Genomic DNA, 144,179 nt, shown 5'->3' with positions numbered 1-144,179 from the left:
CCAGTCAAGTTCTTCCACACTGATCGACAAACTATTTCTGTATGGACCTCGCTTTGTGCTCGGGGGCATTTCCATGCTGAAACAGGAAAGGGCCTTTCCCAAACTGTTGCCACAAAGTTGAAAGTAGAGGTTGACCGATGATTTTTTTTTTTACGCCGATACCGATTATTGGAGGCCCAAAAGGGGCGCTACCGATTAATCGGCCGATTGTTTTACATTTATTTGTAATAATGACAATTACAACAATACTGAATGAACACTTATTTTAACTTAATATAATACATCAATAAAATCAATTTAGCCTCAAATAATGAAACATGTTCAATTTGGTTTAAATAATGCAAAAACAAAGTGTTGGAGAAGAAAGTAAAAGTGCAATATGTGCCATGTAAGAAAGCTAATGTTTAAGTTCCTTGCTCAGAACATATGAAAGCTGGTGGTTCCTTTTAACATGAGTCTTCAATATTCCCAGGTAAGAAGTTTTAGGTTGTAGTTATTATAGGAATTGTAGGACTATTTCTCTCTATACGATTTGTATTTCATATACCTTTGACTATTGGATGTTCTTAGTTCTCTCACGTCACCCCGCTCCTCCGCTCTCTCCACTGGCTTCCAGTTGAAGCTCGCATCCGCTACAAGACCATGGTGATTGCCTACGGAGCTGTGAAGGGAACGGCACCTGAAACCCCACCTCTTTAAGGAATACCTAGGATAGGATAAAGTAATCCTTCTAACCCCCCCCCTTAAAAGATTTAGATGCACTATTGTAAAGTGGTTGTTCCACTGGATATCATAAGGTGAATGCACCAATTTGTAAGTCGCTCTGGATAAGAGCGTCTGCTAAATGACTTAAATGTAATGTTCTTATAGGCACTTTAGTATTTCCAGTGTAACAGTATAACTTCCGTCCCTCTCCTCGCTCCTACCTGGGCTCGAACCAGGAACACATCGACAACAGCCACCCTCGAAGCAGCATTACCCATGCAGAGCAAGGGGAACAACTACTCCAAGTCTCAGAGCGAGTGACGTTTGAAACGCTATTAGCGCGCACCCCGCTAACTAGCTAGCCATTTCACATCAGTTACACCAGCCTAATCTCGGGAGTTGATAGGCTTGAAGTCATAAACAGCGCAATGCTCGAAGCATTGCGAAGAGCTGCTGGCAAAACGCACGAAAGTGCTGTTTGAATGAATGCTTACGAGCCTGCTGGTGCCTACCACCACTCAGTCACACTGCTCTATCAAATCATAGACTTAATTATAATATAATAAAACACACAGAAATACGAGCCTTAGGTCATTAATATGGTCGAATCCGGAAACTATCATCTCGAAAACAAAACATTTATTCTTTCAGTGAAAAACAGAACCGTTCCGTATTTTATCTAACGGGTGGCATCCCTAAGTCTAAATATTCCTGTTACATTGCACAACCTTCAATGTTATGTCATAATTACGTAAAATTCTGGCAAATTAGTTCGCAACGAGCCAGGCGGCCCAAACTGTTGCATATACCCTGACTCTGCGTGCAATGAACGCAAGAGAAGTGACACAATTTCACCTGGTTAATATTGCCTGCTAACCTGGATTTCTTTTAGCTAAATATGCAGATTTAAAAATATATACTTCTGTGTATTGATTTTAAGGAAGGCATTGATGTTTATGGTTAGGTACAGTCGTGCAACGATTGTGCTTTTTTCGCAAATGCGCTTTTGTTAAATCATCCCCCGTTTGGCAAAGTTGGCTGTCTTTGTTAGGAAGAAATAGTCTTCACACAGTTCGCAACGAGCCAGGCGGCCCAAACTGCTGCATATACCCTGACTCTGTTGCAAGAGGTGACACATTTTCCCTAGTTAAAATAAATTCATGTTAGCAGGCAATATTAACTAAATATGCAGGTTTAAAAATATATACTTGTGTATTGATTTTAAGAAAGACATTGATGTTTATGGTTAGGTACACGTTGGAGCAACGACAGTCCTTTTTCGCGAATGCGCACCGCATCGATTATATGCAACGCAGGACAGGCTAGATAAACTAGTAATATCATCAACCATGTGTAGTTAACTAGTGATTATGATTGATAATTTTTTTATAAGATAAGTTTAATGCTAGCTAGCAACTTACCTTGGCTTCTTACTGCATCCGCGTAACAGGCAGGCTCCTCGTGGAGTGCAATGTAAAGCAGGTGGTTAGAGCGTTGGACTAGTTAACCGTAAGGTTGCAAGAATGAATCCCCGAGCTGACAAGGTAAAAATCTGTCGTTCTGCCCCTGAACAAGGAAGTTAACCCACCGTTCCTAGGCCGTCATTGAAAATAAGAATGTGTTCTCAACTGACTTGCCTAGTTAAATAAAGGTGTAAAAAAAATATTTAAAAAATTGTCCAAATCGGTGTCCAAAAATACAGATTTCCAATTGTTATGAAAACGGCCCTAATTAATCGTCCATTCCGATTAATCGGTCGACCTCTAGTTGAAAGTACAGAAAAGTTTTGATTCTTTGCATGCTGTAGCATTAAGATTTCCCTTCAGGGGGCCATGAAAACCATGAAAAATTGCCCCAGACCATTATTCCTCCTCAAACAAACTTTACAGTTCGCATTATGCATTCAGGCAGGAGGCATTCTCCTGGCATCCACCAAACCCAGATTTGTCCGTCAGACTGCCAGATGGTGAAGCGTGATTCATCACTGCAGAGAAAGCGTTTCCACTGCTCCAGAGTCAAATGGCGGCGAGCGTTACACCCCTACAGCCGGCGCATGGCAATGCGCATGGTGATCTTAGGCTTGTGTGAGGAAGCTCGGCCGTGGAAACCCATTTCATGAAGCTCCCGACTAACAGTTATTGTGCTGACTTCGCATCCAGAGGCAGCTTGGAACTCAGTAGTTAGTATTGCAACCGATGACATGCGATTTTTACGCTCTACGCGTTCTGTGAGCTTGTGTGGCCAACCACTTCACGGCTGAGCCGCTGCTGCTTTTAGACGTTATCACTTAACAATAACAGCACTTACAGATGACCGGCGCAGCTCTAGCAGGGCAGAGATTTCACGAACTGACTTGTTGGAAAGGTGGGATCCTATGACGGTGCCATGTTGAAAGTCAGTGAGCTCTTCAGTAAGGCCATTCTACTGCCAATGTTTGTCTATGGAGATTTCATGGCTGCGTGCTCGATTTGATTGGCTGTCCACATACTTTTGTACATATAGTGTATGTGAGAACGCTGCTTTCTCTGTCAACAGCTCAGTGTTCAACACCATTGCCCCCTCTAAGCTCGTCATCAAGCTTAGGACCCTGGGACTGAACACCACCCTATGCAACTGGATCTTGGACTTCCTGACCGGCCACATCACCACCACCACTCTGACCTTCAACACGTAGGCCCCACAGGGGTGTGTGCTTACTCCCCTCCTGTACTCCCTGTTCACCTCCCTGTTCACCCACCACTGCATGGCCACACAACTCCAAAACCATCAAGTTTCCTGATGACACGACAGTGGTAGGCCTAACCCCGGCGACGAGACAGTCTACAGGGAGGAGGTCAGTGACCTGGCAGTGTGGTGCCGGGACAACAACCAAGGAGCTGATCGTGGACTACAGGAATGGAATGGGGGGGTGGGCGAGCAGGCCCCCCATCCACATCGAGCGGGTCAAGAGCTTCTAGTTCCTCAGTGTCCAAATCGCTAAGGACTTAAAAATGGACGACTCACAAACAGTCGAAGAAGGAGCGAAAGTGCCTCTTACCCCTCAGGAAGTTGAAAAGGTTTGGCATGAGTCCTAAAAGCCTCAAAGTTCAACAGCTGCACTATTGAGAGAAGCTTAATTGGCTGCATCACTGCTTAGTATGGCAACAGCATCGCACTTGATCACATGGCGCTAGGTGGGTAGTGCGGACTAGGGATGAAACGGTTACTGGTTTCACGATAAACCAAGGTAAAATTCCCCATGGTTGGTATTACCGTTTCAAGTTTAATTATCATTAAAACCGTGTTTGATTACCACGGTTTGAAAAACTCACGGTAAATACTGTCCAGCATCAACCAAAGTTAGCAACAGTATGACGCAGGCGCAACGTGGGGTTTTGTTGTGTGTGAAAACATGGCGGAAGCCAGTGACAGCTCTCAGGAGATTTTTCAGCCTTGTAAGATGACCAAATCTGAAGTGTGGTCGTATTTTGGGTTTTACAAGAGTGCTGAGGGAAAATTAAATCAATGATGGTCACTCTGTCCGCAGAACATGCAAAAATAAATTGCCTGCAAAAGGGGGCAACACTTAATCTCTTGAGTCATCTTCGTGACCACCACCCACTACTTTATAGCGAATGGAAGGCAAGTTAACTTCTAGCTCAATGCATGATGTAGGGACTTCGGAAAGGGGGAAAATGTCATGGTTTGTCTGTCTAACTTGCTAATAGCTTGTCAATAATGTAAACTGAATCTTTAAGTGTTACCTACTCTCGTAACAACACTACAGGTTGTTCTGCTGCTGTATGCGTTGTGTGTCTGGAGACTCTATTCGCCCATTGCACACGATAACACGTGATGTAGTTTAGTCACCCAACCAACACATTCTGTTCATTTAAAATCCCGCAGATGTCGACTTGGTTGTAAAAGTGTTCCAACGGGAGAAACACTATAGACTCCTGTATTTATGTCAAGCAGCACCTTATTTCTTTATGAAGGAGAGAACGGACATACAAATCAGTGCTGTTCATTTGATTTGTTGACATATTTTGTGTTATTTTAATGTCATCACCTGCACATTGGATGTGTTTACATATGGTTGTATTGTCCTTACATGCACATTGCTTCACTTGTGTTGCTTTTATATGCACATTTGCTTACTTAAGGTTGTGTTCATTAAAACCTGCACTACGGAAACCTACATGGCCACATCTTTAATGTTATTATTTGAATGTTTATGCACACAAAGAGTGCATAATGCTGCTAATTTTATTTGTTGCTTTTCATATAAAACTTGGTGAAATGATTTCAGTGTATCAATAGTTTTTGAACATTTCCAGCACATTTGAACAATACTGTGATAGTACTGATAACCGTGATAATACTATTAGTACTGATAATACTGATAACCGTGATAATACGGATAATACTGATAACCGTGATAATACGGATAATACTGATAACCGTGATAATACTGATAACCGTGATAATACTGATAACCGTGATAACACTGATAATACGGATAACCGTGATAATACTGATAACCGTGATAATACTGATAATACTGATAACCGTGATAATACTGATAACCGTGATAATACTGATAACCGTGATAATACTGATAGTACTGATAATATGGATAACCGTGATAATACTGATAACCGTGATAATACTGATAACCGTGATAATACTGATAACCATGATAATACTGATAACCGTGATAATACTGATAATACTGATAACCGTGATAATACTGATAACCGTGATAATACTGATAACCGTGATAACACTGATAACCGTGATAATACTGATAATATGGATAACCGTGATAATACTGATAACCGTGATAACACTGATAACCGTGATAATACTGATAACCGTGATAATACTGATAAGCGTGATAATACTGATAACCGTGATAACACTGATAACCGTGATAATCTTGATAATAAGGATAACCGTGATCATTTTGGTCACTATAATCGTGATATGAAATGTTCATACCATTTCATCTCTAGTACGGACAGCCCAGTACACCACTGGGGCCGGGCTCCCTGCCACCCAGGACCTCTATATCAGGCGGTGTGGAAGGAAGGCCCGGAATACCATCAGACACCCAAGCCATAGACTTATCTCTGCTTCCGTACAGCAAGCGGCACTGGTGCATCAAGTCTGACACCAAGGCACTCCTGAACAGCTGCTATCCCCAAGCCATAAGACTGCTAAATAGCTAACAGAATGGCTACACGGACTGAATTGACCTTCGTATTTCTTTTGAATTGCACACTCACGTTAACACACACAAAACATGCACACACATTTATACTGACTCTTCACACACGCATTCACATACAATCATCATTTAGCTGCTGCTACTCTGTTTATCATATATCCTGATGCCTAGTCACCTTACCCCTATACATACCTACCTCTACAGTATCCCTGTACATTGTTAATATGGTACTGACCCTGTATATAGTCACCTTATCCCTATACATACCTACCTCTACAGTATCCCTGCACATTGTTAATATGGTACTGACCCTGTATATAGTCACCTTACCCCTATACATACCTACCTCTACAGTATCCCTGTACATTGTTAATATGGTACTGACCCTGTATATAGTCACCTTACCCCTATACATACCTACCTCTAGAGTATCCCTGCACATTGTTAATATGGTACTGACCCTGTATATAGTCACCTTACCCCTAAACATACCTACCTCTACAGTATCCCTGCACATTGTTAATATGGTACTGACCCTGTATATAGTCACCTTATCCCTATACATACCTACCTCTACAGTATCCCTGTACATTGTTAATATGGTACTGACCCTGTATATAGTCACCTTATCCCTATACATACCTACCTCTACAGTATCCCTGTACATTGTTAATATGGTACTGACCCTGTATATAGTCACCTTACCCCTAAACATACCTACCTCTACAGTATCCCTGTACATTGTTAATATGGTACTGACCCTGTATATAGTCACCTTACCCCTATACATACCTACCTCTACAGTATCCCTGTACATTGTTAATATGGTACTGAACTGACCCTGTATATAGTCACCTTACCCCTATACATACCTACCTCTACAGTATCCCTGTACATTGTTAATATGGTACTGACCCTGTATATAGTCACCTTACCCCTATACATACCTACCTCTACAGTATCCCTGCACATTGTTAATATGGTACTGACCCTGTATATAGTCACCTTACCCCTATACATACCTACCTCTACAGTATCCCTGTACATTGTTAATATGGTACTGAACTGACCCTGTATATAGTCACCTTATCCCTATACATACCTACCTCTACAGTATCCCTGTACATTGTTAATATGGTACTGAATATGGTACTGACCCTGTATATAGTCACCTTATCCCTATACATACCTACCTCTACAGTATCCCTGTACATTGTTAATATGGTACTGAACTGACCCTGTATATAGTCACCTTACCCCTATACATACCTACCTCTACAGTATCCCTGCACATTGTTAATATGGTACTGACCCTGTATATAGTCACCTTACCCCTATACATATCTACCTCTACAGTATCCCTGTACATTGTTAATATGGTACTGACCCTGTATATAGTCACCTTACCCCTATACATACCTACCTCTACAGTATCCCTGTACATTGTTAATATGGTACTGACCCTGTATATAGTCACCTTACCCCTAAACATACCTACCTCTACAGTATCCCTGTACATTGTTAATATGGTACTGACCCTGTATATAGTCACCTTACCCCTAAACATACCTACCTCTACAGTATCCCTGCACATTGTTAATATGGTACTGACCCTGTATATAGTCACCTTACCCCTATACATATCTACCTCTACAGTATCCCTGTACATTGTTAATATGGTACTGACCCTGTATATAGTCACCTTATCCCTATACATACCTACCTCTACAGTATCCCTGTACATTGTTAATATGGTACTGACCCTGTATATAGTCACCTTATCCCTATACATACCTACCTCTACAGTATCCCTGCACATTGTTAATATGGTACTGACCCTGTATATAGTCACCTTACCCCTATACATACCTACCTCTACAGTATCCCTGTACATTGTTAATATGGTACTGACCCTGTATATAGTCACCTTACCCCTAAACATACCTACCTCTACAGTATCCCTGCACATTGTTAATATGGACTGACTGACCCTGTATATAGTCACCTTACCCCTATACATACCTACCTCTACAGTATCCCTGTACATTGTTAATATGGTACTGACCCTGTATATAGTCACCTTACCCCTATACATACCTACCTCTACAGTATCCCTGTACATTGTTAATATGGTACTGACCCTGTATATAGTCACCTTATCCCTATACATACCTACCTCTACAGTATCCCTGCACATTGTTAATATGGTACTGACCCTGTATATAGTCACCTTACCCCTATACATACCTACCTCTACAGTATCCCTGCACATTGTTAATATGGTACTGACCCTGTATATAGTCACCTTACCCCTAAACATACCTACCTCTACAGTATCCCTGTACATTGTTAATATGGTACTGACCCTGTATATAGTCACCTTACCCCTAAACATACCTACCTCTACAGTATCCCTGCACATTGTTAATATGGTACTGAACTGACCCTGTATATAGTCACCTTACCCCTATACATACCTACCTCTACAGTATCCCTGTACATTGTTAATATGGTACTGACCCTGTATGTAGCTTCTTACTTTCTCATGTTCTATTTATTTCTAGTGTGTTTTTGTTCTATATTGATTGCTGCGTTGTTGGGTTTGAAGGTTGCAAGAAAAGGCATTTCACTGTTACTCATGACACATGACATTAAAACTTGAGACACAACAGACAAGCTCATTTCCAGGACTTCCTTCTTTTTCCTCCAAGTCAGCAGCTACTGTAGCTGGAAGCGACACAGTCTCTTCCCCACACACTACGACCACACCAGGGTTTCTGTTCGGAAAATGTGGCACCGGGCATTTTAAATTTAACGGATATTTGAGAAATTTACCGGACCCATATGCATTGGGTGCGTAACCTGATTAGGGCGTCCACCCACGGTGTTGAGAATGACAGAAATCATATTAACAACAACAAAATACAATCGACGACGCAACGAATTCCTGATGAGCACTTTGAAGATGTTAGAAGAATGGTCCGTATTAACTTTCTCAGACAACAAGACGATTAAACAAACAGCAGAATTACTAGCCTGTCAATCTACAATCCCCCCCACCGTAGTAAAAAAAAAAGTTCACCGTCCTATTCTATTGGTCAGCTTGTTGAGAAAGAAATCACCTAGGCTTATTGTTAACAGACTCCGGGACAGTTGTTAACCTCTCTGGGCTACGTCCCACCTAGTCAACAGCCAGTGGAATCCCGTGGCGCGATATTCAAATACCTTAGAAATGCTATTACTTCAATTTCTCAAACATTGACTATTTTACACCATTTTAAAGACAAGACTCTCTTTAATCTAACCACACTGTCCGATTTCAAAAAGGCTTTACAACGAAAGAAAAACATTAGATTATGTCAGCAGAGTACCCAGCCAGAAATAATCAGACACCTATTTTTCAAGCTAGCATATAATGTCACAAAAACCAAAACCACAGCTAAATGCAGAACTAACCTTTGATGATCTTCATCAGATGACACTCCTAGGACATTATGTTATACAATACATGCATGTTTTGTTCAATCAAGTTCATATTTATATCAAAAACCAGCTTTTTTAAGAAATCGGACAATGTGGTTAGATTAACGAGAGTCTTGTCTTTAAAATGGTGTAAAATAGTCATATGTTTGAAAAATTTAAGAAATAGCATTTCTAAGGTATTTGAATATCGCGCCACTCGATTCCACTGGCTGTTGACTAGGAGGGACGATTTCATCCCACATACCCGAGAGAGGTCAACAGACTCCGGGACAGTCGTCAACAGACTCCGGGACAGTCGTCAACAGACTCCGGGACAGTCGTCAACAGACTCCGGGACAGTAGATCCCAAATTCATAAAACCAAGAGGCCACACACACACACACCCCCCACACACACACCCACACACACACACACACACACACACACACACTCTCCCACACACACTCTCCCACACACACTCTCCCACACTCTCACACACACACACACACTCTCCCACACACACACACACACTCTCCCACACACACACACACACTCTCCCACACACACACTCTCCCACACACACACTCTCCCACACACACACTCTCCCACACACACACTCTCCCACACACACACTCTCCCACACACACACTCTCCCACACACACTCTCCCCACACACTCTCCCCACACACACACACACTCTCTCCCTCAAACACACACACACACCACTCTCTCCCTCCCTCACACACACACACACTCTCTCCCTCCCTCACACACACACTCTCTCCCTCCCTCACACACACACACTCTCCCTCCCTCACACACACACACACACACAACACACACACTCTCTCCCTCCCTCACACACACACACACACACTCTCTCTCCCTCCCTCACACACACACACACACTCTCCCTCCCTCACACACACACACACACTCTCCCTCCCTCACACACTCACTCTCCCTCCCTCACACACTCTCCCTCCCTCACACACTCTCCCTCCCTCACACACACTCTCCCACACACACACTCTCCCACACACACACACTCTCCCACACACACACACTCTCCCACACACACACACACTCTCCCACACACACTCACACACTCCCCCACACTCTCCCACACACACACTCTCCCACACACACACACTCTCCACACACCCACACACACACACTCTCCCACACACACACACACACACACTCTCCCCACACACACACACACACACTCTCCCCAAACACCCACACACACACACCACACTCTCCCACACACACACACACTCTCTCCCTCCCTCACACACACTCTCTCTCCCTCCCTCACAACAATCTCTCCACACACACACACACTCTCTCCCTCCCACACACACACTCTCTCTCTCCCTCCCTCACACACACACTCCCTCTCTCCCTCCCTCTCACACACACACTCTCTCTCTCCCTCACACACACACACACACACACACCTCTCCCTCCCTCACACACACACACACACACTCTCTCTCCCTCCCTCACACACACTCTCCCACACACACACACTCTCCCACACACACACACTCTCCCACACACACACACACTCTCCCACACACACTCTCCCACACCCACACACACTCTCCCACACACACTCTCTCCACACACACACCTCCCACACACACACACTCCCCCACACACACACACACACACTCTCCCCCAACACCCACACACACACACACCCACACACTCTCCCACACACACACACACTCTCTCCCTCCCTCACACACACACACACTCTCTCCCTCCCTCACACACACACTCTCTCCTCCCTCACACACACACTCTCTCCACCCACACACACACTCTCTCCCTCCCACACACACACACTCACTCTCTCCCTCCCTCACACACACACACTCTCTCTCCCTCCCTTCCTCACACACACACACTCTCTCTCCCTCCCTCACACACACACTCTCTCTCCCTCCCACACACACACACTCTCTCCCTCCCTCACACACACTCTCTCCCTCCCTCACACACTCTCTCCCTCCCTCACACACACTCTCTCCCTCCCTCACACACTCTCTCCCTCCCTCACACACTCTCTCCCTCCCTCACACACTCTCTCTCCCTCACACACACACACACTCTCTCCCTCCCTCACACACACACACACACTCTCTCCCTCTCTCCTCCCTCACACACACACACCTCTCTCTCTCCCTCGCACACACCCTCTCCCTCCCTCGCACACACCCTCTCCCTCCCTCGCACACACCCTCTCCCTCCCTCGCACACACCCTCTCCCTCCCTCGCACACACCCTCTCCCTCACTCGCACACACCTCTCTCTCCTCTCCCTCACACACACTCTCTCTCTCCCTCACACACACACTCTCTCTCTCCCTCACACACACACTCTCTCTCTCTCTCTCCCTCACACTCTCTCTCTCCCTCACACACACACTCTCTCTCTCTCTCTCCCTCACACTCTCTCTCTCCCTCACACACACAGTCTCTCTCTCTCCCTCACACACACAGTCTCTCTCTCTCCCTCACACACACAGTCTCTCTCTCTCCCTCACTCTCTCTCTCTCTCTCCCCACACACACACACACACACACACACACACGAAAGTCTTGGGTCTTCTCATGACTCAAATCTGGAGCGAAGTATGCCAGAAATGAGGCCTGAAACATCCCATTCAGGTTCAATAACAAAATAAATCTAATTTGATTCAGGAGATGCGGTTGAGAGAAATGGTTGGTCAGTCTTATGGATGTGAAATAGGCTGTGTGGAGTAAACAACGTTACATTCATGACCATTACAGGCTCTTTCAGTGTGCTAAGACAGCAGTACCTTTAGTGAGGACTACCACGAGTTCAACCATGGACTGTTCTAATCAAATCAACATGACATTTTAAACCAGAGAAAGGCCAGAACATGGGACAAACACATTCTCCCTGCTATAGTTTTACAGGAGGAGGTGGTGGTGTTAGTGTGTATGTGTGTCACTGCTTCATGACTACTGGAGTCGTCGGTCAGTGATTATAGAGTCGTCCAATCTCCCAAGCAGTCACACAGATCAAAGAAAACGTCAACAACAGGGCAGTGAGGAGAGGCATGGGCCCCTAGTTCCTACCTACATATCTGTGTAGTTCAATAAACAAGTTAGGAATTATGTGTTGCTGTAATTAGAGGTGGACCAATTAATCGGCATGGCCAATTAATTAGGGCCGATTTCAAGTTTCCATAACAAATCGGTAGTCGGCCTTTTTGGATGCAGATTACGGCCGATTACATCAACGAGGAAACTGCGTGGCAGGCTGACTACCTGTTATGTGAGTGCAGACTTGCTTCCATTCAGCCACAAGAGCATTGGTTAGGTCGGGCACTAATGTTGGACGATTAGGGAGTCAGCGTTCCAATTCATCTCAAAGGTGTTCGATGGGGTTGAGGTCAGGTCTCTGTGCAGGCCAGTCAAGTTCTTCCACACCGATCTTGACAAACCACTTCTGTATGGACCTCACTTTGTGCACTGGGGCTGAAATAGGAAAGGGCCTTTCCCAAATTGTTGCCACAAAGTTGGAAGCACAGAAATGTCTAGAATGTAGCATTAAGATTTCCCTTCACTGGAACTAAGGGGCCTAGCCCAAACCATGAAAAACAGCCCCAAACCATTATTCCTCCTCCACCAAACTTTACAGTTGGCGTTGGCATTATGCATTTGGGCAGGTAGCGTTTTCCTGCCATCCGCCAAACCCAAATTCGTCCGTTGGACTGCCAGATGGTGAAGCGTGATTCATCACTCCAGAGAAAGCGTTTCCACTGCTCCAGAGTCAAATGGCGGTGAGCTTCACAACACTCCAGCCGACGCTTGGCATTGCGCATGGTGATCTCAGGCTTGCGTGTGGCTGCTCTGCCATGGAAACCTATTTCATGAATCTCCCAACTAACAGTTCTGTTAGTGCTGACATTGCTTCCAGAGGCAGTTTGGAAATCAGTAGTGAGTGCTCTAGCAGGGAAGAAATTGGACGAACTGACTTGTTGGAAAGGTGTCATCATATGATGATGCCACATTGAACGTCATTAAGCTCTTCAGTAAGGCCATTCTACTGCCAATGTTTGTCTATGGAGATTGCACGGCTGAGTGCTCGATTTTACACAGCCGTCGGCAACAGCTGTGGCTGAAATAGCTGAAATATTTGAAGGGGTGTCCACATACTTTTGTGTGTGTGTGTGAGATATATAGTGTAGCATGGTACATTACATACAATAAGGTCTGTCTGTTGTGGAAAGCACGAAAAGGATTGTTTTGATCGGCAGTTAATACAACATGGGTAACTGTTGTTGCTATAGTGTGGACTGAGCCTCTTCCCAAAACTTAGCAAACAGAGGTGGCTTGTTGCTAACAACCTGGTCTTAGAACAATGTACAAATGTGGTGTTGGTTAGCTGCCAAGTTACATAAACTGATCATTTATTGACTGTAAATCCCTGCGTCATACATAGATAACACTGTAGACTAAACCCTGTAGACTAAACCCCAGTCAATCAAATAGCAAAGACTGCCGTATGACCTCAGTCAGCTAGCTAGGCGCCTGTCTTGCAAACACAAAGAATTATTCATTAACCCCGGCAATGTAAATTCTATAAAACAGCTACCCCTTTGGGTAAGCAGCAATTTGCCATACCAAAAACATTGCCCGTTCCTTCGAGAGTATGCTAGTTAAGTAGCTATTTAACTAACGTTAGCTAGCTAGCTAGTTAGTTAGTTAAGCGTCATCTAGCTAATGCTAGTTTAGCTAACTAGCTAGCAAATATATGAGGTATTATTGGACGTGACATGGTACTGAACTGAGGAAAACATTTTAAAATTCTATTTCAGATGTTTGTATTCGTAAACATCCAAAATGTAGTCAACGAGCTAGTCGACTAAGCTAACTTTAGCTAACAAGCATCAACATGCAAACTTGATTAGCTAGCTAGCATGGTTAGCCGACTCCCCACCCAGTCCCTCACCTGCGTTCCTGGGCTTTTTCCTCCGATGTAATCTCCATTTCCTCGAAGCAGGGGGGGAAACGGAATACGCTATCAGCTTCCCCCCAAGTCCCCTTCCAGTACGCACAAGTCACCGGCCACTTACAGTCGGTGGCTTAAAATGAGCTCGTCGGTCGCATTCACTTTGACTAGGAGTGTGACTGTAGTCCAACATGAACGCTGTCAGTGTCAAAATCGCAAGTCTAAACAGTAGGACAGGTCTAAACAGTAGGACAGGCCTAAACAGAAACACAACCGCATGACTTCAGTGGGCGGGATTGATCTTTCTCAGGCTCCTACTCCAACTCTTTGACACAGGTTGATTTGTAGGTGATATATTGACATTTATTTTTTGCTGGAGCTATTTAATGCAAACTAGCCTCATACTGATCTGATCTGTGAGTTATTCTAATGAACATGCCTGCATATTTTCTACCTTACTCAAGTGTCCTCTATTCTCTGTTGAATCAAGTCTGGGACATTAAATGTCAACTTTCACATTATTATTTGTAGCTGGTGGGGGATGAATTAATGACAGCCTTGAACGCCACTTTTGTTTGAAAAAGTGGAGTGTGAGAGAGTGAGAAAGAGAGAGAACCCTTCACCACCAGCAGGTTATATATATATATATATATATATATATATATATATATATATATATATATATATATATATATGTGTGTATGTATATATGTATATGTATGTGTATGTGTATGTGTGTATGTGTATGTGTGTATATATATAAATTCTTATAAATATATTAATATGTGTGTGTGTACATATATATACAGTATCAGTCAAAAGTTTGGACACGCCAACTCATTCCAGGGTTTTTCTTTATTTTTACTATTTTCTACATTTTACAATAATAGTGAAGACATCAAAACTATGAAATAACACATATGGAATCATGTAGTAACCAAAAAAGTGTTAAACAAATCAAAATAGATTTGAGATTCTTCAATGTAGCCACCTTTTGCCTTGATGACAGATCTGCACACTCGTGGCATTCTCTCAACCAGCTTCATGAGGTAGTCACCTGGAATGCATTTCAATTAACAGGTGCGCCTTGTTAAAAGTTAATTTGTGGAATTTCATTCCTTATTAATGCATTTGAGCCAATCAGTTGTGTTGTGACAAGAGAGGGGTGGTATATAGATGATAGCCCTATTTGATAAAAGACAAAGTCCATATTATGGCAAGAACAGCTCAAATAAGCAAAGAGAAACATCAGTCCATCATTACTTTAAGACATGAAGCTCAGTCAATGCAGATATTTCAGTAACTTTGAAAGTTTCTTCAAGTGCAGTCGCAAAAACCAACAACCGCTATGATGAAACTGGCTCTCATGAGGACTGTCACAGGAAAGGAAAAGCCAGAGTTACCTCTGCTGCAGAGGATGAGTTCATTAGAGTTAACTGCACCTCAGATTGCAGCCCAAATAAATACTTCACAGAGTTCAAGTAACAGACACATCTCAACATCAACTGTTCAAAGGAGACTGTGTGAATCAGGCCTTCATGATCAAATTGCAGCAAAGAAACCACTACTAAAGGACACCAATGAGAAGAAGAGACTTGCTTGGGCCAAAAAACACGAGCAATGGACATTAGACCAGTGGAAATCTGTCCTTTGGTCTGATGAGTCCAAAAGTGAGATTTTTGGTTCCTACCGCCGTGTCTTTGTGAGACGCAGAGTAGGTGAACGGATGATCTCCGCATGTGTGGTTCCCACCGTGAAGCATGGAGGAAGTGTGATGGTGCTTTGCTGGTGACACTGTCTGTGATTCATTTAGAATTCAAGGCACACTTAACCAGCATGGCTACCACAGCATTCTGCAGCGATACACCATCCCATCTGGTTAGCGCTTAGTGGGACTATCATTTGTTTTTCAACAGGACAATGACCCAAACACACACCTCCAGGCTGTGTAAGGGCTATTTGACCAAGAAGGAGAATGATAGAGTGCTGCATGTGATAGAGTGCAGATTACCTGGCCTCCACAATCCCCCGACCTCAACCCAATTCATTCCCAGGCTGTGTCACAACCGGCCGTGATCGGGATTCCCATAGCGCGGCGCGCAATTGAGAGTTTGCCTGGGGGGTTTGGCCGGGGGGTAGGCCGTCATTGTAAATAAGAATTTGTTCTTAACTGACTTGCCTGGTTAAATAAAGATTTAAAAAATTAAAAAGAGTGAAGAAAAAGCGCTCAACATATGTGGGAACTCATTCAAGACTTTTGGAAAAGCATTCCTCATGAAGCTGGTTGAGAGAATATGTGTCCAAACTTTGACTGGTACTATATATATATATATATATATATATTATTATTATTATTATTAAAAAAAAAATTCTTCATCTGAACCCTTCCCTTCTCATTGGATTTGAATAATAGAAACCTCACAGCCTACGATAACAATCCTACTGCCAGTGAGAATGTAGAGCCTGTTTGATAATGTTCTATTCAAAGTATTATACAAATGTTTAGTAACCTACCTCTGTTACGGTGTTGGTTGGTTTTTTCATTTCATACATTTCATACATTTCATACATTTCATACAAAGCCTGCTAATATCTTGACAATGCTGCCACCTGCTGGTGCTGAAGGGTTCTCTCTCTTTCTCACTTTCTCACCTTCTCCCTCAATTCAATTCAATTCAATTTAAGGGCTTTATTGGCATGGGAAAACATATGTTAACATTGCCAAAGCAAGTGAAGTAGATAATAAACAAAAGAGAAATAAAGAACAAAAATTAACAGTAAACATTACACTCACAGAAGATCCAAAATAATAAAGACATTTCAAATGTCATATTATGTCTATGTACAGTGTTGTAACGATGTGCACGGTGGCAGATGTAGGTATGGGCGACATGGGCAGTCGCCCAGGGTGTAATCTTGCAATTTCTGGGGGGGAATGGTGACATTTGCGCGATCGGTTTTCTATCGCTCATTTGCACGTCATGTCAATGATATCATGTCACCGTGTGGGACTGTGGGTATATTAACCTTGTCGCAGTGGGCGCCCTGATTCTGGTTTGTGAGCTAGGCAGGCTACTGCCTGGGAAGGTCTCCCACTCAGAAGTACGAGATGGGGAGGGGGACAGGGGTAGGTTGACCTCAGGTCTCCCCACTGGAATCCCGAGGTAGGAGGAGCGGGGGAATCTATCAAATAGTGCATCTCTAACTTTGTACAGTACTAATGCAATTAGTAAAATCAGTCACACTACGAAATGCTACCAAATAAGTCACAATTCATTCATAATACTGTGAATATATAGTTTCACAGACATATTGTTAGCATTTTTTTCTGGTTTGTGCGAAATCGTTAAGAATAATATAGAACCAGTCTGCACACCACCAAGGTGAATTGGTTTAGTCTTGACTCTTGGTTGACAGTGTTGGCGGATGGGGAATGTATTGATGCCAAATCAACACAAACGGATAAGAAAAGGTCTAAGCCATCAGTGACCAGTTTAGGAAAAAAAGGAAAGAAGAGGAGAAACGCGCAAAAGATAAAGGTATGCAGCTATGTCATCTCTTCATGAGTATAATATTATGCATGTAATGAAATAGGCTAGTATAAAACGTATGGTTGTTAGCCTATGTTGCTTTGCTATGCTATTACACATAGGGCGACAATATTCAATAACTAGCTTACATAACATTGGATATAATTTCACACAGTTTCATCATGATAACGTGTGTAGCCTGCAGCAAAACGATTACAACCTAACGAGCACATTATTGATTTGGTTAACTTTCATTGAGGTGACATCGTAAAGGTTTCCTGTGATTGTATTGTCTAGGTCCTGGGCTCAGTAAGGGGAATTTCCAGTGCTGTAGGCTAACTTAAAATATGTCTATATTATGCTGATATTTTGTATCTTTTGTGATATATTGGGTCTTCAGGGGTGTCTTATGCCTAGAATTAGCCAAGGAGGTTGTATGGTTCATTTGGTTCCTATTCTGAATGTTTTATAAATTGTGCATAATGACATGTATATTTAATTGTGCAACAAATGTATTTAGGCTGTCAGACTCATATACTGTATTTTAATGCAAATTCAGGGGCACTTCTGAAATATTTTGGAGCACCCTCTGGCACTGGCCAGGATAAGGAGCCATCCACCTCCTCGGTCACACAGACCTCTTCAGAAATGATCTCAGAGCCTCAGGATGAGGAACCATCCTCCTCCTCAGTCACACAGACCTCTTCAGAAATGATCTCAGAGCCTCAGGATGAGAAGCCATCCACCTCCTCAGCCACACAGACCTCTTCAGAAATGATCTCAGAGCCTCAGGATGAGGAACCATCCACCTCCTCAGTCACACAGACCTCTTCAGAAATGATCTCGGAGCCTGAGGATGAGAAGCCATCCACCTCCTCAGTCACACAGACCTCTTCAGAAATGATCTCAGAGCGTCAGGATGAAGACCCATTTGCTTCCACTTCTCCCAAACAGGATTATTCAGGTGTGTTTGTGCGCGCACGTGTGTGTGTGTGTGTGTGTGTGTGTGTGTGTGTGTGTGTGTGTGTGTGTGTGTGTGTGTGTGTGTGTGTGTGTGTGTGTGTGTGTGTGTGTGTGTGTGGGTACACGCACATGTGTTTATGTGTGCATCCCTGCATAACATAAACAAAATAAATACTTTTCCTTTTGCAAAGTTTTAAGTTTCCAAGTTTCTATTGTAGGTAACAATGATGATTGTATTATTACTGGGTATGTATGTGGAATGTTCCACCAGTATAAATGCTGTGAATAACGTGTGTAAACTAATGCCCATGTGCTCTCCATTAGAAATACCTGTAGCAGAAAATCCTGCTGCTGAGGATGAACCACTGTCTACAGACCCTGTCTACAGACCCTGTCTACAGATCCTGTCTACAGATCCTGTCTACAGACCCTGTCTACAGATCCTGTCTACAGACCCTGTCTACAGACCCTGTCTACAGATCCTGTCTACAGACCCTGTCTACAGACCCTGTCTACAGACCCTGTCTACAGATCCTGTCTACAGACCCTGTCTACAGACCCTGTCTACAGATCCTGTCTACAGATCCTGCTGACTGGCCTTCAGTTCTGACTGACAGAATTCGGACACAACTAGTTTGCAGAGGACCAAGTGAGGTACCACCTAACTCTGTTTTCCCAAGGAATGAGAGTGATGGAAGAAGTTGCCACCACCAGTATTTCAGGAAGACCTTGGTGAGTGGTGAAACAAACCCTAGAAGTTGGTTGGTGTATTCTGAAAGAAACAACAGCCTCTTCTGCTTCTGCTGCAAACTATTTTCTAAGAACAAAATTAATTTAACAAACTCAGGACTGACAGACATGCAAGTTATTTGCTGACTTCACACGACAGCAGTCCAGAACACCAAAACTGCATGAAAACACAGAAAGAACTGGCAATGAGGATAAAAAAAGGGGAAACAATTGATGAGCATGAGATGGCACTTATGGAGGTTAAGAGGATAAGATGGAGAAAGGTGTTGACACGTCTGGCGTCTGTTGTGTAGTCTCTGACAATAAGAAATCTGGCACTAAGGGGACACACAGGAACACTGTACTCTCCATCAAATGGACATTTCCTCAAAGAGGTTGAACTGATGGCACAATTTGATCCAGTCATGAAAGAGCACCTTAACCGTGTCCAAAAAGGGACCTCGAGTCACACCACCAGCTACCTTGGCCACCAAACACAGAATTAACTCATTGATTTGTTGAGCAGCAAGGTCATTTCAATAATGGTGAGTGACATCAAGCTGGCAAAATTCTTCTCTATCATTCTAGATTGCACCTCAGATGTCAGCCACACTGAACAGTTGTCAGTTGTGATTAGAATTGTGTCACTGAAGGAGGAGCCCCACATAAAGAAAATGTATGGAGAAAAATGTTTTATGAAATGTATGCATTCACTACTGTAAGTCGCTCTGGAAAAGAGCGTCTGCTAAAATGACTAAAATGTAAATGTAAAGGAACATTTTATGGGGTTTTTGGAGGCAGAGGAGTCCACGGGCCAACATTTGGAATCCCTTATTCTCAAAAGATTAGAGGAGATAAAAAATCATTTTGAGGACTGCAGAGGACAGTCTTATGATAATGGGGCCAACATGGGAGGCAAAAACATGGGGCCAACATGGGAGGCAAAAACAAAGGTGTCCAAGCCAGACTCCTGGAAATGAATCAAAGAGCTCTATTTGTACCATGTGGGGCTCACACATTGAACCTGGTTGTGGCTGATGCTGCTAAAAGTTCTGTAGATGCCACAGGTTTCATTGGCATGTTACACAAACTGTACACCTTGTTCTCAGCCTCCAGACAGAGATGGGCCATCCTGAAAAAACATGTGGACATCACTTTGAAGATGTGGACTGAGACGAGGTGGGAGAGTAAAGTTAAGAGTGTTTAGACACTGAGGTATCAGGCAGCAGCGGTGAGAGAGGCACTGAGGTATCAGGCAGCAGCGGTGAGAGAGGCACTGAGGTATCAGGCAGCAGCGGTGAGAGAGGTACTGAGGTATCAGGCAGCAGCGGTGAGAGAGGTACTGAGGTATCAGGCAGCAGCGGTGAGAGATGCACTGATTGAGGTGAGGGATTAAACCAAAGACCCTGTGATAAAGATTGTCCTTGTCAGAGGAGGTGGGATCATACCGCTTCAGCGTCTGTACAGTGGTGTGGTATGACATCTGGAGCCAGATCCAACATGTGATCAAGCTGATGTAGTCTCCCAGTATGCATGTGGATGTTGCAGTCAGTCTTCTCAGAAAGACAGAGAGAGGTCTCAGCAACTACAGGGCAACACAAACGTCAGCCGAGGATATTTGCGAGGGTATGAATGTAGAGGCCGTTCTACAACAAAAAAGGCTGAGGTCCACAATGCGGCACTTCATACGAATCATTTGATCAGATCAAATCAAACTTTATTTGTCACATGCGCCGAATACAAAAAGTGTAGACTTTACTGTGAAATGCTTACTTACAAGCCCTTAACCAACAGTGCAGTTCAAGAAGAGTTAAGAAAATATTTACCAAGTAGACTTAAATAAAAAGTAATAATAAAAAGTAACACAATAAGAATAACAATAACGAGGCTATATACAGGGGGCACCGGTACAGAGTCAGTGTGGAGGCTATATACAGGGGGCACCGGTACAGAGTCAGTGTGGAGGCTATATACAGGGGGTACCGGTACAGAGTCAGTGTGGAGGCTATATACAGGGGGTACCGGTACAGAGTCAGTGTGGAGGCTATATACAGGGGGTACCGGTACAGAGTCAGTGTGGAGGCTATATACAGGGGGTACCGGTACAGAGTCAGTGTGGAGGCTATATACAGAGGGCACCGGTACAGAGTCAGTGTGGAGGCTATATACAGGGTGTTCCGGTACAGAGTCAATGTGGAGGCTATATACAGAGGGCACCGGTACAGAGTCAGTGTGGAGGCTATATACAGGGGGGTACCGGTACAGAGTCAGTGTGGAGGCTATATACAGGGTGTTACGGTACAGAGTCAGTGTGGAGGCTATATACAGAGGGCACCGGTACAGAGTCAGTGTGGAGGCTATATACAGGGGGTACCGGTACAGAGTCAGTGTGGAGGCTATATACAGGGGGTACCGGTACAGAGTCAGTGTGGAGGCTATATACAGGGGGTACCGGTACAGAGTCAGTGTGGAGGCTATATACAGAGGGCACCGGTACAGAGTCAGTGTGGAGGCTATATACAGGGGGTACCGGTACAGAGTCAGTGTGGAGGCTATATACAGGGTGTTACGGTACAGAGTCAGTGTGGAGGCTATATACAGAGGGCACCGGTACAGAGTCAGTGTGGAGGCTATATACAGGGTGTTACGGTACAGAGTCAATGTGGAGGCTATATACAGGGGGTACTGGTACAGAGTCAGTGTGGAGGCTATATACAGGAGGTACCGGTACAGAGTCAGTGTGGAGGCTATATACAGGGTGTTACGGTACAGAGTCAATGTGGAGGCTATATACAGGGGGTACCGGTACAGAGTCAGTGTGGAGGCTATATACAGGGGGTACCGGTACAGAGTCAGTGTGGAGGCTATATACAGGGGGTACCGGTACAGAGTCAGTGTGGAGGCTATATACAGAGGGCACCGGTACAGAGTCAGTGTGGAGGCTATATACAGGGGGTACCGGTACAGAGTCAGTGTGGAGGCTATATACAGGGGGTACCGGTACAGAGTCAGTGTGGAGGCTATATACAGAGGGCACCGGTACAGAGTCAGTGTGGAGGCTATATACAGGGGGTACCGGTACAGAGTCAATGTGGAGGCTATATACAGAGGGCACCGGTACAGAGTCAATGTGGAGGCTATATACAGGGGGTACCGGTACAGAGTCAGTGTGGAGGCTATATACAGGGTGTTACGGTACAGAGTCAGTGTGGAGGCTATATACAGAGGGCACCGGTACAGAGTCAGTGTGGAGGCTATATACAGGGGGTACCGGTACAGAGTCAGTGTGGAGGCTATATACAGGGGGTACCGGTACAGAGTCAGTGTGGAGGCTATATACAGGGGGTACCGGTACAGAGTCAGTGTGGAGGCTATATACAGAGGGCACCGGTACAGAGTCAGTGTGGAGGCTATATACAGGGGGTACCGGTACAGAGTCAGTGTGGAGGCTATATACAGGGTGTTACGGTACAGAGTCAGTGTGGAGGCTATATACAGAGGGTACCGGTACAGAGTCAGTGTGGAGGCTATATACAGGGTGTTACGGTACAGAGTCAATGTGGAGGCTATATACAGGGGGTACCGGTACAGAGTCAGTGTGGAGGCTATATACAGGAGGTACCGGTACAGAGTCAGTGTGGAGGCTATATACAGGGTGTTACGGTACAGAGTCAATGTGGAGGCTATATACAGGCGGTACCGGGACAGTCAGTGTGGAGGCTATATACAGGGGGTACCAGTACAGAGTCAGTGTGGAGGCTATATACAGGGGGTACCGGTACAGAGTCAATGTGGAGGCTATATACAGGGGGTACTGGTACAGAGTCAATGTGGAGGCTATATACAGGGGGTACTGGTACAGAGTCAATGTGGAGGCTATATACAGGGTGTCAGGTACAGAGTCAGTGTGGAGGCTATATACAGGGTGTTACGGTACAGAGTCAATGTGGAGGCTATATACAGGGGGCACCGGTACTGAGTCAGTGTGGAGGCTATATACAGGGTGTTACGGTACAGAGTCAATGTGGAGGCTATATACAGGGGGTACCGGTACAGAGTCAGTGTGGAGGCTATATACAGGGGGGACGGGTGTGGAGGCTATAACAGGGGTACTGGTACAGAGCCAGTGTGGAGGCTATATACAGAGGGTACCGGTACAGAGTCAGTGTGGAGGCTATATACAGGGGGTACCGGTACAGAGTCAGTGTGGAGGCTATATACAGGGGGTACCGGTACAGAGTCAGTGTGGAGGCTATATACAGAGGGCACCGGTACAGAGTCAGTGTGGAGGCTATATACAGGGGGTACCGGTACAGAGTCAGTGTGGAGGCTATATACAGCGTGTTACGGTACAGAGTCAGTGTGGAGGCTATATACAGAGGGCACCGGTACAGAGTCAGTGTGGAGGCTATATACAGGGTGTTACGGTACAGAGTCAATGTGGAGGCTATATACAGGGGGTACTGGTACAGAGTCAGTGTGGAGGCTATATACAGGAGGTACCGGTACAGAGTCAGTGTGGAGGCTATATACAGGGTGTTACGGTACAGAGTCAATGTGGAGGCTATATACAGGCGGTACCGGGACAGTCAGTGTGGAGGCTATATACAGGGGGTACCAGTACAGAGTCAGTGTGGAGGCTATATACAGGGGGTACCGGTACAGAGTCAATGTGGAGGCTATATACAGGGGGTACTGGTACAGAGTCAATGTGGAGGCTATATACAGGGGGTACTGGTACAGAGTCAATGTGGAGGCTATATACAGGGTGTCAGGTACAGAGTCAGTGTGGAGGCTATATACAGGGTGTTACGGTACAGAGTCAATGTGGAGGCTATATACAGGGGGCACCGGTACTGAGTCAGTGTGGAGGCTATATACAGGGTGTTACGGTACAGAGTCAGTGTGGAGGCTATATACAGGGGGTACCGGTACAGAGTCAGTGTGGAGGCTATATACAGGGGGGTACCGGTACAGAGTCAATGTGGAGGCTATATACAGGGGTTACTGGTACAGAGTCAGTGTGGAGGCTATATACAGGGGGTACCGGTACAGAGTCAGTGTGGAGGCTATATACAGGGGGTACCGGTACAGAGTCAATGTGGAGGCTATATACAGGGGGTACCGGTACAGAGTCAGTGTGGAGGCTATATACAGGGTGTTACGGTACAGAGTCAATGTGGAGGCTATATACAGGGGGTACCGGTACAGAGTCAGTGTGGAGGCTATATACAGGGGTTACTGGTACAGAGTCAATGTGGAGGCTATATACAGGGGTTACTGGTACAGAGTCAGTGTGGAGGCTATATACAGGAGGTACCGGTACAGAGTCAATGTGGAGGCTATATACAGGGGCTACCGGTACAGAGTCAGTGTGGAGGCTATATACAGGGTGTTATGGTACAGAGTCAGTGTGGAGGCTATATACAGGGGGTACCGGTACAGAGTCAGTGTGGAGGCTATATACAGGGGGTACCGGTACAGAGTCAGTGTGGAGGCTATATACAGGGGGTACCGGTACAGAGTCAGTGTGGAGGCTATATACAGGGGGTACCGGTACAGAGTCAATGTGGAGGCTATATACAGGGGGTACCGGTACAGAGTCAGTGTGGAGGCTATATACAGGGGGTACCAGTACAGAGTCAGTGTGGAGGCTATATACAGGGGGTACCGGTACAGAGTCAATGTGGAGGCTATATACAGGGGGTACTGGTACAGAGTCAATGTGGAGGATATATACAGGGGGTACTGGTACAGAGTCAATGTGGAGGCTATATACAGGGTGTCAGGTACAGAGTCAGTGTGGAGGCTATATACAGGGTGTTACGGTACAGAGTCAATGTGGAGGCTATATACAGGGGGCACCGGTACTGAGTCAGTGTGGAGGCTATATACAGGGTGTTACGGTACAGAGTCAATGTGGAGGCTATATACAGGGGGTACCGGTACAGAGTCAGTGTGGAGGCTATATACAGGGGGTACCGGTACAGAGTCAGTGTGGAGGCTATATACAGGGGTTACTGGTACAGAGTCAGTGTGGAGGCTATATACAGGGGTACCGGTACAGAGTCAGTGTGGAGGCTATATACAGGGGTACCGGTACAGAGTCAATGTGGAGGCTATATACAGGGGGTACCGGTACAGAGTCAGTGTGGAGGCTATATACAGGGTGTTACGGTACAGAGTCAATGTGGAGGCTATATACAGGGGGTACCGGTACAGAGTCAGTGTGGAGGCTATATACAGGGGTTACTGGTACAGAGTCAATGTGGAGGCTATATACAGGGGTTACTGGTACAGAGTCAGTGTGGAGGCTATATACAGGAGGTACCGGTACAGAGTCAATGTGGAGGCTATATACAGGGGGTACCGGTACAGAGTCAGTGTGGAGGCTATATACAGGGTGTTATGGTACAGAGTCAGTGTGGAGGCTATATACAGGGGGTACCGGTACAGAGTCAGTGTGGAGGCTATATACAGGGGGTACCGGTACAGAGTCAGTGTGGAGGCTATATACAGGGGGTACCGGTACCGAGTCAGTGTGTGTGGGGGTACAGGTTAGTTGAGGTAATTTGAACATGTAGGTGGGGGTGAAGTGACTATGCAACATGTGAGCAAGCTGACTATGATGAGCCTTTGAGTAATGCCCTGAAGAAGCTGGAAGTGACATTTTTCAACGTCGTTGTTGATGCTGCAACCTCAGCCCTTCAGGAAAGATTTTCCACATTGGAAAATGTGGGAGAGAAGTTTGGAGTGCTGTCAACCTTCCAAAGTCTCTCAGATGAGGAGCTGACAGAACAATGTGAGGCCCTTAGTGTGACACTGCACTATAAAGAACACTCAGACTTGGATGGCAGAGAGCTTGCACAGGAACTGAAGAACTTGTCTGACTTGTCATCGAAGACCATGACCCTGCTTGAGCTGCTGCTATTTATACATGAAAGGGAGCTCTCAGAAATGTATCCAGATTTGTGGACTGCTCTCAGAATTTGTCTTACTCTTCCAGTGAACCCTAGCTGAAGCAGAGAGGAGCTTTTCATAGCTGAAGCTCATCAAATCCTACCTGTCCACCATGTCACAGGAACACCTTAGTGGCCTTGCTGTCATCAGTATTAACCATACAGTTGCTGGGCAGATTTCTTATGATGATGTAATTGATGACTTTGCATCAAGGAAGGTCAGGGTTTAGATGGCAGTTGTGCAATTTAGTTTGTGTTTCTTGTTTCAATAGTGCAATAGTGTAATAATGAAGTTATCTTCTTTATAAGTGTTATTCTACTTGTGTGATATAGAATTTGTACAATTGAGTTTTATTTGTGTTTTTTGTTAGCAATAGTGTAATAGTGTAATAATTATATTCTATTTATATACTACAATTTGTTTCTATTTGTCTTTTACTTCTTTTTGCTATTTATGAGTCTTATTTTGTATATATTTTTATATATATATATCGTTTCAAATGTTATGATTATTTATTTGTTTTGTTCCAAATGTCTGAATAAAAATGACATTTAGTGCAGAATGGTGCTTTTTGAAAGGGGGAGCCTTTCAAGCTAGAACGGCCACTGGATGTGAAAAAGTACAAAAGGGGAAATAAATAAACATAAATATGGGTTGTATTTATAATGGTGTTTGTTCTTCACTGGTTGACCTTTTCTGTGGCAACAGGTCACAAATCTTGCTGCTGTGATGGCACACTGTGGTATTTCACCCAGTAGATATGGGAGTTTATCAAAATTGGGTCACTCTCTCACACACAAACACACACACACACACACACACACACACACAAACAAACACAAATACAAAATTTCCTCCTGTATTTTGCAAGCTTTTCATCCTTGTACCATGTGTGAACTTTAGTCACTGTTACTAGCCAGCTACCACCTGGTGCTCAACCCTGCACCTTAGAGACTGCTGCCCTATTACATAGACATGGAATCACTGGTCACTTGAATAATGTTTATATACTGTTTTACCCACTTCATATATATATATATACTGTATTCTAGTCAAGGCTCATCTTATATTCCGGACTCTGACATTGCTCGTTGAATATTGTTATATTTCTCCATAACTTTCTTTTAATTTGTTGGATTTGTGTGTATTAAGTATTCCTGGATCGTTGGAGATAGGAACATAAGCCCGTGATAACATGTGCAAAATATGTTTGCGCGACCAATACAATTTGATTTGAATCGCTATTCTTATGCTGTAAGGGACACTGGCACTTTGTGCCCATCGGTTGTTGCATGCTCTGCTCAATAAACTGTTGATATGCGCACTACGCACACACACAAACGCATAACGAGAGGATTTTACATATTTACCTACAGGAGATTGCGTCTCTCGTTACTGGTCAGTAGTATAGCGATCCTCGCTACATGACCCACGTTACAATTCCCCCTAAGTGAGTTAATCCTACTGGCGCAATGCGTAGGGTGTTGGCCTTTTGACGGGGTTCGCTTCCCTGCCACGCTGATCACCACACTGCCGTAAGAAGAGCGACGGTGGCTATGACGCCATCAGAACGCATGGCCCAGATGTGTGAAGGAGCTGACCAGTCAACGTGCCTTCCGGTTTATAGAGGTAACTGTGTGGGCCATGTAACCCTATTGATGCGTAGGTTTGCTGTCCCCGCCGTTCGCTACAGTATTTTCAATAGCTGACACGTCCTACTTTGGTGACAAGAAAGAAGAAAGGGATATATATTCATGTTATGTATCCTATTTCGCCAGTCAATCTTAATAAACTTAATTCAGTAAGTTTATTTTGAGAAACTGTGACTTTCTAAAGACGTTATAAAGAAACAAATACAAAGATACTCACGTGGTGGCAACATCTATCTTTGATAACCCTTGTATCTAGGGAAAAGGTCATGGATTTGTGTACAAATGTTCTACAAGGTTCCCACATGATGGCGCTATTTAGTCTCTGCTCAATAAACTGGTCTATGCAGAGACAGTGGTTGCTGTGGAGGCAGGTTTGGAAAGGGAAGGGAAAGGGTGGATATCAAGTCAGTTGCACAACTGAATGCATTCAACCCGAAATGTGTCTTCCACATTTAACTCAAACCCTCTAAATCAGGCCTATTCAAGTATGTGCATGAGAGTCACTGTAATGAACAGTAAAGTCTTTGACTAGCCGGTTTCTCCACTGAAAGTGTGCCTTAGTCATGGGTCTGTATTCACAAAGCGTCTTAGAGTAGGAGTGCTGATCTAGAATCAGTTTTGCCATATTACATTATAATGAATGTACAGAGGGTACCTGATCCTAGATCAGCACTCTTACGCTGAGGCACTGAATGAATACGGTGTCAGGACCATACGCTTAGTCTGTGTCCTGTCATCCACTCAGACGTCATCAAGGCCACACATCTTGAGGTGTTATGGACTACTGAGTGTTGGAAGACTTACACAATGATTTACACAACATTCAAAGACACGTCCATGACAGTGTGAATGGTCACGTACTTTAATACAAGATTTTCTGCCATAATAACTGCATCCAACTTCCTTCCTCTATTTGCTGTCAAAATACATTTTGTACTGCCATATAGTTTTCATAATACTATATTGTACCTAATGGTATCAACTGGCATCAGAATCACCTTTATTCACCAAATACATTTGCATGTACTGGAATTTGACTGGGTGAAATGGTGTCGCCACAATAAACAGAATATACAGCCAGACTATAAACAGGATATACAGACAGACTATAAACAGGATATACAGACAGACTATAAACAGGATATACAACCAGACTATAAACAGGATTTACAGCCAGACTATAAACAGGATATACAGACAGACTATAAACAGGATATACAGCCAGACTATAAACAGGATATACAGCCAGACTATAAACAGGATTTACAGACAGACTATAAACAGGATGGACAGACACACTATAAACAGGATATACAGACAGACTATAAACAGGATATACAGACAGACTATAAACAGGATATACAGCCAGACTATAAACAGGATATACAGACAGACTATAAACAGGATATACAGACAGACTATAAACAGGATATACAGACTATAAACAGGATATACAGACATACTATAAACATGATATACAACCAGACTATAAACAGGATGTTCAGCCAGACTATAAACAGGATAAACAGCCAGACTATAAGCAGGATATACAGACAGACTATAAACAGGATTTACAGACAGATTATAAACAGGATATACAGACAGACTATAAACAGGATGGGCAGACAGACTATAAACAGGATATACAGACAGACTATAAACAGGATTTACAGACAGACTATAAACAGGATATACAGACAGACTATAAACAGGATTTACAGCCAGACTATAAACAGGATATACAGCCAGACTATAAACAGGATATACAGCCAGACTATAAACAGGATATACAGTCAGACTATAAACAGGATATACAGACAGACTATAAACAGGATATACAGACAGACTATAAACAGGATTTACAGACAGACTATAAACAGGATATACAGACAGACTATAAACAGGATATACAGACAGACTATAAACAGGATTTACAGACAGACTATAAACAGGATATACAGACAGACTATAAACAGGATTTACAGACAGACTATAAACAGGATATACAGACAGACTATAAACAGGATATACAGACAGACTATAAACAGGATATACAGACAGACTATAAACAGGATATACAGACAGACTATAAACAGGATATACAGCCAGACTATAAACAGTATATACAGCCAGACTATAAACAGGATTTACAGCCAGACTATAAACAGGATATACAGCCAGACTATAAACAGGATATACAGCCAGACTATAAACAGGATTTACAGACAGACTATAAACAGGATATACAGCCAGACTATAAACAGATTTACAGACAGACTATTAACAGTATATACAGCCAGACTATAAACAGGATTTACAGACAGACTATTAACAGTATATACAGCCAGACTATAAACAGGATTTACAGCCAGACTATAAACAGGATTTACAGCCAGACTATAAACAGGATATACAAACAGACTATAAACAGGATATACAAACAGATGTTAAACAGGATCTACAGCAATGTATAAATAAAAACAACTTAACAGGATGATGTGTAATGGGAGAAATATACAGTGCTTTCAGAATGTATTCATACCCCTTGACTTATTCTACATTTTGTTGTATTACAGCTTGAATTCCAAATTAATTAAAAATATATATATATTCTCACCCATCTACACACATTACCCCATAATGACAAAGAGAAAACATGTTTTTAGACATTTTAGCAAATGTATTGAAAATGAAATATAGAAATATCTAATTTACATACTGTAAGTATTCAAACCCCTTCGCTAAGACGCTCCAAAATGAGTTCAGGTGCATCCAATTTCCTTTGATAATCCTTGACATGTCACTACAACTTGATAGGAGTCCACTTGTGGCCAATTCAGTTGTTTGGACGTGATTTAGAAAGAACCCCCCCACCCACCCACTCTTTACACTGCTGCTACTCTCTGTTGTTATCATCTATGCATAGTCACTTTAATAACTCTACCTACATGTAAATCAAAATCAAATCAAATTTATTTATATAGCCCTTCATACATCAGCTGATATCTCAAAGTGCTGTACAGAAACCCAGCCTAAAACCCCAAACAGCAAGCAATGCATGTGAAAGAAGCACGGTGGCTAGGAAAAACTCCCTAGGAAAAACTCCCTAGAAAGGCCAAAAACCTAGGAAGAAACCTAGAGAGGAACCAGGCTATGAGGGGTGGCCAGTCCTCTTCTGGCTGTGCAGGGTGGATATTATAACAGAACATGGTCAAGATGTTAAAATGTTCATAAATGACCAGCATGGTCAAATAATAATAATCATAGTAGTTGTCGAGGGTGCAACAAGCACGTCCGGTGAACAGGTCAGGGTTCCATAGCCGCAGGCAGAACAGTTGAAACTGGAGCAGCAGCACGGCCAGGTGGACTGGGGACAGCAAGGAGTCATCATACCAGGTAGTCCTGAGGCATGGTCCTAGGGCTCAGGTCCTCCGAGAGAAAGACAGAAAGAGAGAAAGAGAGAATTAGAGAGAGCATATTTAAATTCACACAGGACACCGGATAAGACAAGAGAAATACTCCAGATGTAACAGACTGACCCTAGCCCCCCGACACATAAACTACTGCAGCATAAATACTGGAGGCTGAGACAGGAGGGATCAGAAGACACTGTGGCCCCATCCGATGATACCCCCGGACAGGGCCAAACAGGCAGGATATAACCTGAGATTTACATATTACCTCAACTAACCCCAGCACAGTGACTCTGTACCGGTACCACCCTGTATATGGTCTCACTATTGTTATTTTACTGCTGCTCTTTAATTACTTGTTTCTTTTTTTTCTTATTTTTATCTGTATTTTTTTTAACTGCATTTTTGGTTAGGGGCTCGTAATTAAGCATTTCACTGTAAGGTCTACACCTGTTGTATTGATTTGATTTATATAAGGTCCCACAGTTGACAGTGCATGTCAGAACAGAAACTATACCATGAAGTCCAAGGAACTGACCGTAAATCTCTAGTGTTGAAAGTTTCCAAGAGCCCAGTGGTCTCCATCATTGGGAAATTGAAAAAATATGGAACTACCCAGATTCTGCCTCAGGGAGGTGACCAAGAACCCAATGACCACTCTGACAGAACTACAGAATTCCTTACCTGAGATGGAAGAACCAGCCAGAAGGACAACAGTCTCTATAGCACTTCACCAATCTTTATGGGAGCGTGGCCAGATGGAAGCCACTCCTTAGAAAAAGGCACATGACAGCAAGCCTGGAATTTGCAAAAAGGAACGTGAAAGACTCTGAGAGCATAAGGCAAACGATTCTGTGGTTTGATGAGACAAAAATGTATCTCTTTGCACTGAATGCAAAGCGCTATGTCTGGAGAAAACCAGGCACAGCTCATCACCGCCTAACACCATCCTTACCGTGAAGCACGGTGGTGGCAGAATCATGCTATTGGCATGCTTTTCGGCGGCAGGCACTGGGAGACTGGTAAGGACAGAGGGAACAATGAATGGAGCCAAATACAGGCATATTCTTGATCACAACCTGCTTCAGAGTGCAAACTACCTTTACGTTCCAACAGGACAATGAAAGTCTTTGAGTGGCCCAGCCAAAGTCCAGACTTGAATCACATTGAAAAACTGTGGAAAGACTTGAAGATTGCTGTTCACCGCCACTCCCCATCTAACTTAACAAAGCTTGAGAAAATCTGCAAGGAATAATGGGAGAAAATCCCCAAATCCAGATGTGCCAAGCTGATACAGACATACCCAAGACAACTCAACGCTGTAATCGACGCCACGGGTGTTTCTACAAAGTATTGATTCGGGGGTGTGAATACTTATGTCAATTAGATATGTCAGTGTTTAATTTTCAATACATTTGCTAAAATTTCTAGAAACATGTTTTTACTCTCATTATGGGGCATTGGTTCAGGCTGTAACACAACAAAATGTGGAATAAGTCAATAGGTGTGAATACTTTCTGAAGACACTGTGTATATATATATGTAGAGTCAGGTGTATAGGAATGTGTGCAAAGAGTAATATGCAGTTCTAGGATGAGAATATCATGGTGGACCAGGTGGCCAGTTGGTGAGGGCCACGGCGCGGGGGAAGAAGCTGTTCAGGTGACGGGAGGTTTTAGTCGTGATTGACCTGAACGGTCCGTTTGCCAAAGGGGAGTGTTTGGAAGATAGGGTGTCCGGGGTGGAACGGGTCAGTGAGGATCTTTCCTACACGCCTCCATGCCCTGGAGTCGTACAGGACTCTCGATGGAGGGCAGATGGCAGCCGATGACCCTCTAAGTGGCCCGGGCAGACACATTCCGGAATCACACAGTGATCGAAGAGGTGAGGATGGACTCGATGATGGTTGTGTAGAATCGAATCAGTATTGTCCGTGAGAGTTTTAATTTCTTCAGCTGACGCCTCAAGAAGTACATTGGCCGGTGTGCCTGTGTGTCTAGATAGGGTCCTTGAAAAATATATCTGCCATTTGTTGGAAGGGAACACAGATTATCTATCCCTTGTCCATGTGGTAAAGTAATGTGGATAATTTATATAATATTATCAATTAGTCCATGAAATACTGAGACAATACTTTTGTGTCGTCCATGAAATACTGAGACAATACTGTTGTGTAGCCCATGAAATACTGAGACAATACTTTTGTGTCGTCCATGAAATACTGAGACAATACTGTTGTGTAGCCCATGAAATACTGAGACAATACTTTTGTGCAAGTGATATTACCTTGATGAAAAATATGTTTAACTTTCCTGATTTTCCTCACTTTCGTAAAAAGAATTGGAATACATTTTTTCTTCTATATTGAGGATACATGTCCTCTCATCTGTCCCAGTGTGACATATCATTTAACCTATATATCCTATGTGTTTTGTGTAGAATAAGTGTGGTTTGTAATATTCATAAAATCCAATGCTTCTACATACAGGTACAGGTCTGCTATTAGCAGACAAAATAAGATTAGATTCCTAAAGCTGTTAACAAAATACAGCGACATAAAAACACAGGGTCACGTGTGGCTCAATTGGTAGAGCGAGGCACTTTCAACGCTCAGTTGGTCGAGCGTGGCACTTTCAACGCTCAGTTAGTCGAGCGTTTAGTTTCTCTGGGATGCAATGAAACAAGCAACACATTGTAGGCAATACTGTAACTTGGTTGTAGGCTACCATTTGGTACCAGGAAATGACCATGTTGAAATCTTCGAAGTATGATACAGTTGGGCACACATTACCACATAATTTCTTAGGAAATCCTAAGGAAATACCAGCTAGTTATAACAATGACTCATCACCCCATTCAGTTACAAATGTAAAAACCAAAAAATGGTATGTTCAATGTAACCCTCTTGGCAGATACATTGGAAACAGGTATCAGCACTCTGGGCAGGTATATAACAAAGTATGTGAACACCCCTTCAAATTGGTGGATTCAGCTATTTCAGCCACACCTGTTGCTGACAGGTGTATAATATTGAGCACACAGCCATGCAATCTCCATAGACAAACATTGGCAGTAGACTGGCCTTACTGAAGAACGGCGTCACTTTCAATGTGGCACTGTCATAGGATGCCACATTTCCAACAAGTCAGTTTATCAAATTTCTGCCCTGCTAGAGCTGCCGCGTACAATTGTATGCGCTGTTTTTGTGAAGTGGAAATGTCTTGGAGCAACAACGGCTCAGCCGCAAAGTGGTAGGCCACACAAGCTCACAGAACGGTCCGCCGAGTGCTGAAGCGCGTAGTGCGTAAAAAATAGTCTGTCCTCAGTTGCAATACTCACTACCAAGTCCCAAACTGCCTCTGGAAGCAATGTCAGCACAAGAACTGTAAGTCGAGAGCTTCAGGAATTGGTTTCCATGGCCGAGCAGCCGCACACAAGCCTAAGATCACCATGAGCAATGCCAAGCCTCGGCCGGAGAGATGTAAAGCTTGCCGCCATTAGACTCTGGAACAGTCAAAACGCGTTCTCTAGAGTGATGAATCACGCTTCACTTTCTGGTAGTCCGGCGAACGAATCTGGGTTTGGCGGATGCCAGAACGCTACCTTCCCGAATGCATAATACCAACTGTAAAGTTTGGTGGAGGAATAATGGTCTGCGGCTGTTTTTCATGGTTCGGGCTAGGCCCTTTAATTCCAGTGAAGGGAAATCTTAATTCTACAGCATGCAATAACATTTTATACAATGTGCTTCCAACTTTGTGGCAACAGTTTGGAGAAGGCCCTTTCCTGTTTCATCATGAGAATAAGCCCGTGCACAAAGTGAGGTCCATGCAGAAATGGTTTGTCGAGATCGGTGTGGAAGAACTTGACTGGCCTGCACAGAGCCCAGAACTCCACTCCATCGAACACCTTTGGGATGAACAGCAGCAACGTTCCAACGTCTAGTGGAAACCCTTCCCAGAAGAGTGGAGACTTATTACAAAGGGGAGGGGGGGGGCCAACTCCATATTAAATGCCCATGATTTTGGTATGAGATGTTCTTGGTTATGTAGTGTACATTGGAAGCAGGCATGAACCCCTCTGGGCACTTTCCTATTCTGCTTTTAGCTCAAACTTCACCATATTGATGGAGTGCAGACCAGACATTTGTCTTATTGGCTCAATCAGGATCCTAGTTCAGAATCTTTCTAAGTCACCACACACAAATAAACCTTGCTGCGAAACAAGAGATTATCATACCTATAAGAAAATATAATATCCTAGCCTAGTGTTAGTGTCAATTCAAAGATAGTACTGCATCATGTGTTCGTGTTGATCCTAGAGTGAAGTACATCGAGCGGAGGTTGATGTGAGATATAGTTGACAGCTATATACCCTGGACACAGTATGTTTCGTACTTGTACGACAACCAGCTTAGTCAATCTAGGCTGATCATTAGTCATTCATTGTAAAATGACAAATTTAAAAAAATGCACTGGGCGAGACATTGACATTCTTAATAAAACAGTAATTTATTTTTTTTACTGAAACCGTCAGAACAGCACATTACAAGGGCATTGTTAAGATATTTTCTCCAAGGCTCAGTGATAAATCACTTTCATACAGTACACCTGGCATGTGCACAGCATCTCCTTCAAAAAAAAATATTAAAAAAAATACTTTAGTTGAAATCTAAATTCATCCTGCTAAAGATGACCGATTGTACAATTATAAGCCACAAAGAATAAACCAGGTCGCCCGACAACTGGCGATGGTGCAGGAGGCACAAAATACATGTAACACAGACAGGACATACCATAATATGCTCATACAGGAATTTACTGGGTTCAAGCTGGAGTTGTGAAATGTGTACAAAGTTTCCGTTAAGTTAGAACGTTTTTTATTGAAGTACAGATTGGTAAACTACAATCAGAATCTAAATGTTTGCATTCATCAAATACATTAAACGTAACAAAACTTTGTCTGCATATGAAATAAAAAAAATAAAAAAAACACTGTTTACATGAACAAAAAGATGGGTCAAACTTCATTTTCTGCTAATGTGAGCTTCTGACTCTCCCTTCCTCTTAATCCCTCATTCTCCCTCCCCCCCACCCCCCGTCCATTACCCATCGTTCAGACTGAATAACTAACTATATGTTACAATAAGAGCGTTGGATAAAAACATGAGGTAAGAAAGTGGTTTGATTATAGATCATGCAGAACATGCTAAACAGCATCCCCCAAAAAAAACATTTGATGTGAAGGAGGAAGTAAAAAAAATAAAAGAAAGTAAAAATACATAGAAGTGTGCATTCAAAAATAATAAAAAATATAGGAATTACACAGCTTTGTGTCTTTGGTTACAAAGTAGGTTGAACAATTTCACAGCTTTTTTTTATTTATTTTTTACCCCCAGCCCAGAAATTAAATATGCGCAACAGAATTTAAAAAAAAAAGGTTGGGGAAGTATGGCAATTTTCTCTACATTTTTTTCCAAAAAGAAACTATAGCAAAGGAAATGAACAGTGTTCTTCATCAAAATATAACCACCGAAAATTCATTGAAGAATATATATATATATTTGAAGAACTTGTGTTCACCTGTACAAACCCTCTACGCTCTCAATACTTTACACTCTCTACAAAATGTACATTCAACCTGGATTTCATCATTTAAATGAACTGCCTTTTAGTGTTAGCGATGCTATGCCATAGGAAATTGCCATTTTAAAGAACCTATTGCCTATACGGAACTACTTGTTGCATTATACTACCAAAAATGCCTGACCGATAATCAATCTATCATAACAGAAACTTTTTTTATTTTTTTATTTTTTTAAATATAAGTATTTCTGTTACATTGTTCATTTACATTATGAAAATAGCAGCCCCGAAATAAATAAATGCAAACAGTAAAACTGAACTAATGAAGGTCTTTTTTATTACTTGGGTCAAAGTGTGGTGGCTCTGGGAAAACTCTTGCTCTTCTCACAGTGAGAGACACATTCCTCTTATGGTGGGGCGAGAATCCTCTTCCCCCACCTCAGTCTCTTTGTCCCTCTCATTCCCCCGTTCTTTTCCACTCACCACCAACAGCCCAGTGTTTTTTGGGGGGGCCTTTGGACCACCCCCAGTTATCCTGCCACAATACGGCCCATCACCTCTCTCCCCTGCGTGGGACGCAGCCTGCGCTGTACTCGCCCCTGGCCAGTTCCCCTTCGACTGAACACGGGACGCCCGGCCAAAAGAATGCTTTCACAGGATGATGATTGTCTAATACTGGGAAGGCCCGACGACAGCAGCAGCACACTGAAGCATGGCTCTTAACGCCACTCAAAAAGACAAGGGTGGCAAACAAAGGCCGCTTTTGCTTCTCAAAAAAAACATAATCAAGTGTTGATTATGTTATGGTTGGTTGGTTGGTTGGTTGGTTGGGGTCTCCTCCTCGCGTATTTCGGGGAGGTGTGTCACGGAGGCAGGTGATCACGCTGAGGTGACATTGGGCTGCTGGAGCAGGCTGAGAGCCTGGGCTGCACCTTCCAAGTGGGGTTTGGTATTGGCGTTATTGGTGGGGGGTTGCTGCTGAGGGGGGGAGGTGCTGCCGGCCGGGCTGATTTGGGTGGACGACAGCTGGGTGAGCTGATCAGTGTTGGCCAGGGACTTGAGCACAGCGTTCTCCCGCTCCAGCTGAGAGTTCCTCTCATACAGCTCCTTGATCTGCTCCTTCAGAACCTCCACCTCCTCCCTCACTGCATACATCAGGTGGCTCTTCACCAGGTCCTGAGGAGAAGGAGAGGGGGAGAGCATCAGTACAACAACTCAGGAGCATATAACACTACAGAGATGTGAGGGGTCAGAGGGCTAGCAAGACAGATACTACCATGTCATACGATGTGAGGGGTCAGAGGGCTAGCAAGACAGATACTACCATGTCATACGATGTGAGGGGTCAGAGGGCTAGCAAGACAGATACTACCATGTCATACGATGTGAGGGGTCAGAGGGCTAGCAAGACAGATACTACCATGTCATACGATGTGAGGGGTCAGAGGGCTAGCAAGACAGATACTACCATGTGAGGGGTTACGTCAGAGGGCTAGCAAGACAGATACTACCATGTCATACGATGTGAGGGGTCAGAGGGCTAGCAAGACAGATACTACCATGTGAGGGGTTACGTCAGAGGGCTAGCAAGACAGAGATACTACCATATCAATGTTACTCACAAGCTTTACCACTGACTTCAGGTCAAAAGGCATCTCCATCAACTTTTAAATACGTGTAGTGGTACCTAGCTAGTGGGTAGAAAAACTAGAGATGCACTCACCATCGCTTGCTCGATCTTGTTATCGATGGCTACAACACTGGCTCCAGAAGAACTGTGGAGAAAGAGTCAGAGAGAAAATAATGTCAACATACCGAAGGAATGAGGAAAAAGACCCCCGAAATGCTTTGAAGAGAATCATCAATCCTCTACTACACATTCCAATGTATGTTTCTGTTTCCCCATGCAGCGTAATGCAGGGATTTAGGCACAATCCTGTTTAAAAACCACATTTGACATTTGTCTGCTTTTCCAGCATGTAGAAGAATGCTGCCTGCCTCTTAATACGGTTTAAAGAAAACAGGTTATATGCAATTGGGATTTCGGCTAGTTGAACATAAAGGGGATTAAGCAGCACAGATGTTGGGGGGGGATTAGGTTTATAGCACAGACACTAGTGCTGAAAGGGCTGTGCAAAATGACGCTCCATTGTGTGGAAAGTCATCGTTTCATGATACAGTGCACTTGCTTTATCTCGACATTGATTTGAGGATAGTTTTTATTTTGCCATGTTTTGTTGTCTAGGCGACACGTAGCCTACAGTGGAACAAACAGCATACTGTGTACCCTTTTATGGAGGTTACCACCACTTCTCCTCCCTTGCTCCGTTTAGCGTATTACCCTTGTAGAAAAATGCATTATACTCACGTCGTTCAGTGGCCAACGTCTCGTAGACACATTAAATAATCTCACAAATCTCTATTTAATCCCTCAAAAGGTTGCGTTTCTGATCCCTTTAGCAACACCCGGTCGATGCCTGTCGTGCACTGACTACAGCGCCCCATCTGAACAAAGGCGCTTCCGCGCAACGCGCCGCTAGAAGGGGCACTGGCAAGACAACATATTGTCCAGGTCTGTAATTGTGTGTTTTAATCGTTTACTGATCCTGCTGAATACATTAAATTGTATTATTCCTCCATATGCGCACGGGTGAGGTGAAACTATACGGTCCATTCTGTTCTGCTCCAAATACAGTGAAAGTTTTAGGTTTCCTCGCTATACTTCAAAACGTGAACAGGATACAGAACATTCATTTGCTGATTAAATGTCCCTTTACAGTTAGGATTTAGAGCACATCATCGGCATGGGACCGTGTCTACAGGTGATACATGGTTGAGTGAGTGTGTCCGCATATCATAAATCAATTAAATGCCTAAAACTATGCTGGCGCGCAATTTAACTAACAATTCGCCAAACGGTTGACAAGATCATCTTCAAATTAGGTCCCGACTATTCCATTAATGTCATTGGCTCCTCTATTCAATGTAAACAAGTAATCGATCAATCGTCGACGACCATTGTATCCCCACGGCTATGCAGGCTACGTGACTCGCTGCAGCTCTGCAAGGCGACGTGCAGAGAGGGCGCACTGTACCCCCTAAGGCTATGTAGCCTACATGACTGACTGAAAGCTCAACAAGGCGACGAGAGAACGTGCAGAGAGGGCGCACTGTACCCACTAAGGCTATGTAGCCTACATGACTGACTGAAAGCTCAACAAGGCGACGAGAGGACGTGCAGAGAGGACGCACTGTAGCCTACATGACTGACTGAAAGCTCAACAAGGCGACGAGAGGACGTGCAGAGAGGGCGCACTGTACCCACTAAGGCTATGTAGCCTAGATGACTGACACTGTCTCAACAAGGCTACGAGGACGTACTGTACCCACTAAGGCTATGTAGCCTATATGACTGACACTGTCTCAACAAGGCGACGAGAGGACGTACTGTACCCACTAAGGCTATGTAGCCTATATGACTGACACTGTCTCAACAAGGCTACGAGGACGTACTGTACCCACTAAGGCTATGTAGCCTATATGACTGACACTGTCTCAACAAGGCGACGAGAGGACGTGCAGAGAGGGCGCACTGTACCCACTAAGGCTATGTAGCCTACATGACTGACAGTCTCAAGGTGACGAGAGGACGTGCAGAGAGGACGTACTGTACCCACTAAGGCTATGTAGCCTATATAACTGACTCAGTCTCAACAAGGCGACGAGAGGACGCACTGTACCCCCTAAGGCTATGTAGCCTATATGACTGACTGAAAGCTCAACAAGGCGACGAGAGGACGTGCAGAGAGGGCGCACTGTACCCCCTAAGGCTATGTAGCCTATATGACTGACTGAAAGCTCAACAAGGCGACGAGAGGACGTGCAGAGAGGGCGCACTGTACCCACTAAGGCTATGTAGCCTATATGACTGACTCAGTCTCAACAAGGCGACGAGAGGACGTGCAGGGAGACAGTCACAACTTCAAACCACCACATTGAAGCTAAAGTAGCCAAAGCACTTATATCACTGTGGCTCTCAAACGTGATACAGTTGCTAACAATGCCGTGGAGATAACAGGTACCAACAATTATCCACGGTACACTCGCAACTATGTCCTTCTAACTGACAATATATAGAGCAAGAGAACAAGCAAGTTGATTAAAAATAAAATCCTGCATTGATGATGTGTCTAAATACAATAGTAAAAGACAGCTACACACTGATGAGGGAATAGCCTCCAAATACAGTATGTCCAAATACTCAAGACTATTACCGGCATCGTGCTCTGTAAGAAACCACACGTCCTGAAGTCGTGGGTGAGGATCCTGGCGAGTAGTTTAGACTGTAGCTCATCTCGCAACGCATGATCAACAAAACTTCCCAAATTGCAACTCTCAGAAAAGTCAAAAGAAGAGTCCACGGTGCGTCTCTGACTCGTAGGTATATCAGTGTTTTGAAGGGAGTGAGTGTTTCCAGTCTTTAAAAGCCCTTTACATCACATGGACTTGCTTGGAAGAATGTTAGGGGAGGAGTTTTGAGCGTCTACATTCTAATTTGTCTACTCAGTGACAGGTTTATATAATCATATTTACTTACTGCTACAAAACGTCATCTCACACTGCATGTGTTAAACCACACCTTTATCAATCCATTTAAATTTACTTATCTCTCAAGTATGTGCATGTTTGATTTTTATCAAGCCCAAATTATGGCACTTACTTTTGAATAACTATGGTTATCAAATATCGATATGGTATTTCAGGGTGATACTATTTTCAGATTGTGTGGGCCTGATCATTTCCTTCGCCTAAACTTTTATTTATTTTTAATCTAGTCAATTTAAACTATATATGTTTCTTTGCATTGAATTCGTTTCAATCCACCGCATCCGCCTATGTAACACTTCCACTTCTGAGGTGAAAGGTGATAGAGCGATGTTTGTGAGACATCCCGAAAATCAGTTCTCACAAAATAGTCTGTAGCGTCCGAACGGTTATGACCTTAAATCTATTATGACCCCTCCGTTTCACCCCCCACAAGCGTCTTGGGACTCGTCTGAAGTCGGTACAGCCGATCTGCCAACTTGTCTCTGTAGCGTCCGAACAGATTTGGGCTACACACTAATATGAGGCCTAATGTTTTGAGGTAACAACATTTTATTTGTAAAACATTCAAGGTCTAGTTAATGACTACATGTCCCATTCGTATCACTTTAAAAAAGGTGTAACGCAGAAATCACTCCGCCATTTCCTGGTTGTGTCATTTGAGACGGGAGTTCCAACCCTCCGGTAACCGCTAGATGTGGTCGTAAACAGAGCGGTTTCTGTTGTCGTCCTACAAATGTCTCTCTTTTCAATGGTTTAAGCTACAAAATATTATGACCCCATCACTGAGAGAGAAGACTCTCAGGAACACATACATACAGTTGAAGTCAGAAGTTTACATACACCTTATACAATTACATTTAAACTCAGTTTGTCACAATTCCTGACATTTAATCCTAGTAAAAATTCCCGGTCTTAGGTCAGTTAGGATCACCACTATTTTAAGAATGTGAAATGTCAGAATAATAGTCGAGAGAATCATTTTATTTCAGCTTTTAATTCTTTCATCACATTCCCAGTGGGTCAGAAGTTTACATACACTAAGTTAGTATTTGGTAGCATTGCCTTTAAATTGTTTAACTTGGGTCAACTGTTTCAGGTAGTCTTCCACAAGCTTCCCACAATAAGTTGGGTGAATTTTGGCCCATTTCTCCTGACAGAGCTGGTGTAACTGAGTCAGGTTTGTAGGCCTCTTTGCTCACACACACTTTTTTTCAGTTCTGCCCACAAATTTTCTATAGGATTGAGGTCAGGGCTTTGTGATGGCCACTCCAATACCTCGACTTTGTTGTCCTTAAGCCATTTTGCCACAACTTTGGAAGTATGCTTGGGGTCATTGTCCATTTGGAAGACCCATTTGCAGCCAAGCTTTAACTTCCTGACGGTGATCTTGAGATGTTGCTTCAATATATCACATCATTTTCCTTCCTCAAAATGCCATCTATTTTGTGACGTGCACTAGTCCCTCCTGCACCCCCACAACATGATGCTGCCACCCCCGGGCTTCACGGTTGGGATGGTGTTCTTCGGCTTGCAAGCCTCCCCCTTTTTCCTCCAAACATAACGATGGTCATTATGTCCAAACAGTTCTATTTCTTCAAAAATACAATCTTTGTCCCCATGTGCATTTGCAAACCGTAGTCTGGCATTTTTATGGCGGTTTTGGAGCAGTGGCTTCTTCCTTGCTGAGCGGCCTTTCAGGTTGTCGATATAGGACTCGTTTTACTGTGGATATAGATACTGTTGTACCCGGTACCTAAAGTATCTTCACAAGGTACTTTGCTGTTGTTCAGGGATCGATTTGCACTTTTCGCACCAAAGTACGTTCATCTCTAGGAGACAGAACGTATCTCCTTCCTGAGCGGTATGACGGCTGCGTGGTCCCATGGTGTTTATACTTGCGTACTATTGTTTGTACAGATGAACGTGGTGCCTTCAGGCATTTGGAAATTGCTCCCAAGGATGAACCAGACTTGTGGAGGTCTACAATGTTTTTTCTGAGGTCTTGGCTGATTTCTTTTGATTTTTCCATGATGTCAAGCAAAGAGACACTGAGTTTGAAAGTAGGCCTTGAAATACATCCACAGGTACATCTCCAATTGACTCAAATGATGTCAATTAGCCTATCAGAAGTTTCGAAAGCCATGACATAATTTTCTGGCATTTTCCAAGCTGTTTAAAGACACAGTCAACTTAGTGCATGTAAACTTCTGACCCACTGGAATTGTGATACAGTGAATTGTAAGTGAAATAATCTGTCTGTAAACAATTGTTGGAAAAATGACTTGTCATGCACAAAGTAGATGTCCTAACCGACTTGCCGAAACTATAGTTTGTTAACAAGAAATTTGTGGAGTGGTTGAAAAACGAGTTTTAATGACTCCAACCTCAGTGTATGTAAACTTCCGACTTCAACTGTACATACCGCTTCCCTCTAATATGTCTACAAGCTGTTAGAGCAAGACCAGCCACTGAATCTGGCAGGGGGGAAATGGCATCGATATTTTATGTTATTTTCTACACAGAAGATCATACAACATTGTCTGATGATCTTCTGAATTTCCCAATACCTTTATGATGCATCAGTCACTTCAAACCATACCATCTTGAGATTGAAATACTGTCAGACTGATTTTTAATAGACTCATAGCCCAAATTGTAAAAAGTAAACTTTGGCCGTTAATTACATTAAAAAAAACGTAGTTTCTTTTGTACATGGTGGGGTCATGGAAACATTTTGATATCAAAATGGAGTCGCGGGACAAAAAAAGTTTGGGAACCCCTGAATTAAACAAATCGAATATCCAACAACTTTCCTCATGTCACCAAGGTCCTTACTGTCCAGTCTTATGTGGCTATGTTTCAAAATGCAAACATCCAATTATCAAAAATCAGTTATCAAAATATGGAAATATTGTGAAAATGTGGATCGTTTGACCTTTCCCAGTGTCTCTACTCAACATTAGACAACTGGGGAGCCATACTTCTTGCTGTGATTTCCTATTGTAAACACTTTTGGTATACATTGGACTTTGTTATGTTGGCTATGCATACTACAGCTATACAGACCAGGGACTGAGGGGAATGAGATGCCAACAGGTCCATGATAACATGCGAGACAGCTAAATGAAGTGACCGCATTCCACACAGGGGCCTGAGTTCATTTAAATCTGACTGGTTGATAAACAAGGGGGGAGAACAGCACATTCTTCCCCCTTTGAACCGACCAATTAACACATCCAGGACAAAAGAGGAAACAGAATGCCCAACGACTGAGTATGGAATGCGTTTATCCATTACACAGAGACAGCGGTCGGAATAGGTCCCAATAGGAGCTGGGGAAGAATGATGGACCGGGAGGGGTTAAGAGGAGGGCAGACACTGGCAGCCAAATCTAAAGGAAAACAAGGCGGCCGGTACATTTCATTACGGGAGGAGACCTATGGGCCGTTTATATAAAAGAGACAAGGCTTGCTCCATGTGCCACACACAACAAGGACCTGTTCTGAACACAGCACGTGCCCCCTGCCAGGAACAGAACAGCAGACATTCCAGTCACCCCTAGACCCCCAACACAACGCACCCACACGTGTATCACCCCCCCACCACGCAAACCCTAACATCCAAGTCACCACACTCCCGACGGGGAATCGGCAGAACCACAACACCCCGGTCAGGGGTGCTGACCAGATACCAGGGACACAAAAAACAGAGAACACATGCTTTCAGAGATGAAAAATCTAAATTTGTTCTTCAACAGGGGACAGATGCACAGGCACACGTCGCCCTGCAAAACCACACCAAACACCACACCAGGCGGCGGCAGCTGAACAAATCATACTTCAACCCCTTCGACCAATGGGGGTTTAAGAGATTACTGACTGACGCACTCTCTCAAATAGCGACCTGTCCCTTTTAATAGCTGGCACACGTTTCAGCAAATAAACACTGGTCTAAATGAATTGTTTACGAGTTAACTTCAGGGAGTACTGTAAAGATTGAGCAACAGAAGAGAGAAAGCATACCAACATCATTGCCATGGATGAAACAGCAGTGTGGTTTGACGTGGTCGGCTCGACTAGCAACAACATCTCACGTCGGTATTCAATGTTTGTCCAGTGGGATAAACATCTGTGGGTGAAGTGAAAGTAGGTAAATTGTTAAAAGTTGTTAAAACAGAAAATAACTTCACGGTTAAGCATATATATATAGATATAGATATAGATATATAGATATATATATATATATATATATATATTTTTTTAAAGACAGTTAAGTTGCACCTAGTGGACGGCATTAAAAAAAGGCATCATCCAATGTCCTGGGGACAAGGGACAAACATTGAATACTGAAGTGCATCTGGTGTGATCGTGTTGCAACTACGGGAATACAAGGCACAAGTGAGAGAATGAAGCGCAAAACCTGGGGTGTATGATAGGGAAAGGCCGATACACCCAGTCACTTGTACGAATGCAACAAGACGGCGCCGGAGAACAAGGCTGACGTTTTACGTATTCCTAACAAATTGTTGTTTTTTTTGGTTCGTTTCTTTGCATTGTTTGTAACTTATTTTGTACATAATGTTGCTGATACCGACTCTTATGACCAAAAATAAAAAAATAATAAAGAACTGCGATTACTTACCACGGACCGGCAGAATCCTTTTTTTCCTTTAACGAGTTTGACGAGCCGGACCTGAATGATATACTGCTTTCTCAGGAACAGGCCCAGATCCCCGTGATTTGCGTGAAGAGAAGGCGGAGAAAAAAGGGGCCAGAGGGCGGGCTGCCTTCTGAGAATTCGTAGGCGATCGAATAAACCCCCACTTCCTTCCATCTGCTAGCAAACGTGCAATCTTTGGACAATAAAATAGGTGACCTACGCAGAAGATTAAACTACCAACGGGACATTCAAAGCTGTAATATCTTATGCGTCACGGAGTCGTGGCTGAACGACGACACTATCAACATACAACTGGCTGGTTATACGCTGTATTGGCTAGATAGAACAGCGGCGTCTGATAAGGGGTGGCGGACAATGCATTTTTGTAAATAACAGATGGTACACTATCTAAGGAAGTCTCAAGGTTTTGCATCTCATGATAAGCTGTATACCACACTATCTACCTAGAGTTTTCATCTGTATTTTTCATAGCTGTCTACATACCACGACAGACTGATGCAGGCACTAAGACCACACTGAATGAGCTGTATTCCACCATAAGCAAACAGGAAAACGCTCACCCAGAGGCAGCGCTTCTAGTAGTCAGGGATTTTAATACAGGGAAAGTTAAATCTGTCTTACCAAATTTCTATCAGCATGTTAAATGTGCAACCAGAGGGGAAAACAACTCTGGGCCACCTTTACACCACACAGAGACGCATACAAAGCTCTCCCTCGCCCTCCATTTGGGCAAATCTGACCATAATTCTATCCTCCTGATTCCTGCTTACAAGCAAAAATTAAAGCAGGAAGTACCAGTGACTCGGTCAGTAAAAATGTGTTCAGATGAAGCTGATGATAAGCTACTGGACTGTGTTGTTTGCACAGACTAGAATATGTTCCGAGATTCCTCCGATGGTATTGAGAAGTACACCACATCAGTCATTGGCTTCATCAATAAGTACAGGGGACCCTCAGGGGTGCGTGCTCAGTCCCATCCTGTACTCCCTGTTCACTCATGACTGCACGGCCAGGCACAACTCCAACACCATCATTAAGTCTGCTGATGACAACAGTGGTAGGCCTGATCACCGACAACGACAAGACAGCCTATAGGGAGGTGGTCAGAGACCTGGCCGTGTGGTGCCAGGACAACAACCCCTCCCTCAACATGATCAAGACAAAGGAGATGATTGTGGACTACAGGAAAAAGGGGACCGAGCACGCCCCCATTCTCATCGACGGGGCTGTATTGGAACAGGTTGAGAGCTTCAAGTTCCTTGGTGTCCACGTCACCAACAAACGAACATGGTCCAAGCACACCAAAACAGTCGTGAAGAGGGCACAACATAACCTATGCCCCCTCAGGAGACTGAAAAGATTTGGCATGGGTCCTCAGATCAGCAAAAGGTTCTACAGCTGCACCATCGAGAGCATCCTGACTGGTTGCATCACTGCCTGGTATGGCAACTGCTCAGCCTCCGACCGCAAGGCACTACAGAGGTTAGTGCGTATGGCCCAGTACATCACTGGGGTCAAACATCCTGCCATCCAGGACCTCTATACCAGGCGGTGTAACAGGAAGGCCCTAGTCATAGACCGTTCTCTCTGCTAACGCACGGCAAACGGTACCGGAGCGCCAAGTCTAGGTCCAAGAGGCTTCTATAAACAGCTTCTACCCCCAAGCCACAAGACTACTGAACATGTAATCAAATGGCCACCCAGACTATTTGCATTGCCGCCCCCCCAACCCCCCTCTTTTAGGGGCTTGTAAGTAAGCATTTCACTGTAAGGTCTACACCTGTATTCGGCACGTGACTAATAAAATTAGATTTCATCAACTGAAATGTCTTCCGCATTTAACCCAACGCCTCTGTATTAGAGAGGTGCGGAGGGTTGCCTTAAAAATCAACATCCATGTCTTCGGTCGCCCGGGGAGTAGTGGGTTAAGTGCCTTCGGTTATTGGCCCAACGCTCCTACCCGCTATAGCAGCCTAATCTTTGCAAGTATGATCTGTGATGTATTTGTCATGTTTATACTCCTCACACCAACTGCAAAGTTTAAAAACATTTTATTGAGCAAAAGCAATGAAATGTGTTGTTTTACAAGGTCAGCCATAGTAGTACAGGGCCACTGGCTAAAATTAGGGCCTTGAAGGGCCCATCGACAGAGTTTACAGCATATGGGGGAAACCTTTATTTATACTAGGAGTTTACCGCATATGGGCCTCTCTATTCTTCTCAACAGCTGCACTACAGTCGCTAAACCAGATGATGATGTCAGCAGTTATTAGCCATTATCCTCATCTAAACCAAATGACGTCAGAGTTAGCCATTATCCTCATCTAAACCACGTCTCCAGAGTTAGCCATTATCCTCACTTTAACCAGATGTCGTCAGCAGAGTGAGTTATTAGCCATTATCCTCACCTAAATCAATGTCAACAAAACTACTTCAGTTGACTATGAACTATGTCAAACAGAACAGAAACCTAGTTAATCAGGTATGTTAATGTTAAATAGATCCGTCATGTCTAGCCATTTGTTCACCCAAGACCAGACGACTAAAAAGGGACAATGGTCCTGCATGGTAAATATAAAATCGTCAAGCATGACAAAAAAACATTATTATAAACCAGCTTTGCTCCTCCACTATCTTAATTGATGGTGCCCATTATGTAAGTAAACAGCCCAGTATAAACCTGCCCAGAGGGCAGTCTTCTAGGGGTACTGTGAGGGATATTGGGCTAATGTTTACCTTTACAAACAGATAGAGAGCCAGGGGGAACATTTCGAGCTTATTCAGATTGAAGAGAGTTGAAGCAGAGGCATCGCAACAAAGTTTCAATGTTAATTTGTTTATCTTTCATGGAAGATTCTTTATCCATAAAATGAAGTGGACAGAGAACAACCCTCACATTATTTAAAGATATTTAAATTCTATTTTGAAATGATCAGTAAATGTGAAAACAATACGCACCATAAAAGTATTTAACAAATTGAAAATTAATCTTGATATGTAATACCTCTTAGGTTTATGTATTCTTGTTTGTATAGTTCAGTTTTTTTGTATTTGTTGTGTTAATAAAATGTTTTATAAAAACAAAGTTTAAATTTACATAATACGTACATGAACTTTTCCATTTACATTAGCAACGGGTATGTCATGTACCGAGAGGGAGTTTGGGGGGCTTGAAGCGGCATGTACGCACGCAGCCCCATGATCTAGAAGGCGTATAAACTTACTGGCTGACGTATTTTGCTTTACCTTAGAACCCACAATGGTGCTCTCCAGGGAATAAGTGCTGCTGATGGTATAAAATGTTGACATTCCTGTTTGGTAGGGTTTTAAATGAATAGCGACATTGACAGAGACAAGTACATGCAATTTTGGCTACAGGTAAGTCTGTTCTACCCGTCAAGAACTACATGACCTAAAGTATGTGGACACCTGCTCGTCAAACAACTCATTTCAAAATCATGGTCATTAATATGAAGTTGGTTCTCCCCTTTGCTGCTATAACAGCCTCCACTCTTCTGGGAAGGCTTTCCACTAGATGTTGTAACATTGCTGAGGTGACTTGCTTCCATTTAGCCACAAGAGCATTAGTGACACCTAGCCCGAACCATGAATAACAGCCCCAGACCATCATTCATCCCACCAAACTTTACAGTTGGCACTATGCATTCAGGCAGGGCGTGTTCTCCTGGCATCCGCCAAACCCAGATTTGTTCGTCAGACTGCCAGATTCATCGCTCCAAAAAAGAGTTTCCACTGCTTCAGAGTCCAATGGTGTCGAGCTTTACAACACTCCAGCCGATGCTTGGCATTGCACATGGTGATCGTTGGCTTGTATGTGCAGCTCGGTCACTGGAACCCATTTCATGAAGCTCCCGACCAACAGTTCTTGTGCTGACATTGCTTCCAGAGGCAGTTTGGAACACGGTAGTGACTGTTGCAAGTGACGACAGAAGATTTTTTACACACTTCTATAGCCTACCACTTCGCGGCTGAGCTGTTGTTGCTCCTAGACGTTTCCACTTCACAATAACAGCACTTACAGTTGACCGGGGCAGCTCTAGCAGGGCAGAAATTTGACAAATTGACTTGTTGGAAAGGTGGCATAGGACAGTGCCAAGTTGAAAGTCACTGAGCTCTTCAGTAAGGCCATTCTAATGCCAATGTTTGTCTATGGAGATTGCTGACGGTTGTAAAAATCGAACACAAAGACATGCAACGGGTGTGGCTGAAATAAACGAATCTACAAATTTAAAGGGGTGTCCACATACTTTTGTATATATGCATATTTTGCTACTGCACTCAAGTTGAAGGATAACCCGGAGATGCAGAGGACACCACCCGGGGATTCAGGCAACTTGATCTTGGATTCCCTCAATGTGTAGGGGCCATAGTCGGGTCCCATTTACCCGTCATAAGCCCAACACTCGACAGTCACACAGACTACTTATATCGGAAGGGGTAGTGGATGTCCCACCACCCCCTCTTCTACACTACTGCTACTCTCTGTTTATCATATATGCATATTCACTTTAACCATATCTACATGTACATACTACTTCAAATCAGCCCGACTAACCGGTGCCTGTATATAGCCTCGCTACTGTAATTTTCCACTGTCTTTTTTTTACTATTGTTTATTTATTTAATTACCTAATACCTTTTTTTATTTTCACTGTTGGTTAGAGCCTGTAAGTAAGCATTTCACTGTAAGGTCTACACCTGTTGCATTCGGCGCTCGTGACAAACTTTGATTTGATTATTTAACAAGGGGTCGTCGACCACCAGTTAAGGTAAAACTGGTTAGTAGAATTCCAAGAGTGTGCAGAGCTGTCGTCAAGGCAACAGGTGGCTACTTTGAATAATCTCAAATATATTTTGATTTGTTTAACACATGATTCCATGGGTGTTATTTCATAGTTTATGTCTTCACTATTATTCTACAATGTAGAAAATAGTAAAAATAAGGAAACTCAAAAGTTTGGATACACCTACTCATTCAACTGGCACTGTATACACGTGTCTTTAATGCATTACGAAAATAACATGCACAGTCGTTTCAGCTTTCGCATTCTTCAGTGTGTTGTCTGTTTAGGGTGAAATGGGAAACAACAGCCAATAATAATAACTGTTGTTTCCCAGGCTGGATTGTCTTTGAGATGGTGGTCTGAAGCCATACAGGAGTGCTGCTGTACACTGGATCCTGACCCTGCAGCAGTGACATCCTGGATTGGCTCTGCACAGGGGCCTGCTGAGGAGCATCAGGCCAGCGCTTCCGAACATACACTACATAACGGCAGAAAAGTTCAACACTAGCTGCCAGTCCATCTCGACCTGCCTTTGAGACCACATGGTGAATTAACCAAGCTCCCTTATATTCTCCTTCGCAGCCTTTTCGCTGTGTTGTTGCCGCTCATATTGAGTCTTTCTGGATGCTCTGCCACCTGGAGTGAACAAGAAAGCGATTACTGTCAGCCAAATCAACAATTACAAAAATGGTGATACATAAGTTAATGTAGCGTCGCCAACAAAATATCAAGTACAATAACATGTTATACTGTCCTATACCTGCAAGGGGTATTTTGCACTCCCCGAGTCAAGAGATGAGTTGGTTGGACTTAAGAGGGAAACTAGGGGCAGACTGCTCAGAGTTGGGGCTACTGACGGGACCCAGGGCTGGTGTTGCTGCATATGTAACAGTGTAGGTTCCGTCCCTCTCTTCGCCCCAACCTGGGCTCGAACCAGGGACCCTTGCACACATCAACAACTGACACCCCACGAAGCATCGTTACCCATCGCGCCACAAAAGCCGCGGCCCTTGTGACGCAAGGGGAAACCCTACTTCAAGTCTCAGAGCGAGTGACGTCACTGATTGAAATGCTATTAGCGCGCACCATCGCTAACTAACTAGCCATTTCACATCGGTTACACATAGGAGAGATTGATAAGCAAAGTTACCCAACAGGATACATTCGCAATGGACAGTGACTTTTGGGAGCAAGCATTCCACGATGTAAAGTTGTGGTGAAATAACTCAACGGCAACTAGCTTGTAGTCATTACAAGCATTTGGGTGGGAGTGATGAGCAAAGTTTACAAAAACAGGCTAGCAACGTTTTGTTAGCAACCAGCTAGCAGACAACAACGTGAAGTAGTGATACTTTCGATTCATATAACTTAGAACTAGCTAGCCGTCTGGCTAATACATTAGGACATAGTGTCCGGATGACTTTTCTTAGCTACGATTACACAAATAAATAAAAAAAAATACTTGCCAAATTCTTGCTCTTCATCCGCTGCAGTTACACTGGCGTTCATAATGTGGGGAGGCATGGAGGCAGGTCGCATGAGGAAATTGTCCAATTCCCTATAGAATGGACAGGCCTCTCTGCCAATACCACTCAGTCCATTCTCGTCTTTGGTCCGGCGGTACGCATATTTCATGTCTGACGCTGCTTCCACAAAACGATGGTGGCCATGTTCAAGCAACGCCGCAGACGTCGAGGTAGACGTCTTTCTTTCTGTAACATTGCAACAACCTCGCTAGAATCTGATCGCTTGACCAAATGGAGATCAAAAGCTTGGTCTCCGCATCGGACCAAGTCCGCGCACTCATTTTGCTGTGGTGTTGTCGATATGGATATGTACAAACAGCAAGCGTGAATGCAAAGCATAGGGATTTCTCTGGCAAATGTCAGTATATAGATTGTGGCGGAAACGTCCTTTGACCTTAAAACCTCGTACGTCACCGCTCACGGGACTACAATACACATTGGCCGACATCTCTTCACACTGCAATGCTCGGAGTGGGGGTGAATCTCAAGCAAAGCTCGCCCGCAGCCTTCAAGGGTGGCGTAGAAGACATGACAAGATTGCAAGTTTACATTACAGTAAAAGGTCTAGCTCTCCCTCTCGTAGTGTGAACACCTAAGTAACAAGCTCAGTATAAACCTAGTCTAATGGGCTAATATTTAGCCAGGGGGAACATTAACATACAGGGCCCACACTGATGTGCAGGGACTCTGAGGGTTGCCCTGAACATAGTAAGTCTGTACCAGCATTATTTTTACTCCTTATGAAAGGCCTGTGTTTCATTTTGACTGCCTACATGGGTGCCCTGATTCTGTAGGTTGTTATAGATGCGCTTTGCACCACCGCAATTCAAACCTGCTTCTATACATTAGGTTCAAGCTTGTTTTTGAGTCAGATCCAACTAATATTGATACTCCGGTAGAGTCAGCATTGGGTTGGGGGATCAACTTAATCTTTGCACTCCAGTTTGACTGTAGGGTTGCAAAAAAAAAAAACTTTTCCAAAATTCTCTGGATTTGCAGAAATCCTGGTTGGAGGATTTCTGGAATAAACAGGGAATAAGTTGACAGAATCCTCCAACTGGGGTTTCTAACCCTATTTGATTGTAAGATGCTCTTTAGTTTGAAGGGAATGCAATGAGCAACGGTTGAGCCGCTGGGTTGGTTATGGGTTTGTTATGATACCCGTTCCATGGGGAGTGGGAGGACAGATTTTGGGAAAACACACACACACACACACGAGGCGGAGGTCGGCCAAAAGACTGACTTGACACCTGGACAGCACAGAAACTAGCCACACACACACACACACACACACAGGATTGGGCTGGCCCAGACTAGAGTTGTCTGTTTTTTCGACCAATCGATTAAACGTGTATATTTCCATTTATAGACACACCCTATGTGTATTAATAAAAAAAAATTAAAAACATGCACTGAGCTTGTCTGATGTTTTAAGAGCAGTTTGCTGAAGTAATAACATTTGTTTTACTGCTAGTGCCTGTGACTAGCACCCATTGTCTTTCCCTACTTCCTGCTGCAGCGACCACCAGAGAACATCAGTGTTCATCACGCAGTCCATGTTGCTGAAGCCGCAACATAATTACAGCCATTTGAAAAGATCCTGAAATCCTCCATTTGTTTTTCGGAAAAACAGTCTCAACTCTTGCTCTCTTTACGTGACACGTATGCATCGCATGCACATGACCAATGGGGACTGATCTATGTCTATCATAATCACACAAATTGGCTATAACAAACTCAACACTGCAACGTCAGAAAAATTTATGTGGAGGACGTGAAAAACAAACTCGAAATGGGAATGTTTACTGGTTGCTCAGGAGGGAAAGGGAAGTCACATTTGTGGAAGAAATTTGGAGGAGGAAGGTAAGGAACAAGCAGTGTGCGCATATCATGTGTGCAAAACAGGTGCTGTTAGAATACAATATAATTTTTTGGGACCATTTGGAACAGTGTAAATAAACAAAATAAATTAGGTGTACCCCCTGCACATCAGTGTGGGTCCCTGTATGCCTTTATTATAGCAGAGACTAAAATTTGTGAATGTCGCATTTGTGAATGTAATTGCCGACATGGAACAGTTTAGGCTAATTACTCAAGGCTCCCTTTGTTATTTCATTTTAAAACTAAAATGTTTGATTGCATTTCAAATCATGAACGAATGAATGATTGGTACAATAGCCTATATAATGACATATAGATCTAAGTAAGTTAAGATATTAAGACAGCTAAACAGGATGCGCTCTTACAGGCTGACCACACCGCATGCGTCGCGTGTGCGAGCGTTGCAAAAATAAATTTAGAAATCTATGTTATTCAATTATTGCTAGCGCCAACAAATGTCTGCATTGCCAAGGGCTAAAATAGAAGTCAGTTCTATTTCTGACGCAGATTGCGCTGCAAGTCCTGCCTCTCCCATCTCATTGGTTTATAGAAGCAGGTACCCACATGCCATCTCCTCATTGGTTATACCCACGTGGGTGACTGAAAGACGAGCGAGGTCAGTGGCGGTAATGCACCTAATTTATGAAAGTTGCCAATCGCAATATAAAGTCAAGAGAAGAAAAGGCTTGGAAGGAAGAGATGACTAGAAACGAGTCGGTTGACCGTTTTATATGTGGATTAATTGGCGGAGTAGAGGACCTTGTGCATTTCAGGTAAAATAACAAAATGTTTATATCCCAGGACAAATAAGCTAGCAACAGCAAGCTAGCTAAATAGGACACATTAGCTAGCAAGTGCAAGCTAGTTAGCTAAATTGCCATAAATGTTTAATGCCTTTCGACCTGTCCCCAAATTAATATAATTGGTTCAGAGGTTGTTTTGATATTTTAACCTGCGTGTCGTGATTGCGTTTGGTGTGGGGGGGACAAAATAAATGTCTGCAAGATGGCTCATGCGCACAGCCAGTTTGGGTTCCGTGTTAGGCCTACAGCTCGATGGTGGTTATACAAAGCTGCTATACTAAGCCTACAAATGATCTTAATAACAAAAACAATAAGAAGTTCAAGAAAAAGAAGGCGCGAGAAAAGCGTGCGTATTATGCGACAAACAAGTGCTCTTACATTACAAAATTATAATTTCTGACCATTTGGAAGTGTAAACACAAAATAAATAATACCAGATGTTGTTCTAACAAAAAAGCCTTTACTACAGCATTGCAAAGATGAAAAATTGCTTTATCAAAACATGTGGTTGTGTGAGGCTTGGTGTAAACTGAAACAGTAGGCTATTAAACAACAGAAGCAGGATCTGTCTTGTTCCTGTAGATATGCACCGAGTATCCAAAACATTAAGGACAACTGCTCTTTCCATGACAGAGTGACTAGGTGAAAGCTAAGATCCCTTATTGACGTCACTTGTTAAATCCACTTCAATCAGTGTAGATGAAGGGGTGTAGACAGGTTAAAGTAGGATTTTTAAGCCTTGAGACATGGATCTTGTTTGTGTGCCATTCAGAGGGTGAATGGCCAAGACAAAATATTTAAGTGCCTTTGAACGGGGTTTGTTAGTAGGTGCCAGGCGCACCTATTTGTGTCAAGAACTGCAAAGCGAGAGAAAACACTTTTTTTTATTTTTATTAGTGTTGCACCATTGTTCTTACATAATATAACAATATACAATTTCAGTAGCACGTCTTAGAAGGATGGACTGTGCCATCCCCACGGCGTCCACAATAGATTAGTCCACTCAGACAGGCGCGTATCAGACGTTTGTGCACAATAAAAAATAATAAATATAAAAAAAATGAAAATTTCGACTGAATGCTCGACTAAAAAGAGATCTCAGTCAACCAACAGCCTATTGACCAAACAATCGACCAGTTGACTAAATGGGGTCAGCCCTACTACAGGACGAAGCATGCATAGTTCAATCTAGGTAATCTGTCCTTACAAACATGTGCCACAAAAAAAAAAAAATTATATGCCTACACGTTGAAAATAAGGGCTGTTAACCGTTAAATCGGTTAGCTGCCGAAAATACATTTGACCGGTCATGCTTATCGGTCTATAGGTTAATTTGCATAATTTAGTGGATTTAAAATTGGCATGCGTGTATTTTCGTAATTAGTACAGCATACAGAGCCTAGTTCGAGGAGCGGCATAGTGCTGCGTGAGAGCAGCTCCTCAAAAAGCTGGTACTGGAGTGAAACAAGTGTTTGTAAGCCCAATCATTGCGCAAAAAAATAATAAAAATTGTTCTTAATGCAACCGTGTGTTACATTTTTTTAAATAAAAAAAATTAACTGTAGAGGGCCACAATTAAAAAGAGTACTATTTTTTTTTTTTTCTCAATCTCAACTGGTAATTAAAGTGTTCCTCTGCTATAGCTACCGGTAGGCAGGCTGTCAGCGTGTCACCCACCACATTGTGATGGGAGCTTGAGGCAGCACAATTGTTTGAAACCTGAAATTGTTTTACTTTACTTCAAATAATGAGGCATCTCTTACCTTGCTGCAAAGTAGCCTATCCAAAATCCAACCCATAGAAATGTGGAGGCAATTATTTTATAAAGACTTCCTCATGCCATTAACCAGCATTTCTCCCCTGTTCTATTGGTTTTCATATTAACTTTCTTTCGTTGTCCAGAACCCAAAGCCACAATCGTAGTCATAGCAACCCATCCTAGTTGTTGCTATTAGATACCCCCTATTTCTAAGTGGAACACCACATGGAACAGCTCTCATTAGGTACGCTATTCAGAACAGATTGCATTTTGGCAAATGTTTGAAAATGACATTTTATTAGCTGCTTCATTATAGGAGTTCCATTTTCAATGATAGTCAAAAAGGCTATAGCCTAAGACAGCCAGTTTCCATTAAGCGCTCAATGAAAAATGTTGGTTCCATGTATAGTATTTTCTCAGCTACAATTATTAGAATTATTAAAATGGCTGTTTTGTGCACCATGGTGATGACTAAAGTGTCTTAGGATTTTGATATTTTTTTTGTAATTGTACCCCCTTTCCTCCCAAATTTCATGACATCCAATTGGTAGTTACGATCTTGTCTCATCGCTGCAACTCCAACGGGTTCGGCAGAGGCAAAGGTCGAGACATGCATCCTCCAAAACATGACCCACCAAGCCGCGCTGCTTCTTAACACACTGCTCGCTTAACCCGGGAAGCCAGCCGCACCAATGTCTCGGAGGAAACAGTTCGACTGACAACCGAAGTCAGCTTACAGGCGCCCTGCACGCCACAAGGAGTCGCTAGAGGGCGATGGGCTAAGGAACCCCCCCCCAACCCAGACGACGCTAGGCTAATCATGCGCTGCCCTATGGGGCTACAGCCTGGGATCGACTTGGGCAGCTCTATTAAGAATGTTCAAATCTGACTTCTCTATGTGGCCGTCTATGGAACTGGTCTTTCTGGCCCAGGTGTTAGTTAAACTGCAGTACCGTGCTTCTACAACAGAATCTGGATGAACAGGTTCCTCTGAACAAGCGTTTTTTTTTTTTTCTCTGAGGCTGCATTGTTAGGACGTCTGTAAATGGGGAATGGTTGACACAAAAGAAGCAAAGAGCCTCAACCACCCAATGCCTGTACATCAGATCACTGGCCCATGCTATTTTCCAGTGCAAAATCAGTCATGAGCATTGTCCCTCAAGGCTATTCTGTAAACAGGCCTCAAAACTTCTTCAGGATCGGTGGGTCCCCTGCAGGACGTTGAGCTAACGTAGGCTAATGCGATTAGCATGAGGTTGTAAGTAACAAGAACATTTCCCAGGACAGACATATCTGATATTGGCAGAAAGCTTAAATTCTTGTTGATCTAACTGCGCTGTCCAATTTACAGTAGCTATTACAGTGAAATAATACCATGCTATTGTTTGAGGAGAGTGCACAGTTTTGAACATGAAAAGTTATTAATAAACAAATTAGGCACATTTGGGCAGTCTTAATACAACAATTTTAACAGAAACGCAATGGTTCATTGGATCAGTCTAAAACTTTGCACATACACTGCTGCCCTCTAGTGGCCAAAACCTAAATTGCAGCAGGGCTGGAATAATACATGATGGCCTTTCTCTTGCATTTCAAAGAAACTAGTTTTTTTTTTTTTACCAGATCTATTGTGTTACATTCTCCTACATTCCTTTCACATTTCCACAAACTTCAAAGTGTTTCCTTTCAAATGATAGGAAGAATATGCATATCCTTGCTTCAGGGACTGAGTTACAAGCTTAGATTTGGGTATGTCATTTTAGGTGAAAATTGAAAAAAAAAACGGGTCCGATCCTGAAGAGGTTTTAATAGAAACCTGATGCCGGCTAGCTCGTTCACTGTTCTGTTGCATAATCCTCGTGCTGAATACACACACAGCTGCTCTGTCTGCAGATGTCCCTTGCATGCTGCGCAGAGAGCTTATAGGTTGTCCTCCTTGAGACACACTGGGGGTCCTGGTAGGCAGGCTGGAATGAGAGCGCGTGTGTGTGTGTGGAAAGGTATACATAATTGTAGATGTTTTGGATCTGAGTGACGAGAGTTTGCACACACACACACGTTAAACCCTACTGAAGTCTGCCGGAGCTATATTATTGTAAATAAGAATGTTCTTAACCGATCTGCCTTGTTAAATAAAGGTTGAATAAATAAAAATTAAATTAGGCTAACATGTTCCACTAAATTAACTTCCATCTAGGATGCTTGTTAAATGGAGGAGAATCCTGGCTTGCCAAGGAGCGAGTATTCACCCCCTGGGACTAATGGGCACATGAGACAGTAAAGAGGCTGGGTGTGTAAAATCAAATCAATACAATTTGATTTGTGTGATGTCACCATCAAACTCCATGTGAAGGAGTAAATAGTGGTGCGAGGTCAGGTGCCAGGTCAGTAGTTAAGAGGACTAACGTAGCACCTGGCCCCTAACGATCCTCTGTATTCATTAGATCATTATCACAGGATCAGCGCCTCAATTAGGGGCTTCCCCTCTGGTACGGAAGTGCCACGACTCCCCTTTCAACACGGAGACATGTAAGACCAGGGGTTAGGCCCTAATCCACATCTCATCTGCTAGTAGTGCTACTTACTCCATTTATCTACTGTTGTCTCTTGCTGTGATGCGAGGCCTTTTGTAAATAAGAATTTGTTCTTCACCGACTTCATAGTTAAGGTTAAATAAAAAATAAAAAAAATAAAAAAAATACTTCTTGCCCTTATGATGTGACTGCTGACAACTGGAGGCTTCTCCATGTCTCAGAGCCACCTCGATTGGCCACAACAGGCTGTCACGAAAAAGGGCAGCAGTCACGACGTGGAGACGTTTGTCAAGATTAACATTCTCACTCAGCTGGCAAGGAGGAGGCATATTCTAAGAACAGGGTCTCTCGTTTTACGTAAGTTAATATTATCATTTAAAAAAAAAAAAAAAAAAAATCACCCTTTGCCATGATAGCCAGCCCCCTTTCCGCCCCAAGTCGTAAAGAAAAAGATCAGAGTGCCAGGCTTGTGTCATGTCCATCAGGCCTCGCAGACATGGCCTGCAGTGGAGGCACCATGTAATCCCATCAAAATGACATACTTACGCGTGCTCCATAATAAAATGCTTAGAAAAGGACAGTGAAATTAATTGTAGCTCGGGAGGCCTCCCTACAGGCGATGCACTGTGGCCGGTAAGTAATTATATACTCTGGTGGGGGGTATATGTCCATCTTCTATTTTACTTCAGAAGTAGAAAGGAGGAGGGGGTATTGGTTAAAAATGAAATCTGGACAATTTGATTCATTGTCGTTGTTGGGACAGAAAAAGCACCATCATTGTATGAGTTGCACATAGGGCTAGGTCACCCAAATTACACAATGGTTTCCTAACTCAGCCAGCAGTCTATGGACATGGCAGTAATCCATGCTTTGGTTTAGTTTCCCCTGGCAGGGTTTCCAAATGCTAAAGTTGTAGCATATGTGGCACAGATCCCATTCAAGTCATGGTACCGATAATAGTATTTTTCACTCATCATGTTCAAATCATCTATACGTCACTTTGTTGAGCATCACAATACATTTTAGATACTTTCGTATGACTTGGACTTGATGTGCAAAAATTGCTAATGAAATCAGTAATAGAATAGTTTGTTTCTTGCCATAAATGTGGGCCACATACCTGATCTAGATCAAATCACCCTCTATACCAGACAGAGGGAGATACTTATGGCTCATAAATCATAAAGTATTTTATTCAGGGCAGTAAAAATAGAGAAGGCATCTGCTACTTCATTTTGGTGCTGCCACCTTATACACTGATCCCATTCAGCACGCCAACCAGTAGCTTTCTCGGAATGTTTACAAAAACGTAGTCAGTGTGATCACTGATTCGGTCATGGTGACCAAAAATGTAGTCATCGATCTGTTTAAAAGTTAGAGATGCAAATGGAGTCACTTAAGGTCAAACGACGACAGCCCCATTTTAAAATAGCCAAAGGAAACACGAGACCAGAGTTGTGTTGGCTTACTCCAGTGGTTTCACTATCAGAAAGGTTGAATGACTATGATAATACAACTTAGGGATAAAGCCATCGGTGGAGAAGCAAAACTATGACTGATCCGACCCACCTACAAGGTTTGCCATTTGTATACATTTTGTTTTTAATCTATATTATTTCAAAAATGTTTTTTCCCTAAAATTGCTTTAGAGCAAGTTAGCTTAGGGCTGGGCGATATGGCCAAAATATCATATTACGGTATTTTTCTAATTTGACGGTATTATATGTTTTTGAATAATACAAATTAGAAAATGTGCTTTATGAGTAGTGGATAACTCAGGATGGCAACATTTTTTAAGTGATTTCAATGGATCTCTCTCCATTGTGAATGTTTTTTACTGTTCAATTAAACTTAAACCAACAATTGTCTTTATTTCATCAATTTCTGCATTTCCTGCACTCATTTGAGAGCATTTCCACACTGCCACATAGGGCTGCACAATATCGGCGAAAACTCTAGGCCTTATTTTTAACCAAATGTTGCAAATGCGATTTGACTTGAGATTTAGATCAATACACGTGAACTTTTTGGAATCATGGAAATTAATTGATTATTATTGAATCCGTTTTGTTTGACACGACAACGAATGAAGATGCCAAGGAGGAGTTTGTGACATACTAGGAACCAAAATCTTAGTCCATGTTTCCTAGGTGACCCTATAATCTTCAGCTACATTAAAATGTTCTCTTAGCCACTTCATGTAGGTGTCGTTTTCATGCTTTGCCTAATCCTCTTTGATTTAGAAGATACCTGTGGCACAAACAACCTGCTGATTTAGGCCTACTCCATCACTGGTATCAGGCTGCATAGCTAGCTACGTTTGCTCTGACTCAGTACATTTATTAGCTAGCGATTAGCATTAGCGGATAACACGATTTAGCCACAACTTGCTAAGAAAAAAGACAAACTAGCTGTTTGCAGATGTAAGAAACACAAGCTAATAGCAAAGTGAAAACAGCATCGTAGTCGTCAACATTGTTGCAGGTGCTGCATTGACCATAAAACACGGTATACCACCTAGAGCGACATTAGTCCCATTCCAACAAGTCAGTTCGTGTAGAGGAGTGACAAGTTCTCTGACTCCAGACAAACGGGAGGGTGGATGAGAAGCAGCTCTCAGGTTTACCTGTGGTTAGATTAAATCAGTTTGGCTTTATTCCTAACTGTTTTGTCACTGTAGCTGGGTGAGGATCAAACACGTCAGTGGTGAGCCACAACTCTTGCACAACACAGCTACTGTTGTTTACCCCAATCCAACCAATTTCAACAGCAGGGGTGGTCAACCGCCATCGCTCTCTTGCCAAGTGCGCCAGTGTGTAACTGGGAGTGTGCAGCTGGTGCACTGGGAGTGTGCAGCTGGTGCACTGGGAGTGTGCAGCTGGTGCACTGGGAGTGTGCAGCTGGTGCACTGGGAGTGTGCAGCTGGTGCACTGGGAGTGTGTATGGTAACTCGTGCGTTGATCACAATAGGCCATACTATGGGACGACAGCGGGGGGAAGAAAAAAAATAAAAAATAAATAAAACTGCAATAGAAATTTGTTTTCAGGGTGGGCAATGTTTTCTATGGCAGTGACCTTCCATGAACTTGAAAATAGAAATAACTGTTGAGAAAGCCTTTAGGTATAGAGTGCCACCAAGGCGCATTCTTCATGGGTCGGCCGCTCCTTACATAAATCATGAGATCAGAGCGTTTGTATAGCTACGACGTCTTGACAAACAGACCTGAATGAAACGTGTCCTGCCAGCTAACCCGTAAAACAAAAAGGCACAGGCAGTAAAGTCCGTGGCGGAGAGAAAGCCCTGCAGGGGCATGAGCCAGCACATGGGAAAGTCTTTCATGTGCCTCAAACCTGATCAGAACAGGGGCATGAGTAATGCACGCTCGTCTCTGAACAAAGTACATTGCCGCCACATAATTGTATTTAATGGAATTATCCAACCTAATAGTATCTCCATTTTAGTCATTTAGCAGACGCTCTTATTTCAGAGAAACTTACAGTAGTGAGTGCATACAATTCATACTGTTCCCCTCCGTGGGAATCGAACCCACAACCCTGACGTTGCAAGCGACATGCTCTACCAACTGAGCCGCACGGGACCTAATATTGTCACCTGTATTGTCAAAAATACCGCAGTCATTTCATTACAAAAGGATATTCAATGATTGATTTACAACATGTATGGTTGGTTATATAACATTTCTTCAGTTCCAGGTGGGATGGATGGGATACAATGTTGACCTATACTACCAAAAACAGCCACTTATTATATTGAGGTAGGCCTAAAGTTGTTACCAAGGCAACACACACACACACACACACACACACACACACACACACACACACACACACACGAGAGAGAGAGAGAGATTCAAGTCTTATCCAAGTGTTTCAATAATGTGAGTTAAAAGTGAGTCAATATAATGCAAGTGAATGACTTCTCCCATAGGAGTTAGGCGAGGTCACTTAAACAAGCCAAACCATGTGACTGCATCACTTCAGTTGGTTATGTCCGTAACACCCAACAAAACTGAAGCTCCATAAATCACGTCAACATACAAAATATCTGTCCTCTTACTGCCTGGTTTGTCTTAAGAGTTCAATATAACACATGGCTCTTCAATTTTTGTACGTAATCATTTTATATGCTACAGAGATAATTTAGATAATCAAATCACTAAGGCTAATGGACGAGACAAAAATACTTTGCCTAAGCTTAACGAGGTGAAGGTATTCACCAATCTGCTCTTCAGCTCTCCCTAACATTGCAAAAAAAAGTTTTAAAAAAATACAGCTTTCAAAATATTACGTAAATCGCATCGTATTTCATGGGATATTACACTAAGTAATAGGTGATCTTCTATTTGGAGTGCTAAAACCCTGTGGCGCTACTCTGTACAGCTGCGACGCCAAAGAAACGTAAGCGCTGGGTCCTCGTGACTGATAGATTACCACACTAAAAGTGTCAACGGGTCCTGAAGTGTTGCCCGAAGTGTGAAATTCCGACCTGCCCCGACACTTCCCACAATGCCATGCTTCTAACAGTGCAAACTTGGGGATCGCCAGCCATGGCTGGTCCACACACACACACACACACACACCAAGCCCATATCTATCACTGACAAGCTTTGCCCCCCATAACTTGCTAGTAGAGAAGGCTTGGTAGAAAGCAGTAGACAGGTTCTTGCATATAAACATAGGAATAAGAAGGAAGAGAAACATGAGTATGGAAAAAAAAAGCAGCTACCTAAAGAAATAAATGGAGAGGAAATGGAGGGAGAGAACTAGATTGATAAGGAGTGAAGCTGAGGTTTACTGACTCAGTCCAGGCTGAGCTCTCACATCAGAAATTGTATGATGTTCCACAGCTACATCAATCAGCGCTAAAACATGCTTCCAGAATAAACAAACATCTGAGCCAAATGGTATTTAATGCCAGTCAAGGGATCCAGGCCTACAATTAGCTTTAAAAATCTCATGCCAGATGTTTTGTTGCAAAGAATGGTGAAAAAAAAATATATTGGACCAAGGCGACATGTGCAAACAGAATCCAGAATCCTGCACCCCGAGGTGCCTTATTGCTATTATAAACTGGTTAAACATAATTAGAGCAGTAAAAAAAAATGTTTTGTCATACCCGTGGTATACGGTCTGATATACCATGGCTGTTAGCCAATCAGCATTCAGGGCTTGACCAAGCCAGGTTATAAAATGGTCAGTTTACTGATGTTTCACGCTGCGAGTGTAGTACAACAGAAGGTTGTCAAATCGGTTACATAACACTTACCATTACCTACATGTACTTGGCTTTAACTGAACATGTTTCAGTTAAATGTTCTTTTCATGTTTTTAGCGCTGCTGTGTCCTGACTTGGAAATCTAGGTTATAGGCCTAGGTAGGCCCTAAGGCCGAAATCGGTTCGACTACAGCCTGAACAAGTTTGGCTGTCATTTGGTTGAGAGATGCAGTATGTTCACTTTGTGAGATACCAGTAATTGTTCCTTTGCAGGAGAACATCACAAAACACTTAGTGATTATTATCACCCATATAGCATGACTTTTGTACACCACACACTAAGGTATATACCTTTCTTGAGATGCACCCAATTAACAATTTATGGAATGAGACAATTCTGAGAGATAATTCTGTGTTCTTTTGCTAAAACATAATAACAAAATCTATTCTGCTAAAATGCACTGTCTAGCTTTTATTTTGGGTGACTTGGTTCTTAGATTTTTTTTTTTAAAGTACATATATTTTTACATTGCTGTTTGGACTTCTGTTTCTTTTAGTTCCCCCCAAAAAATGAACCCCCTTTTTCACCCCAATATGAATCTTGTCCCATCGCTGCAACTCCCCAACGGGGTAGCGAAGCAAAGGTCTAGTCATGTTTCCTCCGAAACATGACCCGCCTAACCATGCTTCTTAATTAATAACCTCTTGGGGCTAGGGGGCAGTATTGAAAATTTTGAAAAAAATGTGCCTATTTTTAAATGCCTCCTACACCAACTCAGAAGCTAGGATATGCATATTAACAGATTTAGATAGACAATTCAGTGTTTTCTAAAACTGTTTGAATGGTGTCTGTAAGTATAACAGAACTCATATGGCAGTCAAAACCCTGAGACACATTCTAACAGGAAGTGGATATCTGATGTGTTGAATTACTTTTAAGCTTATGCCATTGAAGCGCACAGGGACTTATTAATCATTGAGCACTTCCTACGCCATCCACTAGATGTCACCAGTCTTTACAAAGTGGTTTGAGTCTCATTGCAACTCCCCTCCAAGTCTCCGACCACTACCTTGTATCCTTTTCCCTCTCGCTCTCATCCAACACTTCTCACTCTGCCCCTACTCGGATGGTATTGCGCCGTCCCAACCTTCGCTCTCTCTCTCCCGCTACTCTCTCCTCTTCCATCCTATCATCTCTTCCCTCTGCTCAAACCTTCTCCAACCTATCCCCTGATTCTGCCTCCTCAACCCTCCTCTCCTCCCTTTCTGCATCCTTTGATTCTCTATGTCCCCTATCCTCCAGGCCGGCTCGGTCCTCCCCTCCTGCTCCGTGGCTTGACGACTCATTGCGAGCTCACAGAACAGGGCTCCGGGCAGCCGAGCGGAAATGGAGGAAAACTCGCCTCCCTGCGGACCTGGCATCCTTTCACTCCCTCCTCTCTACATTTTCCTCTTCTGTCTCTGCTGCTAAAGCCACTTTCTACCACTCTAAATTCCAAGCATCTGCCTCTAACCCTAGGAAGCTCTTTGCCACCTTCTCCTCCCTCCTGAATCCTCCTCCCCCTCACCCCCCCTCCTCCCTCTCTGCGGATGACTTCGTCAACCATTTTGAAAAGAAGGTCGACGACATCCGATCCTCGTTTGCTAAGTCAAACGACACCGCTGGTCCTGCTCACACTGCCCTAACCTGTGCTTTGACCTCTTTCTCCCCTCTCTCTCCAGATGAAATCTCACGTCTTGTGACGGCCGGCCGCCCAACAACCTGTCCGCTTGACCCTATCCCCTCCTCTCTTATCCAGACCATTTCCGGAGACCTTCTCCCTTACCTCACCTCGCTCATCAACTCATCCTTGACCGCTGGCTACGTACCTCCCGTCTTCAAGAGAGCGAGAGTTGCACCCCTTCTGAAAAAAACTACACTCGTTCCCTCCGATGTCAACAACTACAGACCAGTATCCCTTCTTTCTTTTCTCTCCAAAACTCTTGAACGTTCCGTCCTTGGCCAGCTCTCCTGCTATCTCTCTCAGAATGACCTTCTCGATCCAAATCAGTCAGGTTTCAAGACTGGTCATTCACCTGAGACTGCTCTTCTCTGTGTCACGGAGGCTCTCCGCACTGCTAAAGCTAACTCTCTCTCCTCTCATCCTCCTAGACCTTTCTGCTGCCTTTGATACGGTGAACAATCAGATCCTCCTCTCCACCCTCTCAGAGTTGGGCATCTCCGGCGCGGCCCACGCTTGGATTGCATCCTACCTGACAGGTCGCTCCTACCAGGTGGCGTGGCGAGAATCTGTCTCCTCACCACGTGCTCTCACCACTGGTGTCCCCCAGGGCTCTGTTCTAGGCCCTCTCCTATTCTCGCTATACACCAAGTCACTTGGCTCTGTCATATCCTCACATGGTCTCTCCTACCATTGCTATGCAGACGACACACAATTAATCTTCTCCTTTCCCCCTTCTGATAACCAGGTGGCGAATCGCATCTCTGCATGTCTGGCAGACATATCAGTGTGGATGACGGATCACCACCTCAAGCTGAACCTCGGCAAGACGGAGCTGCTCTTCCTCACGGGGAAGGACTGCCCGTTCCATGATCTCGCCATCACGGTTGACAACTCCCTTGTGTCCTCCTCCCAGAGTGCTAAGAACCTTGGCGTGACCCTGGACAACACCCTGTCGTTCTCCACTAACATCAAGGCGGTGACCCGATCCTGTAGGTTAATGCTCTACAACATTCGCAGAGTACGACCCTGCCTCACACAGGAAGCGGCGCAGGTCCTAATCCAGGCACTTGTCATCTCCCGTCTGGATTACTGCAACTCGCTGTTGGCTGGGCTCCCTGCCTGTGCCATTAAACCCCTACAACTCATCCAGAACGCCGCAGCCCGTCTGGTGTTCAACCTTCCCAAGTTCTCTCACGTCACCCCGCTCCTCCGCTCTCTCCACTGGCTTCCAGTTGAAGCTCGCATCCGCTACAAGACCATGGTGCTTGCCTACGGAGCTGTGAGGGGAACGGCACCTCCGTACCTTCAGGCTCTGATCAGGCCCTACACCCAAACAAGGGCACTGCGTTCATCCACCTCTGGCCTGCTCGCCTCCCTACCTCTGAGGAAGCACAGTTCCCGCTAAGCCCAGTCAAAACTGTTCGCTGCTCTGGCACCCCAATGGTGGAACAAGCTCCCTGACGATGCCAGGACAGCGGAGTCAATCACCACCTTCCGGAGACACCTGAAACCCCACCTCTTTAAGGAATACCTGGGATAGGATAAAGTAATCTGCGCTCTGGAGCAGGTTGTCATCAAGGATCTCTGTACTTTGCTTTGTTCATCTTTGCCTCGATCCTGACTAGTCTCCCAGTCCCTGTCGCTGAAAAACATCCCCACCGCATTCGGCCACCACGCTTCACCATAGGGATGTCAGGTTTCCTCCAGACATGACGCTTGGCATTCAGGCCAAAGAGATCCATTTGTTTCATCAGACCAGAGAATTTTGTTTCTCATGTTCCCCAGTCTTTAGGTACCTCTTCAAACTCCAAGTGGGCTGTCATGTGCCTTTTGCTGAGGAGTAGCTTCTTTCTGGCCACTCTACCATAAAGGCCTGATTGGTGGAATGCTGCAGAGATGGGAGAATCTTCCGGAAAGACAACCATCTCCACAGAGGAACTCTGGAGCTCAGTCAGAGCGACCATCGGGTTCTTGGTCACCTCCCTGACCAAGGCTCTTCTCCCCCGATTGCTCAGTTAGACCCGGGCGGTCAGCTCTAGGAAAAGTCATGGTGATCCCAAACTTATTCCATTTTAGAATGATGGAGGCAACTGTGTTCTTGGGGACCTTCAATGCTGCAGAAATATTTTGGTACCCTTCCCCAAATCTGTGCCTTGACACAATCCTGTCTCGGAGCTCTACGGACAATTCCTTCGAGCTCATGGCTTGGTTTTTGCTCTGACATGCACTGTCAACTGTGGGACCTTATAGACTGGTGTGTGCCTTTACAAATCATGTCCATTCAATTTAATTTATCACTGGTGGACTCCAATCATGTTGGGGTAACATCAAGGATGATCAAAGGGTCTGAATAGCTATGTAAATACGTTTTTTATTTTTCTTATTGTTAATACATTTGCAAGAATGTCTACAAACCCGTTTTTGCTTTGTCGTTATGGGGTATTGTGTATAAATTGATGAGGGGGAAAAAATACTTTAATCCATTTTAGAGTAAGCCTGTAACGTAACAAAATGTATAAAAAGGGAAGGGGTCTGAATACTTCTCGAATGCACTGTATATTTTAGTTCATGACAGATTTATTTTTTACCGCGCCTCCGAGTCTCGCTCATAACCCATGTTGTGGAATTAAGCGCTGTAAAAGAGGCATTTTCACTTGCAAGTTTCACATCAACAAATACCTCAGAGAGCAGCTGTGAAGAGGTCACTTGGTAACAACCAGAGTAAGAAACCAAATGACTGATTTTAAAGAACGAGCCAGTCAGACACCCCTAGTGCCCAGAATAAGTTTATTTGGGGGACGAATGAGGCCAGACAGAAATGGAGAATAAGTTAAGAGAGAAGGGGAGAAAAAGTGAACTCGGAGATAGTTAAAACTTGTAAAATAAAGAGATGTTTGTTTTGATGGGAGAGGGAGAAATAACTTGTTGTATTGGTCACCATCTGGTATCTGGATGTCACAGTGACATGACAATTAGCTAACGTAACGACAAGCCGGTGTGAATGACCAGTGTTGTATCAAGGTGCTTCCCACTGAGCAGCTGTATCGCGTCACTGGTGGTAGCTAACGTGGCCAATTTGTTCCATCCCAGTTGATTATATTTAGAGTGGGATAGCACCCTACACAAGAAATAGCCTCTCCCGCTTAGATCAAACACAAAAAAAAATTGGATTAAATATATGCCAGTGAAATAATTGCTTTAGGTAAGTGTGTGAAGGTTTGGGAATGCTGCCAGGCAGAGGCCACAAAATAACGCTTACTATCTGGGTGACCTATAACCCCGAGTCCGCATGGGAAACGTGACCAGAAACTTGTGCATCCCTTTGGCATTGCCTTGTCAGATAATTACAAGAAAACAAATTGTATTTAGAGCACTGCTGCACTTGACTGGCAGGTAAAAGACACATTCATCAAAACAGAGTGATTGTAGACACCTAGAAGTGAGCTGAGAGCAGAAAAGTATTGGTCCTAGGATACAGCCTTGGGGCACACCTGTCCAGGCTAATATTATGTATTGGATCTGGCCCGAACCGTGGGTAATCAAAACAGTACCAAGAAATACAAGGTCTTTATTGTGCTATTCACCGAATAGCGCGCATCATAATGACAACCGTTAAAAAGAGTCTTGGCCCCATGATGCCTGCTTGACAGGGGATTTAGAAACGAGCACTTCAGTAAATAGAGAAGCTTTGCACAACAATACCTTTTCACAAATGAAAAATAAGTGTTCTTAAGGGTTTTACTCATTGGCAGCTGTTACCAAATACCTTAAATATTATATAAGGTGATGAGTGAAACGGTTCCTTTACATAATTTATGTATTGCATTTCAGATTAGGTTAAATAAAAGAGAATATTTGAAGTCCATTTCTTAACAGTTGTAAACACAACCTAAACAATACTAACTTGAATACATTTATCCTGACAGGTCAAATGCGTCAACATGTTACCTGGAAAAAACCTGAGGCGGAGTTAACATAATCAACGTTATTTAGCTCATTTTGGGGGCCTAAACCTCTTTCGAAATGTGGTGTGAACAGAATATGAACGCAGCCACTCATACTCAGGTCACTCAGCTGAGTGAATCCTCTGTAAAACTGGATGATTTCCCCCCCTCCCTAAATTCCCCCCCCCCCAAAAAAACATAACCACAAGCCACATACACAAGACACTGTCCTCTTAAGCAGGAAAACAAACAATCCTGTAAACAGAATGCAATGCAAGTGACTTGAGGCCAGGAGGCCTCCATTGTCTGGTGTTCCTCATCCAGCATAGTGGCCGCCGCCATTCCCTGCGCTACTACATCCTTGGGAAAATATCCATACAGGATATGAACCAGAGGTAATGTGAGCTCAGTGCACAGAGACGGATGACTGAGTGAGTCAGCTGGATGGGGAGTCAAATAAAACAGTGAGCCCTGCAGTAGTACGGGTAGTCTCATAAGAGCCGCAGCATTACGCTCTGGGAGATGTGGAGAGATTGGATGGCTCAAGGACATGACTCTCAGTAGGGGGCCAGATGTACCAGCTGTGCTGCTAGCCACCACCCATCCCTGCCTCCGTCCTTTAGGGGTCAGGACGTGGAGGAGGGTGAGGTGGGTCACCGTTGGCAGGGCGTGGACGGGCGTCTCGCAAAACATCCAAACACAGCGTGTGTGTGTGTGTGGGGGGGGGGGTGTCTTCTAACTCAACTGCACAAAGTACTACCAGACAGATGGCTCCCCAGTAGATGGCTAAACGTTAATTCAGTAAAAGGTGGGCGCCAAAAAATGTTCCACAGATTAGAAACAGCTCTATGTGCCAAAGGTGATGATTTTCTTGTGCATCTTTGCCGACACTGTCACAATGAGTCAATCCAAGTGAGAAAAACAGCTACTATACAGGCCTACACAGCTGGAGGACAACAAATAACTCATAACAGGTACAAAAGACGCCATCTACTCAATTTCACCAACTCAGGGTTAAATAAAGCACAGAATTGGATCCTGAAGCGTGAGAGTGACTGACACACTGAACTCCCTGTGTGTCCTCCCTCAGGTCTGCTCTAGCGTGTCCAGACAATTCCCTTTTTAAACACAGTCAGTCACTCTCCACTGACTGCCTGGGGTCCAATGAACAGGCCTGTTGCACAGCAGAGAGCTGATGAGAAGTGTGAGGCAGCCACTGTGCAGCAGAGCAGAGCACAGGCAAGAGAGCGAGCGCAGGCAAGAGAGCGAGCGCAGGCAAGAGAGCACCACAACTTGACAGACTGGGCTGATGCAGCACATCACAGTTCATCCCTGCCTGTACCACATTATACAGTGGCAGCGAAACGAACAAGTCACCCAGTGAAACGCTTCGGTTAAAAGGCTTTCTGTAGCCATGCGGCATGTGACACTCCAACACATAACTTGAATCCTGAAATCTTTAAAGCTGTGCTTAAACAGCTAATAATGCAGGCCTGGACATACCTTTATTAAATGACTACAGGGCCCAAGAATCCCAGGCCTGGACTGTACATACCTTTACTAAATGACTACAGAGCCCAAGAATCCCAGGCCTGTCATCTGCGCTGCAGCTAACATACGAGTGTGACAAGTCGCACACGCAACTCCCTATACATACCGTACTCTCTGTGACAGACCCTTTAGACAGCACACTGGATGCTCTGAGACAACCTTTATGGAAATCAAAGCAACCATCACGTCAGGCTTTAGGTGGCTGTCAGCGTTGCAGTTCTGAATGAAAGGGACAACGCAGAGAGAGGGATTTGAGAATGAATGCACCATGATTATGTTGTCAGGGTTGGTTTCATGTGGCGTCTTACCGCATCCTTTTAAAAAAAAATGTATTAATCCCTCGTAATGCTCCGAAACGGTAAATGATTTTATTGGACACAGTCTCCTTCGGTTTTCCACATTCGGGACGTGACACTGACCGCCATGGTCCCAGATAGGATAAAAACCATGTCTTGGATCTAGTGCGTAGAGGCAAGACTCACGGGGATCAGTATACATTAGTCACCACACCCATGAAGACATAGAAGGTAGGTAAGTGGCTCGCAAACACCAAGATATGCCACGTTACATAATTTGCATCAGAGTTGATAAGAACCAACAGTGTATAACATTTTCCTAAATCTGTACCCCCCCCCATGGGACCTATAACTAAAAGGAGAGTTGGACAGGAGTGAGGTCACCCAAGTGCTGTGTCACCAAATAACAGGCAGGATTTACACCACTTGGTGAATGACAAAACACAAACTGATTAAATACTATTCTGTTGTGAAACGGTGTCAGATTAGTGAATTAAACTGCTACATCTCTACATACACCAGTATGAGTCACGTCCGTTGCCCTGCAGAAGCTCAGCACAAGAGGGGGAACAGAAAGTGCAGAACGCTGACAAGATGAAACATTAGAAACAAAAGTTTAAAAACTGAGGATGTAGTTTGACCAACAAAAAAAAAAGCAGACATCAAAGCAGGAAAGTTAATTCCTTTAAGACCGATCTGAGCAGAGAATAAAATGCACACAGAATAATTTACATTGCTCATTTAGGAATGTCAGATTTAAAATAGCTGAGAATAACCCCCAGGGTGACCTGTGTATTTTTCATCCTCTGTCTCCACTCAATGTGAACCTAAAAAGCCCCAGAGGGTGGTTCCCCTACACAGTTGACACAGCCTCCATCTCCTCTCGAACAAAGACTGTGGTTTGTAATCATCGCTGCGGTGATTTGACATGCTGTATATTTTCTGTCTCAAGAGTCTAGTAGGTCCCCTGGCCCATAATCACACACAGAGAGGAAGAGTGGGTTGATCAATATGACAAAAGGTGCACGTCCAAAACAGTTCAGAGTGGGATTGATATAGCCCAAACCGCCTGACCCTCACATGAAGAGGAACTAACAAACTGATCTAGCTGTCCCTCAACTCACACATACACTCAAAACATCCCTCAATCCAAGTGACAGGTTCCTCTGACAACCCAGTCATAGTTGTTGTTCAAGGAGGCCATCCACAGTGAGGCTACGATAGAGGAAACATTTTTTTTTGTGTCCAAATGCCAACAAACTTCTTTGTAGTGACGAGGGGGGAGGGGGGCAAAGAAAGTGCCCGGGGTAAAATAAATACCAGTGACGGGCTACAGCATGGGGTAGGAAACAGGCCACAGCACTACTCGAGATAGGAGAGATGAAATATGACGGAGGCCCATTAATTAAAGACTGCCCATCTCTCTACCACACAATGGATGCTTTCATGTGACACTCACTCAACACTACCTCAGCTCACAGGAGGAGCGCGGCTGTCAAAGCAGGGCGAAACAATTGTACTACAGGTGAGCTACTCCCGTACATGAACTATACATCAAGGAATACAATGTACAGGTTTGCACTCTGACCTTTCCCCTCCAACCCCCCCCCTCCAGCTTCACCTCTTGTTGTTTTAACCTCTCTGGGCTAGGCGGGACGAATTCGTCCCACCTACGTAACAGCCACTTGCAGCCTGTGGCGCGATTTTCAAAACCTTAAAAATCCTATTACTTCAATTTCTCAAACATATGACTATTTTACAGCTATTTAAAGACAAGACTCTCGTTAATCTAACCACACTGTCCGATTTCAAAAAGGCTTTACAACGAAAGCAAAACATTAGATTATGTCAGCAGAGTACCAAGCCAGAAATAATCAGACACCCATTTTTCAAGCCAGCATATAATGTCACCAAAACCCAGAAGACAGCTAAATGCAGCACTCACCTTTGATGATCTTCATCAGATGACAACCCTAGGACATTATGTTATACAATACATGCATGTTTTGTTCAATCAAGTTCATATTTATATAAAAAACCAGCTTTTTACATTAGCATGTGACGTTCAGAACTAGCATACCCCCGCAAACTTCCGGGAATTCGCTAACATTTTACTAAATTACTCACGATAAACGTTCACAAAAAGCATAACAATTATTTTAAGAATTATAGATACAGACCTCCTCTATGCACTCGATATGTCCGATTTTAAAATAGCTTTTTGGTGAAAGCACATTTTGCAATATTCTAAGTACATAGCCCAGGCATCACGGGCTCGCTATTTAGACACACGGCAAGTTTAGCACTCACCATAATCATATTTACTATTATAAAAGTTTGATTACCTTTTGTTGTCTTCGTCAGAATGCACACCCAGGACTGCTACTTCAATGACAAATGTTGGTTTGGTCCAAAATAATCCATCGTTATATCCGAATAGCGGCGTTTTGTTCGTGCGTTCGACACTATCCGAAATAGTAAAGAAGTGTCGCGCGCATGGCGCAATTCGTGACAATAAAATTCGAAATATTCCATTACCGTACTTCGAAGCATGTCAACCGCTGTTTAAAAACAATTTTTATGCCATTTATCTCGTAGAAAAGCGATAATATTCCGACCGGGAATCTGCAATAAACTAAACAGCCGAATTAAAATACTCCACGGGGGCTAATCGCGCACGCGCCTCACTCCATTGTCACCTAATGGGACACTTGAATAAGATGATAATCTGTTTCAGCCTGAGGCTGCCTCGTCAACCTTCATGATTTTCCCGCGTCCTGAGAGCCTATTGGAGCCCTGGGAATTGTCACGTTACAGCTAAGATCCTTACTTTTCAATAAACAGATGCAAGACGCACGACTCCTTGTCAGACAGGCCACTTCCTGCATGAAACCTTGTCAGGTTTTTGCCTGCCATAGGAGTTCTGTTATACTCACAGACACCATTCAAACAGTTTTAGAAACTTCAGGGTGTTTTCTATCCAAACCTGAACAATAATATGCATATTCTAGCTTCTGAGTTTGTGTAGGAGGCAGTTAAAAATGGGCACATATTTTTTCCAAAATTCTCAATACTGCCCCCTAGCCCAAACAGGTTAAAAAGATGACACAGGAAAGGGTTCCTACCGCAGTATAAAGGTAAGTCTTGATAAAGGAGTCAGATGACTTCACTCTCGTGCAACAAAACACCACAAGTGGAAATAAAACACCCCACCACTACGCGCAAACAAGTCCTGCTTTGGCTAGGGAGGACACGCACTGTCGTGCAAAGTGCAGGACTGACCAACGAGAGAGGGAGATCTGTCGAGTGCGCTTCTCAGGGGGGTCTTATCGGACAACATACAGTTGGCTGGGTTTTTCTGTGCGACGGCAGGACAGAAAAGCTACGTCCGGTAAGACGAGGGGTGGGGGTGTGTGTCTATTTGTCAATAACAGCTGGTGCGCGATGTCTAATATTAAGGTAGTCTCGGGGTATTGCTTGTCTGAGGTAGAGTACCTCATGATGAACTGTAGACCACACTATCTACCAACTGTCTATATTTTTCGTAGCCGTCTATTTACCAACACAAACCGATGCTGGTACTAAGACCGCACTCAACGAGCTGTATAAGGCCATAAGCAAACAAGAGCGGATTCTTTCAAGGAGCGGGACACTAATTCGGACGCTTATAAGAAATCCCGCTATGCCCTCAGACGCACCATCAAACAGGCAAAGCGCAAAAACAGGACTAAGATTGAATCCTACTACACAAAGCTCATCACTAAGCTGCAACTGGATCCTGGACTTCCTGATAGGCCGCCCCCAGGTATTTGTATTTATTATGGATCCCCCAGGTATTCGTATTTATTATGGATCCCCATTAGCTAACTCTTCCTGGGGTCCAGCAAAATTAAGGCCGTTTATACAATTTTAAAAACATTACAATACATTCACAGATTTCACAACACACTGTTGGTAAGGGTAGGCAACAACACATCTGCCATGCTGATCCTCAGCACAGGAGCCCCTCAGGGGTGCGTGCTTACTCCCCTCCTGTACTCCCGGTTCACCCACGACTGCGTGGCCAAGCACGACTCCAACACCATCATTAAGTTTGCTGACGACACATCGATGGTAGGCCTGATCACCAATCAATGATGAGACCGGGCAGTGGTGCTAGGACCACAAGCTCTCCCTCAACGTGAACAAGAAAGGAGATGATCGTGGACTACAGGAAAAGGAGGGCCGACCATGCCCCCATACACCGACAAGGCTGTATTGGAGCGGGTCGAGAGTTTCAAGTTCCTTGGTGTCCACAACACCAATAAACAAACATGGTCCAAACACACCAAGACAGTCGTGAAGAGGGCACAACAAAACCTATTCGACACGACAACGCCATTTCCCCCCTCAGGAGAATGAAAAGATCTGGCATTGGCTAACCTGTACCCCCATGCATTGACTCAGTACCCCCTGTATATAGCCTTATTGTTATATATAGATATATATAACAGTAAAATAACAATATACATTTTATTTTAAGAGCTTGTAAGTAAGCATTTCACGGTAAGGTACTACACCTGTTGTATTTGGCGAATGGGACAAATAAAATAGATTACATAGTTAGAAAGGCCAATCAGAGCAGCAGGCCCACTAATCAATAGTAGTGGGGGTCTCAGCGGTGGCTCACATGCAGACACTGAAACCAGTCACTTTGTTAAGTAGGGCCACAGGACTATCAATGCTGGGTCCTGGAGTGACCACATGACGGCATAAGGCCTGACTGTAGCGCAAGTCGGTGTTGCCTAGTTACTGGGTTTTCCTCTTAAGGGTAGCCCAGGTATTTATCCCCAACGTTTTGAAAAAAACCATTGTGATAAATACAGGTTAAATAATTGATAGCCGATTAAGAAGTAGTCTTAACCTCTTATGGCTAGGGGGCAGTATTTTCACGGCTGGATAAAAAACGTACCCGATTTAATCTGGTTACTAATCCTACCCAGTAACTAGAATATGCATATACTTATTATATATGGATAGAAAACACCCTAAAGTTTCTAAAACTGTTTGAATGGTGTCTGTGAGTATAACAGAACTCAAATGGCAGGTCAAAACCTGAGAGATTCCTTTACAGGAAGTGGCCTGTCTGACCATTTCTGGAACTTCTTTGCCATCTCTATCTTTTACTAAGGATCTCTGCTCTAACGTGACACTTCCTACGTCGTCCATAGGCGCTCAGAGCCCGGGAAAAACCTGAATGTCGTCATCCCAGCCCCAGGCTGAAACACATTATCGCCTTTCTCAAGTGGCCGATCAAGGGACTCTGGGCTTAGGCGCGTGACCTGGCCGCCCCCGTCTTTGTGATTTTTTCCTCTGTTTGCCGAAAAGGAGATTCCCGGTCGGAATATTATCGCTTTTCTACGAGATAAATGGCATAAAAATTGATTTTAAACAGCGGTTGACATGCTTCGAAGTACGGTAATGGAATATTTAGAATTTTTTTGTCACGAATTGCGCCATGCGCGCGACCCTTCTTCACCATTTCGGATAGTGTCTGGAACGCACGAACAAAACGCCGCTATTCGGATATAACGATGGATTATTTTGGACCAAACCAACATTTGTTATTGAAGTAGCAGTCCTGAGAGTGCATTCTGACGAAGACAACAAAGGTAATGAAACTTTTGTAATAGTAAATCGGAGTTTGATCAGGGCTAAACTTGGTCGGTGTCTAAATGGCTAGCCGTGATGGCTGGGCTATCTACTGAGAATATTGCAAAATGTGCTTTCACCGAAAAGCTATTTAAAAAAAAAATACAAATAAAAGAAAAATTTAAAATCGGACATATCGAGTGCATAGAGGACTCCTGTACCTATAATTCTTAAAATAATTATGTTTTTTGTGAACGTTTATCGTGAGTAATTTAGTAAATTCACCGGATGTTTGCGGGGTGTATGCTTGTTCTGAACGTCACATGCTAATGTAAAAAGCTGGTTTTTGATATAAATATGAACTTGATTGAACAAAACATGCATGCATTGTATAACATAATGTCCTAGGGTTGTCATCTGATGAAGATCATCAAAGGTTAGTGCTGCATTTAGCTGTGGTTTTGTTTTTTGTGACATTATATGCTAGCTTGAAAAATGGGTGTCTGATTATTTCTGGCTTGGTACTCTGCTGACATAATCTAATGTTTTGCTTTCGCTGTAAAGCCTTTTTGAAACCGGACAGTGTGGTTAGATAAAGGAGAGTCTTGTCTTTAAAATGCTGTGAAATAGTCATATGTTTGAAAAATTGAAGTTTTTGTATTTTTGAGGAATTTGTAATTCGCGCCACGCCTATCATTGGATATTGGAGCAGGTGTTCCGCTAGCGGAATGTCTAGATGTAAGAGGTTAAGTTAGGATCCAACTACTAAGCCCTACTAACCTCGCATTCAGAGTCAGGCTGAGGGGAATCTATCCAGGGAGTATTATCCAGGGAATAATTCAGTTGAAGACCATACCATTCTGTTCACTTGAGCCAATTTGTCCCAAGGGCATCCTCACTGGTTTATTTGGCTAAAAAGGACAGAATTGAGTATAGAAGATGCCAAACTTTCCAAGCTGAAGACTCAACTTCTTCCCAGTCGCACTCCGCCACCCAGCGTTGTTTTAATAAAAGACCAGAACAAACAATGAGAGACTTGGCCCTGACCTGGTTTCACGTAGGAGTTGATATGGTGTACAGAACAATGAGTCTCTGACTGTAGGAGTAAACATGTCTCTCCCTAGAAGATGTGACATGATTTCAGACGTGTTTCTTACATTTGGATCATTTTGAATTGTCAGGAAGTTGTATATATTTTATCTGAATATTAGCTAATCTAGAGCCTAGCTGGCTCTGCTAACCTGCCATCTCCCCTTTAGGCTACACACAGGCTAGCCTCCCAGCACACACGCCAAGGTTAACCAAACTTCAGAACAGGAACATTCTACACGTGTGTTTGTGAGAAATCTAATCGGAAGCCTCTCAAGAGCCTCCAAAAGTCAATAAACAGTGAGAGTACAAGTGATCAAGAATCAGTCTGAAATGTGAGCGATTTCAAGGAGAGAGAAAATCCCATGTCAACATCAGCCAGGGCAGGCCATGATAGGACTGAGCTAGACAGTTGACAGAGACTAGACTCAATCCAGCCGTGTCATCTCATCGTTGACTGGAGCCCACCTGTCGGCCTGTCCTCTCCACCGACGTCCTGCTTCCCAAATGACACCCTGTTCTCTTTAGGACTCAACAGTAGTGAACAAGGTGTAACTTGGGATGCAGACCTGCTGCCATCATGGCTCCATGGTTGGTTATATAGGGCTCCACTGATGTCACTGCCAACATCCGAGAACGATTACAAAATGGGCACGGGCTGTTCCCCGATGACATTACACTGGCAACAACTTGCTCTGTCTATTATTCCTCCCTCTCCACCCCCTATTTATGAGGTGTCATGCTAGGAAAAGATCCAGAGTTACTCTACCCCAGAACAAAAACACAGGGCTCCATGCTAGAAGAGGATTCACTTCAGTGAAAGTGTCAGCATTACTTTTAGTGTAATTTATTTAACAGCCCTCAACACAAAAAGGAGAGGGGGGATAATTATGGGGTTCTGAGTGTCTATAACAAAGGTGGGTTGTTATCCAGTGTTTCAGTAGACACTAGGGCTGTCCCCGACCAAAAAAAGAATCAGAAAAATCGACCAATGGACTTGTCTGATTTTAATTTTCCATATAAGGGAAATCGACAATCCATGTCTTCGGCGCCCGGGGAACAGTAGGTTAACTGCCTTGTTCAGGGGCAGAACGACAGATTTTTACCATGTCAGCTCAGGGATTCATTCCAGCAACCTTTCGGTCACTGCCCCAATGCTCTAACATACTCACACTGTGTTTTTATAAAATCAACTATATGTAGACTACAGAGCTTGTCTGATGCTTTAAGCACACTGTGATTAAATAATGACACACAAATGACTCAAGAGGGAGCCAGAGATCAAGAAAGCCTAACCAGAAGAAGAAAAAAAAAACCTGTTCCCGAACCACCACCTCCAACTGCTGCTGGCCTTCACAGATTCTGCCATTAGCTCCCGGAGTTGCTGGTAATATGCTACGCCAGGGGTTGGCAACCTTTTCCATTTATAGTGCCAATTTATCTTACCATTTCTACTGATCTGCATGTTATGGTTTTCATATGCTTATTTTCACGGAATAGTTTAATTTATAATAAAGACCTCATATGTCAAAATCATTGAATTGTGATTAATAAGTAAATTAAAATTACACAAATCTAAAAGTAACTTCTTTACCTCTACCTACATATTACCTCAACTGGTGCCCCCGCACACTGACTCTGCACCGGTACCCCCTGTACATCCAGTTGAAGTCGGAAGTTTACATACACTTTGGTTGGAGTCATTAAAACTCGTTTTTCAACCACTCCACAAATTTCTTGTGAACAAACTATAGTTTTGGCAAGTCAGTTAGGACATCTACTTTGTGCATGACACAAGTAATTTTTCCAACAATTGTTTACAGACAGATTATTTCACTTATAATTCACTGTATGACAATTCCAGTGGGTCAGAAGTTTACATACACTAAGTTGACTGTGCCTTCAAACAGCTTGGAAGACTCCAGAAAATGATGTCATGGCTTTAGAAGCTTCCGATAGGCTAAATGACATCTGAGTCAATTGGAGGTGTACCTGTGGATGTATTTCAAGGCCTTCCTTCAAACTCAGTGCCTCTTTGCTTGACATCATGGGAAAATTTAAAGAAATCAGCCAAGACCTCAGAAAAAAAGTTGTAGACCTCCACAAGTCTGGTTCATCCTTGGGAGCAATTTCCAAACGCCTGAAGGTACCACATTCATCTGTACAAACAATAATATGCAAGTATATTATTCTACCTTTATTTCAACAAGGAACACAGACTGAGACCAAGGTCTCTTTTACAGCTGGGCCCTGTGTATACATGTTTACACATACAGCTTAGGTACAATGATTAAAAAAACTAAACTAGACAAACAAAACGATCACAGATAACACAAAAAATACATCAACAGATTTCATTTACACATAGGTTATTCTACTAACAGCACAAGAAATTGCATTACTGAAACAGTTACAAGCAATACAAAAATAAAAAAGTATAAACACCATGAGACCACGCAGCCGTCATACCGCTCAGGAAGGAGACACGTTCTGTCTCCTAGAGATGAAGGTACTTTGGTGCGAAAAGTGCAAATCGATCCCAGAACAGCAGCAAAGTACCTTGTGAAGATGCTGGAGGAAACAGGTGCAGAAGTATCTATATCCACAGTAAAACGAGTCCTATATCGACATAACCTGAAAGGCCGCTCAGCAAGGAAGAAGCCACTGCTCCTAAACCACCATAAAAAAGCCAGACTACGGTTTGCAACTGCACATGGGGACCAAGATCGTACTTTTTGAAGAAATAGAACTGTTTGGTCATAATGACCATCGTTATGTTTGGAGGAAAAAGGGGGAGGCTTGCAAGCCGAAGAACACCATCCCAACCGTGAAGCACGGGGGTGGCAGCATCATGTTGTGGGGGTGCTTTGCTGCAGGAGGGACTAGTGCACGTCACAAAATAGATGGCTTCATGAGGAGGAAAATTATGTGGATATATTGAAGAAACATCAAGACATCAGTCAGGAAGTTAAAGCTTGGTCGCAAACGGGTCTTCCAAATGGACAATGACCCCAAGCATACTTCCAAAGTTGTGGCAAAATGGCTTAAGGACAACAAAGTCAAGGTATTGGAGTGGCCATCACAAAGCCCTGACCTCAATCCTATAGAATATTTGTGGGCAGAACTGAAAAAAAGTGTGTGCGAGCAAGGAGGCCTACAAATCTGACTCAGTTACACCAGCTCTGTCAGGAGGAATGGGCCAAATTTCACCCAACTTATTGTGGGAAGCTTGTGGAAGGCTACCTGTAACGTTTGACCCAAGTTAACAAGCAAACAACATGTCCACTCCGACAATGAGAACATTAAAATAATAATAAATGAATGCATTAACAGAAATTACAGTAACCAAACAAACATTGGAGATCTGAAATTATGGGAATTAACGGCAAATGCACTACTGGTGATACTGGTGTGCCATTCCTGCGGTCTCGACTAAAAGTAATACAAAAAAATTAAAATAATCAACCAGTCGACTAAAACAGGGTCAGCCCTAGTAGGCACCAATGAAACACATTAAAAAGGATTCCTTCCTCCATGCCAGTTCTCTCTGGCGCAGTTCTCCCCCCTGCCACCTTGCCCCCCCCACCCACCTTGCCCTTCCGCCCCCCCCAAACTCCACATTTACCTTCTGAACACAACCGCGAGAGATGTTTTTACATACAAGTAAACATTTCCAGGAATAGCATACCTCACACTAGCCTTGGCAAGAGGAGGCCTTCACTACACAACATTGAGTATGACCGCACTGCTGCAGAATGCCACGGGAATGTATAACATGATGGCAGTCTTCCAGAAATAGCTCTCAGTCCCTCAGCACTACTCAGTTTTCTAACACTTGAGTTTTGTTTACATCTTAACATGATGCCCATTGACACTCCATTGAGAGTGAATGGATAAACACCTTGTCTGGACACTACATTACACAGATAAGGTTTGAACATTGAGCTAGGCCCTCCAACATTTGAAGTGAATTTAAAACAAATCTCTTACCCATCCTCATCTCCATCCATGGGAATGGCTATCCCGAACAGGCTGTTGACTGTGGGAGTGGCCAGCTGCAAGCTCTCAGGGATGAAAGGCCTCATGACATCTTTTCCAGGGGTTGCATTGGGCTGAGGTAGGGTGTCCGACCTCCTGCGGCTGTCGTCCCCCTGGCTGGCAGTGGGAAGGCCCTGCCCGGCTGCTCCAGCTGTGGCCTCACCGCGAGCTACCTGGGCCAGGGGGAGTCCTCCTGGGTCAGGGGCCTGGCTTGGCATGCCTGGGGGGGTGTTGGTGGCACTGGGCACTGTGGCAGGCACATTCTGGACAACGGAGGCCCTGCCCACTCCTCCTGAAGGCTGAGGATGACTCACCGGCTGCTGTAGGGCAGGAGACATAACGGCCCCGCTGGCTACCTGCTGCAACAGCCCCTGGGTCGAGGCTAATGGACCGCCGTGCAAAGACCCAGACAGCTCCCCAGCCTGAGGGGTGTTGACAGACGAGGGGCCCTGGCTCAACAGAGGCCCCACAGAGAGGGAGGCCATGGGGTGGGTTTGAGGGCTGGAGCCCTGAGGCTGTAGAGGGGCTAAGTGCTGCTGTCGGTAGTCCAGCTGACTGGGGTGCATTCCAGAGGCATGAGCGGAGTAGGCAAACTGCTTGGCCTGCGTGGCAAGAGGCACAAGGGGGGATTTTTGCAGCATGCCACCTTGGGGCACACCGTTGAGGCCAATAGGGTGAAGCATTTGGGGGACAGCGGGCTGCACGTTGATCTGTGCCTGGGATACTGTCGCTGAGTACCCTGTGGGCTGTAAGGCATTCGCCCCGCTCCCTGTCTGGGGCTCTAGGCTGTAGCCTTGCTGCTGAAGCTCCGGAGGATGGCCATGGTGGAAAGTGTAGTAGCCACTATCACCTGTGGACTCCTGAGCCTGTGTGGAGAGAGCACTAGGAGCAACCACATTGCTTCCTGTGGTCCCTAGCCCACTGTCTGCATTGTGGTCAATGGTGACAGCGTGTTTTATGCTATCCACAGTCCTGCTCATGCTAGAGCCCTCAGAATCTCTCTCATAGAACTCAATACATGTCCATCTGCCCCGTCTGAAGGGCTCTCCTGTACTGTGGTCAAGTTTAATGACCCTGAAACGTGAACTACAGCTTGTCGTCGTTGTAGAGCTAGGCGCCACGGGGGGCGTCTGAGATACACTTGGGGAAACATTCGCAGCAGGGCCAGCGTTGACTGTTGTCGGCTGCTGGGTGGCCGAGGTTGGAATGGAGGGCTGACTCGCAGTCGGTACAGGACCACTACCCCCTAAAAAGTGTGGGTTGACATGGCTCAGGCCTGTACTTCTAAGAGCATGGCCCCCATTAAAAGGACCTGTTGCAGCCACTGGCTGCCCCTCTTGAAGTAAATGTAAGGCCATGACAGCTGCCTCCGCTTCCCCTGCATTGTTTAAAGTCTCCTCGGATGAACTTCGATCACATACTCCCGGATCGGCCAGGGACACGTCGAATATTTTGGATGACACATCCTCGGTCCTGGATTCGTCCGGGTCGTCCAGACTCTCGGTGTCATCCGTGATGCTACTGGCCGCCACCTGAGCCTGTGTCACACTCGTGATCTGAAAACAACTCTTCTTCTTTGCTGGCATTTTTGACATGTTGAATATCTTTGCTAGTCACTCAATTTACTGTCTATTTCCTTGATAAGTGTTTCGTCTGAGCTCAGTAAGTGATATCTTTTAACGAGCTAGCTAAAGAATTCACAGATTATAGCAGGCAAGTATGCGACATATTCCTTGCTCCCCTCTCCTGTTGCAGATTGTCTGTAAAAAAAAAAAAAAAAAGAACCAGCCCAGCGTCCGAAATCGGACAGGGTAACGTTAGCTAGTCTCTGTGTGACAAGTATCCCTATATCACCACCTCCTACTCCTCCAGTTCTTCCGAACCTGGCCTCCTGCGTGCGTTATTGTCCCGGTCCCGGAGTTGCAAGTAGCCCCCTGTTGCAGTTACCGCTCACCAGCTGCTACCAACACTTTAGTCTGAGGCGGGCTCCGTTCACCACTCTCCCTTTTAGCTGGCTAGCTAATGTAGCTAAAAGCTAACCAAATAATAGCTATCGGTGTCGTTAGTTCGATCCTTACCTATAAACAAGCCTGTACGACATCATGTAAACAAGTCCATATCCTCTTCCAAATCTTCACATTGAATCTATATCCTCCGACAGAGAGAAATTCCTGAATTTAAGAAAGTTTATCTTCCTCGTTCTCTGGTTTTCTCACTAGTTAGAGCTGCTGCTATGACACAAACCTAGTTACTAGCAGCAAGCTAACCGCCGCTCTGCTCTTCCTCTTACCACTCGACAAGATGGCAAAAAAAAAAACGAACTGCACTCTGGGAGGGTTGCGCATTGACTTACGTAAATTATTGGAGAATTCGAATGGGATACGCTGATTTGCTTTTTATATCGTAGAAATTCATGAAAACAAAAATGTACTTTTTTTGTCTTCATTTAAGTTTGGGGTTAGGCATACTATTAGAAGTGTGGTTAAGGGTTAGGTTTAAAATCAGACTTTAGGAAAATATATTGTAGAAATCGGTGGGGTTTATGACTTTGTGTCTGTGGTAACTAGTGACGTCAATTCTGAAGTGACACAAAACCTTTAACCATGCTGTGCTGTATTTGGACACTCTTTTCGATACAGTTACGAACGGAAATTATTTTCGTAGCAGGTTAGGAGAGCATTTTCGCTAACCCTAACCTAATTCTCCTAACCAGCTGCCTAAGTTCTCCTAACCTGCTATGAAAAAGTAACTTCCAGTTGTAGTTTAATCAACGTGCCGTGAAAAGAGCGTTTCTCGTATTCTGAAAGAATTTGATATCCCAAACCGGGACACACTCTTTTCATGCCACTTCGATACAGCTACGACCTGGAGTGATTTTTATAACCGGTAAGGTGAACATTTTCCCTAACCTTAACTTCCGGTTGTAGCTGTCTCAATGGCGTGAAAATAGTGTTTCTCATCTCAAACCACAGTCTAATGCTGCGTTCATGTGCTATCGGATACTCAGAACCTCCAAGTTAAAATTAACAAAAGTTATTTATGTAAAGCGCATGTGTCAAACTCAGTGGCGGTTGCTGAGGAGAGGATTACTCATACTAATGGCTGGAACAGAGCGAATGGAATGGCATGTGTTTGACGTATTTGATACCATTCCACTTACTCCGCTCCAGCCATTAACACAAGCCCATTCTCCCCAATTAAGGTGCCACCAACCTGTGGTCAAACTCATTCCACGGAGGGCCGAGTATCTGCTGGTTTTCACTCCTCCCTTGTACTTTATTAATTAATTAAGGTCACTAATTAGTAAGGAACTCCCCTCACCTGGTTTTTTAAGGTCTTAATTGAAAGGAAAAAACAAAAACCTGCAGACACTTGGCCTTCCATGGAATGAGTTTGACGCTCCTGGCGTAGAGCTTCCTATTGGTTAATTCTGATACTTACCAAGAAATTCAGGATCATCTTTCTACAACGATAAGCACGTCTGAACTTTCGGCGTTCCCGACTAGCACATGAATGTCGCATGACTTCCGACTTGCTTACTCGTTGTTGAAATGCCGCGTTTCCATTGTGTTGGAAACGCTGAAATTTCCAATTTGCTAATCTAGGTGGAAAATTTGGATCCCTAGTTTTTCACTTGGGAGGTATCAGAATAAACCAATAGGAAAATAAGCAAATAATTTACGTTCCTTTTAACTCGGAGGTCCCGAGTGTCCAACATGACATGAATGTGGTAAAATATGATACCCGAGTTTACCACTTAAGAAGTATCAGAATAAAAAAAATAGGAAGCTCTATGCAAATAACTTCCGTTCATTTTAACTCAGAGGTCCTGAGTTTCTGACATGAGATGAACTCGGCATCAAACACTGAGCTACATGTTGGATCTCAAATAAATGTTCTCTACTGAGCCACCCATGTCTAGGAGTTGCGCAAGCTAGACTCGTGAAAGTGTGTGCCACAATCAGTGGAGGCTGCTGAGGGGAGGACGGCATATAATAATGGCTGGAATGGAGCGATTGGAATGGCATCAAACACCTGAAAACTATGGAAACCATGTGTTTGATGTATTTTATAGCGTTCTACTGATTTCCCTCCAGCCATTACCACGAGCCCATCCTCCCAAATTAAGGTGCCACCAACCTCCTGTGTCTCACAATGAATCCAGGTACAATGATTCAGCTTTTGTTCAATCGTTTGTTCAATAGAAAACTGACTCATGACCATGATTAACGGATCAAGATGAATGTAATCATTTTCTTGAATGAATCATTGTTTTTCGTATTGTCAGTTTCTTTTCCCATGCAGCCTGATTGCACATAGTCATTATATAGATATTGCAATGTCAAAGCTATGAAAATGCAATATAGATAAAAAATATTGAAATTATTTTATCAACCTAATATGGCACACATCATTTAGATTAGGCCACCCCACCAAGCATTTAACGTCAGGCATTGTCTTTTGGATGTCTTTTGTTGGTCCTCTGTCTTTTTGGGGTCTTTTTTTGGTGCAGTCCAGACCGACCTTAATTTCTCAACGTCAACAGATGCAGATTTTTGGTCCAGTTCAGACCAGACTAGATCTGAACCAATCATAGATTTCCACAGATGTCCGGTCTATACGTGGTCTTCCTGTCTGGGTTGGCGGCCACACTTGAGCCCCCCTTTGGGTTGTGCCGTGGCGGAGATCTTTGTGGGCTATACTCGGCCTTGTCCCGGGATGGTATGTTGGTGGTTGGAGATATCCCTCCAGTGGTGTGGGGGCTGTGCTTTGGCAAAGTGGGTGGGGTTATATCCTACCTGTTTGGCCCTGTCTGGGGGTTTCATCGGATGGGGCCACAGTGTCTCCTGACCCCTCCTGTCTCAGCCTTCAGTATTTATGCTGCAGTAGTTTATGTGTCGGGGGGCTAGGGTCAGTCTGTCACATCTGGAGTATTTCTCTTGTCTTTTCCGGTGTCCTGTGTGAATTTAAATATGCTCTCTCTAATTCTCTCTTTCTTTCTCTCTTTCTTTCTTTCTCTCTCTCGGAGGACCTGAGCCCTAGGACCATGCCACAGGACTACCTGGCTTGATGACTCCTTGCTGTCCCCAGTTCACCTGGCCGTGCTGCTGCTCCAGTTCCAACTGTTCTGCCTGCAGCTATGGAACCCTGACCTGTTCACCGGACGTGCTACCTGTCCCAGACCTGCTGTCCCAGACCTGCTGGAACCCTGACCTGTTCACCTGACGTGCTACCTGTCCCAGACCTGCTGTTTTCAACTCTCTAGAGACAGCAGGAGCGGTAGAGATACTCTCAAAGATCGGCCATGAAAAAGCCAACTGACACTTACTCTGTGTTACTGACTTGTTGCACCCTCGACAACTACTATGATTATTATTATTTGACCATGCTGGTCATTTATGAACATTTGAACATCTAGGCCATGTGCTGTTATAATCTCCACCCGGCACAGCCAGAAGAGGACTGGCCACCCCTCATAGCCTGGTTCCTCTCTAGGTTTCTTCCTAGGTTTTGGCCTTTCTAGGGAGTTTTTCCTAGCCACTGTGCTTCTACACCTGCATTGCTTGCTGTTTGGGGTTTTAGGCTGGGTTTCTGCACAGCACTTTGAGATATCAGCTGATGTAAGAAGGGCCATATAAATAAATTTGATTTGATATATTTGGCCCAAACTTAGACGTTCAGATTTGGTCCGGACTGGCCTTGATTTATCCCAAACATAGACATCTATAATTATATAACATAGACATGTCAATTATTTACATATTTAATCATATTTAATATGCAAATACTTTTTGATAAACTTTTTTATTTTGTAATAGCTAAATGAGTGCAGATTAAGTCTTCATATCATGTATTGGATTTTTTCTCTAAATTGACGAAAAACAGTGTTGTCAACAAGTTAGATAGCTAAAGCTAATGCTCATGCTAGCTATCCGGTGTGTGTTTTCATTTGAATTACACCTACTGACTCTGGGTTGTTTTTCACCAACGGTGACTCAAGAGGAGGTTTTGAATAGAGAGGTGGCAGTGGGACAGCTTTTTCATTGCTCAGGGAGATAATTCTGAAGTAAGGAGTGGGCTGTGCTCTGTGGGGAGCTAAAACTTCATCACAGAGTCCCAATACAGAGAATCTGCAAACAGACTTGCTGACCTGACCACCAGCTCCGACCACCACTTCCGCTGACCATCTAGCTATGAGCTTCCAGATCCTCTCATGACCACAGCTGCCCGTCTGCTGGAGGCTTCAAGAAGCACACGGTATAAAAGTTGAATAAAGTATTATTATTAATGATGGTGATTGGTTCAGATTTCCGGGCCATTTCTGAACCAATCACAGACATCTATGTACTTTTTCCACCACTGAGTACAGTAGAGCACAGCACAGTACATTAGAACACAGCACAGTACAGTACAGTAGAGAGCAGCAGAGCACAGTTGAGTACAGTACAGTAGAGCAGAGTAGAGCACAGTACAGTAGAGCACAGCAGAGTACAGTACAGTAGAGCCCAGCAGAGTACAGTAGAGTAGAGCACAGCAGAGTACAGCACATTACAGTAGAGTACAGCACATTACAGTAGAGCCCAGCAGAGTACAGCACATTACAGTAGAGCACAGCAGAGTACAGCACATTACAGTAGAGCACAGCAGAGTACAGCACATTACAGTAGAGCACAGCAGAGTACAGCACATTACAGTAGAGCACAGCAGAGTATAGTAACGAAAGGTAGTATAGTAGAGTACAGTACAGTACAATACAATACAGTATAGCACACTAGAGTACAGTAAAGTAAAGACAATTATAGTGTACTGTATTGCACTCTACTCTAATGTACTCTACTAGGGCAGCGAGCCAAGCGGTTGCGAGCGTTGAGACAGTAACCAAAAGGTTGCTGGTTCAAATCCCCGAGCTGACTAGATGAAAAATATGTCGATGTGCACTTGAGCAAGACACTTAACCCTGTAAGTCGCTCTGGATAAGCGTCTCCACTAAATGACTAAAATGTATACTCTACTGCACACTACTTTACTGTCCAATACACATATTGTACTGTGTTCTATTGTACTAAACCATGCTTTACAGTGCTGTTCAATCTTGTGAAACATAGCCTAGACATCTATGATTAGTTTTAATCTGACTCTGGTCCACATCGACCAAATCTGTACTGGTTTGCGGGCAAAGCTCATTCGAATAATAAGTGTTTTTTTTGTTCATTCACCAGCCAGAGTGACTTACAATCAGTGCATTCAACTAAGGTAGATAAACAACAGCATATGACAGTCATAGCAAGAAAAAAAATATCTGTAACTGTTACTCAGAATGTTGTTGAAGTGGTCTGTTGGTTTATTCTGTCGGTTGGACGACTTTGAACATCATTGCTGCCAGTTTTTAAAGCTTTTGAAACAGCTACAATAAGTGCATGTGATAGATGGGAGCAATAATACATTTTTTGTTGTAGTCCCGTGTGGCTCAGTTGGTAGAGCATGATGCTTTCAATGCCAGAATTGTGGGTTTGATTGCCACAGGGGACCACTTCGATATTTTAATACAAATGTAAGTCGCTCTGGATAAGAGCGTATGAGACAATATTTCCTATTAAGAGTTGTGAAAAACTGTTATTTTGAAATAATGTATACTTAATTGAGAATGTATAGTAGTTCAAATACTGACCATAGAATCAATGAGGGTAAAATACTTTTCAATGTCTGTAAATTAGATATTTTTAACGTCCGGAAAATATGTATTTTAACCTTTCGTTCAGCACTAAAAATGCACCTGATTTCAACGTCTGAAAAAGAGTCATGTTCATCGTCTCGAAAATATATATTTTTAATGTCCGGAAAATATGTATTTTCAACGTCTGGAAAATACGTATTTTTGACGTCCATTTAAGACGTCTTTCAACGGCCATCTAAACTTTCATTCGCCGCCTGAAATGCACACGTTGTCAACATCTGGAAAAGACATCTAAAATACGTATTTTCAATGTCATTTTGCTTACTGGGACGCTACTGGGACTCTATTAAACATCCAATTTTATAAGCAAATATTATGACACACCACCACAGTCTATAGAAAACCTACTGCCCAACTAAAGTAGTTGTGCCGGCAAGTATACAACACTGACTCCAAATCTGCTCCAAATAGCCATAAAAATGTTCTCCGTTGCAAAACAACGTTTTGTGCCAAAAATCTGTTATATTCATCTGAAGCGAATGAAAAACTGATTTTTACTGCCAAAACAACCATAGGCCGAGTTCAATTTTTCTGATGTATCTGAATATAGTTAGAGTCAGATTTATGCAAAACTTGCCCTGATGAAGCATAATGGTCCTTATAGTTGATATTTGAAGAAAACAAAGTGTGTGACTGCATTAGACTTTATAACATGGTGGTCCCTGCGGCTGTCTTTCCAACATCTTAGCCATAAAATAGATGTAACTTCCTGACAAGGTCGCTAAGGTTTGTACTAAGGTTTCTACACTCCACCCTTCCTTTAGACAATGTGGGGGGGGGGGTAGCTGTACCAGGACTTGAACCTGGGTTCCATGTGACTGTCAGTCCAACACTTCTACATCAAGACGTCTGAACCTCTTGACAAGGTCAGTAGGTGTTGAAGGTTGCTACAGTATCTAGTCTAACCAGTGCTTTACAAGTGCTCTTTAATCTTGTGAACTGCATGATTCTAGTAGTGCCTGTCCTCAGATAACCAAGCAGGAATGGAACCGGTACTTCAATTGATCAGATGTCCTCAAGCAATGTGGCATGGAAGTGGTTTGCCCAGGGCTCTGGGTTGGACTAGAAGGACAGACTTAATTACAGCTGTCAGTTTTTCCTCAAATGTTGATTTACTGTATGTTGTAAAATGTGAGTGAAAGGTTAAGATAGGCCATTTGTCAGCTTTAGGGAAATATTATAAACACACACACACACACACACACACACACACACACACACACACACACACACACACACACACACACACACACACACACACACACACACACACACACACACACACACACACACACACACACACAAATGACCAGGCATCCTGCCAATGAATTTCCCTGTTGTTCCCCTCCCATGCACAGAATGCAGTGTAGCATTCCGTTGGGAGCAGTAAACCTGTAGAGATCATATGCTTCACTTGTCTGAATTAGGTGATATTGAAGTTGTCAAAATTGTATTTTTATGAGTAGATTACACGCATGGATCCATAGAAAGATCTCAAAGAGATATAGGGCTCAATATCTATGCATGTATCTTTTATCTGTCAATGAAATATCAAACCAACTGATTTCAAGTCAGTATATTATCCAGATAGATGCTGTATGTTGTAATATCCTATGACTGTGACATGTATTGGCTTTTGTTGATTTTAATGTATTTCCTTCTATCAAATACAGCCAGTATGTCTGCATCTAATGCAGTCTTTCTCACTCGCTCTCTCTCTCTCTTCTTCAGCTTGCCATACAAACATAATGTCAAAAAAATCTATAAATGAGTCACTGATGCAATTGATTTGATCTCCTCCATATGTTGGGGGGGGGGGGCTTGCTGCCTAAGTTCAGTGAAAACATCCGCTCATGAACTAGAGAGCTAGAGAACTGTTGTCACAAGCTCAACCCCATGACATGCAGCAAAACATCCTTTGACAAGCAGAGTGTCTTTGGTCACGCTGTGTTTTTTTACTTCATTGTAGAATCCATTCATCTTGAATTAGACTTGAGGGTTCGTAGTGGAATGTGTCATGGGAAGTGTATTGATACGCTGACTTTGCTTTGTTGTTGGAAGCAGCTGCTTCATAAATATATAATCAGCCTGATGCTTTCTGGCAGTCTCTGTTGGAAGGGGTGAAATTATGAAGAAGTCTAACTCAGAGCCTTCCCACCCACCCCCAGGTGAATGCATGGTCACAGAGGCCATTTAGGGTTTCCTTACTCGAAAACCCCCTCTCTCGTCCTCCAGCCTAACCTTAACCCCTAACACTCTTTCATCCTCCAGCCTAACCTGAACCCCTAACCAGTGGAGGCTGCTGAGGAGAGAACGGCTCATAATAATGGCCCGGAACGAAGCAAATGGAATGGCATCAAACACCTGGAAACCATGTGTTTGATGTATTTGATACCATTCCACTGATTCCGCTCCAGTCATTACCACAAGCCCATTCTCCCCAATTAAGGTGCCACCAACCTCCTGTGTTCCTAACCCTCTCGTGTCCTCCAGCCTAACCTTAACCCTTAACCCATAACTCTCACTCGTCCTCCAGCCTAACCTTAACCCCTAACCCTCTTTCGTCCTCCAGCCTAACATTAACCCTTACCCCTAACCTTAACCCTTAACCCCTAACCCTCTCTCGTCCTCCAGCCTAACCTTAACCCCTAACCTTCTCTCATCCTCCAGCCTAACCTTAACCCTTAACCCCTAACCCTCTCTCGTCCTCCAGCCTAACCTTAACCCCTAACCCTATCTCGTCCTCCAGCCTAACCTTAACCCCTAACCCTCTTTCGTCCTCCAGCCTAACATTAACCCTTACCCTTACCCCTAACCTTAACCCTTAACCCCTAACCCTCTCTCGTCCTCCAGCCTAACCTTAACCCCTAACCTTCTCTCATCCTCCAGCCTAACCTTAACCCTTAACCCCTAACCCTCTCTCGTTCTCCAGCCTAACCTTAACCCTTAACCCCTAACACTCTCTCTGGTCCTCCAGTTCTTATATAAGACATTTCACAGTCAAGTTTAAATTTAGGTAATAATGTAGGCCTCCTAGACCACCAGGTGTTGTGTTCAAAGTTCATACACGTGAGAACGTTCATCTTTGTGTTTGGTAGTGTGATGTTATGTGCATATTACGACACATATACATACAAATACCTCAAATACCTTCCGCCTTTGGTACAGTATCAAATACATGTATGTCGCATTCTATTTATTTTGGGGGATTTTGAAGATTATAGTTATAAACAATATCTTTTGATCTGTGTTTATGAAATACTGTAACCAAGTGTTTCTTCTGTGATGTACAGCAAAAAATTATATATTGGAAGGCAATCAAATCAGTGTAGTTTTCACCCGTATTTACAGTGTCCACTAGACTGTGCTAAAGAACATAGAACCAAGACTGTTTACATCAAAGAGAGAAAAACCTCTGCATTCTTTCAACAGTTTAACTAACGATCAAATTATACTCTTACTTACAAGGATATAACATCTATAGAAGAGACAGGAATGCTCATGGGGGAGGTGTTGCTGTATATATTCAGAGCCATATCCCTGTCATGCTTAGACAAGATCTTATGTCAAGTGTTATTGAAGTGTTGTGGTTGCAGGTTCACTTGGCACATCTAAAGCCTTTTCTTTTGGGGTGTTGCTATAGGCCACCAAGTGCTAACAGTCAGTATCTAAATAATATGTGTGAAATGCTTGATCGTCTATGTGATTTAAACAGAGGTCTACTTTCTTGGGGACCTGAATATTGACTGGTTTTCATCAAGCTGTCCGCTCAAGAGGAAGCTTCTTGCTGTAACCAGTGCCTGCAATCTGGTTCAGGTTATTAATCAACCTACCAGGATGTTTACAAACACTACAGGAACAAGATCATCCACATGTATCGATCACATTTTTACTAATACTGTAGAACTTTGTTCTAAATCTGTTTCCGTACCCATTGGATGCAGTGATCACAATATAGTGGCTATATCAAGGAAAGCCAAAGTTCCAACAGCTGGGCCTAAAATAGTGTATAAGAGATCATACAAAAGATTTTGCTGTGACTCTTATGTGGATGATGTTGTTGGTCTGATGTGATTAATCAGGAGCATCCAGACGCTGCACTTGATTAATTTATAAAATTGCTTCTTCCAATTATTGATGAACATGCACCTGTTAAGAAACGGACTGTTAGAACTGTTAAGGCTCCATGGTTGGTGAGGAATTGAAAAACTGTATGGTTGTGTCACGACTTCCTCTGAAGTCGGTCCCTCTCCTTGTTCGGGCAGCATTCGGCGGTCGACGTTGCCGACCTTCTAGCCATCGCCGATCCACTTTTCATTTTCCATTGGTTTTGTCTTGTCTTCCATCACACCTGGTTCCAATTCCATCAATTACATGTTGTGTATTTAACCCTCTCTTCCCCCCATGTCCTTGTCCGTAATTGTTTCTTGTAGTGCTTGTGCACGGTATGCTGGTTATTACCGGGTTTTGTTTGACCCATTTCATGTATTGTTCTATCGACGGTGGTTTATGTTTATTAAACGACACCGTTGTAAATCAGTTTTCGCTCTCCTGCGTCTGACTTCTCTGCCGCCAGTATGCACCTCATTACAGATTGAAAGAGATGGGGCAAAAGGAGTGGCTAATAAGTCTGGCTGCTTTTTATTTTTTATTTATTTAACTAGGCAAGTCAGTTAAAAACAAATTCTTATTGATAATGACGGCCTAGGAGCAGTGGGTTAACTGCCTTTTTCAGAACGACAGATTTTTACCTTGTCAGCTTGGGGATTCTATCCACCAACCTTGAGGTTACTGGCCCAACGCTCTAACCACTAGGCTACCTGCCACCCCTACTTACTCCAAATTGAGAAATGATGTGACTAAACTCAACAAAAAGAGGAATAAACTTTATTATGAAGCCAAGATAAACGATATAAAGAATGATGGAAAAAAACTTTGGAGTACTTTAAATGAAATGATGGGCAGAAAGACAAATTCAACTCCGTCTTTCATCAAATCAGATGGCTTATTCATCACAAAACCATCTGATGTTGCCAATTATTTTAATGATTATTTCATTGGCAAAGTGGGCAAATTTAGGCAGGAAATGCCAACAACGAACAGTGAGCGATTGTATTCATGCATAAAAAAACGAATAATGAAAGAAAAGCATTGCAAGTTTGAATTTAGTAAAGTTAGTGTGGGAGAGGTGGAAAAATGATTGTTATCGATCAATAATGACAAACCTCCTGGCATTGACAACTTAGATGGAAAGCTACTGAGGATGGTAGCTGACTCTATAGCCACTCCTATCTGTCATATTTTTAATCTGAGCCTAGAGGAAAGTCTTTGTCCTCAGGCCTGGAAGGAAGCCAAAGTCATTCTGCTACCCAAGAGTGGTAAAGCGGCTGTTACGGATACAAGTGTGTATCCTGTGTGTTTCTTTTCTCTCCTTCTCCCCTCACAGGTGACAATCATCAGTCCCCAATCAGAAGACACCGGTTCCTTTTCCCTCAACCAATCACAGTCCCTTTCCCTTGGTTTAAAAACCCAGTCAGTTGTTTTCTCTCCAGCTCATTTTTATCTCGCGAGCTCATTTTTATCTCACGAGCTCATTCGCACTCTGTGATCAATCTTTGTGCTCATTCGCTCTTGTGTCCAATCTCTATCTCCCTGTGTCTCTCTCTCTGTATTGATCTCTTTTGTTTTTGCAAACTACATGTCACATTTGTCCGGTAATCCTGTGAGTTTTGTTATTTGACTGTTTGTTTGTTTGGTGGGAAAAGGGGGTACCAAGACAAGTCGCCCATGGGCATACATTACCCGTAGGAATACTGTGTCTAAGTACCCTAGTTAGAACTGGGCGGACCACCCAGTGTATTTTTGGTTAGTTAGCTAGCTGTTGTTGAAATAGGCTAGTCTAGTTTAGGGGTGGTTTTGGATTATTGTTTAGTTGCTTGGGTCCAGCTCAGCCCCTTTTCTCACACCCCTTTACCGTGTGTTTAAAATAAACCTTTTGAGTTTGACGGTAGATTTCAGTTGTCTGTGGTTTTTGGTTCTCACTGTTACATGTCACGATTATAATTTGCATGATTTATGTTACGGGTCTCGTATCCATCACCCCCTAGACCGCTGGGCCAAAGAGGTTCGTAACAGCGGCCTTTACTGGTTCCAACAGCAGACCTACAAGCTTGCTGCCAGCTCTTAGCAAAATGTTGGAAAAAATTGTTTGACCAAATACAATGCTATTTCTCTGTACACTAATTAACAACAGACTTTCAGCATGCTTATTTAAAAAAAAAATGTTTATTTCACCTTTATTTAATCAGGTAGGCAAGTTGAGAACAAGTTGTCATTTACAACTGCGACCTGGCCAAGATAAAGCAAAGCAGTTCGACACATATAACAACACAGAGTTACACATGGAGTAAAACAAACATACAGTCAATAATACAGCAGAAAAATAAGTCTACATACAATGTGAGCAAATGAGGTGAGATAAGGGATGTAAAGGCAATAAATAGGCCATGGTGGCAAAGTAAATACAATATAGCAATTAAAACAATGGAATGGTAGATTTGACAGTAGATGAGTGTCCAAAGTAGAAATACTGGGGTGCAAAGGAGCAAAATAAATAAATACAGTAGGGGAAGAGGTAGTTGTTTGGGCTATTTATAGATGGGCTATGTACAGGTGCAGTGATCTGTGAGCTGCTCTGACAGCTGGTGCTTAAAGCTAGTGAGGGAGATAAGTGTTTCCAGTTTCAGATATTTTTGTAGTTCGTTCCAGTCATTGGCAGCAGAGAACTGGAAGGAGAGGCGGCCAAAGGAGGAATTGGCTTTGGGGGTGACAAGTGAGATACAGTGGGGGGAAAAGTATTTGATCCCTGCTGATTTTGAACGTTTGCCCACTTACAAAGAAATTATCAGTCTATAATTTTAATGGTAGGTTTATTTGAACAGTGAGAGACAGAATAACAACAAAGAAATCCAGAAAAACGCATGTCAAAAATGTTATAAAATGATTTGCATTTTAATGGGGGAAATAAGTATTTGACCCCTCTGCAAAACATGACTTAGTACTTGGTGGCAAAACCCTTGTTGGCAATCACAGAGGTCAGACGTTTCTTGTAGTTGGCCACCAGGTTTGCACACATCTCAGGAGGGATTTTGTCCCACTCCCCTTTGCAGATCTTCTCCAAGTCATTAAAGTTTCGAGGCTGACGTTTGGCAACTCGAACCTTCAGCTCCCTCCACAGATTTTCTATGGGATTAAGGTCTGGAGACTGGCTAGGCCACTCCAGGACCTTAATGTGCTTCTTCTTGAGCCACTCCTTTGTTGCCTTGGCCGTGTGTTTTGGGTCATTGTCATGCTGGAATACCCATCCACGACCCATTTTCAATGCCCTGGCTAAGGGAAGGATGTTCTCACCCAAGATTAGATGGTACATGGCCCCGTCTATCGTCCCTTTGATGCGGTGAAGATGTCCTGTCCCCTTAGCAGAAAAACACCCCCAAAGCATAATGTTTCCACCTCCATGTTTGACGGTGGAGATGGTGTTCTTGGGGTCATAGGCAGCATTCCTCCTCCTCCAAACACGGCGAGTTGAGTTGATGCCAAAGAGCTCCATTTTGGTCTCATCTGACCACAACACTTTCACCAGTTGTCCTCTGAATCATTCAGATGTTCATTGGCAAACTTCAGACGGGCATGTATATGTATTCTTGAGCAGGGGGACCATGCAGGCACTGCAGGATTTCAGTCCTTCACAGCATAGTGTGTTACCAATTATTTTCTTGGTGACTATGGTCCCAGCTGCCTTGAGATCATTGTCAAGATCCCCCCGTGTAGTTCTGGGCTGATTCCTCACCGTTCTCATGATCATTGCAACCCCACGAGGTGAGATCTTGCATGGAGCCCCAGGCCGAGAGATATTGACAGTTCTTTTGTGTTTCTTCCATTTGCGAATAATCGCACCAAATGTTGTCACCTTCTCACCAAGCTGCTTGGCGATGGTCTTGTAGCCTATTCCAGCCTTGTATAGGTCTACAATCTTGTCCCTGACATCCTTGGAGAGCTCTTTGGTCTTGGCCATGGTTGAGAGTTTGGAATCTGATTGATTGCTTCTGTGGACAGGTGTCTTTTTTACATGTAACAAGCTGCAGTTAGGAGCACTCCCTTTAAGAGTGTGCTCCTAATCTCAGCTCGTTACCTGTATAAAAGACACCCGGGAGCCAGAAATCTTTCTGATTGAGAGGGGGTCAAATACTTATTTCCCTTATTAAAATGCAAATCAATTTATAACATTTTTGACATGCGTTTTTCTGGATATTTTTGTTGTTATTCTGTCTCTCACTGTTCAAATAAACCTACCATTAAAATTATAGGCTGATCATTTCTTTATCAGTGGGCAAACGTACAAAATCGTCAGGGATCAAATACTTTTCCCCCCCACTGTATACCTGCTGGAACGCGTGCTACGGGTGGGTGCAGATTTGGTGACAAGCGAGCAGAGATAAGGCAGGACTTTACCTAGCAGGGTCTTGTAGATGACCTGGAGCCAGTGGGTTTGGCGACGAGTATGAAGCGAGGGCCAGCCAACGAGAGCATACTGGTCACAATGGTGGGTAGTATATGGGGCTTTGGTGACAAAACGGATGGCACTGTGATAGACTGCATCCAATTTGTTGAGTAGGGTGTTGGAGGCTATTTTGTAAATGACATCGCCAAAGTTGAGGATCGGTAAGATGGTCAGTTTTACAAGGGTATGTTTGGCAGCATGAGTGAAGGATGCTTTGTTGCGAAATAGGAAGCAAATTCTAGATTTAACTTTGGATTGGAGATGTTTTATGTGAGTCTGGAAGGAGAGTTTACAGTCTAACCTGACACCTAGGTATTTGTAGTTGTCCACATATTCTAAGTCAGAACCATCCAGAGTAGTGATGCTGGACGGGCGGGCAAGTGCAGGCAGCGATCGGTTGAAGAGCATGCATTTCGTTTTACTTGTATTTAAGAGCAGTTGTAGGCCACGGAAGGAGAGTTGTATGGCATTGAAGCTCGTCTGGAGGGTTGTTAACACAGTGTCCTAAGAAGTATACAGAATGGTGTTGTCTGCGTAGACGTGGATCAGAGACTCACCAGCAGCAAGAGCGACATCAATGACATATACAGAGAAGAGAGTCGGCCCAAGAATTGAACCCTGTGGCACCCCGATAGAGACTGCCAGAGGCCCGGACAACAGGCCCTCAGATTTGACACACTGAACTCTGTCGGAGAAGTAGTTGGTGAACCAGTCGAGGCAATCATTTGAGAAACCAAGGCTACTGAGTCTGCCGATGAGGATGTGGTGATTGACAGAGTCGAAAGCCTTGGCCAGGTCAATGAATACGGCTGCACAGTACTGTTTCTTATCGATGGCGGTTAAGATATCTTTTAGGACCTTGAGCGTGGCTGAGGTGCACCCATGACTAGCTCTGAAACCAGATTGCATAGCGGAGAAGGTACGGTGGGATTCGAAATGGTCGGTGATCTATTTGTTAACTTGGCTTTCGAAGACCTTAGAAAGGCAGGGTAGGATAGATATAGGTCTGTAGCAGTTTGGGTCAAGAGTGACTGCAGCTGCTTTCCAATCTTTGGGAATCTCAGATGACACGAAAGAGAGGTTGAACAGGCTAGTAATAGGGATTGCAACAATTTCGGCAGATCATTTTATAAAGAAAGGGTCCAGATTGTCTAGCCCGGCTGATTTGTGGGGGTCCAGATTTTGCAGTTCTTTCAGAAAATCAGCTGACTGGATTTGGGAGAAGGAGAAATGGGGAAGGCTTGGGCGAGTTGCTGTGGGGGGTGCAGTGCTGTTGACCGGGGTAGGGGTGGCCAGGTGGAAAGCATGGCCAGCCGTAGTAAAATGCTTATTGAAATTCTCAATTATAGTGGATTTATCGGTGGTGACAGAGTTTCCTATCCTCAGTGCAGTGGGCAGCTGGGAGGAGGTGCTCTTATTCTCCATGGACTTTACAATGTCCCAGAACTTTTTTGAGTTTGTTGCAGGAAGCAAATTTCTGCTTGAAAAAGCTCGCCTTGGCTTTTCTAACAGCCTGTGTATATTGGTTTCTAACTTCCCTAAAAAGTTGCATTTCACAGGGGCTGTTCGATGCTAATGCAGAACGCCACAGGATGTTTTTGTGTTGGTTAAGGGCAGTCAGGTCTGGAGAGAACCAAGGGCTATATCTGTTCCTGGTTCTAAATTTCTTGAATGGGGCATGCTTATTTAAGATGGTGAGGAAGGCTTTTTTTTTTTAAATAACCAGGCATCCTCTACTGACGAGATGAGGTCGATATCCTTCCAGGATACCCGGGCCAGGTTGATTAGAAAGGCCTGCTCGCTGAAGTGTTTCAGGGAGCGTTAGATAGTGATGAGTGGAGGTCGTTTGACCGCTTACCCATTACGGATACAGGCAATGAGGCAGTGGATCTTGGTTGAAAACAGCAGAGGTGTATTTAGAGGGCAAGTTGGTTAGGATGATATCTATGAGGGTGCCCGTGTTTACGGCATTGGGGTTGTACCTGGTAGGTTCATTGATCATTTGTGTGAGATTGAGGGCATCAAGCTTAGATTGTAGGATGGCCGGGGTTTTAAGTATGTCACAGTTTAGGTCACCTAGCAGCACAAACTCTGAAGATAGATGGAGGGCAATCAGTTCACATGGTATCCAGAGCACAGCTGGGGGCAGAGGGTGGTCTATAGCAGGCGGCAACGGTGAGAGACTTGTATTTAGAGTGGTGGATTTTTAAAAGTAGAAGTTAAAATTGTTTGGGTGCAGACCTGGATAGTAGGACAGAACTCTGCAGGCTATCTCTGCAGTAGATTGCAACACCGCCCCCTTTGGCCGTTCTATCTTGTCTGAAAATGTTGTAGTTAGAGATGGAGATTTCAGAGTTATTGGTGGTCTTCCTAAGCCAGGATTCAGACACGGCTAAGACATCTGGGTTGGCAGAGTGTGCTAAAGCAGTGAATAAAACAAACTTAGGGAGGAGGCTTCTAATGTTAACATGCATGAAATCAAGGCTTTTACGATTACAGAAGTCATCGATAAGAAACAGTACTGTGCTGCCGTATTCATTGACCTGGCCAAGGCTTTCGACTCTGTCAATCACCACATCCTCATCGGCAGACTCAGTAGCCTTGGTTTCTCAAATGATTGCCTCGCCTTGTTCTCCAACTCCTTCTCTGATAGAGTTCAATGTGTCAAATCGGATGGCCTGTTGTCCGGGCCTCTGGCAGTCTCTATGGGGGTGCCACAGAGTTCAATTCTTGGGCCAACTCTTTTCTCTGTATGCATCAATGATGTCGCTCTTGCTGCTGGTGAGTGTCACGTCCTGACCAGCAGAGGGAGTATTGTATTAGTATTTTGGTCAGGACGTGGCAGAAGGGTTTGTGTTGTATGGTTTTTCTAGTATGTCTGTTTCTTTGTTGGTCTGTGTGGCTCCCGATCAGGAACAGCTGGTTATCGTTGTTCCTGATTGGGAGTCATATATTAGGAGTGTGTTTTTTACCTGGGGTTTGTGGGTTGTTGATTTTGCACTGCTAGTATTTGTTATAGCCTGCAAAACTGTTCCTGTCGGTCGTTGTTTCTTGTTTTTTCTTGGTGTTCACATTTAATAAATATAATGATGAGCACGCAACCCGCTGCGTATTGGTCCACTTTTTCTGACAGCGATTTCTCCCTATCTTCAGACGAAGAGGAGCGTTACAGTGAGTCTCTGATCAACCTCTACGCAGACGATACCATTCTGTATACTTCTGGCCCTTCTTTGGACACTGTGTTAACAACCCTCCAGACGAGCTTTAATGCCATACAACTCTCCTTCCGTGGCCTACAACTGCTCTTAAATACAAGTAAAACTAAATGCATGCTCTTCAACCAATCGCTGCCTGCACCTGCCCGCCCGTCCAGCATCACTACTCTGGACGGAACTGACTTAGAATATGTAGACAACTACAAATACCTAGGTGTCTGGTTAGACTGTAAACTCTCCTTCCAGACTCACATAAAACATCTCCAATCCAAAGTTAAATCTAGAATTGGCTTCCTATTTCGCAACAAAGCATCCTTCACTCATGCTGCCAAACATACCCTCGTAAAACTGACCATCTTACCGATCCTCGACTTTGGCGGTGTCATTTACAAAATAGCCTCCAACACCCTACTCAACAAATTGGATGCAGTCTATCACAGTGCCATCTGTCTTGTCACCAAAGCCCCATACACTACCCACCACTGCGACCTGTACGCTCTCGTTGGCTGGCCCTCGCTTCATACTCGTCGCCAAACCCACTGGCTCCAGGTCATCTACAAGACCCTGCTAGGTAAAGTCCTGCCTTATCTCTGCTCGCTGGTCACCATAGCTGCACCCACCCGTAGCACGCGTTCCAGCAGGTATATCTCACTTGTCACCCCCAAAGCCAATTCCTCCTTTGGCCGCCTCTCATTCCAGTTTTCTGCTGCCAATGACTGGAACGAATTACAAAAATCTCTGAAACTGGAAACACTTATCTCCCTCACTAGCTTTAAGCACCAGCTGTCACAGCGGCTCACAGATCACTGCACCTGTACATAGCCCATCCATAAATAGCCCAAACAACTACCTCTTCCTCTACTGTATTTATTTATTTTGCTCCTTTGCACCCCAGTATTTCTACTTTGCACACTCATCTACTGTCAAATCTACCATTCCAGTGTTTTAATTGCTATATTGTATTTACTTCGCCACCATGGCCTATTTATTGCCTTTACATCCCTTATCTCACCTCATTTGCTCACATTGTACATAGACTTATTTTTATACTGTATTATTGACTATGTTTGTTTTACTCCATGTGTAACTCTGTGTTGTTATATGTGTCGAACTGCTTTGCTTTATCTTGGCCAGGTCGCAGTTGTAAATGAGAACTTGTTCTCAACTTGCCTACCTGGTTAAATAAAGGTGAAATAAATAAATAAATGTTAACATGGCATAAGTCATGGCAAACTGAGTAGAATTGCATGATATGTGTTATAAAATTACTAAATGTTCTCTCCGTGCCATTGCAAAATGTGTATAACTGCAAAAAACTTTCTTAAAATTGCCACACTTTCTCTACACCTCTTGGGAAAATGTTTCAATAGGGGAGGCAAATAAATTGTTTTGCCCGTGAGGTGGGAGGGCAAAACATATTAGCTCTAACAGTTCATGGAAATATATCTATTTCTGTCGTGAGGTTTGGTTACAATGGCACATCTCACACGAACTGCCTGACAAAGTTGCGACATCCTTACTTAGAAACAGATCCTAAAAACTAGCTTCGGCTCTTCCAGACTGGCCCAACTGTTTGTGTAGCTGGACATGTTTATTTGCACTGGTCTGAGGATTGGCTCTTGCCAGTGACTGAGCACTGTGTTACACTTCGGTTTGGGCCCAGTTTCAGAGTCTCAGCGATAACAAGTCAGGCATTGTGTGGCCAGCCTTTTTCAGGAGAGAGGTCCTGGCCAGTGGTCACTCTCTGTGGTCCAACCTGGTTCACCTCTGACCTCTACCGAAGCGCCTGCGGGCTGAGAGAGCATGGTAAACAAACATGTTTGACAAAAGATCACTCAGTACATTCTAAAATGGTAGGCCCCCGAAAGGGCACAAGGAGTCATCCCAGGTCATATCTGAACATTTTAAATAATAAATAATAAGCATGTGTTCTTTGCGCATTGCTGAAGCTTTTATTAAAAATGGCCAGATTATTCCATTTTTTTTAATTGTAAGTGTGGCGTTATGGGTGTGTTAGTGAGTTGCCAGTAAATGGAAAAACTTGGAATGAATTCAAATTAACCCCTAAGGGTGAGCTGAACAGCATGATGTGGGATTTGGGGTAGCTATTCTGAGAAAGGAAAGCAGCCAGATGGATTCAGAAGATACTAGAACCTTGACAAGACTTTTGTCCTTGATAAATGACCAACATCAAGCATCTGTTGTACTGTTTAAAAGAGTACATGAATGAATAAATACCATGATACACTTAGATTGGTAACTGTGAGCTTATAAATGTTTGTAAATGTGTATAAATGCCTATGAATTGTAAGGCTTATAATCATTATAGCTAAATGTTTATAAATAATGAAATGCATATTTATTAATAGTTTATTAGTCATTTATTAATGCATAATCATGAATGTTATTATGAAGTTACACTTACATGTGTAACTTCATGTATTTTTATAATGTAATGTCTGTTTAAGCCATAAGGCAACCCAGCCATGGACTCTTCTCTCTGCTACGGCACAGCAAGCGGTATATACCAGGCGGTGTTAGAGTAAGGCCCAAAAATGTGTCAAAGACTCCAGTCACCCAAGCCATTGACTCTTCTCTCTGTTACGGCACAGCAAGCGGTACCGGTGCACCAAGTCTGGAACCAACAGGACCCTAAACAGCTTCTACCCCCAACTGATAAACAAGACTGCTAAATAGCTCATTAAATGGCTACCTGGACTACTTGCATTAACCCTTTTTTGCACTAACTCTCTTGCACTGACTCTATACACACACACTGGACTCTACCCACACACTAATACCTACACTGTAAAACCAGATAAGTTCTGGCTACTCAAACATTTTGAGGAAACCGATTACCTAAAAAAAAAAAACTTAATTAGCTGAAGTTAGCAGTACTACCTTCATATGATTAATACAAATATATATTTTTTTAACCTCTATGGGCTAGGTGGGACGCTTGCGTCCCACCTACTCAACAGCCAGTGTAATCCCGTGGCGCGATATTCAAATACCTCAAAAATGCAAAAACTTCAATTTTTCAAACATATGACTATTTTACACCAATTTAAAGACAAGACTCTCGTTAATCTAACCACACTGTCCGATTTCAAAAGGCTTTACAACGAAAGCAAAACATTAGATTATGTCAGCAGAGTACCCAGCCAGAAATAATCAGACACCCATTTTTCAAGCTAGCATATAATGTCACATAAACCCAAACCACAGCTAAATGCAGCACTAACCTTTGATCTTCATCAGGTTACAACCCTAGGACATTATGTTATACAATACATGCATGTTTTGTTCAATCAAGTTCATATTTATATCAAAAAACAGCTTTTTACATTAGCATGTGACTAGCATGTGACTAGCATTCCGACCGAACACTGCCGGTGAATTACTAAATTACTCACGATAAACGTTCACAAAAAAACATAACAATTATTTTAAGAATTATAGATACAGAACTCCTCTATGCACTCGATATGTCCGATTTTAAAATAGCTTTTCGGTGAAAGCACATTTTGCAATACTCTAAGTAGATAGCCCGGCATCACAGGGCTAGCTATTTAGACACCCAGCAAGTTTAGCACTCACCAAAGTCAGATTTACTATAAGAAAAATGTTATTACCTTTGCTGTTCTTCGTCAGAATGCACTCCCAGGACTTCTACTTCAATAACAAATGTTGGTTTGGTCCAAACAATCCATTGTTATATCCAAATAGCGGCGTTTTGTTATGCTAGCAAGACACTATCCGAAAGGGTAAATAAGGGTGACGAGCATGGCGCATTTCGTGACCAAAAAATTCTAAATATTCCAGTACCGTACTTCGAAGCATGTCAACCGCTGTTTAAAATCTATTTTTATGTCATTTTTCTCGTAAAAAAGCGATAATATTCCGACCGGGAAAGCGTGTATACGTACAAAGAGAGTGAAAATAAAAACATCTCGTGCCCTTGTGCACGAGCCTGAGTCTCAGAGTACTCTGACCAGCCACTTGCCAAACGCGATAATGTGTTTCAGCCTGGGGCTGCCTCGATATCATTCAGCTTTTCCCCGGGCTCTGAGAGCCTATGGGAGCCGTAGGAAGTGTCACGTTACAGCAAAGATCCTCAGTCTTCAATAAAAAGAGCCAAGATGAACAACAACTTGTCAGACAGGCCACTTCCTGTTCAGAATCTTCTCAGGTTTTTGCCTGCCATATGAGTTCTGTTATACTCACAGACACCATTCAAACAGTTTTAGAAACTTTAGGGTGTTTTCTATCCAAAGCCAATAATTATATGCATATTCTAGTTACTGGGCAGGAGTAGTAACCAGATTAAATCGGGTACGTTTTTTATCCGGCCGTGTCAATACTGCCCCCTAGCCCTAACAGGTTAAGGTATACTTACATTTAACACATTTAAGCCACGCTTCCAATACTTTCCCATAGTGCCTTGCCTTTTCTTTTGAATTGTAGAGTTACCATTCATGACTGTATTCGTTAGCGACAGAGACATGCTTGTTGAATTCATTATATTGATGGGCATTCAGGCTCTTTTCAGCTTGTTCGGCTCAACTCACCAAGAAAGCCGGCTCTTTTGGCTCCCAAATGGCTCTTTAAAAAAAAAATGTTTTGTCTTTTTTCAAGTCAAATAGTTTGACTATGATTGGTGTTAAAACAATTCTAATTAAATTATTAAATAAAATCATACTCTACCTTAACCAGAATGTATTTAAAAATGCATTGGTTTGTTATGAAAAATAATGCTATTAAACGTTTGCATTTAAAGTATAACTTTTTTAATGTATATAAACAAAGTGCATATAAATGTAACAATTCAAAACGAATACAATCTGAACAACATAATAATAGAATATTGCACCATATCAAAGAAAAGTAAATAACAATATACAAAACTGCAGCATCCCACTTAAAACATTAAACTGGTTCCTCTTTCCTCTCTCTTCTTTATTGCCATGTTATAACCAGCAGCACTGAAGCCTGTGTGCTCTCATACAGTTGTGGAATAAGTGATTTTGAAAGGGTTTTCCTGCTTGGAATTGTGTACTTTGGATTTAGACTATTGCTATAATTTCTAAAACCTCTGTCCTCCACGATCGAAAATGGCTGGAAATCGGTGGCAATCATTTTAGCCAATGCAATATCAATTTGGCCTTGTTTTGCTACAGACATAGACTTTGGGATACACTGGTCCATAGAAGACTGCGTTGCTGTGGGTCGCGGAGTAGCAGGCCTACTGGACTGAGTGGATACATCTCCACGTGTGGAGGTGCTGGCTCCACCACTATCACTAGCAGGCCTACTGGACTGAGTGGATACCGGCTCCACCACTATCACTAGCAGGCCTACTGGACTGAGTGGATACATCACCACGTGTGGAGGTGCTGGCTCCACCACTATCACTAGCAGGCCTACTGGACTGAGTGGATACCGGCTCCACCACTATCACTAGCAGGCCTACTGGACTGAGTGGATACATCACCACGTGTGGAGGTGCTGGCTCCACCACTATCACTAGCAGGCCTACTGGACTGAGTGGATACATCTCCACGTGTGGAGGTGCTGGCTCCACCACCATCACTAGCAGGCCCGCTGGTTTCTCGAAGCTCCGCTACAGCTAGCTTCACAGTTGGGTGCACAGTTCACATATGCCGCTGTAGGTTGTGTGTAGAACCGGCTTTATATGAGATTTTGTTTTGGCAAATTCTACACTGTGCTCTACCATTGTCTACATTATTAAAACGCAGGGTTTTATGGGTTGCGAAATTCAACACACTTCCTCAAAATGTTTCCGAGTAATCTTCCAACCAGGATTTCTGGAAAACCTACCTGAATTGTGCAACCGTAACTGTGGATCACATTATACTGGCTTGCAAAGTGTTGTGTAATTCCTAATGGAAAATAGTCAGCATTAGGCTATCCAACTGCAACCTGTACTCATAATGGCTGCCCGAGTTTAAAAAAAGTGGAAGGAAACTATCTAAGACATTTCAACTGGAACAACCATTTCAGTAACGGGTGCTGATTGGATGATTGCATTAGTTTAGAAAAAAAGTATTTATCTTTGAAGAGCCTAACATTTAATCAATCAATCACTCAATGTCCGTGAAAAAACACAGATATTAAAAACAATTCCAAACAATCAACCTGCAGTAGAGCATGAAAGAAGTTCATTTGTTATCATAACTTAAACATTTTAGTTGGTAATAATGACTTTTCATTGATTTTGAGTTCAACTTACTAGAAGTATTTGAGTTAAAAATGCCTTGGGGTTTACAGTGTACATACACTGACACCCTAACGCGCATACACACACACGCACGCACGCACGCGCACACACACACACACACACACACACACATTTTCACACTGACCACATCCGCTTCTGTTACTGTCTATTATCTATCCTGTTGCCTAGTCACTTTACCCCTACCTACAGTATACTGCTGTTAATGTATATTATCTATCCTGTTGCCTAGTCACTTTACCCCTACCTACAGTATACTGCTGTTAATGTATATTATCTATCCTGTTGCCTAGTCACTTTACCCCTACCTACAGTATACTGCTGTTAATGTATATTATCTATCCTGTTGCCTAGTCACTTTACCCCTACCTACAGTATACTGCTGTTAATGTATATTATCTATCCTGTTGCCTAGTCACTTTACCCCTACCTACAGTATACTGCTGTTAATGTATATTATCTATCCTGTTGCCTAGTCACTTTACCCCTACCTAACAGTGCATTCGGAAAGTATGCAGACCCCTTTACGTTTTGCACATACCCTTCCCATATCTGTGCCTCGAGACAGTCCTGTCTCTGAGCTCTACGGACAATTATTTTGTCCTCGTGGCTTGGATTTTGCACTGTCAACTGTGGGACCTTATATAAACAGGTGTGTGCCTTTCGAAATCATGTCCAATCAATTGAATTTACCAAAATAAAAAATAAAACTGTTTTCGCTTTGTCATTATGTGGTATTGTGTGTAGATTGATAAGGGGAAAAAATGTATTTAGTCCATTTTAGAATAAGGCTGTAACGTAACAAAATGTGGAAAAAGGGAAGGTGTCTGAATACTTATCAAATTATATTTATTTAAGCTAGGTCAAATTGGTTGTTGATCATTGCTAGACAACCATTTTCAGGTCTTGCCATAGATTTTGAAGTAGATTTACATTTTAGTCATTTAGCAGACACTCTTATCCAGAGCGACTTACAGTAGTGAATGCATACATTTCATACATTTTTTTATTTTTAATATTTTATTTTATTTTATTATTATTATTTAAAAAAATGTAGTACTGGTCCCCCGTGGGAATCAAACCCACAACCCTGGCGTTGCGAACACCATGCTCTACCAACTGAGCCACACGGGACCCTTCACTGCCTTCTTGGTAAGCAACTTCAGTGTATATTTGGCCTTGTGTTTAAGGTTATTGTCCTGCTGAAAGGTGAATTAATCTCCCAGTGTCTGTCAGAAAGCCAACTGAACCAGGTTTTCCTCTAGGATTTTGCCTGTGCTTAGCTCTATTCTGTTGAAATTTTTTAGGCTTGCCATAACAAAGTGGTTGAATACTTATTTACTCAAGATATTTCAGCTTTTCATTTTTAATGAATTTGTCAGATAAAATCAAACATTTTTAAAAACAGGTTTTCACTTTATTATAATACGAGTCTTTAGGGGCCTGTGTGTAGATTGGTGACAATTTTATGGGGAATAAGTTAAGGGGTATGAATACTTTCTGAAGGCATTGTATATAATTAGTAATATATAATATAGTTATTATATAATAACTGGGTAATATTGCTACAGATTTTAATAACTGTGTAATATTGCTACAGATTTTAATAACTGTGTAATATTGCTACAGAAAACTTTTCCCAAAATGGTCTTTCTCACCTTTCCGCATTCTATCTAATTTTGGTTTGACTTGCTTAAGTCTTGAGACTGATGATGGCTTGGTGACCGAAACACGTCCTTTAGACTGCTACTACAACACATCTAAAGAAATAACTTAATTTGTTATTTGATCATGTTTGATTACTTTATTTGCGTTATGAACATGTTGGGTTACTCTTGGGCTACTGCACCCAAAAATGTAGCAACATATCGCGTTAAGAGGTGGGCCCACCAGATTTTTCATTTGAAGCCTTGACGCCACCGCCTTGTTAACTTTTGTATCGCATATTGATGCCAGACTGATTGATATGTTTGACAGGTTTTAACGTGTTTATCTTTTCTTTGGAAACAGACGCTGAGACTAATACACACTGCGCAAAGACAAATAATGGTAAGAATTAAATGGTTTTAGATATCATCATTGGATGAAACACTTGGAAACACTTCACATGAGGGAAACATAGTCACCAAATAAAGTCAAAACAAAATATACTAGCTCAGTGGCGGTTGGTGTCGTTGAAGATGAAGGAGGATGATTATTTTTAATGAGCATGGCTTTATTTCTATTACAGCATATTGGATGACCGTCATTCATTTTCGATTCACCCAGTTCAATCTGTCATCGATAGATTTAGGCTACTACATGATACTCGCATTTTCCCTGTACCCCATCACGAGGTTGCTACAACCTATCAAATCAAATCAAATCAAAGTTTATTTTACACGTGCGCCGAATACAACAGGTGTAGACCTTACAGTGAAATGCTTTCTTACAGGCTCTAACCAATAGTGCAAAAAAGGTATTAGGTGAACAACAGGTCAGTAAAGAAATAAAAACAACAGTAAAAAGACTGTGAAAAATAACAGTAGCGAGGCTATATACAGTAGCGAGGCTATAACAGTAGCGAGGCTATATACAGTAGCGAGGCTATATACAGTAGCGAGGCTATAACAGTAGCGAGGCTATAACAATAGCGAGGCTATATACAGTAGCGAGGCTATAACAGTAGCGAGGCTATATATAGTAGCGAGGCTATATATAGTAGCGAGGCTATATACAGTAGCGAGGCTATAACAGTAGCGAGGCTATAACAATAGCGAGGCTATATACAGTAGCGAGGCTATATACAGTAGCGAGGCTATATACAGTAGCGAGGCTATAACAGTAGCGAGGCTATATACAGTAGCGAGGCTATAACAGTAGTGAGGCTATAACAGTAGCAAGGCTATATACAGACACCGGTTAGTCAGGCTTATTGAGGTAGTATGTACATGTAGGTATGGTTAAAGTGACTATGCATATATGATGAACAGAGAGTAGCAGTAGCGTAAAAGAGGGGTTGATGGGTGCTGGGACACAATGCAGATAGCCCGGCTAGCCAATGTGCGGGGGCACTGGTTGGTCGGGCCAATTGAGGTAGTATGTACATGAATGTATAGTTAAAGTGACTATGCATATATGATAAACAGAGAGTAGCAGCAGCGTAAAAGAGGGGTTGGGGGGTGGCACACAATGCAAATAGTCTGGGTAACCATTTTGTTACCTGTTCAGGAGTCTTATGGCTTGGGGGTAAAAACTGTTGAGAAGCCTTTTTGTCCTAGACTTGGCACTCCGGTACCGCTTGCCATGCGGTAGTAGAGAGAACAGTCTATGACTGGGGTGGCTGGGGTCTTTGACAATTTTTAGGGCCTTCCTCTGACACCGCCTGGTGTAGAGGTCCTGGATGGCAGGCAGCTTAGCCCCAGTGATGTACTGGGCTGTACGCACTACCCTCTGTAGTGCCTTGCAGTCGGAAGCCGAGCAATTGCCGTACCAGGCAGTGATGTAACCAGTCAGGATGCTCTCGATGTTGCAGCTGTAGAACCTTTTGAGGATCTGAGGACCCATGCCAAATCCTTTTAGTTCCTGAGGGGGAATAGGCTTTGTCCTCTTCATGACTGTCTTGGTGTGTTTGGACCATTGTAATTTGTTGGTGATGTGGACACCAAGGAACTTGAAGCTCTCAAGCTGCTTCACTACAGTCCTGTCGATGAGAATGGGGGCGTGCTCGGTCCTCCTTTTCCTGTAGTCCACAATCATCTCCTTAGTCTTGGTTACGTTGAGGGATAGGTTGTTATTCTGGCACCACCCGGCCAGGTCTCTGACCTCCTCCCTATAGGCTGTCTTGTCGTTGTCGGTGATCAGGCACTGTTGTGTCGTCTGCAAACATAATGATGGTGTTGGAGTCGTGCCTGGCCATGCAGTCGTGGGTGAGCAGGGAGTACAGGAAGGGACTGAGCACGCACCCCTGAGGGGCTCCAGTGTTGAGGATCAGCGTGGCAGATGTGTTGCTACCTACCCTCACCACCTGGGGGTGGCCCGTCATGAAGTCCAGCATCCAGTTGCAGGGGAGGTGTTTAGTCCCAGGATCCTTAGCTTAGTGATGAGCTTTGAGGGTACTATGGTGTTGACTGCTGAGCTGTAGTCAATGAATAGCATTCTCACGTAGGTGTTCCTTTTGTCCAGGTGGGAAAGGGCAGTGTGGAGTGCAGTAGAGATTCCATCATCTGTGGATCTGTTTAGGCGGTATGCAAATTGGAGTGGGTCTAGGGTTTCTGGGATAATGGTGTTGATGTGAACCATTACCAGCCTTTCAAAGCACTTCATGGCTACGGACGCGAGTGCTACGGGTTTGTAGTCATTTAAGCATGTTGCCTACAAATGAAAGTTTACAACGTAGGTGCACAGGTTGAGAGAAATTTTGAGTAATCAAGGTGACAGACAGTGACACATTCAATACCACATTGCACACTCTTGCCTGCCTCTAGCTGATCTAGGGTGTAATCATTAGTCCAACGGTTGCAAACCAGAGTTTCTATTGGACAAATTCAGGTATGTTTATCCCCGTTTCGTCCCATTTACTTCCATTAAAGAAATGTTTTTCAACAGAATCGGTGCAATGAATACACCCCCTGATCACACGTAAACACAGTTCACCTTCATAGCAGCCACATACAAACAGCATGATCACTTTCATAGCAGCCACATACAAACAGCTCGTTGTATATTTAATTCCTTCTCGCATCTATCTACATTCTCTCCTCCAATCATCTAATTCCCTTCAACATAGTTACTAGAACTAACGTTTTAGTAAATCCTCTACAATCCTGCAGTAAAGTGTTGTCAGCAGCAATCAGTTTAGCAGTTACACCGACGAGCTCTGGTGGCAATAAATTAATAAAACTAAAAGCTTACCTTGACTTGGAAGAGTTCCAGTGTTAGATAGTCATAGCCAGCTAGCTAAAATAGAATCCCTCTCTGTTTGACCTGGGTGTTTGAGTAGGCTAAACTAGCTAGTTGCATTTGACACTAAGTAAGTGAAAGTGGAAAAAAAATTACTATGAAATATAGCTATCTCTCTCTCTCTCTTGCTTCTCCTTAATTTTGGAAGAAATTAATTTGTTCAAAACTGTTCAAATATTGTCTTTCTCTCTCTTTGAGTCAACTACTCACCACATTTTGTGCATTGCAGTGCTAGCTAGCTGTAGATTATGCTTTCAGTACTAGATTCATTCTCTGATCCTTTGATTGGGTCGACAACATGTCAGTGCATGTTGCAAGAGCTCTGAAGTTCTCATAATTACTGTGTAAGTCTATGGAAGGGGGTGAGAACCATGAGCCTCCTAAGTTTTGTATTGAAGTCAATGTACCCAGAGGAGGACAGAAGCGAGCTGTTCTCTGGCTACACCACGGTGCTATCCTACAGAGTGCTGTTGAGGGTACTGTAGACCTTCATTGCAAAACAGTGTGTTTTAATCAATTATTTGGTGACACGTGAATATGTTTAGTATAGTGTTATCTAAAGGATAACTTTTTTAATGTTTCACTATTATTTATTTATTTATTCACTGAGGACGGTGGTCCTCCACTGACAAGTAAAAAAAAAATACTATATTGTAAAAAAATCATGAAAACAAAAATTTGCTTTTCGGTCTTAATTTAAGGTTAGGCTTAGGCAGGGTTAGCAGTGTGGTTAAGGCTAGGGTTAAGGTTATGGTTAGGTTTAAAATCAGATTTTATGACTTTGTGGTTGTGCCAGCTATTTTGGCTCTGTCAGCTAGTGTGCCAGCCAATGACCACTAGAGCTACTTCCAGAACAATATTCATGACGAAAAGCGCTAACCTGTGGAAATCTCTCCTATTCAAGAATTTGACCGAAGCATTAGGCCTGTGTGTTTGGTCTGACCAGTGAGAGGCCAGGGGTCACATTGTGTGTGTGGGTGCATGCTTGTGTGACAGAAGTTCAGAGCATCTAAACAAGACCTGTATAATAGCAGTAACCATTGAAGCATAAATTGCGCATAAGTTATGTGTCGTCTCGTCTCTCTTTTCTCCTTCGGTAAAGTGAAGATTGAAAGTGGAAAATAATGGAAAATAATATCTTAAATTAAACCATCAAGAAGTAGACATGTTGTCATGGTAACTCTAATCTTAGATTTGACACCTAAAACTGTTTTTACGGGTTTCCTATTGTGACTTCACCAACATAATCTAAATTAAAATCTTTAGATTGTCATCTCTGCAGTATGGCCAACCTGTTGCAACGAGTGGCTCTGTTTCCTGAGGAACAGGTTTGCTTGGAGAAAGAAAAACATCCCAATCCCAACACCACACTGTAAAATCAAATGTTTAGGATCTGAACACATAACTAAACATGTTTCTGTAACACTTTAGATTTTAAACACCAGAACATGTTTATTCGTTGTAATCATTTTTAAACATGAACACATTTATTCAACATAAGGCATTTCGGTTTTAAACACGAAACACTGGGGGTGTTGTTTTAACACTGTAGCGTGTAAAGCCATATTTGCATATTTCCCAGCATTCCTTCCAAGTGAATGTGATAGATACGCACTCATGATTGTGTTTGTTAGTGATAGAGACATGGTTGTTGCATTCAATAACTTCCATTCCTGAAGCCTTCACCAAGTGACTGCTTAAGTGAATGTGTTTCAACTTAAAGTTAACCCTTTCTGACCACACCCTTTATAACCACATTTCCTAAGGCCTTTAGTTATGGCCTAGTTATCCTCGACATTGCGGTCTGAAAATCAGGCCTGCAAGTCAGAATATGCCGGTTTGTTAAGGGATTATAGATTCCTATCAGAATCCAGCCAGAATATTTAATATTCTATCACCCACAACCTGTACTCAGAATGACTGCTATGGTAAAGGACTGAACAAATATGACCTAAACCATCTAAACTGGAACAACAATGTCAGTAACGAGTGAAATAAGTCGAACCCATTACAGATTGGATTAGTTTAGAAAAATGTAAGTTATTATTTCATTATTTTAAATATTTTAATTATTTATCTTTATATAGTATAAGATCCATTAATCAATCAATGTGCAGAAACATAGATATTAAAACAAACTATTCTAAAAATCTACTTGCAACAAAGTATGCTTGGAAATATGATAATGATGCCCTTGCCATGTCTTTTTCACTCTGAGAGAGTTAACAGAAATTAATTCAACACAGTTGAATAAGAACAACAGCACGCAATTGAACATATTTTTTTAATCTAATGTCCTGTTCAGTTTTGCTGAAATGTAGGTAAGGTGACAGACATTCCTAACACTGATCTGAATAAAAGGCATTGAAAGACACATCAACTTCTAATTGCTAAAAGTACTCTAAACAGGATGATGGTAAAGTAAAATCTGAATACTTAGAAGATATACAGTTGAAATCGGAAGTTTACATACACTTAGTTTGGAGTCATTAAAACAAATTTTTACCACTCCACAAATGTCTTGTTAACAAACTATAGTTTTGGCAAGTCGGTTAAGACATCTACTTTGTGCATGACACAAGTAATTTTTCCAACAATTGTTTACAGACAGATTATTTCACTTATAATTCACTGTATCACAATTCCAGTGGGGCAGAAGTTTACATACACTAAGTTGACTGTCCCTTTAAACAGCTTGGAAATTTCCAGAAAATTATGTCATGGTTTTAGAAGCTTCTGATACGCTAATTGACATCATTTGAGTCAATTGGAGATGTACCTGTCGATGTATTTCAAGGCCTACCTTTAAACTCAGTGCCTCTTTGCTTGACATCATGGGAAAATCAAAAGAAATCAGCCAAGACCTCAGAAAAACAATTGTAGACCTCCACAAGTCTAGTTCATCCTTGGGAGCAATTTCCAAACGCCTGAAGGTACCACATTCATCTGTACAAACAATAGTACGCAAGAATAAACACCATGGGACCACGCAGCCGTCATACCGCTCAGGAAGGAGACGCGTTCTGTCTCCTAGAGATTAACGTACTTTGGTGCAAAAAGTGCAAATCAATCCCAGAACAACAGCAAAGGACCTTGCTGGAGGAAACAGGTACAAAAGTATCTATATCCACAGTAAAAACGAATCCTAAATCGACATAACCTGAAAGGCTGCTCAGCAAGGAAGAAGCCACTGCTCCAAAACCGCCATAAAAAAGCCAGACTACCATTTGCAACTGCACATGGGGACAAAGATTGTACTTTTTTAGGAGAAATATCCTCTGGTCTGATGAAACAAAAATAGAACTGTTTGGCCATAATGACCATCGTTATGTTTGGAGAAAAAAGGGGGAGGCTTGCAAGCCGAAGAACACCATCCCAACTGTGAAGCATGGAGGTGGCAGCATCATGTTGTGGGGTGCTTTGTTGCAGGAGGGACTAGTGCACTTCACAAAATAGATGGCATCATGAGGAAGGGAAATTAGTTGGATATATTGAAGAAACATCTCAAGACATCAGTCAGGAAGTTAAAGCTTGGTTGCAAATGGGTCTTCCAAATGGACAATGACCGCAAGCATACTTCCAAAGTTGTGGCAAAATGGCTTAAGGACAACAACGTCAAGGTATTGGAGTGGCCATCACAAAGCCCTGACCTCAATCCTATAGAAAATTTGTGGGCAGAACTGAAAAAGTGTGTGCGAGCAAGGAGGCCTACAAACCTGACTCAGTTACACCAGCTCTGTCAGGAGGAATGGGCCAAAATTCACCCAACTTATTGTGGGAAGCTTGTGGAAGGCTACCCAAAACGTTAGACCCAAGTTAAACAATTTAAAGGCAATGCTACCAAATACTAATTGAGTGTATGTAAACGTCTGACCCACTGGGAATGTGATGAAAGATATAAAGCTGAAATAAATAATTCTCTCTACTATTATTCTGACATTTCACATTGTTAAAATAAGGTGGTGATCGTAACTGACCTAAGACAGGGAATTTTTTACTAGGATTAAATGTCAGGAATTGTGAAAAACAGAGTTTTTAATTGTTTTCGGCTGATGTGTAGCTACACTTCCTGCTTCAACTGTAGGTGTTCTCCTGGTTGGAAACTATTATGTTTAATCGTTGCATTCTAAATGTCTGTTTTAGAAATAGAACACTTTTTGGCTAATATAAATGCCTAATGTTTTAAACACTGACATTTAGGTTATAAACGTGTCACATGTTTCATGGTTTTACAGTGCACCACATAACCTGCTTATAACACGCCATTAAAAAGTGGCATGTGTGTGTGTGTCTGTGTGTGTGTGTCTCTGTATCTGTGTCTTTCTGGTTTCTGTGTGAATGTGTTTGTATGTGGTGCCAATGTGTGTGTGTGTGAGGTTTTTTGGTTTTCTTTGGCTTTTTCGTTTGCACTGCTCACGTCATTGAAGGTGCTATACATAGGATTTTTATACATTTTTGCATTGTAATTTCAGAAAATGTCCATAATATAGCTGCAGTAATAGGGGAATGATAGTCAGTTCCCGTCACAACTTGCAGACTTGTTTACGTGCTGCTGTGTGTTTTGTTGCCAACCTGACTTTGCTACCTGACAACTTTACGGTTTTTACTTTTTAATTACCATTTATATTTTTTGTTTTTCCCTCGCTAGACTTTTTTTCATTCAACTTTTTCACTCCGGACGCTTTATCTGGGCATGGTTCGTCAGGACATCCACCAGTCAAAGCTAAGTAGTAACATTAACATGATGCCTTCTAATTGCAGTCGGTGTATTCATAATATACAGGAGAACGATCGCCTTACGGCGAGGATAGCTGTGTTGCAAGCCCAGCTTCAGACGCAATCCTTAGGCAAGGGTAATTTCAGTGTAGGAAAGGATGAAACAGCGTCTGTGCCACCAGTAAGTACAGATAGTAGTATAAATCCCCTCGCACAGTCCCCGCAGCCGGACAACTTTCTTATGGTTTCTGGAGGGAAACACTGTAGGAATGCTCAACCAGTGTCGCTCATTCAGCCGACAGAAACTTTCAACCGGTTCTCCCCATTAAGCAGTGAGTCGGAGTCAGAGGCCGAGCCTTCTCTGGTCTCTACTCCTCCCGTTACGGGGTCTGAGATGCCGAAGACTCCAACCATTAGCTCTGACAAATTGAAAACCCTAGTCATTGGCAACTCCATTACCCGCAGTATTAGACTTAAAACGAATCATCCAACGATCATACACTGTTTACCAGGGGGCAGGGCTACCGACGTTAAGGCTAATCTGAAGATGGTGCTGGCTAAAGCTAAAACTAGCGAGTGTAGAGAGTATAGGGATATTGTTATCCACATTGGCACCAACGATGTTAGGATGAAACAGTTAGAGGGTTAGAAGGATTACTTAATCCTATCAAATGTATTCCTTAAAGAGGTGGGGTTTCAGGTGTCTCCGGAAGGTGGTGATTGACTCCGCTGTCCTGGCGTCGTGAGGGAGCTTGTTCCACCATTGGGGTGCCAGAGCAGCGAACAGTTTTGACTGGGCTGAGCTGGAACTGTGCTTCTGCAGAGGTAGGGAGGCGAGCAGGCCAGAGGTGGATGAACGCAGTGCCCTTCTTTGGGTGTAGGGACTGATCAGAGCCTGAAGGTACGGAGGTGCCGTTCCCCTCACAGCTCTGTAGGCAAGCACCATGGTCTTGTAGCAGATGCGAGCTTCAACTGGAAGCCAGTGGAGTGTGCGGAGGAGCGGGGTGACGTGAGAGAACTTGGGAAGATTGAACACCAGATGGGCTGCGGCGTTCTGGATGAGTTGTAGGGGTTTAACCTGTTATGGCCAGGGGGCAGTATTTTCACGGCTGGATAAAAAACGTACCCGATTTAATCTGGTTACCACTCCTACCCAGTAACTAGAATATGCATATACTTATTACATATGGATAGAAAACACCCTAAAGTTTCTAAAACTGTTTGAATGGTGTCTGTGAGTATAACAGAACTCATTTGGCAGGCAAAAAACTGAGAAGGTTTCATGCAGGAAGTGGCCTGTCTGACAAGGTGTCGTTCTTCTTGTCTCTGTTTATTGAAGAGTGAGGATCTTAGCTGTCCCGTGACACTTCCTACGGCTGCCATAGGTTCTCAGAAGGCGGCAAAAAGCGGAATCGTGGCTTTGCAGGCTCTGGCTGAAAAAAAGTACCGCGTTTGGGTAGTGGCAGGTTACAGTACTGTGAGACTCAGGCTCGTGCCCGCGTCGACCGAAAGCATTGTTTACTTTCCTCTGTTTAGCTAAATGGACATTCCCGGTCGGAATATTATCGCTTTTTTTACGAGAAAAATGGCATAAAAATGGATTTTAAACAGCGGTTGACATGCTTCGAAGTACGGTAATGGAATATTTAGATTTTTTTGTCACGAATTGCGCCATGCACGCGACCCTTATTTACCCTTTCAGATAGTGTCTGGAACGCACTAACAAAACGCTGCAATTTGGATATAACGATGGATTATTTTGGACCAAACCAACATTTGTTATTGAAGTAGCAGTCCTGGGAGTGCATTCTGACGAAGACAACAAAAGGTAATCAAACTTTTATAATAGTAAATCTGATATTGGTGAGTGCTAAACTTGCCGGGTGTCTAAATAGCTAGCCCTGTGATGCCGGGCTATGTACTTAGAATATTGCAAAATGTGCTTTCACCAAAAAGCTATTTTAAAATCGGACATATCGAGTGCATAGAGGAGTTCTGTATCTATAATTCTTAAAATAATTGTTGTGCTTTTTGTGAACGTTTATCGTGAGTAATTTAGTAAATTGTTAGCAAATTCCTCCGGAAGTTTGCGGGGGGTATGCTAGTTCTGAACGTCACATGCTAATGTAAAAAGCTGTTTTTTGATATAAATATGAACTTGATTGAACAAAACATGCATGTATTGTATAACATAATGTCCTAGGTGTGTCATCTGATGAAGATCATCAAAGGTTAGTGCTGCATTTAGCTGTCTTCTGGGTTTTTGTGACATTATATGCTAGCTTGAAAAATGGGTGTCTGATTATTTCTGGCTTGGTACTCTGCTGACATAATCTAATGTTTTGCTTCCGCTGTAAAGCCTTTTTGAAATCGGACAGTGTGGTTAGATAAAGGAGAGTCTTGTCTTTAAAATGCTGTGAAATAGTCATATGTTTGAAAAATTGAAGTTTTTGTATTTTTGAGGAATTTGTCATTCGCGCCACGCCTATCATTGGATATTGGAGCAGGTGTTCCGCTAGCGGAACGTCTAGATGTAAGAGGTTAATGGCACAGGCAGGGAGCCCCGCCAACAGCGAGTTGCAGTAATCCAGACGGGAGATGACAAGTGCCTGGATTAGGACCTGCGCCACTTCCTGTGTGAGGCAGGGTCGTACTCTACGAATGTTGTAGAGCATGAACCTACAGGATCGGGTCACCGCCTTGATGTTAGCGGAGAACGACAGGGTGTTGTCCAGGGTCACACCAAGACCCCATCATAGCACTGAGACTGCACTTGTGAAGATGGTAAATTACCTTTTAATGGCGTCAGACCGAAGCTCTGCATCTGTCCTTGTTCTCCTAGACCTTTGTGCTGCTTTTGATATCATCGATCACCACGTTCTTTTGGAGAGATTGGAAACCCAAATTGGTCTTCACGGACAAGTTCTGGCCTGGTTTAGATCTTATCTATTGGAAAGATATCAGTTTGTCTCTGTGGATGGTTTTTCCTCTGACAAATCAACTGTACATTTCGGTGTTCCTCAAGGTTCCGTTTTAGGACCACTATTGTTTTCACTATATATTTTACCTCTTGGTGATGTCATTCAGAAACATAATGTTAACTTTCACTGCTATGCGGATTACACACAGCTGTACATTTTGATGAAACATGGTGAAGCCCCAAAATTGCCCTCACTGGAAGCCTGTGTTTCAGACATAAAGAAGTGGATGGCTGCAAATGTTCTACTTTTAAACTCAGACAAAATAGAGATGCTTGTTCTAGGTCCCAAGAAACAAAGAGATCTTCTGTTGAATCTGACAATTAATCTCGATGGTTGTACAGTCGTCTCAAATAAAACTGTGAAAGACCTTGGCATTACTCTGGACCCTGATCTCTCTTTTGATGAACATATCAAGACTGTTTCAAGGACAGCTTTTTCCCATCTAGGTAACATTGCAAAAATCAGAAACTTTCTGTCCAAAAATGATGCAGAAAAATTCATCCATACTTTTGTCACTTCTAGGTTAGACTACTGCAATGCTCTACTTTCTGGCTACCCGGATAAAGCACTAAATAAACTTCAGTTAGTGCTAAACACGGCTGCTAGAATCTTGACTAGAACCAAAAAATGTGATCATGTTACTCCAGTGCTAGCCTCTCTACACTGACTTCCTGTTAAGGCAAAGGCTGATTTCAAGGTTTTACTGCTAACCTACAAAGCATTACATGGGCTTGCTCCTACCTATCTTTTCGATTTGGTCCTGCCGTACATACCTACACGTATGCTTCGGTCACAAGATGCAGGCCTCCTAACTGTCCCTAGAATATCTAAGCAAACAGCTGGAGGCTTGGCTTTCTCCTATAGAGCTCCATTTTTATGGAATGGTCTGCCTACCCATGTGAGAGACGTAGACTCGGTCTCAACCTTTAAGTCTTTATTAAAGACTCATCTCTTCAGTATGATTGAGTGTAGTCTGGCCCAGGAGTGTGAAGGTGAACGGAATGGCACTGAAGCAACGAACCGCCCTTGCTGTCTCTGCCTGGCCGGTTCCCCTCTCTCCACTGGGATTCTCTGCCTTTAACCCTATTACAGGGGCTGAGTCACTGGTTTTCTGGTGCTCTTCCATGTCGTCCCTAGGAGGGGTGTGTCACTTGAGTGGGTTGAGTCACTGATGTGATCTTCCTGTCTGGGTTGGCGCCCCCCCCCCTTGGGTTGTGCCGTGGCGGAGATCTTGTGGGCTATACTCGGCCTTGTCTCAGGATGGTGAGTTGGTGTTTGAAGATATCCCTCTAGTGGTGTGGGGGATGTGCTTTGGCAAAGTGGGTGGGGTTATATCCTGCCCGTTTGGCCCTGTCCGGGGGTAACATCGGGTGGGGCCACAGTGTCTCCCGACCCCTCCTGCCTCAGCCTCCAGTAATTATGCTGCAGTAGTTTATGTGGCGGGGGCTAGGGTCAGTCTGTTATATCTGGAGTATTTCTCCTGTCTTATCTGGTGTCCTGTGTGAATTTAAGTATGCTCTCTCTAATTCTCTCCTTTCTTTCTTTCTTTCTTTCTTTCTTTCTTTCTTTCTTTCTTTCTTTCTTTCTTTCTTTCTTTCTTTCTTTCTTTCTTTCTTTCTTTCTTTCTTTCTTTCTTTCTTTCTTTCTTTCTCTCTCTCTCTCTCTCGGAGGACCTGAGTCCTAGGACCATGCCTCAGGACTACCTGGCCTGATGACTCCTTGCTGTCCCCACTCCACCTGGCCATGCTGCTGCTACAGTTTCAACTGTTCTGCCAGCGGCTATGGAACCCTGACCTGTTCACCGGACGTGCTACCTGTCCCAGACCTGCTGTTTTCAACTCTCTAGAGACAGCAGGAGCAGTAGAGATACTCTGAATGATCGGCTATGAAAGCCAACTGACATTTACTCCTGAGGTGCTGACCTGTTGCACCCTCGACAACCACTGTAATTATTATTATTTGACCCTGCTGGTCATCTATGAACATTTGGACATTTTGGCCATGTTCTGTTATAATCTCCACCCGGCACAGCCAGAAGAGGACTGGCCACCCCTCATAGCCTAGGGAGTTTTTCCTTGCCACCGTGCTTCTACACCTGGATTGCTTGCTGTTTGGGGTTTTAGGCTGGGTTTCTGTACAGCACTTTGAGATGTCAGCTGATATAAGAAGGGCTTTATCAATAAATTTGATTTGATTTGATAGTGTTTCACAGTATTACTTACCCGTCAGTGTTGTAATTGGCTGTGATATTCGCCTATTGATTTCTCCTGCCGAAATAGGAAAGCTGTTTTGACTTTGTGGCTGGGTTATTTAGTGCAAATCGGGTCAAGTGGCCATTGTAGAAATCAGTCTGTCATTTCCTGGTTTCTAAAATTCTACATTTACATTTACATTTATGTCATTTAGCTTCTACACCGGTTCTCTCAATTTCAGTTTATGTGAGAAAGCACTGAATAGTATAAGGTATCATTGTACCATCTAAATCGCTGAGAAATATATTTTCAATAACAAAAAATATAATTTTTTACAGCTGTTTGAAGCTAGTGGACCAAAACCAAAAGTAAAATGCTCGAGTCTCCAGCATGTTACGGAGAAATGGGATTTTGAATGCAGCCTAGTGCTGTTGCAATTCACCTCGCTTCCACACATGGGGAGAAATTCTGAGAAATTGTAGGTGTTGCACTTTCAACACAGATGGAAAGTTAATGAGGACTACTCCAATACCTCTCGTGAAATTTGAAAACTTAAAGGGGCAATCCGGGATTTGAAAAACAACAAAAATGGTTACCACACCACTTGTTTTGGTAAACAGCTGAGAGTTGGGGCTCGAGAAATGTAACCACTCTCAAAGACAGAGCGCTATGGATGCAAGGACTGTCCATCCATCCATCCATCCATCCATCCATCCATCCATCGTTTTAACCATGTTTTGAAGCTATGAAGTGTTTGTTTACAATTACATTGTTAACAAACAATGGAGTAAAACAAACTTATTTGGGTTCTGATGGGGTATGATAGCTGAACTAAGTTCATGAGGCATTTAAAAGCTATATTCTTAAACAATCAATGGCGACATTTAAAAGTACCAAAATGGTTGTTGCAATCTCGGATTGCCGCTTTAAATAGGCCAATACTGTATTTAGTTTTACAGCCAGGATTACATATACAACAGCAATTAGTCTGGGTGAATGAGCCAATTGGAAAGTGTTGCCCTTAGGACCCATAAGTGGCTCAGTGGTCTAAGGTACTGTATCTCAGTGCTAGTTATTGCAAAAATGGAAATGACGGCCTAGTTTATCACTATATGCCAATCAGAAGGGCCTGGCTTCGGAATTCATAGATATTGCAAAAATGCGGGTGGGTATTACGTGTCTGTGTCTCAATCGTCACTTTACAACCACAAAGACATAAAGCGGGAAGTGTGTGTGTGTGTGTGTGTGTGTGTGTGTGTGTGTGTGGTCATGGAAATGTACAGCACATGCTATGAATGTTTTTTTTTTGGTTACACCACTCAGACACGACACAAGACTAAAGAAGTTCAAACCAAACAACCTCCCCTGTCAACCAGTCACTTATTCTCTCATTGGTCAAACTCCTCCAGACAGAGTTCCATGTTAGACATCAACAGGGGGAAAGGAGGTAACTGGGGCAAATGGTGAGTGGGATGAGTGCTACCCTTGGACAGGTTGCTAATTTCTGGGTTGACTCAGACTAGTGTCATGTGACTACTAGACACCGGAGGAACATTTCAATGCTATTTTACCAAAGGAATTTCCCTGATGCCGAAGACCTCTGAAGACCTCTAGGGTACAGGATCCAACTCATTCCACTGAGGGCCGAGTGTCTTCGAGTTTTTGATCCTTCCCTGTACTTGATTGGTGAATTAAGGTCCCTAATTAGTAAGGAAGTCCCCTCACCTGGTTTTCTTGGTCTTAATTGGAGAGAAAAAAACAGCAGAAACAAGGCCCTCCAGGGAATGAATTTGAAACCCCTGCTCTAGGGTTTGCTCTACCTAAACCGCTGCCACTTTTTAGCCTCATCATTGGCTTACCATTTAGCATCTTTAGCCTCATCATTGGCTTACCATTTAGCATCGTTAGCCTCATCATTGGCTTACCATTTAGCATCGTTAGCCTCATCATTGGCTTACCATTTAGCATCGTTAGCCTCATCATTGGCTTACCATTTAGCATCGTTAGCCTCATCATTGGCTTCCCATTTAGCATCGTTAGCCTCATCATTGGCTTCCCATTTAGCATCGTTAGCCTCATCATTGGCTTACCATTTAGCATCGTTAGCCTCATCATTGGCTTACCATTTAGCATCTTTCTAAACACTCATAAATACACTCACTACGCAAGGGAACCAACAACTGACGAGAGCCACTTTCGCAGAAGGACAAACTAGGGTAAACTCGCTATAAAGTCAAATTCATAATCATCCCTAGTAATTGGTATCATTAAGTGCTTTATAAATGAATTTAATTCATTGATTGATTGAATGATTGAATGATTGATTGCTGCTAATAGAAACAGCCTATGACCCTATGCAGTGTTTGTTAGAACAGTGGTGGAAGTGTGACAGTGTTGGAGTGGCAGCAATGCAATAGTATAATATCTCATAGCTGAAATATGGTGTTGGATAAAAATCATCACAGATTCTATATGACCCCACATAAACGCTGTGGTAGCAATGAGAACCTAGACAAAAAGTCACAGGCTTAGTCGGCATATAAATGAAAGGGGACACGTCCCCTCCAATATTCTAGAGCGCTATTTTGTCCCCACTCAATAATATTTAATCCACTAAATGCGCTGCTTTATTCATAGACCCAAGGTTACGTCAGTAACCTCCGATAACAGCAATTAGCAGATGTGATAAACAGAGTGGTTTCTGTCTCCTTCCTCAAATTTGGGTCTAATTTTTGAACGGGTGCTTTCTGATGCGTTTCAGTCTCTACAAACCAGTAATATTTCAGATAAAAATGTTAGGCTACTTGACATGACATACCTTTGTGTGTTATTTAGTGCACTTAATGAGGTAATGGCAGTTAGGCCAAGATTTGTTTTATTTAACTAGGCAAGTCAGTTAGGAACAAATTCTTATTTACAATGACGGCCTACAGGGGAACAGTGGGTTAACTGCCTTGTTCAGGGGCAGAACAACAGATTTTTACCTTGTCAGCTCGGGATTCAATCCAGCAACCTTTCAGTTACAGGCCCAACACTCTAACCACTATGTTACCTGCCACTCTAACAACTAGGCTACCAGCCACTCTAACCACTAGGTTACCTGCCCCTCTAACCACTAGGTTACCTGCCCCTCTAACCACTAGGTTACCAGCCACTCTAACCACTAGGTTACCTGCCACTCTAAACACTAGGCTACCTGCCACTCTAACCACTAGGTTACCTGCCACTCTAACCACTAGGCTACCTGCCATTCTAACCACTAGGTTACCTGCCCCTCTAACCACTAGGTTACCTGCCACTCTAACCACTAGGCTACCTGCCCCTCTAACCACTAGGTTAACTGCCACTCTAACCACTAGGCTACCTGCCACTCTAACCACTAGGTTACCTGCCCCTCTAACCACTAGGTTAACTGCCACTCTAACCACTAGGTTACCTGCCCCTCTAACCACTAGGTTACCTGCCCCTCTAACCACTAGGCTACATGCCACTCTAACCACTAGGCTACCTGCCACTCTAACCACTAGGTTACCTGCCCCTCTAACCACTAGGCTACCTGCCACTCTAACCACTAGGTTACTTGCCACTCTAACCACTAGGCTACCTGCCACTCTAACCACTAGGTTACCTGCCACTCTAACCACTAGATTACCTGCCACTCTAACCACTAGGCTACCTGCCACTCTAACCACTAGGTTACCTGCCCCTCTAACCACTAGGTTACCTGCCACTCTAACCACTAGGCTACCTGCCACTCTAACCACTAGGTTACTTGCCACTCTAACCACTAGATTACCTGCCACTCTAACCACTAGGCTACCTGCCACTCTAACCACTAGGTTACCTGCCACTCTAACCACTAGGTTACCTGCCACTCTAACCACTAGGCTACCTGCCACTCTAACCACTAGGTTACCTGCCCCTCTAACCACTATGTTACCTGCCCCTCTAACCACTAGGTTACCTGCCACTCTAACCACTAGGTTACCTGCCCCTCTAACCACTAGGTTACCTGCCCCTCTAACCACTAGGTTACCTGCCCCTCTAACCACTAGGCTACATGCCACTCTAACCACTAGGTTACCTGCCCCTCTAACCACTAGGTTACTTGCCACTCTAACCACTAGGCTACCTGCCACTCTAACCACTAGGTTACCTGCCCCTCTAACCACTAGGTTACCTGCCACTCTAACCACTAGGTTACCTGCCCCTCTAACCACTAGGTTACCTGCTGCCCCGTTCTAAGTTCTAAAGTTTAATTAAATAATTTCTACACATTAGTTTCTTATTAAACGATACCCCCAGGTGTCCTAAAATTGATAATTGAATAGCTTGACGGTCCATGTTATTACTAACTTCAAACAATTCTATGTGTTAACATAGGCCAAGTAGCTATAGATAAAATCATATTTTTTTTAAGTTTGAGAAATGCAGAAAGAAGCCCCTTGTTCCCTTTCCTTGAATGCAGTGTAAGCAGATAGAGGCCAGTAATGGACCTAAACTCAAACACTCATGAACATACAAAAAAAGGTATTTTAACTTTAGCTACCATTAGCAAAAAAATCAATGGAAGTGATATAGGCATGTGATCCCTGTGACCAAAATCACCTGAATTCAGCTCAAATCAACTCCATATTTGGATTGATGTTACTTAAAGGGGATTTAGCCATACAAAACAAATATGTTCACATGCCCCTATCACCACCATTGATTGTTTACAAACTATTGTTTCTTTTTGACTATTTTCATGGAAAGCTGCTGTAAGGTCCTTAATTGTGACCCAGAAATGATTTGATATTGAGATGAAACGACTGCATTTGGCTCAACGTCTTGAGCAAAATGTCTTAAAGGTTAATTATCAATCTCACTGGAATATTGTCATCTGAGTATACTGTAGGTCATTTTAACTGTGGAAATGTCAAGTTATGACACCCTAAAAGTCTATTGTAACAAATGGCACAATAGACCATTTTGTAGATATTTACTATTAAATAAAATTACAATTTCAATGGTTTGGTTACCAAACACTGAACTATTTAAGACCAATTCCCATACCATTTGAATAATTAAAGCAACTTCACTGCGGAAAGGTGTGAACATCCCACATAGTGTATTTCACTGCATGGGGTCCAATAGAAACACTTTCAGAAAAAGTATGGAAAAGGATTTCTTTATAAGTAAAGAAATAAGTTATTATATGTCACATTCGTCATAATAATGATTGGATTAAGGCGCAGCGTGAGTAGTGTTCCACATCATTTATTAGAAAGTGAAACTTTAGAAAAAAAATACAAAACAAATAAATAATAATGAACCGTGACTACAAAGCAACTACACATAAACAATATCCCATAACCCACAAGTGAAAAACAAGCTACTTAGGTATGATCCCCAATTAGAGACAACGATTACCAGCTGCCTCTAATTGGGAATCATACAAATCACCCAAACATAGAAAAACTAAACTAGAACCCCACATAGAAAATAATAACTAGATAAACCCCCAGTCACGCCCTGACCTACTCTATCATTGTCACGGGTGTCGTTGTGTAGAGAGGACCAAGGCGCAGCGGGTTGCGTGCTCATCATTATAATTTATTAAATAAATGTGAACACGGAAAACAAGAAAACATAGAACGACAAAATGACAGTTTTACAGGCTGAATACTAGCAGTGCAAAATCAACTACCCACAAACAAACAGGTGAACACAAGCTCTTAAATATGGCTCTCAATCAGGAACAACGACGAACAGCTGTTCCTGATCGAGAGCCACACGGACCAACAAAGAAATACACACACTAGAAAAACCTAGAATACAAAAACAAGAACATACACCAAAACCCCAGAATACATAAATAAAACACCCCTCTACATACACACAACCCCCGAACCACATAAAACAAATACCCTCTGCCACGTCCTGACCAACCTACAAATACAAATAACCCCTATACTGGTCAGGACGTGACAATCATAGAAAATAAGAGCTTTCTATGGTCAGGACGTGACATTATATGATCATTATGAGTATTAGAAGTCACACTAACATCATGTGAAAATGCCATATTAGACAAAAATCTGCATTTTTTTTAAAGAAGCCTTTTAATCTACTACCCTAAATGAACTTCCTTCCCGACTCGACCTCTGACACAACTAGCCAATGATACCCCACGGTGTTTATTGTAAGCAGGTCTGCGCCATCTTCTAATCTTTTTATCGCATTGCAAATCCTGAGCGTTAGGGTTATTCTTCATTTCTTAATCGGGGGGGGGGGTCCCTTATGGATTAGGGTGTGATTTGCTGTCTGAAGTGCACTCGAAAACTTAGATAAGGGGTTAAAATGTTGGTGTCAGTATGTCTACTTCCCCTAATTAGTCACATATAACATGTATGATTCATTCGAATTACCCCTACATTCACTGTGTTTACCTGAGTTTGTATCTGCACCTGTGTATTGATACTTTTTTCATAATCTGTTGTTTGATGTGTTAGTAATGAAATATTTGTCAGTTCATATCAACACACTGTCTAGGTCTGTAGCTTTTAGTAGGTCAAACCGCCAATACAGACAGACAGCTGCAAGGAAGTTGGAAACGTCTTATTCATTTCCATGGAAAGAAGAAAACATAACAAATCCATTTGTGTAATGTTCCCCTCTCCAATTTACCGATATTTTCAGACCATTCCCACACAGCTCATGTGGTCATAACCAACATAATAAAATAACTTGCATGCAAAAAAAAATCAATACTTAAACAAAAGTAGGTCGATTATATTTTCATATTTTAATTGCCCTGCATGTGCACAAATCATAACATTTGCCGGACAATAAAACGACGCTGACTGAATTGGATCCAATCAGTGTTTAGCTTCTCACATTGTTACATTGTAATTAGCTCACAGGGATCATTTGAAACAACAAGTCACTGTAACTCAGTCTCAAGCAGTCTTTGTGCACCATCTATGTGGCATTCTGCTCATTACACCATATAACTTTTTTTTTCTCCAGAAAATGAATTAAACTTCAGTTACAGGCTCAAGCCACTGTGTGTCTTCATTGAGCGGTAACACATTCAACGAGAGGAGACACCCAGTTCACAATGGGTTAGTGCTATCAGGAATCCTTGGGACGTCCCTATCCTAACCCTGAACTTAATCCTTACCTAACCCTAACTTTAACCCTTATCGCCCATCAGAACCCAAAATATAAGCTTGTTTTACTCCAATGGTTGTAAACAAAGTAAATGTAGCATCAAAACATGGTTACAATTATAATATATAAATAATTGTGATACCATGGATGGTCAGACCTTGCATCCGTAGCTTGCATCCACAGCTCTCACTCGCTGTACGTGGGTGGTTTCATTTCTCCAGCCCCATCCCTCAGTTTTTTACCCAAATGCTTTGTTATTGTTTCAACTGCTGATTGGTCCTTTAAAGGGGAAGTGGCAGCCATGGATCACATTCCTTCATCCTTATCAGTTAATTATGATCCTGTACTTTCACCTGTTTAGTGTGAATGTATAAAACCCAATATGAATGTTGTCTTCTCTATCTCACAGTAATTGTGTGGATTGGAAAGTACCAGCCTTGCTTCCCAGCTGTGGTGGTGAATCTGATCTTTCCCTGTTAAAGACGAGTTGTGTGTAATCAATATTGTCTAAATATGGGCACTTTGCTCATAGTCATGTGATTCCCATGGGGGTCTATTTGACCTTGTGGTTTCACATCAATCTCTTTGTTTGAGAGTGCAGCAGAAGAATTAAGATATATCCTCCATTATTGGCAGACTGCCTGAGAAGAAACACCAACTTTGTCCTTTGTTAGCAGCCCTGGCATATACAAGCCAATTTTCCCAATTCCCATACATTCACAACAGTTTGATGCAGTACTATACTGATGCAGATATTGAATCAATCCCTTCAATTGCTCATCCCTAACACGACTCAGGACAAGACAAGATGCAGACGCAGGAGGCAGACAGTTAGAATCTCAGATGTTTATTACAAAACAGGGGGCAGGCAAACTGCAAGTCAAGGGCAGGCACAGGTCACTAATCCAAGGCAGTGTAAATCAGGGAAAGAACTGCAAGCAGGCTCAGGGCAGGCAGAATGGTCAGAACCAGGAGGACTGGAAACCAGGTAAACACGCTGGTAAGACTTGACAAGACAAGACGAACTGGCAACAGACCAACAGAAAACACAGGTATAAGTACACAGGGGATAAAGGGAGACACCTGGTGGGGTGGAGACAAGCACAAGACAGGTGAAACAGGTCAGGGTGTGACAATGCAGCTTTTTAAAAACAGCGGTCCACTCCACACCACTCTGAAGAGAAGCTGCCATTGAAAAGAGACACCCTACTACTTCCTAGTCCAGTGAATGGGATATCTGTGTCACCATCATACTTGTCGTTCTGACCTCAGAATGCCTCTCTCTGTTTCTCTGTGCTAGACAAGACCTCTAGTAGAGATGTAGGATCTTAATTTGAGCCTGTTTGCTACAGGAAAAAAATAACCCTGCAGCAACAGGAAATGTGAATTATTAATATGTGGATTATAATGGACTTTTTTTTTTTGTAGGAGTTGATACATTTTTTTGGTATGGAAAATCAAGTCTGCAATTTTCAAGTGGAAATTACAAACCTTAGAAGCCTTTTGAACCTTGAATACATTACAAGTTTGCATTTCCTGCTGTGCAGGTAAATTTCTGCAACATCAGGATGATGAAATGAAGATATGCCCTGCAGCTCTGCTGTCTGTGGTTATTTGCTGCAGGTGACCGGGGGGAGTGGTGCAGTAGTGCTCACAGGCTACTCTTTATTATACATTTTACTTGCAAACGACTGGTGGCTTTATGGAGCACATCTTTGGGTAGCTCTGAGGTAGTCAGTGTAACTGGGACCAAACGAGCAAGGCGAATGCCCCACCCACCCGAGGATTTGTCTTTTTCAGCAATCTATTTTCTGTGTTTGAGAGTTTGCAAAATCCACTTGTCACTTAAATCTCTTTCATAATCTTGCTTCTGCCTCTCATTTTTTTCCCTCATTAACGTTACGACCACGGAAATGTATCCAACAAACCCCATTAATGGCTGGGCTCAAGAGGATACACTGGTTTCCACTGAATCTATAAGAATACGAAAGGTTGGTCTGGGATTTAACACACTGTCTCGACACTCACCTCACAAAAAGAGAGGAAAGATCATTTTATTTTGATGGGCCAATTGAGATCATCATGTGTGACTAACACATTTCAGTTAATTACTATAGCTCCAGCCTTGGGCCAACCCGTGTAATTGTGTAAATGACGGATCTCTACGGCAACACGTACGTTGTTCTAGTCTAGAAAATATTGCGTTGAGGAACCTTTGTCCATAGATGCCACATATCAAGTTTATTGCAGAACGGTAATTCAGTGCCAGAAGACTAGCGTTTAAAGGGTTTTCCACAAAATTCAAAATGGTGGAAAATTCATAATGGCGGACCTTATGGGTTCCTTGTGAGGAGAGGGATCTATGTACCGAATTTCAAGACTATAGGTCAAACTTGGTGAGGCGTGTGACCTTTCAGAGTTTGCATTTTCAATCTCTTGTTATAACGCCACCATCTGCCCAATCAGTGTAATTATGTAAATGCTGGATCTCTATGGCAAGACGCATCATCCAAGAGATTCATCAAAATCAATGTTGTCTGATATATCCTGTGTGACTGACTAACATGCGAACGAACGTACAGACTGACAGAGACAGATCCACAATCCCTCCTCGATTTCATAGTGAGGGACAATGAGGCAGTCTAGACAGCACAGGTGAGTGCAGGTAGGGTAGACAGAGGAGGTGACTGCAGGTAGGGTAGACAGAGCAGGTGAGTTCAGGTAGGGTAGACAGAGCAGGTGAGTACAGGTAGGGTAGACAGAGCAGGTGAGTACAGGTAGGGTGGACAGAGCAGGTGAGTGCAGGTAGGGTAAACAGAGCAGGTGAGTACAGGTAGGGTAGACAGAGCAGGTGAGTACAGGTAGGGTGGACAGAGCAGGTGAGTTCAGGTAGGGTAGACAGAGAAGGTGAGTTCAGGTAGGGTAGACAGAGCAGGTAAGTTCAGGTAGGGTAGACAGAGCAGGTGAGTGCAGGTAGGGTTGACAGAGCAGGTGAGTTCGGGTAGGGTAGACAGAGCAGGTGAGTTCAGGTAGGGTAGACAGAGAAGGTGAGTTCAGGTAGGGTAGACAGAGCAGGTGAGTTCAGGTAGGGTAGACAGAGCAGGTGAGTGCAGGTAGGGTAGACAGAGCAGGTGAGTTCAGGTAGGGTAGACAGAGCAGGTGAGTACAGGTAGGGTACCAGAGCAGGTGAGTTCAGGTAGGGTAGACAGAGCAGGTGAGTGCAGGTTGGGTAGACAAAGCAGGTGAGTACAGGTAGGGTATACAGAGCAGGTTAGTTCAGGTAGGGTAGACAGAGCAGGTGAGTGCAGGTAGGGTAGACAGAGCAGGTGTGTAATGGTAGGGTTGACAGCAGGTGAGTACAGGTAGGGTAGACAGCAGGTGAGTGCAGGTAGGGTAGACAGAGCAGGTGAATACAGGTAGGGTAGACAGAGCAGGTGTGTACAGGTAGGGTTGACAGCAGGTGAGTACAGGTAGGGTAGACAGAGCAGGTGAGTTCAGGTATGGTATACAGAGCAGGTGAGTTCAGGTAGGGTTGACAGAGCAGGTGTGTACAGGTAGGGTTGACAGAGCAGGTGAGTTCGGGTAGGGTAGACAGAGAAGGTGAGTTCATGTAGGGTAGACAGAGCAGGTGAGTGCAGGTAGGGTAGACGGAGCAGGTGAGTTCATGTAGGGTAGACAGAGCAGGTGAGTGCAGGTAGGGTTGACAGAGCAGGTGAGTTCAGGTAGGGTAGACAGAGCAGGTGAGTGCAGGTAGGGTTAACAGAGCAGGTGAGTGCAGGTAGGGTTAACAGAGCAGGTGAGTACAGGTAGGGTTGACAGAGCAGGTGAGTTCATGTAGGGTAGACAGAGCAGGTGAGTGCAGGTAGGGTTGACAGAGCAGGTGAGTGCAGGTAGGGTAGACAGAGCAGGTGAGTGCAGGTAGGGTTAACAGAGCAGGTGAGTTCAGGTAGGGTAGACAGAGCAGGTGTGTACAGGTAGGGTTGACAGAGCAGGTGAGTTCGGGTAGGGTAGATAGAGCAGGTGAGTTCATGTAGGGTAGACAGAGCAGGTGAGTGCAGGTAGGGTAAACAGAGCAGGTGAGTTCATGTAGGGTAGACAGAGCAGGTGAGTGCAGGTAGGGTTGACAGAGCAGGTGAGTTCAGGTAGGGTAGACAGAGCAGGTGAATGCAGGTAGGGTAGACAGAGCAGGTGAGTGCAGGTAGGGTTGACAGAGCAGGTGAGTGCAGGTAGGGTAGACAGACCAGGTGAGTACAGGTAGGGTAGACAGAGCAGGTGAGTACAGGTAGGGTTGACAGAGCAGGTGAGTGCAGGTAGGGTAGACAGAGCAGGTGAGTACAGGTAGGTTAGACAGGGCAGGTGAGTACAGGTCGGGTAGACAGAGCAGGTGAGTACAGGTAGGATTGACAGAGCAGGTGAGTGCAGGTAGGGTAGACAGAGCAGGTGAGTGCAGGTAGGGTAGACAGAGCAGGTGAGTACAGGTAGGGTAGACAGAGCAGGTGAGTACAGGTAGGGTAGACAGAGCAGGTGAGTACAGGTAGGGTAGACAGAGCAGGTGAGTTCAGGTAGGGTAGACAGAGCAGGTGAGTTCAGGTAGGGTTGACAGAGCAGGTGTGTACAGGTAGGGTTGACAGAGCAGGTGAGTTCGGGTAGGGTAGACAGAGCAGGTGAGTTCATGTAGGGTAGACAGAGCAGGTGAGTGCAGGTAGGGTAGACGGAGCAGGTGAGTTCATGTAGGGTAGACAGAGCAGGTGAGTGCAGGTAGGGTTGACAGAGCAGGTGAGTTCAGGTAGGGTAGACAGAGCAGGTGAGTGCAGGTAGGGTTAACAGAGCAGGTGAGTACAGGTAGGGTTGACAGAGCAGGTGAGTTCATGTAGGGTAGACAGAGCAGGTGAGTGCAGGTAGGGTTGACAGAGCAGGTGAGTTCAGGTAGGGTAGACAGAGCAGGTGAGTACAGGTAGGGTTAACAGAGCAGGTGAGTGCAGGTAGGGTAGAAAGCAGGTGAGTGCAGGTAGGGTTAACAGAGCAGGTGAATTCAGGTAGGGTAGACAGAGCAGGTGTGTACAGGTAGGGTTGACAGAGCAGGTGAGTTCGGGTAGGGTAGACAGAGCAGGTGAGTTCATGTAGGGTAGACAGAGCAGGTGAGTGCAGGTAGGGTTAACAGAGCAGGTGAGTTCATGTAGGGTAGACAGAGCAGGTGAGTGCAGGTAGGGTTGACAGAGCAGGTGAGTTCAGGTAGGGTAGACAGAGCAGGTGAATGCAGGTAGGGTAGACAGAGCAGGTGAGTGCAGGTAGGGTTGACAGAGCAGGTGAGTGCAGGTAGGGTTAACAGAGCAGGTGAGTGCAGGTGGGGTTAACAGAGCAGGTGAGTACAGGTAGGGTTAACAGAGCAGGTGAGTTCAGGTAGGGTAGACAGAGCAGGTGAGTTCAGGTAGGGTAGACAGAGCAGGTGAGTACAGGTAGGGTGGACAGAGCAGGTGAGTTCAGGTAGGGTAGACAGAGCAGGTGAGTGTAGGTAGGGTAGACAGAGCAGGTGAGTACAGGTAGGGTAGACAGAGCAGGTGAGTACAGGTAGGGTTAACAGAGCAGGTGAGTGCAGGTAGGGTAAACAGAGCAGGTGAGTTCATGTCGGGTAGACAGAGCAGGTGAGTGCAGGTAGGGTTGACAGAGCAGGTGAGTTCAGGTAGGGTAGACAGAGCAGGTGAATGCAGGTAGGGTTGACAGAGCAGGTGAGTGCAGGTAGGGTTGACAGAGCAGGTGAGTGCAGGTAGGGTAGACAGAGCAGGTGAGTACAGGTAGGGTAGACAGAGCAGGTGAGTACAGGTAGGGTTGACAGAGCAGGTGAGTGCAGGTAGGGTAGACAGAGCAGGTGAGTACAGGTAGGTTAGACAGGGCAGGTGAGTACAGGTAGGGTAGACAGAGCAGGTGAGTACAGGTAGGGTTGACAGAGCAGGTGAGTGCAGGTAGGGTAGACAGAGCAGGTGAGCTCAGGTAGGGTTGACAGAGCAGGTGAGTACAGGTAGGGTTGACAGAGCAGGTGAGTTCGGGTAGGGTAGACAGAGCAGGTGAGTTCAGGTAGGGTAGACAGAGCAGGTGAGTGCAGGTAGGGTAGACAGAGCAGGTGAGTTCATGTAGGGTAGACAGAGCAGGTGAGTGCAGGTAGGGTAGACAGAGCAGGTGAGTTCAGGTAGGGTAGACAGAGCAGGTGAATGCAGGTAGGGTTAACAGAGCAGGTGAGTGCAGGTAGGGTAGACAGAGCAGGTGAGTGCAGGTAGGGTAGACAGACCAGGTGAGTGCAGGTAGGGTAGACAGAGCAGGTGAGTACAGGTAGGGTAGACAGAGCAGGTGAGTACAGGTAGGGTTGACAGAGCAGGTGAGTACAGGTAGGGTAGACAGAGCAGGTGAGTGCAGGTAGGGTTAACAGAGCAGGTGAGTGCAGGTAGGGTAGACAGAGCAGGTGAGTACAGGTAGGGTTGACAGAGCAGGTGAGTACAGGTAGGGTAGACAGAGCAGGTGAGTACAGGTAGGGTTGACAGAGCAGGTGAGTGCAGGTAGGGTTGACAGAGCAGGTGAGCGCAGGTAGGGTAGACAGAGCAGGTGAGTGCAGGTAGGGTTGACAGAGCAGGTGAGTACAGGTAGGGTTGACAGAGCAGGTGAGTTCAGGTAGGGTAGACAGAGCAGGTGAGTTCAGGTAGGGTAGACAGAGCAGGTGAGTACAGGTAGGGTAGACAGAGCAGGTGAGTTCAGGTAGGGTAGACAGAGCAGGTGAGTTCAGGTAGGGTAGACAGAGCAGGTGAGTACAGGTAGGGTAGACAGAGCAGGTGAGTACAGGTAGGGTAGACAGAGCAGGTGAGTACAGGTAGGGTTGACAGAGCAGGTGAGTTCATGTAGGGTAGACAGAGCAGGTGAGTGCAGGTAGGGTAGACAGAGCAGGTGAGTTCAGGTAGGGTAGACAGAGCAGGTGAGTGCAGGTAGGGTTGACAGAGCAGGTGAGTGCAGGTAGGGTAGACAGAGCAGGTGAGTGCAGGTAGGGTAGACAGAGCAGGTGAGTACAGGTAGGGTTGACAGAGCAGGTGAGTGCAGGTAGGGTAGACAGAGCAGGTGAGTTCAGGTAGGGTAGACAGAGCAGGTGAGTGCAGGTAGGGTAGACAGAGCAGGTGAGTTCAGGTAGGGTAGACAGAGCAGGTGAGTGCAGGTAGGGTAGACAGAGCAGGTGAGTTCAGGTAGGGTTGACAGAGCAGGTGAGTGCAGGTAGGGTAGACAGAGCAGGTGAGTGCAGGTAGGGTAGACAGAGCAGGTGAGTGCAGGTAGGGTTAACAGAGCAGGTGAGTACAGGTAGGGTTGACAGAGCAGGTGAGTTCAGGTAGGGTAGACAGAGCAGGTGAGTGCAGGTAGGGTAGACAGAGCAGGTGAGTACAGGTAGGGTAGACAGAGCAGGTGAGTACAGGTAGGGTTAACAGAGCAGGTGAGTGCAGGTAGGGTAGAGAGGGGAGAGCAGGTGAGTGCAGGTAGGGTTAACAGAGCAGGTGAGTTCAGGTAGGGTAGACAGAGCAGGTGAATGCAGGTAGGGTTGACAGAGCAGGTGAGTTCAGGTAGGGTAGACAGAGCAGGTGAGTTCAGGTAGGGTAGACAGAGCAGGTGAGTGCAGGTAGGGTAGACAGAGCAGGTGAGTTCAGGTAGGGTAGACAGAGCAGGTGAGTGCAGGTAGGGTTGACAGAGCAGGTGAGTTCAGGTAGGGTAGACAGAGCAGGTGAGTGCAGGTAGGGTTGACAGAGCAGGTGAGTGCAGGTAGGGTTGACAGAGCAGGTGAGCGCAGGTAGGGTTAACAGAGCAGGTGAGTGCAGGTAGGGTTCACAGAGCAGGTGAGTACAGGTAGGGTTAACAGAGCAGGTGAGTTCAGGTAGGGTAGACAGAGCAGGTGAGTTCAGGTAGGGTAGACAGAGCAGGTGAGTACAGGTAGGGTGGACAGAGCAGGTGAGTTCAGGTAGGGTAGACAGAGCAGGTGAGTGTAGGTAGGGTAGACAGAGCAGGTGAGTACAGGTAGGGTAGACAGAGCAGGTGAGTACAGGTAGGGTAGACAGAGCAGGTGAGTACAGGTAGGGTAGACAGAGCAGGTGAGTGCAGGTAGGGTAAACAGAGCAGGTGAGTTCATGTAGGGTAGACAGAGCAGGTGAGTGCAGGTAGGGTTGACAGAGCAGGTGAGTTCAGGTAGGGTAGACAGAGCAGGTGAATGCAGGTAGGGTAGACAGAGCAGGTGAGTGCAGGTAGGGTTGACAGAGCAGGTGAGTGCAGGTAGGGTAGACAGAGCAGGTGAGTACAGGTAGGGTAGACAGAGCAGGTGAGTACAGGTAGGGTTGACAGAACAGGTGAGTGCAGGTAGGGTAGACAGAGCAGGTGAGTACAGGTAGGTTAGACAGGGCAGGTGAGTACAGGTAGGGTAGACAGAGCAGGTGAGTACAGGTAGGGTTGACAGAGCAGGTGAGTGCAGGTAGGGTAGACAGAGCAGGTGAGTGCAGGTAGGGTAGACGGAGCAGGTGAGTGCAGGTAGGGTAGACAGAGCAGGTGAGAACAGGTAGGGTAGACAGAGCAGGTGAGAACAGGTAGGGTAGACAGAGCAGGTGAGTTCAGGTAGGGTAGACAGAGCAGGTGAGTTCAGGTAGGGTTGACAGAGCAGGTGTGTACAGGTAGGGTTGACAGAGCAGGTGAGTTCGGGTAGGGTAGACAGAGCAGGAGAGTTCATGTAGGGTAGACAGAGCAGGTGAGTGCAGGTAGGGTAGACGGAGCAGGTGAGTTCATGTAGGGTTGACAGAGCAGGTGAGTGCAGGTAGGGTTGACAGAGCAGGTGAGTTCAGGTAGGGTAGACAGAGCAGGTGAGTGCAGGTAGGGTTAACAGAGCTGGTGAGTACAGGTAGGGTTGACAGAGCAGGTGAGTTCATGTAGGGTAGACAGAGCAGGTGAGTGCAGGTAGGGTTGACAGAGCAGGTGAGTTCAGGTAGGGTAGACAGAGCAGGTGAGTACAGGTAGGGTTAACAGAGCAGGTGAGTGCAGGTAGGGTAGAAAGCAGGTGAGTGCAGGTAGGGTTAACAGAGCAGGTGAATTCAGGTAGGGTAGACAGAGCAGGTGTGTACAGGTAGGGGTGACAGAGCAGGTGAGTTCGGGTAGGGTAGACAGAGCAGGTGAGTTCATGTAGGGTAGACAGAGCAGGTGAGTGCAGGTAGGGTAAACAGAGCAGGTGAGTTCATGTAGGGTAGACAGAGCAGGTGAGTGCAGGTAGGGTTGACAGAGCAGGTGAGTTCAGGTAGGGTAGACAGAGCAGGTGAATGCAGGTAGGGTTGACAGAGCAGGTGAGTGCAGGTAGGGTTGACAGAGCAGGTGAGTGCAGGTAGGGTTAACAGAGCAGGTGAGTGCAGGTAGGGTTAACAGAGCAGGTGAGTACAGGTAGGGTTAACAGAGCAGGTGAGTTCAGGTAGGGTAGACAGAGCAGGTGAGTTCAGGTAGGGTAGACAGAGCAGGTGAGTACAGGTAGGGTGGACTGAGCAGGTGAGTTCAGGTAGGGTAGACAGAGCAGGTGAGTGTAGGTAGGGTAGACAGAGCAGGTGAGTACAGGTAGGGTAGACAGAGCAGGTGAGTACAGGTAGGGTAGACAGAGCAGGTGAGTACAGGTAGGGTAGACAGAGCAGGTGAGTTCATGTAGGGTAGACAGAGCAGGTGAGTGCAGGTAGGGTAAACAGAGCAGGTGAGTTCATGTAGGGTAGACAGAGCAGGTGAGTGCAGGTAGGGTTGACAGAGCAGGTGAGTTCAGGTAGGGTAGACAGAGCAGGTGAATGCAGGTAGGGTAGACAGAGCAGGTGAGTACAGGTAGGGTTGACAGAGCAGGTGAGTGCAGGTAGGGTAGACAGAGCAGGTGAGTGCAGGTAGGGTAGACAGAGCAGGTGAGTACAGGTAGGGTAGACAGTTCAGGTGAGTACAGGTAGGGTAGACAGAGCAGGTGAGTACAGGTAGGGTAGACAGAGCAGTGAGTTCAGGTAGGGTAGACAGAGCAGGTGAGTTCAGGTAGGGTTGACAGAGCAGGTGTGTACAGGTAGGGTTGACAGAGCAGGTGAGTTCGGGTAGGGTGGACAGAGCAGGTGAGTTCATGTAGGGTAGACAGAGCAGGTGAGTGCAGGTAGGGTAGACGGAGCAAGTGAGTTCATGTAGGGTTGACAGAGCAGGTGAGTGCAGGTAGGGTTGACAGAGCAGGTGAGTTCAGGTAGGGTAGACAGAGCAGGTGAGTGCAGGTAGGGTTAACAGAGCTGGTGAGTACAGGTAGGGTTGACAGAGCAGGTGAGTTCATGTAGGGTAGACAGAGCAGGTGAGTGCAGGTAGGGTAGACAGAGCAGGTGAGTTCAGGTAGGGTAGACAGAGCAGGTGAGTACAGGTAGGGTTAACAGAGCAGGTGAGTGCAGGTAGGGTAGAAAGCAGGTGAGTGCAGGTAGGGTTAACAGAGCAGGTGAATTCAGGTAGGGTAGACAGAGCAGGTGTGTACAGGTAGGGTTGACAGAGCAGGTGAGTTCAGGTAGGGTAGACAGAGCAGGTGAATGCAGGTAGGGTTGACAGAGCAGGTGAGTGCAGGTAGGGTTGACAGAGCAGGTGAGTGCAGGTAGGGTTAACAGAGCAGGTGAGTGCAGGTAGGGTTAACAGAGCAGGTGAGTACAGGTAGGGTTAACAGAGCAGGTGAGTTCAGGTAGGGTAGACAGAGAAGGTGAGTTCAGGTAGGGTAGACAGAGCAGGTGAGTACAGGTAGGGTGGACAGAGCAGGTGAGTTCAGGTAGGGTAGACAGAGCAGGTGAGTGTAGGTAGGGTAGACAGAGCAGGTGAGTACAGGTAGGGTAGACAGAGCAGGTGAGTACAGGTAGGGTAGACAGAGCAGGTGAGTACAGGTAGGGTAGACAGAGCAGGTGAGTTCATGTAGGGTAGACAGAGCAGGTGAGTGCAGGTAGGGTAAACAGAGCAGGTGAGTTCATGTAGGGTAGACAGAGCAGGTGAGTGCAGGTAGGGTTGACAGAGCAGGTGAGTTCAGGTAGGGTAGAAAGAGCAGGTGAATGCAGGTAGGGTAGACAGAGCAGGTGAGTACAGGTAGGGTTGACAGAGCAGGTGAGTGTAGGTAGGGTAGACAGAGCAGGTGAGTGCAGGTAGGGTTGACGGAGCAGGTGAGTACAGGTAGGGTAGACAGTTCAGGTGAGTACAGGTAGGGTAGACAGAGCAGGTGAGTACAGGTAGGGTAGACGGAGCAAGTGAGTTCATGTAGGGTTGACAGAGCAGGTGAGTGCAGGTAGGGTTGACAGAGCAGGTGAGTTCAGGTAGGGTAGACAGAGCAGGTGAGTGCAGGTAGGGTTAACAGAGCTGGTGAGTACAGGTAGGGTTGACAGAGCAGGTGAGTTCATGTAGGGTAGACAGAGCAGGTGAGTGCAGGTAGGGTAGACAGAGCAGGTGAGTTCAGGTAGGGTAGACAGAGCAGGTGAGTCCAGGTAGGGTTAACAGAGCAGGTGAGTGCAGGTAGGGTAGAAAGCAGGTGAGTGCAGGTAGGGTTAACAGAGCAGGTGAATTCAGGTAGGGTAGACAGAGCAGGTGTGTACAGGTAGGGTTGACAGAGCAGGTGAGTTCGGGTTGGGTAGACAGAGCAGGTGAGTTCATGTAGGGTAGACAGAGCAGGTGAGTGCAGGTAGGGTAAACAGAGCAGGTGAGTTCATGTAGGGTAGACAGAGCAGGTGAGTGCAGGTAGGGTTGACAGAGCAGGTGAGTTCAGGTAGGGTAGACAGAGCAGGTGAATGCAGGTAGGGTTGACAGAGCAGGTGAGTGCAGGTAGGGTTGACAGAGCAGGTGAGTGCAGGTAGGGTTAACAGAGCAGGTGAGTGCAGGTAGGGTTAACAGAGCAGGTGAGTACAGGTAGGGTTAACAGAGCAGGTGAGTTCAGGTAGGGTAGACAGAGCAGGTGAGTTCAGGTAGGGTAGACAGAGCAGGTGAGTACAGGTAGGGTGGACAGAGCAGGTGAGTTCAGGTAGGGTAGACAGAGCAGGTGAGTGTAGGTAGGGTAGACAGAGCAGGTGAGTACAGGTAGGGTAGACAGAGCAGGTGAGTACAGGTAGGGTAGACAGAGCAGGTGAGTACAGGTAGGGTAGACAGAGCAGGTGAGTACAGGTAGGGTACACAGAGCAGGTGAGTACAGGTAGGGTAGACAGAGCAGGTGAGTGCAGGTAGGGTTGACAGAGCAGGTGAGTACAGGTAGGGTTGACAGAGCAGGTGAGTACAGGTAGGGTGGACAGAGCAGGTGAGTACAGGTAGGGTTGACAGAGCAGGTGAGTGCAGGTAGGGTAGACAGAGCAGGTGAGTACAGGTAGGGTAGACAGAGCAGGTGAGTACAGGTAGGGTTGACAGAGCAGGTGAGTGCAGGTAGGGTAGACAGAGCAGGTGAGTGCAGGTAGGGTAGACAGAGCAGGTGAGTACAGGTAGGGTAGACAGAGCAGGTGAGTACAGGTAGGGTAGACAGAGCAGGTGAGTACAGGTAGGGTAAACAGAGCAGGTGAGTACAGGTAGGGTAGACAGAGCAGGTGAGTACAGGTAGGGTGGACAGAGCAGGTGAGTGCAGGTAGGGTGGACAGAGCAGGTGAGTACAGGTAGGGTAAACAGAGCAGGTGAGTACAGGTAGGGTAGACAGAGCAGGTGAGTGCAGGTAGGGTAGACAGAGCAGGTGAGTGCAGGTAGGGTAGACAGAGCAGGTGAGTACAGGTAGGGTAGACAGAGCAGGTGAGTTCAGGTAGGGTAGACAGAGCAGGTGAGTGCAGGTAGGGTAGACAGAGCAGGTGAGTGCAGGTAGGGTAGACAGAGCAGGTGAGTGCAGGTAGGGTAGACAGAGCAGGTGAGTGCAGGTAGGGTAGACAGAGCAGGTGAGTGCAGGTAGGGTAGACAGAGCAGGTGAGTGCAGGTAGGGTAGACAGAGCAGGTGAGTGCAGGTAGGGTAGACAGAGCAGGTGAGTGCAGGTAGGGTAGACAGAGCAGGTGAGTGCAGGTAGGGTTGACAGAGCAGGTGAGTGCAGGTAGGGTTGACAGAGCAGGTGAGTACAGGTAGGGTAGACAGAGCAGGT

The 144,179-nt window shown here is 43.9% G+C and overlaps 2 protein-coding genes and 1 non-coding gene across 5 annotated transcripts in view; all 3 read right to left on the bottom strand.

Annotated features, from left to right (window-relative positions):
* Nucleotides 1-14,670, bottom strand: part of rubcn (rubicon autophagy regulator) — a 67,097-nt gene extending 52,427 nt beyond the window's left edge. For all 3 annotated transcript variants that reach the window (XM_045697401.1, XM_045697402.1, XM_045697403.1), the window contains exon 1: nucleotides 14,371-14,670. In XM_045697401.1, coding sequence (XP_045553357.1) covers nucleotides 14,371-14,408 — 38 coding nt within the window. In that variant the 5' untranslated portion in view covers nucleotides 14,409-14,670. The remainder of the gene's footprint in view (nucleotides 1-14,370) is intronic.
* Nucleotides 14,671-36,103: 21,433 nt separating this feature from the next.
* LOC106574174 (TSC22 domain family protein 2) lies at nucleotides 36,104-85,616 on the bottom strand. Its single transcript, XM_014149843.2, has 3 exons — nucleotides 83,260-85,616; nucleotides 38,926-38,977; nucleotides 36,104-38,378 (listed from the first exon to the last, which is right to left on the bottom strand). The coding sequence occupies exons 1-3, from the start codon at nucleotides 84,900-84,902 to the stop codon at nucleotides 38,082-38,084; spliced, it is 1,992 nt and encodes a 663-aa protein (XP_014005318.1). The 5' UTR covers nucleotides 84,903-85,616; the 3' UTR covers nucleotides 36,104-38,081.
* A 24,520-nt stretch (nucleotides 85,617-110,136) lies between these two features.
* Nucleotides 110,137-110,212, bottom strand: trnaa-cgc (transfer RNA alanine (anticodon CGC)). The gene has a single exon. It is a non-coding gene; the product is annotated as a tRNA-Ala (tRNA).
* Between the last annotated feature and the right edge of the window lie 33,967 nt (nucleotides 110,213-144,179).

This window comes from Salmo salar, chromosome ssa16, assembly GCF_905237065.1.
Source record: "Salmo salar chromosome ssa16, Ssal_v3.1, whole genome shotgun sequence".
Classification (NCBI taxonomy): Eukaryota; Metazoa; Chordata; class Actinopteri; order Salmoniformes; family Salmonidae; genus Salmo; species Salmo salar.
This window is presented reverse-complemented; position numbering and strand designations above follow the sequence as displayed.

What these genes read in the sequence shown, in the direction of transcription:
- LOC106574174 (XM_014149843.2), bottom strand. Translation starts at nt 84,902, where the DNA reads ATGTCAAAAATGCCAGCAAAGAAGAAGAGTTGTTTTCAGATCACGAGT. An exon ending in ATGGATGGAGATGAGGATGG is followed by an intron (nt 38,978 to 83,259) that starts GTAAGAGATTTG and finishes CTTTCTCCACAG; the next exon opens with TTCTTCTGGAGCCAGTGTTG. An exon ending in ACAAGATCGAGCAAGCGATG is followed by an intron (nt 38,379 to 38,925) that starts GTGAGTGCATCT and finishes CCTTCTCCTCAG; the next exon opens with GACCTGGTGAAGAGCCACCT.